The sequence below is a fragment of the Haliotis asinina genome, chromosome 14, assembly GCF_037392515.1.
Source record: "Haliotis asinina isolate JCU_RB_2024 chromosome 14, JCU_Hal_asi_v2, whole genome shotgun sequence".
NCBI classification, from domain to species: Eukaryota; Metazoa; Mollusca; class Gastropoda; order Lepetellida; family Haliotidae; genus Haliotis; species Haliotis asinina.
In genome coordinates, this window is record NC_090293.1 from 46,341,035 (window position 1) to 46,446,475 (window position 105,441).

At 41.5% G+C, this 105,441-nt stretch overlaps 3 protein-coding genes across 3 annotated transcripts; 2 read left to right on the forward strand and 1 right to left on the reverse strand.

Moving 5' to 3' along the window:
- Positions 1 to 6,456: 6,456 nt before the first annotated feature.
- LOC137260831 (protein kinase C and casein kinase substrate in neurons protein 2-like) lies at positions 6,457 to 13,572 on the forward strand. The gene is made up of 12 exons (XM_067798391.1): positions 6,457 to 6,545; positions 7,593 to 7,708; positions 8,005 to 8,140; positions 8,936 to 9,047; positions 9,555 to 9,755; positions 9,910 to 10,022; positions 10,350 to 10,473; positions 10,933 to 11,015; positions 11,485 to 11,561; positions 12,299 to 12,463; positions 12,917 to 13,084; positions 13,379 to 13,572. The coding sequence occupies exons 1-12, from the start codon at positions 6,457 to 6,459 to the stop codon at positions 13,570 to 13,572; spliced, it is 1,578 nt and encodes a 525-aa protein (XP_067654492.1).
- Positions 13,573 to 21,577: 8,005 nt separating this feature from the next.
- Positions 21,578 to 32,509, forward strand: LOC137261592 (sonic hedgehog protein-like). The gene is made up of 7 exons (XM_067799372.1): positions 21,578 to 21,714; positions 23,275 to 23,304; positions 24,126 to 24,196; positions 26,643 to 26,835; positions 28,207 to 28,378; positions 30,341 to 30,447; positions 31,495 to 32,509. The coding sequence occupies exons 1-7, from the start codon at positions 21,669 to 21,671 to the stop codon at positions 31,758 to 31,760; spliced, it is 885 nt and encodes a 294-aa protein (XP_067655473.1). The 5' UTR covers positions 21,578 to 21,668; the 3' UTR covers positions 31,761 to 32,509.
- A 2,264-nt stretch (positions 32,510 to 34,773) lies between these two features.
- LOC137260832 (protocadherin Fat 4-like) lies at positions 34,774 to 100,376 on the reverse strand. The gene is made up of 55 exons (XM_067798392.1): positions 100,332 to 100,376; positions 99,990 to 100,124; positions 96,863 to 96,977; positions 95,549 to 95,998; positions 94,159 to 94,393; positions 92,689 to 92,879; positions 91,706 to 91,945; positions 90,320 to 90,576; positions 89,225 to 89,390; positions 88,606 to 89,014; positions 87,893 to 88,086; positions 86,775 to 87,011; positions 85,496 to 85,755; positions 80,527 to 80,695; positions 79,550 to 79,970; positions 78,663 to 78,856; positions 76,937 to 77,179; positions 76,081 to 76,334; positions 75,048 to 75,243; positions 73,872 to 74,292; positions 72,948 to 73,141; positions 71,736 to 71,972; positions 71,327 to 71,574; positions 70,596 to 70,779; positions 69,687 to 70,098; positions 68,819 to 69,012; positions 67,927 to 68,163; positions 66,452 to 66,696; positions 64,779 to 64,959; positions 63,841 to 64,252; positions 62,258 to 62,451; positions 61,402 to 61,644; positions 60,698 to 60,942; positions 60,273 to 60,459; positions 59,411 to 59,831; positions 58,492 to 58,685; positions 57,728 to 57,970; positions 57,312 to 57,565; positions 52,732 to 52,918; positions 51,442 to 51,853; positions 49,857 to 50,050; positions 48,990 to 49,226; positions 48,082 to 48,320; positions 47,175 to 47,361; positions 46,385 to 46,981; positions 45,224 to 45,462; positions 43,873 to 44,059; positions 43,064 to 43,660; positions 42,019 to 42,257; positions 40,716 to 40,902; positions 38,869 to 39,414; positions 38,101 to 38,248; positions 37,893 to 37,933; positions 37,032 to 37,101; positions 34,774 to 34,798 (listed from the first exon to the last, which is right to left on the reverse strand). The coding sequence occupies exons 1-55, from the start codon at positions 100,374 to 100,376 to the stop codon at positions 34,774 to 34,776; spliced, it is 13,689 nt and encodes a 4,562-aa protein (XP_067654493.1).
- Positions 100,377 to 105,441: the final 5,065 nt, after the last annotated feature.

Below are 105,441 nucleotides of genomic sequence, written 5' to 3' on the forward strand. Positions count from 1 at the left end.
AATGCAGCAAAACATTGCCAACAGAAAACTAATAGTTTTTACACTCCAAACTACAACGAATATAACGATAATCTGGATATAAAGACCCGTGAAGGTTCGGAGTAGAACAGGCCTTCAGCAACCCATGCTTGCCATTAAAAGGCTACTATGTTTGTCGTAAGAGGCTACTAATGGGATCGGGTGATCGGGCTCGCTCACTTGGTTAACACATGTTATGGGTTCCCACTTGAGCAGATCGATGCTCAAGCTGTTGATCACTGGACTGTCTGGTCCAGATTCGATGATTTACAGACCGCAGCCATACAGCTGGAATATTGCTGAGTGCGGCGTAAAACTAAACTAACTCACTCACTGGTTGTTAAAAAAGCCCGGGTTAGGTTGAGTTGGGATCTCATGTTCTTGCTATTTTGAAGCTAAACCAGCTCTGAAAGGGATTTGATTTCACTATAGTTGTGACTCGTAAGAACCGAAAGCGCGCCCTATATGCATTTCATTTACAAAATGTTAATATTACGCCATATCAGCCTTTTTTCACATATCACTGTCAAAGCAGCTAACAATCATGTTATGGTAAAGTTTCTTGAAAACGAATATACAAGTTGGATTTCTCTTTACGAGTTTAGGTAATACCACACAAATGAAACTGAGAGAATGAACTCTGTTTGGAATCAAAGGCTTATACATTCGTAAATTCACATTTCAAACAATTCCATTGACCACATTCTCATTTTCAAACACTTCGTCTAAATACTTACAATCCATGATTTATAATTGACAAGATTTTTACATTTAAGGATTCATACAGTTTGCACATTGGTTTTTAGTTTCATACCTCAATGCAACGAAAGAAATACACATTCAATTCTTATAATTAAATTCAACAACAAATACTATAGGCTTTCAACGATATTTATTTAAACATAATCAAATTCATCGAAACAGGAATCTTTGTTACCTCCGATTAACGGTGTAAGAATTCGGTAATGGCGTGACATGGCTCAGGTGACTCATTGACATAAAATGACACGTCTACAAAAGCATTAGTCAATCAGCATAGAGCACCCTCAAAGAGCTGTCAATCAACCAAGCTAACATCGGGTGGCGAATCAGAACAACACAACGTGACGCGTCCCGGTAACAGCAAAGTTTCAAGTTCAAACATTTGAATTATTACCACCGAACTGAAAGACTCAGTTGAAATGAAGCCCGATGACATGAAGCTAGTGGAACTGAGACTGTTAGTGGCAGCAGTATTTGCGCAAGTGGAAAAAGGCTGTGATCTGACTGGGATTGCGATGTCATGAACTGACGTTCCATCATGCGCATGCTCTTGTCGAGGCGTTACGCCGTTATTAACGTTCACGGGTGATTTTGAGTTGTTTGTTTATGTTAACCACAATGTATCACTTCAATGTTTATCCAAAGTTCATTAGGGTACCAGAGTGCAAGGAAATTCCCAAGCCGTGTAAAGGTATTCCCCGACATTCCTCAGGTCCGAAAGTAGTCCGGTTCGGTGGGCGTGGCTTAGCTTTTTAGATTCATCGGGAAATGAAATCAACAGAAATGTTCCCAGCTTACCAATCAGATTGTCAGAATTTTAATGATCACAAAAAAAATAATTATATAGCGTATGAATATGATAAAATGTATGAGTCACCATGACGCGACCAGTGATATTCAGCTATAGCAAACCGAAACGGCCACTAGCAAACGTCTTATCGCTGGTGTGTATTACAGGGTGTGCTGTTGGGCAATGGCTAAGCAGTAATGTCACAAATTCAATGCTGGACATGCCCACCATGAACAGCGCGAACAGCAATGCCTTGCGGACGCACTGTGTCCATCAGATGTTCCAAATTCTGTTACTGATACTACTGCTTGACAAGTATTAGATGAGCCAGCGCAGTGAACGCGTTTGTGACAAGCACGCGCGGCAAGCAACCTGGAGGAAAACACTTGGTTGCTACAGGTAGAATGTCGATTAAGCACGTGCAATACATGGTGTGAAATCAATACCGCTTTGTCAGGTCGTTGCTTATCTCATACTTGTCAGGAACTATGTGTTGACTATATATTACTGCCATGCAACCCATGATGATCCAGGTTAGAACTGATCTTCAACAATCCGTGCGTGTCTTCCGTGAAGATCCAGGTTAGAACTTATCCTCAGTAACACGTGCTTGTCTCCCGTAAAGCCCTACGAACGTCTTAAGCCCACACATTGGCTACGATCAAAGTTAAGAATTCTCAGGGCTACGAATGTTTTGAAAATATGGGCGCAGGCTAGCTACTCTCGAAACGTTCGTAGCCCTACGAACGTCTTAACTCCATTCTCAACACACTGGCTACGATCAAAGTTAGAAATTCTTAGGGCTACTAACGTTTCCAGAATATAGACCCCCGGGCTAGAATTGGCTGTAAGCAACCATACTTGTCGTAAGAGACGACGAATGTGGTGTTGGAATATTGCTAACATAACAATGTTATGTCTCATGTTTATAGACGCACAAATATTGACGCGATTAACCACAAACAAGGACAACACAATGCCTTCTTATAGGAGAGTGGCGCAAATGTGCAGCGTATCACGATGTGGAGTTGTTTTCTTTAACCGAGACAGGATCCGCTGGTCGAAGGTTCGAATCGAAGGTTCGGTAACATCGATGGTCGTAGCGCTACGATAGGTTTGTGAAACAGTTCTCTGGATAAGAACTGGAACCGGGATCACGAAAGTCTTACGCGGCCTTCACACGATAAACTAAAGTTCCACAACGCATGCTGTTGACATTTTGAAAGTTGTCAAACTCCCTTTTCCACATGTCAAACTGCGATCGGTTGTTTCTGAAGAACGAGAGTTTGACAACACTCACAGTTTAATGGAAAAGCTGTAAAGAATAGAGAGAGACTTATCCTATTTCTCGACAACTCCGAAATTGCATGTTAGTTTGACGTGTGAAGGCCGCTTTAGCCCGAGGCTTAGCTAAGCAAAAACAACCAAACTTAAGACAAATTTTCATCTGTACTCACGATGTCAATCACCGGGTTGTGGAAGTGCTTATTTACAGACCGTTGCCACATACCTACAAACAGTGCAGCGTTAAACAACAACTAAATAAACAAAATAAATAAACTAAATAACTGTTGTATGCAACTGATAGTCCGCAGTGATAACCTACACTGAAGCAGATGATGCCTGGGATTGGCTAGACGCATCCTCAGCTCTGGGATTAAACAATGTACTTATGTAGGGAATCATGACAGTAAACGCTTTAACCACTACGCTACCGCCACTCTCCTCTCTCGATAAAGTGATAGATGGGTAGATATAGTACTGCAGGGTTCCAGATAAGGGTCGCATCAGCGTATGTACGGATGAAAAATATGCACCATATGGTATGAAATAATTTAGACAACGTATCAGATCCGTATCATAACAATGGTGTACGGTCGCAGAAACATTTACAGACGTGTTTATTTGAAAAAATACTTTTTATTTTTTACTGGCATGTTTACACTAGCGAAGCAATGTTGAGGTGCATATATGAAACGGAATACAAGATAACTGACACTTCATTAAATTCCATTCAGTGCTCCAAATGTACTTTAAGCGTTTAAGTACTCTTCTATTGAAAAAAATAAGGAGTACCTACTCCCGATGATGAAAAATTATCTGAAACCCTAATGCTATTCTCCAGATATAAGAATAATTCAGGGTGCATGATCTATGCGACTAACATGGGTTATTGAAGACCTGTTCTAATCTGGATGTTCAAGGGTCCACATAGATGGATGCTCTTGATGGCATTCATTGAATTGTCTGGTCCGGTTGCGACTCTTGGCAGACCTCTTTCATACTGCTCAGTGTTGTTTAATGAACAAGCAAACAAGCACGCGCTATCTTAATTAATTCGTTAGACACATCTTGTTATTCATGTCCTATTAGGCTCATTACGTTCAACCTATTTAGACAAAGACCTCTCTTTCAGCCGATCAGAATTTTGGAAGTGGAAGTGGAAGTGAAAACAGGCACCACAAACAACTCTGGTTACACTGAATTCCAATTCCTTGTTTCATAAGAAAATAGTATTTACAAATGAATGTTAATTCTAAAGTTTAATAACATCGCAATTCTATATTTTATTGCGCGGTATGGGCAGCAAGACCTTAACTAAGACGTCACAGACTGTCCCTGTTTGATGAGGCTGTAAAATGATTCTCAGCGCATTGGGCTCACTGGAAACACCTGTCATGGGTTTCTTTGCGCTTATTCAGTGTAGACTGATATAATATTAATTTTGTACTAGACTACCAAATCTTTCTAGCTGCAGAGCCTCATGTTGAGATTTCAACGATTTCTAGGTTTCCGTTTACCAGAGCTCGCGGTAGCACGCTGAACGACATGTTTGCAAGAATTAGAAGGGCGTAGGGTTGCAATATACAAGTGTTTAAATGTATCACATCATGCTGACTAATATTAATGTATCCAGTTAAAGGAATTAGTCCACAAAGTCTGGACTGCCAATTGCACTAAATTGTGCAACATGACGGGACCCAGTAAACATGAAGCGAAACTGCTGTGTAATCAATGTTTTGATAAGATAATGCACACTAACACTGTTCTGCAGGAACAAAACAGAATCATTTGTGAAATGTTTAGACAACCCACACTCATGACCACCAAGGGAGGTAACTCTCATATTGAACCGTCATCGGCAACAACGTTGGCCAACTGGATTGCGTCCCTTTGATCCTTCCTTGACCTTAAAATAAAAAATACAGAACACCGCTATAATCATCCTAACAAAGATGAAATAATAGCATTCTGAGAAGAGCATGCATTGCCATGGTGACAGACTTTAGCTTAGCCTTACTTAAGATTTTGCTCAGGCCGTTTCATGATTCAGTCTTACGCGGCCTTAGATGAAATAATTACAGTTACACTTTTCACTGACAGATCACTCTATAAATTTACCCAAAGTGAAGATCATTTGCAGAACACAGATTTGTAAATGCCTGTGTGCACAAATTATTTAAGACAAAACAATAACAGTTATAAAAGAACATATTTATGAGGATACAGGTTAATTATGTACAGTACAAATTCAGTAAAAGACAAGTTCCTGCTAATACCCTTACGCAGGTATGAAGAATGAAGATAGTACTGGAACAGTCAATAACAGACCTGCAGAAAACAAAGCCTTATGCTGCAGGTTTATATGTCATTCATGTTCAAAAGTTGAAACTTAGAGACTGTTACTGTACTTAAGCATGAGAGCTCACGATAAGCAATTGTAACTCTTTCCTTTTGAATGCATTCATAATAAGCACAATGACAAAACCTCATCAAACCAACAACCATCAATCCATTGCTCATGAAATTTTAAAATACAATAATTATTGTAAGCATGTCTGTAAAACCTTATAGAACAATGAATATCATGTCTGATTTTTGGGAGGACTTGGTATCTTAGAGTGTATTCCTTCAACTAGTTTTAACAGAGTGGGTTGAAATTATTGGAACAAAGCCAACACCAACATGTAACACTTTATCAACGTACTTTTACCGGAATATTCCCAATGGAATACTTTTGGTTGTTCTCGGGTCCGTCCCGCACGGTCTGGGCTTTGGATTTCAGCAGATTAGTCACTGAAAAAGGTTTTTCTTATTAACCACGTCGTCATCAAATGCAAGTACTGTTGGGTCAGTACAGACATTAGAAGGAGTTGTAAGATCACCAAAGTAAACTGTCTCTGTGAGCAATTAATAAGGATCGTGTCATCTACTTGATGCCAGACTTTCTTCCTACCTTCAACACAGTGTCTCCCCAGTAAAGCAGAGACCTTACATACTTCCAAAATCTTTCTTTTCCAAATGCCAGTACTGGTTTGTGCTCAGAATGATGAAATCATTGAAATGCATAAAAAGTAAGGACCGTGTTTAATTCGCTTTTGGGTTGTTCATACCTCTGTATCATATGTAATTGTAAAGTCAACCTCCTTTATAAATGATATGCCAAGGGTGCGTATTTGGGCGTAAACATGCAAATAATCACATGCACCTCGGTACGAATTCTTTGGTCGACGCCATCTTGCATTCTACTTGAGGGGAAGTAACTCTCATCGCTACACTTTCGTCGTAAGAAGCCCACGGGATTATCTCCCATAGATCGTTTTCCTGTCTCACAAACAGATCTACAAATGTTGAACTTGAAACACCAGGACAATGTGACACCAACCGTATCTAGACTTCTAGCCCAGGTATTTCATCGCTCATACGGAAACAACGTCGTTTCTTCGACCACTATGGTTCCTTCTATGCCGCGAGGGCTCCTGGGATAGTGTTAGCTATTCCAATCAAAATGCGTATCGGTAGTGGCGTTCCCTAGCGACGGCATTCTGTTCCCCAGGGGCGGCCATGGAAGGATCAAGATAGTCACACTGGCGGAAAAATCAAACATGGCAGAGACAGATCCACACTTAGAAGCACCCAAATGGTGTCAGGCGGCGACACCAGCTGCGCTTAAACGCTTTTCACGCGGATCTGCGTGAGTATAAGTATATTTTTGTATGTTTCCACCCGTTTAAATGTTTACAAATTGAGCCATGACTTCTGTCCAACTGTCAGCTAGCACTGACGATAACAATCTGAAGTTTCCTATGCGAGTTAAGATGGAAACATGTAAATTGATGTATTGTTGCTCAATTCGCACTCGAAATATCATATTCTTGTGTGAAGACAACTTCTTTGATGAACTATTCACCCAAAATGTGGACAAACATTGTTTTTATTTTAGATAAACGACAACATTGTCCGTTCAACAGATAATTTCTAAATCATTGTAGGACCGTCTCAACAGTTAAGTGAAGCTGTACATAAACGTGTAATTGAAAGAAACGCCCATAAAATATCCCGCCTACTGCATAATTGCCTCTGGTTCTTGTGCAGTGTTTCAGAACTTATTCAATTTTACATTTAACTATGCGTGTCAGATTTAAAAAAATCTTAGGGAAACAAATAAACACACATTTAAATTGACAACACCCCCCAACCCCCTAACCCCCAACCCTCAACCCCCAACCCCCTCCCCGAAACAAAACCACCCGTCCCAAACAAGACCAAAACAATTATCTGGAGTGAAGTTGAAACCAGCAACAAAAAGAAACAAAACCAGACAACTACCAATAAACAATAAAAAACAGTAAGGTGGTCAAGTCAACAAACTGGAATGTGAGCAGCTGGTGAGAGGATAAAAACATCCCGGAGAATATTAATGCCTAGCAGCAATTTGATCCCTGCATGGCTGTGGTAGACCGAATGTTGAAATATCTGTCTGAAGAATAACTTGATGTTAGTGTGTTATAGCATAGTTCATTCAAGTGTTTTAGGTTGGCTGTAAAAGTAATTGAACCAAGGGAACTATAAGCACTGGATTTTCGTGCTTCATTTCTAGTGTTTAAAATTCCTTGTGTCAAAGTCTGTAAAGGACATTATCATTATACAGTCTTTGAATCAAAGTGTTTTCCAAGTAATTTCCAATGCTTCCAACAAGTTATGGGTTCTGTTATTTCATGTTTCAAGTTTTCCTTTTCAGTTCAGTGATAACACTTCAAAACCTGCTCACAGACAGTGCTAAACTAGAGAGAAGAATCTGCAAAATATACAAGGACTTCCGAACCAAATGGCAAGAGAGTGTGATGACCCAAATTGGTAGGTTTGAAAAGACAAAAATATCTTTGTATACAAAATATGTATGACATCAAAACTAAGTCACAGAAATACCAACCCCATCAACATGGGTCACTGACTTTTAACCATGTATAGTCTATCACAAGAATCAGTGTAATTATTTATGTGTACATACATGTGGACTCTTTTCATAAGAATCAAAATCTGTCTGTGATGACTTTATGATTTGAGCCATAAGTCTCATTCAGATGCAGCATTTAATAACAACCAGTGGAAGGCGCTCATGTGAGCCTATAATTGTTTGTTTCTGTGTACAGGTAGCAACTTAGCATATGACCAGGTCAAAGCTGTCATGAATATCTGGATGGAATCTGTAAAACAGAAGGAGAATCTGCATGCTAAATGCCTTGAAGCCATGTATGCTTCAGAAGGCCCAATTGAACGCCTCCATGAGTAAGTACTGACTCAGGTAGAAATGAATTTACGTACTCATTTGGGAGAGAGTAAGCATCGCTGCTAAACAGTGCTTATGACAAGAGCTGACTGAAGCATAAATCACTGCTATTTATCTGATATATATGTGTGACATCCCCATAACCTTTGTGTGATTGACCTTTGATTGTACTCTCAGCCACAGGTTTGTGTTGGAGCCAGAACTTCATAATTCATAGTCCTCTGTCACACAACTGGATTTTGCTGATTGGCATAAAACAGCATTCAATCTGAATACCATTTGTGCTGAATACTGATATCCCTGTAGAGTCAGTAGCATGAAAAGTGCCCTTTCAGTTTATAGTCACAGTTGTCAAGGTCAAATTGATTTTAGTCAAATGAAACAAGTATTTAGTATTGTGTTTCTCTGATTACTGTTTTTTTCTATTCTTAGTGATCTATCTGTTTCTTTAAATATGTTCATATTGTCACTGATAATGCCTCGTTGTTGATTGGCAGAGAATCATCATGTCATGTTGAAACAAATTTAGAAAATTGTGACTTGAGATATTATGGTTTGGTGTTCACTGTTAATTGCCAGACTAGCTAATCTCAAAATGTTCTTGGCCTCACAAACTTCTTAAGCTCATTCTTAACAAAGTGGCTACGATCAAAATTAAATCTCAAAAACATACGTGTTCATGGTTATACCTTCTGTTTAAAACTTGAGAAAAAGAGTTGCATTTCTTTTGCAGTTCAGTATATTTTCAATAATTAACAATGGGTTTGTGATATTTTCTAATTCTGGCGTCTTAGGTACATCCACTCAGAAAGTGTCAATGCATCCAAGGAGGCCATACAGTCAACGTATGTGAAGGCAAGGAAAACACAGATGAAGCTGGAGAAGCAGGTTGACCAGCTGAAAGATGTGAGTGGTTATAAACAGACAGCATCAGCATCAATTTCAGTAAATATTTTGTCATAAAGTATCAATTATTGTTCCCACATACATTTATTACTTGAATACTTTCTAATTGAAACCCACAAGCAATAACACTTGGCCAATTGGCTGCTTGATGTTGCAGTTCCTCCAATGTTTTGATAAATGCATATGTCTTGTAAATGTGGTCTTCAGGCACCCAGTCTTCCCTTACATGTTTAATAGCAATAGTGTTTAAAATGTTGGCTAGTGACACCGAAGATCTGGGTTATATTCCCCACATGGGTACTGCATGAAACCTATTTCTGGTATACCACATGGTGATATTTCTGGAATATTGCTAAAGGCGGTGTAAAACCATACCTGCTGGCTGTTTTCTAACCATACACCACTGATCACTGATGGATGACAATGATGTGTTGTGGTCTGTCAGTACAACAAGAAATGACAACATCACTAGTGTGTCTGTGGACGTATTCCCCCATGCTATTCCAGGAGTTCTACCAGACAAAGGACAAGGCAAATGACTTCAAGCCACAGCTGGATGAAGCCTACAGAGGGAGGGAGGACAATCCCACCAAGTTCCAGGTTCTCTTGGGGCACTGGCAGAAACTGGAGGCTGAAGCTGCAGGGGCCAAGACAACCTACAAAGACAAGCTCCGCCAGGAAAAATCCACACGAATGACTTTCATTGAGGTATTGATATGGATGAAGAACAGTTACATAAATTTGCATTGCCATGGTACATGTGAGAAGTTAGCCACATTTTTCTTTAATGGAGACTTAGTCTTTTTGTTTTTGAGAAGGTTTACAATTCTGACAGAATCATGAGGAATATTTGTTATTTCAGGAAATGAAGAAATTCCAGAATGATTCTGATGCCTTTGAGATGACTCGCCTTGAAAACCTAAAGACTGTATTGGGTATGATGTTGAAGAGCAACAAAAATGTAGAGTTTCAAAGGTGAGGCTTGAAATATTTACCTAAGATATTAATTGAAACTGGCTTTGATAGTTTTATGAAGATGCTCCCCCAAAACCTTTTGAAAACATGTGTACACAGTATTTGCATTCCAAATGGCATAACAAATCTTGGAATCAGTCTCAGAGTGTCCAGTTTGTACCAACTGTTAAGGTGCTAGGGAGTGGCCACTTGGTGTTCAGGGATGGATGAAATAATTTAAAGGGGACTACCCCTACCACTTGAGCAAATGGCCAGTACTTTAATATTTTACAACTCTGGTATGTTGAGATATACTGTATAAAGTGCGACTTGTATTCCTCACTTCAGGAAAGAGAAATTGAAGGCAATATTTGAAGAAGGTATCTCCGAGCTGGAGAAGCTTGACATTCAGCGAGAAATTGGTTTCTTCAATCAGTTCTATGTGTATGAGCATAAGTTTCCCAAAGAAGAGGTGAGTTTAGCAGTTCATTTCAGCTTCAATGTTAAAATATTTCTTCAGTAACACAATGTTGGAAGTCTTGAATTTGTTACAATGTATCGATGCAGCCGTGATAGTACATATTTAGCGACACATCAATATTGCTATGTATGCTGACATCCCCAGTCTGTGTTGTAAACCTATGTTGAATCAACACAGTGGTGATAGTGCACATTTAGCGACACATCAATATTGCGATGTGTGATGATATCCCCAATCTGTGTTGTAAACCTATGTTGAATCAACACAGTGGTGATAGTGCACATTTAGCGACACATCAATATTGCGATGTGTGATGATATCCCCAGTCTGTGTTGTAAACCTATGTTGAATCAACACAGTGGTGATAGTGCACATTTAGTGACACATCAATATTGCGATGTATGATGATATCCCCAATCTGTGTTGTAAACCTATGCTCTATCGACACAGTTTCACCCATCAGAAGTCAAGGAACAAAAGGAAGTAAGCAAACAAAGATCAAGTGGGACAACAGAAGAGAAGTCAGACCTGGAGTCACCTGGGAGGTGGGCCACAACAAGACAGTCCCTGGTGTCAGATGTTGTGTAAGTCATCTCAGGTTGTCTTTATGATGATCAGTCCCATCTGATGTCTGGCAGTAGTTGTGTATTGCATAGTGAACATACTGTACGAGATTTTGTTTTTGAGGGTTCCTAGATTAAGATGCATTTTGTAGAAAGTGCGAAAGATTTCATGAATCTGTCATTTGTATCTGGGACTCCTTTCACAGAGCACTAAGATGACTGTATGTTACTAAGGTGGTCTTAGTGAAATGTTAAAGAAGGGGACTTAAGGTTAACCTAAGTAAAGGTTGCTGAAAGGAGCCCTGATTTGCAATGGTACGTGGAAGAGAAACTACTGTATCATGTGGTAATTCTTTGATAGACACATTGTGACAATATCATCCATGTTGTTGATGTCACTGAGGTCTATGACTGATTTGGTGATGTATGTGTTTTACAGTCAAAACTTGTCCGCCAGAGACAACACAGCTGTGTTTGTTCAGACCAGAGTATCCTCAGATGATGATGACAATGAGGGTGGGTACCACAGATTTAAGTAAAGACTAGTAGATTATGTGTGTCCTTGTACATGACAGGCAGTACCACAGACTTAAGTAAAGGCTAGTAGATTATGTGTGTCCTTGTACATGGCAGGCAGTACCACAGATTTAAGTAAAGACTAGTAGATTATGCATGTCCTTGTACATGACAGGCAGTACCACAGACTTCAGTAAAGACTAGTAGATTATGTGTGTCCTTGTACATGACAGGCAGTACCACAGATTTCAGTAAAGACTAGTAGATTTTGTGTGTCCTTGTACATGGCAGGCAGTACCACAGATTTAAGTAAAGACTAGTAGATTATTGCATGTCCTTGTACATGACAGGCAGTACCACAGACTTCAGTAAAGACTAGTAGATTATGTGTGTCCTTGTACATGACAGGCAGTACCACAGACTTCAGTAAAGACTAGTAGATTATGCCTGTCCTTGTACGTGACAGGCAGTACAATAGGCAAGTCCGTGAACATAAGCGGGTTGATTTAAGTAGATGAAACCCACATGCATCTGGTGCACCCTCAGGTTTTAATGTTGCACCATGACAAAATATATGTTCACCTGCTCAATATAAATGTCATACTAGGTGAATACAAGGTCTTAAAGTATTTTAGCAAAACATCTTTAAAAAGTAAGATGACAAGGTATTGGAAGACATTACATTTTCAACAGGAGGGTTTTACCCACGGTCTGAATGGAATTTATGTTATCTTTAGACTCATGGGAGCATTCCCGTCCCATAAAACTCACTACCCCAAGGCTGGTGACTACATACCGCCAACCAGATGTTGAGATTCCCAACGCTGTGATGGAGACAACACCACACACAGCTCCTGTCGTCACAGAAACCATAGTGGAAAATTTCAAGGGCCTGAGTGACTGTAAGTATTCTATCTTGTCCTTATCTGGAAGTTCAGAGTTCAGACTTACTGAATGTCAACATATTTCAGTTATTAAATGAAAAAACCAGCAGTGACTAAGACAATTCTTCTTCCTACTACTAATGCAAGAAGTGTGAGCTTCAGGATGAATAGCGAAAGGAGAGGCGCGAAAGGAGAATCTGGTTATACATTGTCCTGATCAGATGAGAATATTAAGGGTATAGATCATTGTACGGATCTTTTGTGAATTGATCAGTGAATGATGTTAGTGATCCATTTCCTGGGAGACATGTTCCCTTCAATATCTTGCAGCATTGTTTAACATGTGGACTTGTTTACTATGACTTAAGACTTCTAATTTGTGAATGATAGTTTGTGTTTAGTTGTATATGGAAAGTGACATTTACAAGAAGTGAACACAATCAGGATGGAAAGTATCAATTCCCCTTTCAGCGGACTCTGACTCTTATGCTGACACCCAGAAAGTGCATCCATCACTTCCAGTGCCCCCGTCTGCAGACCCCAACTATGTCTTGAAGCCAGCAACAACCAAGAAGGTCAAAGTGTATGCTGTGAAGGACTTCACTGCACGCTCAGAGGATGAACTCACATTCAAAGCAGGTATATTGACAGGCATAACAGTATTCATTACCATAATTATACTTGACTGTGTTATACAAGTTCATTCTATTAAGAAGTATAAGACACTGACTAAAATATACAGCGAGGCAGTAAAGATTGGTATTTGAAGCATTATTTTCATATTTAACAAAAGGTGATGACATCAGTGATTAAGAATCTGCAAATAATGAGCATGTGAAGTACTGTAGATGATTACATTGGTGCTGCCAAAGGCACTTTGGACTTCATGCTTTATAACAGGGACTACACCTCTCCTTGTTTTGGATTTTGTAGGACAAAAGATTTACATCACTGACCACGAATCTGCTCCTGATGGCCGCGCATATGGCTACATTAAGAAGGGGAAAATGAAGAAGAAGAAGAAATATGGCTTCTTTCCTGTACAGCTGATCTCTACAGCTAAGATGAAGGACAAAGAATCCTTCCTGAAGAAGAAATTCTCCAAGAAGGGTTCTGATGGAAAGTAAGAAATTTTAGATATGCTCAGTGATGGTTTTCCCTAACGGACCTGGCTATGAACTCGACAATGATTTGGAAAAGTGAACTGGTCTTTTTTATTTGTTTTGACATGGATATATTGTTTACTGTTCTTACTGGAACACTTATTCGATCTGTGATATTTCTTTGATATTACTTAGTGATATATGTATATTTGATTCCATTCAGAGATGATTTTTGTGTGATTTACTAGTGGTCTGTTTTGGATTAGAGTAGGCGATAATTTTTATGATGCAAATTGATTTTCTGAGTGTCAGTGGTCAGTCATAATATATTTTGCCAACTACATGTGTATATAGTTGATGTAATCAGTGAAATTTGAATTTGAAAGATACATATCACACAGAACATGATATTATCTAAATGATAGATTTAAATTTTGGAAGTTGAATCCTGGCAATATTTGATATGGTGCAAATTGATTGTGTGATTAACAAAACTACAGTCATGTCAATCCTCTTTGTCAATATATGGTGACCAGTATATATGCATATACTAGAATACCTGTGATATATGGGTCAGTGCATTCTATTTCAACTGATATATTGTTGAAACTAAAAGCTTCAGTTAAGAACTATTCAAAGTTGATAAACTCCTAATCTGTGATATTTCTTTGATAGTATTTAGTGGTATACGTATATTTGATTGCATTTAAGGATGACATTTATGTGATTTACTAATGGACTGTTTGGATCAGAGTAGGCAATAATTTTTTTATGCGAATCGATTTTGTGATTGTCGATCGATTCAATTTTTGTTTCAATGCTCAGTCATAAAGAATGACCAGAGGGAATCAATATATTTGGCATACATTATGTTATGTATCCATGACATAATTCATGAAGATTGAATTTTAAAGATACACAACATTTATTTTCAAAACTGATCAATTGTTTTTTTCAATGACCTGAAGTTGAACTCTGGCAATATTTTTGTGATGCAAATTGATAATGTGATTAACAAGGTCCAATCATCTCAATCTTCTTTATCAATATATTGTGATCAATATATATGCATATACTACGATGCCTGTTAGTGGGTATACATGTGGCAGTACATTCTATTTAAAATGATGTATTGTAATTTGCAATGAGCACCTTAAAGCATAAGTGGGGAATTATTCAAAAGATGATAAATTTGGTGTCTTTTATGGTTGCAGCTTTGTAGTCTGGTGTATTTCAAAGTTAGAATTTATATCTGAATTTCAAATTCAATAACTGTATTAGACTATAAAATTGAATACAATACTATTCAGTACTATGTAAGTTCAAAGCATTCATCATCATTTCTGATGTTGTTCACAAACTCACAATCAAGTAAGAACCTGTAGAGAAGAAATGTTCACTCAAATCCAGCTAAAACGACAAAAGGGAGACTTGCCAAGGAAATATCTGTGGTGGGAAGCAGTGTACCTCCAGGCAGAGTAGGGCCAACAACCTGAAAATATCTGTGATGGGAAGCAATGTACCTCCAGTCCGAGTAGGGTAAACAACTTGAAAATATCTGTTGTAGGAAGCAATGTACCTCCAGGCAGAGTAGGGCCAACAATCTGAAAATATCTGTGATGGGATGCTGTGTACCTCTAATCAGAGTAGGGCCAACAACCTAAAAATATCTGTGATGGGAAGCAATGTACCTCCAGTCCGAGTAGGGTAAAAAACCTGAAAATATCTCTTGTAGGAAGCAATGTACCTTCAGTCAGAGTATGGCCAACAACCTGAAAACATCTGTGATGGGAAGCAATGTACCTCCAATCAGGTTAGGGCCAACAATCTGAAAATATCTGTGATGGGAAGCAATGTACCTTCAATCAGAGTAGGGCGAACATCCTGAAAATATGTGTGATGGGAAGCAATGTACCTCCAATCAGAGTAGGGCCAACAACCTGAAAATACATTTGATGGGAAGCAATGTACCTCCAATCAGAGCAGGGCCAACAACCTGAAAATATCTGTGATGGGAAGCAATATACCTCCAATCCGAGTAGAGTAAAAAACCTGAAAATATCTGTGATGGGAAGCAATGTACCTCCAATCAGGTTAGGGCCAACAATCTGAAAATATCTGTGATGGGAAGGAATGTACCTCCAGTCCGAGTAGGGTAAAAAACCTGAAAATATCTCTTGTAGGAAGCAATGTACCTTCAGTCAGAGTATGGCCAACAACCTGAAAACATCTGTGATGGGAAGCAATGTACCTCCAATCAGGTTAGGGCCAACAATCTGAAAATATCTGTGATGGGAAGCAATGTACCTTCAATCAGAGTAGGGCGAACATCCTGAAAATATGTGTGAAGGGAAGCAATGTACATCCAGTCAGAGTATGGCCAACAACCTGAAAATATGTGTGATGGGAAGCAATGTACCTCCAATCAGAGTAGGGCCAACAACCTGAAAATACATTTGATGGGAAGCAATGTACCTCCAATCAGAGCAGGGCCAACAACCTGAAAATATCTGCGACGGATAGCAGTGTACCTCCAATCAGAGTATTGCCCATAACCTGAAAATATCTGTGATGGGGAGCAATGTACCTTCAATCAGAGTATGGTCAACAACCTAAAAATATCCGTTGTGGGAAGCAATGTACCTCCAATCAGGTTAGGGCCAACAACCTGAAAACATCTGTGATGGGAAGCAATGTACCTCCAATCAGGGTAGGGTCAACAACTTGATAATATCTGTGATTGGAAGCAGTGTACCTCCAGTCCGAGTAGGGCGAACATCCTGAAACTATCTGTGATGGGAAGCAATGTACCTCCAATCAGAGTAGGGCCAACAACCTGAAAATATCTGTGGTGGGAAGCAATTTACCTCCAATCCGAGTTGGCCCAACAACCTGAAAATATCTGTGATGGGTAGGAATGTACGTCCAATCCGAGTAGGGTAAACAACCTGAAAATATCGGTTGTGGGAAGCAATGTACCTTCAATCAGAGTAGGGCCAACAATCTGAAAATATCTGCGATGTTAAGCAATTTACCTCCAATCCGAGTTGCGCCAAGAACCTGAAAATATCTGTGATGGGAAGGAATGTACCTCCAGGCAGAGTAGGGCCAACAACCTGAAAATATCTGTGATGGGAAGCAATATACCTCCAATCCGAGTAGAGTAGAAAACCTGAAAATATCTGTGATGGGAAGCAATGTACCTCCAATCAGGTTAGGGCCAACAATCTGAAAATATCTGTGATGGGAAGGAATGTACCTCCAGTCCGAGTAGGGTAAAAAACCTGAAAATATCTCTTGTAGGAAGCAATGTACCTTCAGGCAGAGTATGGCCAACAACCTGAAAACATCTGTGATGGGAAGCAATGTACCTCCAATCAGGTTAGGGCCAACAATCTGAAAATATCTGTGATGGGAAGCAATGTACCTTCAATCAGAGTGGGGCGAACATCCTGAAAATATCTGTGATGGGAAGCAATGTACATCCAGTCTGAGTATGGCCAACAACCTGAAAATATGTGTGATGGGAAGCAATGTACCTCCAATCAGAGTAGGGCCAACAACCTGAAAATACATGTGGTGGGAAGCAATGTACCTCCAATCAGAGCAGGGCCAACAACCTGAAAATATCTGCGACGGATAGCAGTGTACCTCCAATCAGAGTATTGCCCATAACCTGAAAATATCTGTGATGGGGAGCAATGTACCTTCAATCAGAGTATGGTCAACAACCTGCAAATATCCGTTGTGGGAAGCAATGTACCTCCAATCAGAGTAGGGCCAACAACCTGAAAACATCTGTGATGGGAAGCTGTGTACCTCCAATCAGGGTAGGGTCAACAACTTGATAATATCTGTGATTGGAAGCAGTGTACCTCCAGTCCGAGTAGGGCGAACATCCTGAAAATATCTGTGATGGGAAGCAATGTACCTCCAATCAGGGTAGGGCCAACAACCTTAAATTATCTGTTGTGGGAAGCAATGTCCCTCCAATCAGGGTAGGGCCAACAGCCTGAAAAAATCTCCGACGGAAAGCAGTGTACCTCCAATCAGAGTATTCCCAATAACCTGAAAATATCTGTGATGGGAAGCAATGTACCTCCAATCAGAGTAGGGCCAACAACCTGAAAATATCTGTGGTGGGAAGCAATTTACCTCCAATCCGAGTAGGCCCAACAACCTGAAAATATCTGTGATGGGTAGGAATGTACGTCCAATCCGAGTAGGGTAAACAGCCTGAAAATATCCGTTGTGGGAAGCAATGTACCTCCAATCAGAGTAGGGCCAACAATCTGAAAATATCTGCGATGGGAAGCAATTTACCTCCAATCCGAGTTGCGCCAAGAACCTGAAAATATCTGTGATGGGAAGGAATGTACCTCCAGGCAGAGTAGGGCCAACAACCTGAAAATATCTGTGATGGGAAGCAATATACCTCCAATCCGAGTAGAGTAAAAAACCTGAAAATATCTGTGATGGGAAGCAATGTACCTGCAATCAGGTTAGGGCCAACAATCTGAAAATATCTGCTACGGAAAGCAGTGTACCTCCAATCAGAGTATTGTCCATAACCTGAAAATATCTGTGATGGGAAGCAATTTACCTCCAGTTCGAGTAGGGTCAACAACCTGGAAATATCTGTGATGGGATGCTGTGTACCTCCAGTCAGAGCAGGGCCAACAACCTGAAAATATCTGTCTGTGGAAAGGAATGTACCTCCAGTCTGAGTGGGGCCAAAAACCTGAAAATATCTGTGATGGGATGCTGTGTACCTCCAGTCAGAGCAGGGCCATAACAACCTGAAAACATCTGTGATGGGAAGCAATGTACCTCCAGTGAGAGTAGGGTCAACAGGCTGAAACACCAGTGATGTCTGGCTGATGAGAGGTCTCACACTCTCCCTTTGAATAGACGGTTGCAAGTGTAAGTCTGTAGGTAGGTGTAGGAAGGGGTTTTACGGTGAAGGATTTTTTAATCCCTACCCCCTCTTCTCAAACCTTCTGCAGTTTGAATGGTTGGCATGAATGTTTTAACTTGTGTGGATGAGAAACCTCCAGTTCCTCCTTTGAATGGGCCGTTGGCAATGTAAATCTGTAGGTAGGTGTAGGAAGGGGTTCTGCGGTGAAGGTTTTTATTATAAATCCCTGACCCCCCTCTTCTCAAACCTTCTATAATTTGTGTTAGTGATGATGAATGGTCATTGGTAGGAATATTCTAGCATGCGAGGTCTATGAGAGACCTCGAGTTTCTCCTACGAATGGACTGTTGCCTGTGTAAATCTGTAGGTCGGTGTAGGAAGGGTCCTACGGGGAAGGGTTTTTTAATCCCTAACCTCCCCTTCTCAAACCTTCTGAGATTCGCTTGGCAGGAGTGTTCTAACATAAGATCCTCAAGCTCCCGTTTTGAATGAACTGTTGCCAGTGTAAATCTGTAGGTAGGTGTAGGAAGGGATTCTACGGTGAAGGTTTTTTATCCTCAATCCCACTCTTCTCAAACCTTCTATTACTTGCATGAGTGATGGTGAATGGTCATTAGTTTGAACTTGATGATGACGGAGGTCACACAGAGGTCACAAGCATCACATCGAGGTCACAGGTGTCACACAGAGGTCACACCAAGGTGAACACAAGTCACACCAAAGTCACACAGAGGTCATACATATCATATATCATCCAGAGGTCACACCTCACACAGAGGTCACACATGATGACAAGTTTCTCTTTCTCTGACATATTTTGTTTCCTTTGTCATGCTGGTTGATTCTCTTTGTTTTGTCTACAGATTTCTTGAAACTGTTTTTCTAATACATATATCAGCTTGTATGAGAGTCATGAACAACATCAGATTTGCTTTTTACTTTCCATTGTATTGCACATGGACCCACTGTCATAACTTTATTCAGGTATCTGTGAATATGCATATTGGATTTTTCACCAAAGTTTGATTTTTTTCACCCAAATATGTAATAATTTCCACATGGCTTGTTTCATTTTTTTAGAAGTAAATAAAATAATTTTCTGAACAATGTGATAACATAACTTCCAATCAAAATCAAATCAAGACATTATATGCTATTTGTTTGTGCTATATATATTTATATTAAAATATATATTTGTGCTAGATTAATGCCTTGCTCTTTTGATATCTGTACTGCCTCTGTATGTTGTAGATGGATGAAAGAATGTTGCGTATATGTTCCATCTTTTTACAGTGATTTATTAACAGTGCAAAAAGTTTTGAAAAAAATATATGATAACATAAATGTCATCCAAAAAATTGTTTCTGTTATATATTGTTATTTTTATCTATTTGCATCTTTGTGCAAAAGCAAACCCTTATTATTTTGAACATTGTACAAATGTGTATTCAGCTACAACTGCTGAACCCATCTGAAGTCAGATGGCTAAGATTGGTTTACAATAGTGATGATCTTTCTGATGATGGTATGAAATGCCAGGCTGCCCGATACTGATGAATAGACAGTTATTGGCTTGCTACAATATGGAGATTAAGTCTTCACTAGACCTGTTGCAGAATAATGGTGAAGTTTGTTGATGGTGATCGTATTGATCATGCCCTCTATGACATGGTGGTGGTGGTGATGATGATGATGATGATGATGATGATGATGATGATGATGATGACCTCCTGCAGTGAATGTCACCATATGCAATATTCAAATGGATTATGTGTTGTCAGTGTCATATTTACATGTTGTATTTATATGTGTTGATACACAAATATACATGGATATCATGCAGTACCCATTATCTCTTTTAAGAGTATGTCATATAACATTAGTTAGAAGGTGCTCATTTTTTTACATGCAGTACTAAATACTTAGTATATATATTTATATACTTAGTGCTGTTGTGTTTAAAGCAATAAAACCATGAAACTATTATCTTGTTTTGTTGTATTTATTGTATTTCCTCGAGAGCTTGACAATGTTCTAGACAGTGTCTGAGATTATATGTGAGCTACACAGAGTGAACCAGGATTCTAAGGCTCCTGGCACTTACAAGGGAGGTAAACCCACTGTGAATTCCTGTAAGTTTTTTTTCAATTGTAGTGAGTGTGAACAGCATGTTTTTATCCGTGATACTGCATGACCAATTGTAATATGCACAGTTATGTCGTTTTCAATATTTTGACTACAACCTGTTTCCCTCTTATTTCTTGGAATGTTCTGGAGGGCGTTCCCATATATGCAAATTGAGGTGATTTGTCAGGTCGTGGTTCATCTAATACCTGTCAAGCAGAATGTGTTGACGATATATTACTGTCATGCAACCCATGATGATCCAGGTTAGAACTGATCTTCAACAATCCGTGCGTGTCTCCCGTAAAGATCCGAGCTACAATTGACTGTAAACAACCACGCCTTATCTGGAGCTCTTAAGTGTCTTAAGTCAATAACCTGTGTGTGCTTTGTCGTCTTGTCACTAAAGACCTCCCGGTCATGCTGGCAGCATTCTGAGAAGAGCATGCGTTGCCATGGTGACAGACTTTAGCTTAGTCTTACTAAAATTGTGCTTAGATCGTTACATGATTTAGTCTTAAGCGGCCTTCACGCAGCTGTTGACATTTTTAAAGTCAAACTCGCTTTTCCACAAATTAAACTTCGATAGGTTGTTCCTGAAGAACACGAGTTTGACACCACTCAAATCACTTTGATGGAAAAGCTGGTGAGAATAGAGACCAATCCTATTTCGACAACTCTGAAATTTATGTAAGTTTGCCGTGTGAAGGTCGCTTTAGTCCGAGGCTTAGCTAAACAAAAACAAACAAACATAACACAAAGTTTCATGTATGCTGATGATGTCAGTCACTGGGTTGTTGGTCTGGAAGCGATTATTTACAGACCGTCAACACATATCTACAAACAGTGCAGCGTTAAACAACAACTAAAAAAATGAAAAAAACTAACAACAGCGTCGACATACGAAGTTCGGTTTTTAGAAACAATTCTGTCAACACTGACCTTTAAAAATGTCAGGATACATCCGGAGGAAGAACAATAACTGTTATATGCAACTGATAGTCCGCAGTGATAACCTACACTGATGCAGGTGATGCCTGGGATTGACTAGACGCATCCTCAGCCCTCACTTCTAGCCATGAAGAGCTACAGCGTGCTGGCGTGGTTCCTGCTGATGGTGCACAGTAAGTTGACCCCGGTGACAAATACCTATGACTTCGCGTTTCCACTTGTGCTGTAAGGTGTTTTCATATGTGCTGTCCAGTATTTTCATATGTGTTTTCAGATTTGTTGTACAGCGTTTTCATATGTGTTACCCAGCATTTTCATATGTGTTGTACAGCATTTTTATATGTGTTGTACAGCGTTTTCATATGTATACTGTCCTTTATTTTCATATGTGCTGTAGAGCGTTTTCATATTTTTTCATGTGTAAGGTACAGCGTTTCACATGTGATGCACAGCGTTTTTTATATGTGTTGTATAGCGTTTTCATATGTACTGTCCAGTATTTTCATATGTACTGTACAGCGTTTTCGTATGTGCTGTCCCGTTTTGGATTACTTCCTTGCACTTTTAAACCGATGTCGTTTTTGGAATCACATTCTTCTTAGCGTGTTATGTATAATACGGCTTAGGTTATACTAAATCTTCTGATATACAAAACCTGTGAACATCCGGGTTAGAATTGGTCTCTGGTAACAGATTCTGGTCTTAAGTGACTAACGTGATCAGGTGATGAGGCGCGCTGTCCTTGCTGATCAGTTCATACTATTGAATCTCCGTTGTGCAGAACGATAATCATGATGAAAATCACTGAATTGTCTCGTCCAGACTCGATTTTTATAGCTGGATTATTGCTGAGGGCGGCGTTAAACACTAAGAGTATGTAACTGAATCAGTGCTGACCAATGTAATGCTGGTTTTTTTTCGTTCTTGTGTCGTACATAACAATAGTCCATGTGTATATGGCGGCGACCAGTTAATGTTTTTGCTTTCTTGCAAAATATGCTGAAACGGCATACATAACAAAAAATCTGTCTACATTTTCTGAAAGATTAAATATACAACATGTTGAAATTTACCATATCATTCTAGCAGCAAAAGGGTGGTGGAGTAGCCTAGTGGTTAAAGAATTCGCTTGTCACTCCGAAAACCCACGTTCGATTCCCCACATGGGTACAATGTGTGAAGCCCATTTTCTGATGTCCCACGCCGTGATATTGCTGGAATATTGCTAAAAGCGGCGTAAAACTCACTCACTCACTCACTCTGGCAGAACAAAAATATAAAGATTACAGATCAGTTGGAAATGATCTTCCTGCTCTACATCGTTAAACATTTCATCATATTCCCATGCTTATCGCATCGGTGAAATATCACATTTTGACATATTACCGGGAAGTAACTGACTGTTTTCGTAAAGACTGAAACATCTCTCACGTTCAAACATCGTCATATATTCTGTATACAGTCTAACCCCGTTTATCCGGACGTTTTGGTTTTTTCACTCGGAAATAGTACGCATAGCGACCCCAGGGGTGCCATTGTTGAATGCCGACAGCCACTTTGACAAACAATATCCACGAACACGTCTTGAATATTTTGAAGAAGAATATTCCTAGAACGCTTTTTTGAAAAGCTACATATGGAGAGGCACGAATAATACATATCATGGATAACTTCCGTTCAAACTGTGGTTGTATACTCTGGGTATGTTTAATGATGCTTTTGATTTGTTCTAGGTTGTTGTACGGAGGGAGAACGCAGTTATCGTGAGTAGATATTTATATTCGGGATGTGTAGCTGAGTGTGTTTGATGTTTCGCCGCTTTTAGCAACATTCCTGCAAGATCACGGCAAAGGAGACTAGAAATGGGCTTCACACATTGTACTTATGCGGGGAATTGAACCTGGGTCATCTGCGTCATGAAAAGTGAGTGAGTTTATTTTTACAACGCTTTTAGCAATATTCCAGCAACACTACGGCAGAGGACACCAGGAATGGGCTTCACACCCTTGTGTGGAATAGATCCCGGATCTTCGGCGTGACGAGCCAACACTTTAACCACGAGGCTACTTCACTGCGAAACGGGTTTTAAACAAACATAGGGTCTTTGCTTGTCCAAGAGACGCAAATCTTCACCGTTGACGCCTTAGTCGATTGGGTCAGTTTAAAACACATAGGCGACAACTTTAGGTTAATACAGCAATATATTAGTCAGTATTTTGAAACATCTTCATTGAAGTAGTTTGTTGGGCCTCTTTGGTATAGAATTATGATTTTCCTCTAACTCTTTTTCATGTTACTGCGGATACATTTCTAATGTTTTTCACGTGAATGGTGATGCATATATTACTATGTATATCGGAAGTGTGACAGTTCAATGTTGGTCAGCATAGAAAACTATGCGCCAGTTATTTAACCATACACGAGTAAGCAAAACCGTGTTGTTTCCATGTGTATTGGATTTTAATCAGGTGTAATAATAATACACATCGTGTTAGCAATGTAACCAGTTTAGGCATCATCAAAGGTGAGATTCTGAACCCATGATTCTCGGGCTACGAATAATTGCATACTTCCGTTGTGACAGCTCGGTTACGATTACGCCATGGGCCCAACAAGGAGTTGATTCTTCAGAGAGATCTTGAACAAGACGAAGAGGTAAGGCAGCTTCCCCTGTGAGCATAGAGAATCATGGCATTAAGGGTATACTGGATCAGAGGCTATATGGGCACAAATGATATACTTGGACAAAGGCTGTTAGGGCACAAATGATATGCATGGTAGAGAATATCTGGGTACAGATGATATACTTGGACAGAGGCTGTTAGGGCACAAATATTATACTTGGACAGAGGCTGTCTAGTAACAGATGATATACTTGGAATGAGGCTGTCTAGGAACAGGTGATATACAGAGGCAGAGACTACCTGGGTACAGATGATATACATGGAAAGAAGCTATATAGTAGCAGATGATATACGTGGGAAGAGGCTATCTAGGAACAGATGATATACTTGGAAAGAGGCTATCTAGGAACAGATGATATACTTGGACTGAGGCTATCTGGATGATATACTTGGACTGAGGCTATCTGGGCACAGAGTGTATATTGGAATGTATATTACATGCATTTCGCTCATATCCATCCGTATATTCATAACCCCCAATGTCACCAATCTCTTAATAGGCGCATTCCCTCACCGATATAAGATCAAAATACAAGGAAACATTACATTGCAATACCCCCAGTGCCATGACACAACTGACACTGTTTTCACCTGGTGTTCGGGAAATGGGGTACTTGGCCGTATTTCCTTAAAGGTCACATGCAACCAAAAAATCAAACATAATTAAAACCCATTTATCACTTATTCATGATATATAATATGCATTGCTGCTTTTAAAAAAACAAATAAACAAAATTATAAGCGTACAATCGCGATTCAAAAGTGCAATATTTTGTTCTTGGGCTTACTTCCACCGAAACGAAGCCCTCGGGAGACCGAACCCAGTCATAGCGGGTGGATGTGCACTCAAGTGTAACGATGGTTTCTGATTGGCTGTTTCATTTGCTCATATGCTGAGGGTTCATTGTGTGTACAGAAAGATGATCTGTTTGATGGGCATTTTAGAAGCATAGCGAGTCACAAGAAAGTAAGATTCTTTACGGATAAAATTTCTTTTTGTGTAGTTGATATGTCGTTTCAGTATGGATTCATATACTGTTGTCAAACAAAATCATACACACTAAGACAAGTCGTTATCCATGAAGAATGTATATAGAGATGTTGGGTTTTGAAAATATATATTCTCTGAATTTGCGCTCGATCAAATAAAAAATCATGTCAGTAGAGATGGTAAACTACTGCGTGACTGGAATCTGTCATTCGTCCAAGTACAAAGCAGGACTTGAAACTGACAAGAGTTTGCACCAGTTTCCGTCAGATCCAGTCATCCGAAAAAAATGAATGTAGTTTGTTTGCAACCCACAGACATAAAGACATGTCATGTGTATCACACGTGCCTAATTACATAATGTGGCAGACACGGGACTCGAGTGCACGAGTCATAAATCAACTTATTTCCTTCATGTCGTATAGTCTGATAGGTGTTAAGTTCAAATTGCACGTGGTCAATGATTGAAGCTGTGTATTGAATGTTGTCTTTAGCAGACAGGCGGGCAGACATATAGGTGTGAATAAACCAGACACTGAGCTTCCTCTGTGACAGAGACTGCTTACCACAATCAACAAGTTTTTTTACGTTACGTGTAGATTATTCACTTGTTTGTGTACACACCAAGATTAGACTACTGCTCACGAACTCAGACGCTGGGCATGCATACTGTTTCAAGCTCCGCGAACCTATTCACTGCGCATGCGTTATGGACGCAGCGCAGCACAGGTGTTGAAACCAGTTTTCCTCCCAGAGCTGGGGGGAATTTAGTGAAACGTTTCAACTCCAATTTCGCGGGCTTTTCTTTCATCGCGTTTTTTTCAACTTTATAGGTTGAATTGGCATTTTTTATGATTTGTTTCGGTAAGTGCATACTGAAAGGTAGCAGAATCTGCAACGTTGTGTTTTACGTTGCATGTGACCTTTAACGTTCATCTGTACTGCGTCACTTGCATTAAGCCCGTAAGTCTCGCGAAGTGCGAAGTGCACTAGATATGCGGTGAACAAGCGTATATTCAAGAACCAGGCCTCCTTTCACAAAACACTAAGGTGATCGTAAGTTACTAAGGTAACCTTTTGCGCAACATTAAAGAATGGGCGTAAAGGTTAACCTTAGCAAAAGTTGCTTCGTGAAAGGAGTCCCAGTTTTGTTTCAAAATTTGCGCGACCGCCAAATATGACTTTTCTAAACCGGAGCAAAAGAACAACCGTGGCTGGCTATCACAGCTGTTTATTGTCGCAATACACTGGAGATGGTTAGATCGGAAATTTTTAATTCCTGCTTGGTCATCGGCTTCTTAGTGCCAGCTGACACCGTTGAGACCAATCCAAAAGTTAGGAAACGTTGTTCATCACCGGAAGTACTAAACTCTCGCGAAGTGACGTGACCTACTTAAGGGCCCTACAGTTAGCAGTCTATCTGATCTAGGAGAAGGATGGCCTGTCCGTCCGGAGGAGATGCGAGTGTCACTGTCGTAGTAAGGTGCACCACAACGACTGGGAGTGCTGCCCATGTCCTTGGACTGACCAGGTTTGTTTCCCCGGTGACGTCACGCTTACACTGCAGGATGGCACGGACATCTCTATGAAGAACCTCAGAGCGGGGCACAAGGTGAAAACTGGTAGGTGATATTAATGTGGAATGTGACAGTGGTGGGCAGTTGTGTAGGGGGTGAGTGAATGCTATTTTAAGGCGCATTGTAGATGCACATAAATAAATACGTTGCGAAGTTTCTTATATTAGATCGTATTTGGGGCTTGCGCAACCTTTCTAGAAATAATCATGTGTAAGCTCGGATTTTTTAAATAATTGTATCTACGCCCCCGTGTGGGGGGTGAGTGAATGATATTTTAAGGCGCATTGCAGATACACTTAGGTTGCGAAGTTTCTTAATTAGATAGTACTGAGGGCTTGCCAATCTTTTTAGCAATAATCATGTGTAAGTCCCGGTGTTTTAACAATGGTAGCTGCGCCCCTGTGTGCGGGCGAGTGGATGTTATTTTAGTGCGCATATTGTAGATGCATTCATATGTTGACAACCTGTAGATACTCTTGACCTGGAAAACATGGATTAATGCAATCACACGTGGTTGTGTCGACCTGACATTTTTGCGGTTGTGTTGAACCTTGAATATATCGAACAATTTAATTTGGTTCAATTCGACAAAGCAAGATTTATATATGGAATCATACGCTAATCAAGTTACTGTGAAAACACTTTCATTCTGTCAAGATGTTTGTTGTTTTTCAATTTCGGACATCTTTATCTGCCACCACAAACTTTAACACAATGTACGTTCTGATCCATGGAATATTTGTCATAAAACGTGAACTGGCGTTACGTGATGGTTACGTTGTTGTTATTTTGTGTCACTTCAAGTTTGTTAACAATATTGTGTGAAATGCTGGACTTCCTCCTCGATAACTTCATTAAGAAATAACCGGATGCTAACTTTTCTGATGTCTTTCTTACAACACATGTTTTTTAAATTGGTATAATTTATAAAAAGGGAACCTTTTTCGTTTTGTGAATACATGCAGATGGAAGAGGCGTCCAACTTTTTATAGAGATTACTATTCACATGCTTGTCAAATCAAAGCAGATAACTGTACCGTTTGTACTTGGGTTTAAACTACCTCCAATATATAACTGCATCAACTGATTTGTTTGTTGTTTAACACCGCACCTAGCAGTATTCCAGCCATGTTGCGGCGGCCTGTAAATAATCGAATCTGGACCAAACAGTCCAGTGATCAACAGCATGAGCATCAATCTACGCAATGGGGATACGATGACGTGTCAGCCAAGTCAGCCAGACCACTCGATTCCGTTAGTCGCCTCTTACGACAGAAATAGTTTGCTGAAGGCCAGTTCAGTCTTGACTATGTAAATGGTTACATAATCTGAAACAATATCTTGTGTTCAAGATCTTGGAGCTATTTGAGACATATGAGAATGGTGTACTCAATGAACCCGATGTTTTTTGTCCAGTTGCCAATGGCCAGGTGATATTCACCGAGGTGAAAACCTTTCTGAAACGTCAGCCAGCAAAGAGCGCCATCTACCTGACGATATCAACCGAAAGCGGGCCAAGCCTTTCTCTCTCCGGGCGCCATCTTGTTTTCGTCGCTACTAGCAACAACACAGGGAACATGCTACCACGGTAATTTAACGACCTGTCACAATCGGAATGCCATGCTACCGCTGCGCTAATAGTATAATGACTGAAATGAATAACTGTAAATGTGACGCTGATTTGGTAGGAGTCAAATGTCACACAGCAATAATACAAAGACATTACAAAATATCGCCTTTAGTGTGAGTACAGCGGCGGTGGGATAGTCTAGCGGTTGGTGTGTTCGCTCGTCACACTTAAGTCCCTGGTTCGACTACCCATGAGAACAATATATGAAGCCTATTTCTGGCGGCCTGTCGTGATGTTGCTGGAACATTGCTAAAAACTGCGTAAAACTAAATCCACTCATTAGCTGTATGTAGTATATGTTACTGTGGGCCAAGTGAAGTATTCGTCAGCAACATTAAACTGGCAACATAGCGTAATATTTTCTAATAAGTAGATGCTCAAATGGGTCACGACTGATCTGGTCGAATGATTTCTCGAAGAGGAAGGTGTTGAGTGTCTTTTTCACGTTTCTTCTCGAACCGTAAAATACTCATAATAAAACGCCATGCACAGTTATAACGAACTCAAACGGACCACTATTTTTAGTTTGGTTCGGTTATATGCAAATTTGCTATAAACATATTTTCTGTAGTGAGTGAGTGTGTTTTACGCCGCTTTTTGGCAACATTCGAGCCATATCACGGCGGGGAAAGGGCAATCGATTCACACATTGTACCCATGTAAAATCGAATCAGGGTCTTCGGCGTGCCGAGCGAACGCTGTAAGCATTTTGCTATCACACCGCCCTAGTTTATTGTAAGGACTTGTGTCAGTGGAACTGTGTCAGTAAAAGATGGAAGACGCCTATTAGGGCCACGCTTCGCTATTAATCGGTATCTTGTATCTTGACAATTCAACATACTGTGTATAATGAACGTAAAACATTTCATTTACATACTAATTATCTTGAATTTTCAAGGTACCAATTTAAATATTTAATATTCTTACTTGAATATTCAACAAAGGTATGTTGAATTTTCAAGATATTAAGTTCAGTTTTCAAGAAAGTTGAATTTTCAAGATACTAAGTTGAAATTTTCATGATAGGATGTTGAATTTTCTACATACTAAGTTGAATTTTCAAGATACTAAGTTGAATTTTCAAGATAGTAAGTTGAATTTTCATGATAGGAGGTTGAATTTTCAACATACTAAGTTGAATTTTCAAGGTAGTAAGTTGAATTTTCAAGATACACGATGCTGAATAATAAGCGTGGCCCTAATAGGCTTCCGTACATGTCAAGAATCGGACCTGGATCTTCTGCGTTACGAGAGAACGTTTTACCACCAAACCACCCCTCACTTTGTGGAACGGCGCCCTATGGTCCAATGACGTTTTAAGCCGCAACATTGAATCTGTATCATGTCGGCAAGGAAACAAACGTGCCACTCCAACTCGTGGTTGATAGCATGAGCATCGATTCACACATTCGGTGTATGGCAGAGCCAGATGACATACAATGATCGTCATAGATGAGAACCCTGTTCCCCGTTTATTCGATACACAGGTAACAGCCAAAATGATTGGGGTGGCTATCTAAATGTCTGTTGAAGAGATAACGTGGTTTGTCTGCATTTGTAATGGAATTCTGTGCCTAGATTGTCGAAGCTCTCTTAACGCTAAGATACCCGTAAGTTAATGTTAATGAATGGCACTTACGACTGTCTTAGCGCTTCGAAAATCTAGGCGCTGGATCCCGATCCACAAAACGTTCGTAAAGGTACGATCAGTCGTAACTCAATACTTTATCATGAGCTTACGAAAGGCGTAGTGCTGCGAATGCTCATTCGTCACCACTCGTCCCTTTCCGTAATCTCCAAGAAGAATCGGTATTCGACTCGTCCCGGAGTAACACGAGCTGGTCACAAATGACGAGAGCTTTGTGAAACGGGGCCAAGGTTCATAATCGTCTCCCTTGTGACATCATCCTCTGTGTCCAGGTTCGCGCTGACCGTGAAGCCTGGCGACTACCTGTTCTCAAAGGGAAATTGTGGGCAGCCTCTGTGTCCAGCTCTGGTCACCGACGTTGAGCCGGTTGTCAAGGAAGGTAAGAACGACAATAATCAATTTATTGTGAGTGAATGTCTTTAGGTTCACGCCGGGTTTTAGCAAAATTCCAGCAATATCACGGCTGAGATCACCAGAAATGGACTTCACACATGATACTAATAGGTCTAATAACGAACGTTTAAATACCAGGCTACCGCTCCGCCCCAGACGAATCGTGTGAATGGCGGGTCAGAAAGGACTTTTCCAGAATCTCCTCTGTAATCTCCAGTGATCCATCGATATGTACTGATAAACAAAAGAAACGTCTCTGGAGACAAAAATATCTACTCTTATCACAGAAGAACATCGACGAAACAGGTTCTCCGCCTGTAGACGTCACCGAATGGTTCGGTCACTGACTGGTCGCTGGTGGTTTCCTATGTTCAGTCCCCAGAGCTGTTTCTCTTGGGAATCGGTCTTGCAGGTGGTGATGGACGCTATGACGGTCCTGGCGACGTGTTATTACACGGGGTCGACCACTGCGCCATCAGTGCTGTCGGTGACGCGGAATCGCTGTCTTAACACGTTCTATCGTTCGTACCCGGCAACTGAAGTCATTGCGAATAGCAATGACGCGATCACGTTGACCAGCGTGTAGACGTCCAATGTCCAGTGGCTTGTTGTCGTTGATCTCCCGTTAACCAAGCCATAGATACTGTGTTCAGGAAACACGTGAACGATATTTCTCACATGTAATTTGCACATACGCCACATACTCTGTTTCGCCGAATTATCCAGATTGTTTATTCTCGGGTATAAACCTATCATATTTACCACTGGTACATTATCCATTTGTTTCATGAAGGTCCGGGGTAGACAAGCTAGCCATTAAATTTTTTTAAAGAGGATGGCGACTAACGGGATTTGGTAGTCAGACTCACTGACTTGGTTGGCACATGTCATCGGTTCCCAATTGTGCAGATCGATGCTCTGTGTTGATCACAGGATTGTCTGGTCTACACTCAATTATTTACAGACCGCCGCCATAAACGTGCGGCGTAAAACTAAACTCACTCACTCATCCATTTGTTTCGTTTATTTCTAGGCGTGTATGTGCCACTTACAGACGAAGGAACGGTACTAGTCAATGGCGTCTTTGCCTCGTGTTACTCCTCAATCGACCACCATATTGCACATGCGTTTACAGCGCCTTTCCGGTGGTTTCCATGGCTACTCAGTTCGTGGCAAAATGACGGCTACAGTCCACTTGTTGATTGGCTGAAGCAGTTTGGTCACATGATCTTACCAAAAAATCGACAATTTGAAGAGGTAGGGAATCCAGCTCTCCCTCAAGTTCGAATAGAATTGTAACTGACAAAGGATTTGAACTGTGTGTGATTGGCTGTTTGGATATGGTGTCACACAAGAAGCATCCCAGTTAACTGGCAGCACGTTCAACTTTATTTAGGGTAAACAAGAGTCAGTACACAAGTCAAGTACACCGGGTCCTCTTCAAGTGTTGGGCAGCATATCAACGATCGCCAATATATATCACCACTAGAAATATATATGTTCACACAACATTTATAGACTCCATAGTGTAGGGTTTGATGTACTATGTACTAGTTGTACGCGTGGTGTCTCCTTAAGAAAGCGACTGTCAGCAGGGTACCTGGTAGAACGAGATCGTCAAGTGACTGGAAAACATGTTTCACATGTATCTTCAGAGACACAAGTACACGTATAAATAGGTAGAATCCACGTTGCACTTTGAGCATGCTTTTCGGTCTGTAGATATCACTTTACACTAAATATAGTAACTGTGTTTAGATCGTAAATACATCCCACGTTCCATCATTTTAATACGTTTAAACTTTAGAGCTAACTATGTACAAGGTCTAACTATGGGAAAGATGCATGTTTCAAAGCTAAACAGGGGATTTTTATTAAGCAATGAGACAATCGCTCATTTCATGCGTTTACAGGGTGTTTAGACGAAGCGCATTAAATGATTTTTTTCCGTTTCGGATGTCGTTTATGTCTAAAAAAGTATTGAATATGTTTGCAAACTAAATACACTTTTTACAGTGAATAAATAAACACAGCATTGTTATCATATAGTTTCTTGTTTCCTGGTTTATCTACCAGTAATAATTCGTATTCCAAGACATTCGTTATTAGAAGTTATAAGTATATGCTGTAGTTATTTAAGTGAATTAAGTTCTGGCGGAACAATTATATGAAAATTGCGATATAAGATTCGCTAGACCATCGAATTTGAAAGTGAGATTTTTTCAGTTTATCTCAAGACTAGTTGGTTTAATGTGGAAGGAAGTCCCCCCAAAAGATGCAGTGTTTAGGTGTTCACCATTCCAGTGAACCCATGAGCGCTGGTGTGATCCTGAAAAACGTATAAACATAAAAAGCAGACCCGTGGATTTGAGCCAAAGACCTTTGTTCCTCACCACACGGCACTGTGTATTGCGCCCCCGACAACCAAGCACTGGCTTGAAATAAGAATTCGTTCCAGTCATCCAACCCGTTTACAACCTGTTTTAGCAGTTTGTTTCCTTATCCCGTTTGTGATGTCACGTGCATCGTTTTGACTAACTTCCTCACTGTCTTCCTCACTTCCTCACTGAGACCCAGAGGGGCTTATATTGCCCTTTCCTTCTTTATATGTATATGGATATCAGTGTAGGCTTGTTGGACCTCGGACGTATTATTTTCAGCACTACAATGCCCTATGCTGAGACACGTGAAGATCCGGGTTAGAACTGGTCTTCAGTAACCCATGCTTGTCGTAAGAGGCGACTAACGGGATCGGGTGGTCAGGGTCGATGACTTGATTGACAAATATCGTCGTTTCCCAGTTTCGTAAATCGATGTAGATGCTGTTGGTCACTGGATAGTCTGGTCCAGATTAGACTATTTACAGACCACCGATATATGACTGGAATATTGATGAGTGCATAGTAAAACTAAACTCACTCAGTGACACTGATCAGTGAAGTAGGCGTGAGGTAGGATCGTGCTCGCTCGAAGACGGCTTGTTAAATTGGTTGTTTAACGTCGCAAAGTCAATGTTAGAAAAAGTTAGACTATCCATACGTTTTACTGAGCATGCGTGGGAAAATACAAAAGTAATAAAAAATATTTAAAATATCACAATTTTAACAAATTGTGTTGAGACATTTTACAATTTACAATAATTCGTTGTTAGAGTTAAATTAATGTAACGATATCGATCGAGTAGCTTTGTTCCGGAAACATTTTTGCTTTTGTTCAATGACGCATTCATCAATATTCCATCGGCATGATGGTGATCTGTAAATAGTCCAGTGAATTTACTTGATGAAAACGAAGGAAGAGGCTTCAATTAAATAGGTCAAAGGATACAAAAAGCACGTATCTAATTTTCATCATATCGAAACATTCTCATACGAATTTAACCGTTACGAATCTATGTGGGTACAGTAAGGTTGTCGAACGTCAAACTGTTCAAATGGGACTTATGAAGAGGTCTTCACAATACAAACCTAGAAGATTGTCTGGCAAAGAAGTCATCACAAAATATAAGCCGGACATGGTAAAGTAAAGTGAACAGTGTAGACTTTATGTATGAATTCTTGTATTTAATACAAAATGATACAAAAATATAAACAGTTACAAAATCATAATGAACATTAAATACCATTTTTCGCATATTAGTTATATAATCTTGGGATGCTGTCTGCGTTATGACATATCTACTCATCCACTGACGGCTATGAAATAATACGTATTTTTAAAAAGAACTGAAAAAATAAAGTTTGTGCACTGGCATTTTCATTTGAACTTAAACATAATATATAACAAGTATGTCAGGAATACCTACTCAACTAAACTAAACAAATGATACAGAGTAGGTCAATATTTTTAAAAAATCAGAAACGTGAGCATTCATTGTTTTTCAAATTTTACATTATTGTGACAAAAGTACTTGCACATGTAAATGACAAACATATTTGTCACAATTAAATTTAATGTGTTAGGATTTAATTGACAAGCTGTTAGAAAACGAAAAAGTTAAAGAAATGGGAAACTTTACGATATGTATCAACACATTGTCTTGGCCAGTGGTGCGCTGCTGTCAAATTACTGTTATATACAACTTGGCAAACGTTTCACAACATTGGTTTGGCGCTCGGTTGTTACTGGATGGTGCCGTGATTATTCATTATATGAAATAACACCTTGGACGGTCCAGTTGATCTTTTATTGTCCCTGCAGTGTACTCGTCCATATCTTGCACCTAACCGCATGTTTTTCTTGAAATGTTCCTTCAATTTCGGCATCGTGTCGTGAAGGTATTTCCTCTTCTAATGCAGGCATCATCTGGTGGTTATTTGTGTAGGAAATGGTGTTCTCTGAAATACGAACGTGTTACACATGGCAGCAAGCAACGGACGTTTGTGTTTTACACCGCACTCAGCAATATTGCACCTATATGACGGCGGTCTGTATGTAATTGAATCCGGACCAGACAATCCAATGATTGAAAAGAACATCTACATATTGATCTACGCAGTTGAGAAACGGTGACAGGTATCAACCAAGTCGGTCATCCCCACCACCTGATTCCGTTACTCGCCTCTTACGACAACGATGAATTGATGAGCACCAGGCAAGGCAACAACATATACCATCTTACAAAGTCTACAGGCATCTATCCATCGTGACCGTCTTGTCACAAGTATAGTAAACTATAGCCTGTTTGCAGTGACAACATACCATTAAATTTCACTGTAAACAGAAAATGTAAATCAAAGTGAAATTAAGATTGCAAATACTCATATTTTTTCCTTGCCAAATGAACGTTTAAATCTGTGAATCGTATTAAACGTATGATAAAAGTTGTTTAACAAACGATCATAAATTCAATATTATTATTGGTTTGTATTACGAGGGGGTAAGCGCAGTAGTTAGAACAGTGAAACAAATGCAGGTGCAATACGTGATGAGATTTAACTTCGACCAACCCTACGTGTTCTCGGTGTTTCATTTAATGTGCATATCCCCTTGTAATACAAACCAGTAATAACGATTTGAATCTATAATTGTTTGTTAAAGGACTTTTATCCTATGTTGAATAAAATTCTGAGATTTAAATGTTCACTTGGCTAGGTAACATTATTAGGATTCGTAGTCTTAATTTCACTTCATTTACATATTTATTTAAAGTGAAAATGATCGGTGCGTTTTCACTGCAAACAGACTATACGGTTAAAACCAACGCGAAAATTCCACGTATATTTTTTACTTTATAGCCATTTCAACCACAATATACTGTAAGAGACCATTACAGTGACGTATCTCATTCTGATTGTTACATCAAACCTTGCGGAAAGTAAACTACGAACGCAAAGTAAACACCAAACGCAAAGTCAGCTACGAACGCAAAGTAAACACCACACGCAAAGTCAGCTACGAACGCAAAGTAATCACCAAACGCAAACTCAGATACGAACGCAAAGTAATCACCAAACGCAAAGTCAGCTACGAACGCAAAGTAAACACCACACGCAAAGTCAGCTACAAACGCAAAGTCAGCTACAAACGCAAAGTCAGATACGAACGCAAAGTCAACAACGGTCATAACGAAGGTAAAGAGACCACGACATTAGTTTGTTACAACCGTACATGGATTTAAACATGGAGTACCAGATGTTAATCACCGTCGTCAACGCGTATTCGTTATTTACGTAGAGTACAATATGTACAGTTCCAATTAAGATATACTTACACATCAGTCTAAGTAAACTTTGCCTCAGTATTATTCGTTGTTACACTTCTCAATTGAGTCCAACAAACCCAACTGCTTGACAAGTATTAGATGAGCAGCGCAGTGAACTCGTTTGCGACAAGCATGCAGGGTAAGTGACCTGGACGAATATACTTGGTTGCTACAGGTAGATTGGCGATTAAGCACGTGCAATACATGCTGACCGTGGCGTGAAATCAATACCGCTACTGTTTAACACATGTCGTACAGCAATTTAGTTCAGCAAGACACCATCACGACACGATTTGCACGAGGAAATGGAACTTTCCAGTATTTAGACGACAACCGGTTTCCCTCTTAAACAAATGGAATGTTCTGGAGGGCGTCCCCATATATGCAAATTGGGGTCATTTGTCAGGTCGTGGCTCATCTCGTACTTGTCAAGCAATAGAAGGTCACGTCATATTATCCTGGAGCGACCTATGGCCGTCCAATCAAACGCGAGACGGCCGAAAGGATTAACCAGTCAGGCAAAGGCTACTGTTTAGGGTTTGGCGGAACTTACAAAATTCCCCATTCGTCACCACTTGCCCCTTTTCCTAACCTCCAAGAAGACTCGTCCCCAACTCGATGCTTGTTATGTGCGAAAATTCGACAAACCAACTAGAACGTGCGTGATGGATGCGGTGCTTTCATAAAATAATCCCGACTATTTAAATCGTTTATGGCATTATGTTACTGCTTAGAAAGTCATGAAAATATACATCGCCATACTGAAAGTACAGAGAACGTACTAATAATACTAGGGTTTGTTAGACTCAGTAGAGGGATGCAACGAATAACACATATTTAGTCTATGTATACATAGACTAACTTACAGATCATCATCGAAGGGCTTCACCGCATCATCCTGGATCCCTCTCTCAAGGGTATTTTCTCGGGGAAACACTGAAACGTGAAGGTACATAGGCAATAATGCCCAGTAAATGTAGTTATAGGCCACACTGCCTTGCAACTGAGGCACGCTTTCTGTCAGATTCAATGATCTTAAACGTCAAAGTCAGAAAAATCAGAAATAGGCTATCGGGCTGAAATAAATATGTATATATAAATAGTTAAGAAATCAACATTTGTACAAATTGTTTTAAGACATTTTTAGATTTACATAACTCTTTATTAGAGCTGAATTAATCTAACGACATGGATCGAGTTGCTTTGTTTCGGAAACATTTTTGTTATAAAGTAGATGAAGGAAAATCAATCTGATCCGGTTTGACTTTGTTCAACGCCGCACTCAGCAATATTCAAGCTATATGGCGGTGGTCTGGTCGAGTTTGGACCGAACAACCAGTGATCATCATGATGAGCATCGACTCGCAAATGGGACACGATGATGTATGTCAGCTTGTGCAAAGGAAGAGTCTTTGTTTTGTCACTTTGGAGCAACATTTCTACAGCGCCATCGGATAATATAAACCTATTTCTTATTCCACGTGGAAATACAGTCGAGTGTGCACTTAACAGAATCACTATCACAAGTTAATTTGTTCATGCACAAATCTCAGTACTCCAAAGTTGGACAACGTTGCTCAAACACATTAATGGGTCTGTCACTTTTGGAGATACCTCAAATGGGTTTATACCTGGTATTGATGTGAGGAACAGAACCCGGGCACAAGCGAACGTTATAAAGGATACGGCCGCTTTATCAAGAACATTGTTTGGTAATACATCCTCACCTTTACCCCTACTCTTCTGAGGAACTCTGGGTGTCTTCGGCCTGGAATTAAACATAGCATACTGACGTAAAAAAGAAAGTACACATCTGGCTTGTTTAAAAGAAAAATAATGTTAAAAATCCCCTCAAAATAAGCTACTGAATGACTTGTCAACTAATAGCGTCTATCCTTAACTATATATTGCTATAGTTAAGGCGTGACGGTTTACCTGCATTGCATGGCGAGAACTCCAAACAGCACTGCTGTCAACAGCATGACTGCTGCCCTCATTATCCAAGTCTCAATGACGTCACTGGTCGACCTGGATGGCGGAGTATCTTCTGTCGTCGTCATGTTGTTGCAGTCACACGTTGCAGCTGCAGCATGAACAACATCTGCAGATGTACTTCTGTTTACTTAGCAATGGACCCGTGAAGGTCCCGGGGTAGAACAGGCCATGCTTGCCGTAAAAGGTGACTATGCTTGTCTTAAGAGGCGACTAACGGGATTGGGTGGTCAGGCACGCTGACTTGGTTGACACATGTCATCGGTTCCCAGTTACGCAGATCGATGCTCTTGTTGTTGATCACTGGATTTCTTGGTCCAGACTAGATTATTTACAGACCGCCCCAATATATGGCTGGAATATTGCTGAGTGCGGCATAAAACAAAACTGAATCACTTACAAATGGGGTAAGGTAAAAATGGGGTTTAAAGTTGAACATTTTTCAGTTATATCTTCAAGTTCCCCCTGTTGAGTGAGTCACTGCTTGTACTGGTTCGGCCCCAGTTTAATATTGGAAACATATTGATATGCTACACTGTCCCGCTTCTGTCGCCTTAAAGCCAGACTGGGAATCAACAAGTACCATCTGTTAGATGATCAAACTCCCTGCATGAACTACTGCGAATCCTACTACTGCCTCGCGCAAAATCAGTGTGTAGAGATTTCAAGGACGACTGGGCCATCCTTGTTCCATGTTAGCTTCAATCTTACCTTTAGTAGTCGTTGCCGTAGTAACTGAAGAACAAACAGTACTGTTTCCACAATTTTCGAATAGTATCTGCACATGCCCAGTAACTGTTAATTCCGGGGTTCCACCATCTGAGACCAAGACTTGAATATTTTCAACAAGGTCATCCACAGCGCTACCTACTGGCGAACTTAGAAGAGTTACCTCCCCTGAATTGCTGACTGAGACGTACGGATTAGACCCGGAATCAATAGCAAAATTGAGGTTTGGTCCGTCATCGTCAACAGCCGTTAACGTCACCAGTGATGTTCCAGCTGCAGTACCGCACGGTACATTGACGGTTGTCATGGTTACTGATAAAGCTGGCTGTATATCATTAATGTTTTGAACAATCACTGTCTGGAGTACTGCAACGCTTCTTGGCGTGGACCCCATGTCAGAAGCTAAGATTGTGACGTTATAATATGAGGTTCCGCCTGTTGAAGGGTCAAAGTCCAATTGAGACGATGTTGTCAGACGTCCAGAGGATGGGTCTATTGAGAATTTGTTTGGCTCACTGGCACCAGCATCTGAAGCAAATATCACATGGATGAAGGTCATTTGAGAACTTCAGAAGGTGGTAGCCTATCGGTTAAAGCGTTTGCTCGTCATGCCGAAGACCCGTGTTCGATTCCCTACATGGAAACAATATGAGAAGCACATTTCTGGTGTCGCAGCCATGATACATCATACTCAGACACTCACTCATGCACAGCATCAAAATATGGCGAAAGGGTAAGGGTGAAAAATTAATGGTTCGTTAATATAGTGATGAGACTGGGCACAACATCAACATAATAACATAAAAGCAGAACTGAAATAAAACAAATATTAAAAGAATTATATCAGAAACTATACGGGTTCCATTCTCAAATACATCAGACACCTGTGCGGGGAGGTTTCAAAGAACTCATGGCCTAAATGAAGAAACATTAGCAGGCATATGCCATCAATTTGGAACAATTCAATAACAGATTCAGTATAATTTTCAATCATTTTAGTTTCGAAAGTAGAATCGTTAATGTGTGAATGTTTGCAACTATTTGTATATCTTAAAGAATTTTATTATGTCCTTCCATCTATAGATAAATTTTACTCCTTACTAAACTGCAAGAATCCTGGTATAATTCTGAATGTTGCGATGTTTACATATCATTCTATGAAACTTAGAAAAGAATACTTGCCACCGACCATCCTCCGAACGTCACAAAAATGTTGTATGAAACATAATAGCACATAATACTGTATATACATATAGGTTTAAAATGATTCTATATACTGTACTTTATATTGTAGTCTTTGGCCTGTGGTCTTTGAGTACTGAATAAAAGATTGATGGAACAGATTCAGTAAAATTTTCAATGATTTTAGTTTCGAAAACAGAATCGTTAATGTGTGAATGTTTGCAAGTACTTATGTAAGATATTTGTATTAAAACATTTGTAACTGCTTCTATCAAACTCGTCTCACTTTGAATCGTTTGAATTTTGTTTCCTGTTTTCCGAATTTCGGAGTTTTATCCTCAGAAAACCTTAAGACAGGAGGGTAAACAAAATCACCAATCAAAGCAAAAGCCCACATGATTATGCATTGTAACCTCTTTTGGTTTGTATATATCATCTAAATATACGTTTCACAAGAGTATCTCATTCATATCACATTAACATTAGGATTCTTGAAAAAAAAACCGGGATCCGTAAAACGAGAAATAAGATTGGTCTGACCTTAACAAATAAAGACCCAAGATAAACTTGATCTCATGTTCATCACTTCGAAAAGTCCTTCAAGAAATCATCCTTGCAGTTGCAGTATATTTTAATCACTGGTTCACCTGTCAAAACGGAGTCGATGCTGTAGACCACGTGGCCATCCACTCCAAGGTCAGCATCGGTGGCCGTAACGACGATGACCTCATGTCCAAGGGGTACATTTTCGTCCACGGTCAGTGCTGGAAATTCACCGCTACTGTCCGGTTTCGGACTCTGATACACTGGGTCAAACTCGTTCTGGGGACTGATCTGGTGAATGTAAAGATCAAAACATCTGAACTTGCAATCTTGCAATTATTACCTGAATACCTACCGCTGACGTAACTCAAACCAACCGATCCTGGATAGAATTAGTCTTTCGCAGCTCCTACTTGTGGTATGAGGCAAAAGGGATCGGGTGGTTTTGCGCGCTGACGTGGTAGACACGTCATTGTATCTCGAGTACGAAGATCGGTGATCATACTATTGATCACTGGGAGGTCTGGTTTTTAATAGACCGCAGCTTTATAGCTGGAATACTGCTGAGTGCGGCGTTAAACAGCAACACACAGACACATAGCATATGCTTACAACTAATTGGCATTCCTAACTTAAACTAGCCTAAGGAAAGGTAGTCCTTAGCTAAACTTATCAAGAAACGTCTAAGACAGCATTGATAATCACATTTCGTTCAGGTATGATGCTTCTGCAAACACAAATCAGCATCTAGATATTAATGATATATAACAACAGAAACGTTTTTTAGTCAAGTTTTGAAATATACCGAGAATAGAAAGTTAAGCGCCAGTCTAAGATAAGCATCAAAAATAAGATGTGAAGCTGTGGAAATGTCAGGCTGAATTAATTTGGAAGACCAATCCATATTTAGAGAAGGTTCATCTGGTAGCTGTTTTAGGGACGCTATAATCATTTGTATTTGCAATTAAAGGAAGTATTGTTACAGATATGATGACACTGGTTTTTAAATCAAACTAACTATTCCGGTTATTAAAGACTATTAAATTTCACTTGTTAAAAGTGACTATCATGCGACCATAAAAAAGTCATTTCTGTTTTTCATTTTTCAAAAGAAGGTAACCTTTTTCAGGAAAGCAAAATGCATGTTTAACCAAAAGCGCATTCACCCTGTGGAAAGTAAAAGATAATTACCATTGTGGCTTTGTGTTTTTAACTAACAGTACTAAACCAAATGATGACAGCTCGTTTTTTTCTATGTGCCAGCCTATATTTTTCGCAAAATATACTGGATGGCGCTTAACTTTTTAGAAGACGCTTACTTTTATGAGATTTCATTTTTTCGAAACATGCGTTTCTTTTGTTGTTCACTATACATATGCCTGTCAACATACACAGACGAATATTTACCTCAACTACGACAACAGTCACGCCCGTTTTGGCATCAGCAGCATGGTCGACGACGGTGACGATCAGGGTGTACGTGAAGTTTACCGAAGCTGAGCCTTCGTAGTCTACGACCTGCACGTAAAGGTCGTCCCCGTCAAGTCGGAACAAGCCATCGTTGTTGCCGTCGATGATGTTGAAAGAAAACTGTCCGTTGGTTCCGTTGTCGGCGTCGGTCGCCGAGAATGTTAAGATGAGACTCTCTGGATTATTACAGATTATTAAAGTGATTATTAGTAATATGGTATTAGTAGAATTGTATTAGAGTGTATTAGATACTTGGTAACAATGCACTCAAGCGTAATGAATAGGAGGTGGTCGGAAGCCTAATGGTCAAAGGGTCCGCTCGTCACACTGAAGACCCGTGTTCGATTCCCCACATGGGTACAATGTGTGCGACCGTTTCTGGAGTTCACCGCCGTGATGTTGCTGGAATATTGCTAACAGTGGCGTTAAACAATACTCAATCACTATGTCATCAACAAAAATGTCAATGCAGACACAGTACTAACTTTTATAGTCTGTACACTTCGTGGACATGGCGCCGTTTACAATTTAGGTTAGAACTTGTCTTCAGCATGTCGGTCTTCTGCATGTCGGTCGTTAATGACTACTAACGGGATTTTGCGAGCTTGCTAGCTAATATGGATGATTTCAAAATCACGTGCTCGTTATGTCGATCACTTGATTGTCAGACCCAGGTTCAAATATGTACAGACCAAATATTGCAGAATTTTTTAACACACAATTTGACAAATATTTTATCACTGTCATTAGCATTTGGTGGTAGTTGCAGAGCGGCTGGGTAGCCTGGTTGATAAAGCGGTCACTCGTCACGTCGAAGACCTAGGTTCGATTCCCGACATGGGTACAGTGTGTGAAGCCCTCAATGTGTGCAGTGCTCAAGGGGTTTTCTTTCGTTTAATTTGATATAAGCCGTTGAGAACATGCCATTTCTTGGAACAACAACGGTTTTTCATTTAAACATTTTTTTCTGGGTAATATTTACCTCCCGTCCCATTTTCTGGAACTGCAACTGTGTGGAGAGACTTTGAGAACATTGGCGTGTGGACGTTGGTGTCATTGTTGCACTCGGTATTGGTTTGACAGTTTTCAAAGACCACCAAGAGGTGACCCTTGCCCTGAAGATTCGGGGTACCCTGGTCTGACACCAGTAATGGTATCGATTGGACCAAGTCTTCTACAGTGACACCTGTCGTGGAGGCCGTGAGAGTTACCTCCCCTGAAGCACTGTCAACGGACACATGTTGGTTGGTTCCTGCTTCGATTTCGTAAACAAGTGACGGACTATCCTCGTCATCGGCCGACAACGTCACGACTGACGATCCCACAACATCGGTACAGGCTACATTGACAGTGTAAGTATCGTTCACAAACTTTGGCGCAATGTCGTTGACGTTGGTGAGATTGACCCGTTGAATTCCTGAAGTGTTCTTTGGTACAGATCCCTTATCGGAGACTGTGATCGTGACGTCATAATACTTCACTCCTCCCGTTGATTGGTCAAAATCCAAACTAGAACTGGTTTTAAGTTTACCAGTTCCAGATTCGATAATGAACACCCCTGGCATGTTGACACCCGTATCTGAAACGTTTGAGTTGATATCATAAATTTCAAGCCTTGGCCTTCAATTTCCGTTGCAGGAATAAAAGAAGAATTAGTACAGAATTGTTATAATGTTGAAAAAATAAAGACCATGTCTTTTGTTTCGGAGAAATCCTACTTTGAACTGAGCAGAGGTTTTCACTGATCATGACCCTTTGTACACATTGTCTCTGTACACATTGTCTCTGTACCTGACACAACTGACGTAATGCTGTACGTCACTTCACCGTCTTCGCCGAGGTCCGCGTCAGTCGCTGTAACGGTGACAACGTCATAATCTGGGCTTACATCCTCATCCACGACCACACTAGGGAAAAATCTTGCACCATCCACGGAAGGACTGCTCCACAAGGGGGCGAACTCGTTCTCGGGGGTGACCTGAACAAAAATAATCAGACGTATGAATTTTAAGTCTTAAAGATATTTGTATGTATTATTTTGAAAGCGTAATACAATATTTAATAATATTGTTTGATTAGTACATACTAGTGATGGGAATTAGTTGAAATCTTACAACTGATGATTTCTTAATTACCAACGAACCATCATCAAAAAACATTTCAGATTTTCCTATTAAAGTTCACATGCAACGTAAAACACAACTTTGCAGATTCTGATACCTTTCAAATGCACTTACCGAAACAAATCATCAAAAATGCCAATTCAACCTATAAAGTTGAAAAAAAATGCGATGAAAAAAAGCCCGCGAAATCAGAGTTCAAGCGATTCACTAAATCCACATGATTTTGTTTGACAACGGTATATGAATCCATAGTGAAACGAACAAGAACAACAAAATAAGTTGTTATCCATAAAGAATCTTACTTTCTGGTGACTCGCCGTATTTCTAAAATGCTCGCCAAACAGATCATCTTTCTGTACACACAATGAGCCCTCATCGTATCACCAAATGAACCAGCCAATTCGATGCCGCCGTTACACGTGACTGCACCCCCACCCCCTATGACTGGGTTCGGTATCCCGAGGGCTTCGTTTCGAGGGAAGTAAGCGTAGGTACAACATACTGCACTTTTGAATCGCGATTGTACGCTTATAACTTTGTTTATTTGGTTTATTTTACAAGCAGCAATGTATATTATATGTCATGAATAAGTAATAATCGTGATTAAATTATGCTTGATTTTTTGTTGCATGTGACCTTTAAGGTTGCAGACAAGTATAAGATGTTTCTCTGTTGGTATCTCTTTTATTCTGAAACTGCGCAACTTCTACAATGATGCACCTTGCTGCTTTAAAGAGATGACTAGAAAATCATGAACATAAACTTTCTGGGGTCTTCAAGAAATAGTCAGTAATGGGTTATTAAAAAGCGAAGTGAGTTTTCTTAATTCATAAATATGTTCTCAAGCCCTTACAACATCTAAGATACGTTCAGTCAAGTGTTTAAAGACTATAACAGTGGTTCAAACACCGTTTGTGTTTGATTATGCAAAAATGTGATCGATTTATTGTTTGTGTGATCGCTGCGACCAATCTTCGATCCTTTCAAGTGTTCCGAACACCACTAGTACATGCACCTACTTCAACAATGACGACGGTGACGCCTGTTCTTGCATCGGCTGCGTGGTCGACGGCAGTGACGGTAAGGGAGTACGTGAAGTCAATTGACGATGATGATTCGTAATCCACGATATTTACGTACAGATCGTCTCCGTCAAGTCGGAACAAGCCGTCGTTGTTGCCGTCGCTGATGTTGAATGTAAACTGACCGTTGGTACCATTGTCGGCGTCAGTTGCAGTGAAGGTCAAAATTAGAGTCTCTGGTTGAACAGGAGAAAATTATTAAAATATCTGAAGTTCTTGAAAGACATTTGGAAGTTGGAATAATGTAGTTAACAACTTCTTTTTATTCTGTACACGACGTCTCAAAGCCATTTCTTTCCCTCTCATGATTCATTTGACGGAGGAGTCAGGATAAGATCCGGAACGTTGTACAAAGAATAAAAAGAAATTTATTTCCACAGAACGCGTCATGTATTAATGCCATCATTTACTTTATAATACTCATGCAAGTATATAGTTTGAGTTGTAACCATAGTAACAGTGAGGAATTATTTCGGAGAGTTAGAGCACGTGTTCATCAAAGAATTGGACTTATAAAAAGGTAATTTGTACCAACGGTACTCTCTCTGATAATGGTCGATTTATCAGTTTCTTTGGATTCAGTGAGGATTTGCAGGCTAAAGAAATCTGTTGTGCTCCCTTGTAGATGTAGTCTGAAGGCAGGTAAATCACTAATACTAATTCATCAGGTAATAATGCTAACAGGAATTAGAAATATAACTAACAGTGATAAAATTTCCACATCCGAAATACATCCTGCCCTGGAAGAATACCAGAGCAACATGAATGTACCATTTTGTTACTCCCTGAATCCCCGTGAAGATCCTTTACAATTGGATTTCAGCAAGACGTGATTGTCGTAGTAGACGATTAATGGGATCATGTGGTCATGTTCGGTGACTTAACAGACCGAAAAAAAAGTAAACAAAAACAAACAACAAAAATACAAAACAAGCAAGTGACCTTAAGAGAGCAATAATTTGTCCTAACTAAGTTTCCACTTGCCCTGATTTTTATGACATAATCAGGATGATGTAATTATGAAAGAATAAATCCACATCTTATTTGATGTTAATTTTTACTGGACTATTTATCAAGACTATTTCATTAAACTTTTACCCCCAGTCGCATTTTCTGGAACCGCAACTGTGTGGAGAGACTTTGAGAACATTGGCGTGAAGTCGTTGGTGTCGTTGTTGCACTCGGTATTGGTTTCGCAGTTTTCAAAGACCACCAAGAGGTGACCCTTGCCCTGAAGATTCGGGGTACCCTGGTCTGACACCAGTAATGGTATCGATTGGACCAACTCTTCTACAGTGACACCTGTTGGAGGGACTATAAGAGTTACCTCCCCTGAAGCACTGTCAACGGACACATGTTGGTTGGTTCCTGCTTCGATTTCGTAAACAAGTGACGGACTATCCTCGTCATCGGCCGACAACGTCACGACTGACGACCCCGCAACATCGGTACAGGCTACATTGACAGTGTAAGTATCGTTCACAAACTTTGGCGCAATGTCGTTGACGTTGGTGAGATTGACACGCTGAATTGCTGAAGTGGTCTTCGGTACAGATCCCTTATCGGAGACTGTGATCGTGACGTCATAATACTTGACCCCTCCCGTTGATTGGTCAAAATCCAAACTCGAACTGGTTTTAAGTTTACCGGTTCCAGATTCGATAATGAACACCCCTGGCATGTTGACACCCATATCTGAAACGTTTGAGTTGATATTATAAATTTTAGGCCTTCAATTTCCGTTGCAGGAATAAAAGAAGAATCAGTAAAGAATAAAGAAAAAGAAAAGAACAAAGGCCATGTTTTTTGTTTTGAAGAAATCCTACTTTGAATAGAGCAGAGGCTTTCACTGATCATGACCCTCGAATCATTGACATTGTCTCTGTACCTGACACAACTGACGTAATGCTGTACGTCACTTCACCGTCTTCGCCGAGGTCCGCGTCAGTCGCTGTAACGGTGACAACGTCATAATCTGGGCTTACATCCTCATCCACGACCACACTAGGGAAATATCTTGCACCATCCACGGAAGGACTGCTCCACAAGGGGGCGAACTCGTTCTCGGGGGTGACCTGAACAAAAATAATCAGACGTATGAATTTTAAGTCTTAAAGATATTTGTATGCATTATTTTTGAAATGGTAATACAATTTTTAATAATATCGTTTGATTGGTACATACTAGTGATAAGAATTAGTTGAAATCTTACAACTGATGGTTTCTTAATCACCAACGAACAATCATGGGGAAAAATCAGATGAGACGGAAGGGCTGTTCCACAAAGGGGCGAACTCGTTCTCGGGGGTGACCTAAACCAAAATAATCGGATTAAGGTTTTATGTTTTATAGATTAAGACAGAAATGCAGCAGGGAGGGTTCGGCTGATCCTGGCACAGTCAGGCTGGTAAAGCTCATCATCAGCTCAGGGCCCTCGTTCCCTCTACAAGAAGCCCAGACAGCCAGGAATCACTGGAAACACCTAGGAAACACTGTCTAGTTGAACCCACCAAGAGCCTCCGGAGAATATGAAAGCTCCCCAACACTGCAGCATTCACATTACCCAGGGCAGTCTCCTGATCTGCGCCAAGAGTTCAGGAGGTACAAACCAAGGGCACCGAGAATAATGGGGAGCCTGACGACAGTGTACTTGGGATGCAAGCGAGACATTTCAAAGGCGAGATTATTATCATTGCTATTGTTTGTATTTTTTTATTTTACTGGAAACAAATAAGTATTTTTTGACAGCGCAAGTTATTTGTCAATAATAACTATTTGACTTGTACAAAATCTACCTCAACAATGACGACGGTGACGCCTGTTCTTGCATCGGCTGCGTGGTCGACGGCGGTGACGGTCAGGGAGTACGTGAAGTCAATTGACGATGCTGATTCGTAATCCACGACATTTACGTACAGATCGTCCCCGTCAAGTCGGAACAAGCCGTCGTTGTTGCCGTCGCTGATGTTGAAAGTAAACAGGCCGTTGGTTCCACTGTCGGCGTCAGTCACAGTGAGGGTTAACAACAGAGTTTCTGAAGAATATTTCCATGCGTTGAAATGTAAACACATGATGATTAACTAATAACTGTTACCAACGTAATAGATAAAATCAAAATCCGTGCTTTGTCAGAAAAACAACATAAAGACGAGTGATTTTTACGCCGCACTCAGCAATATTCCAGCTATAAGGCGGAGATCTGTAAATAATCACGACTGGATCAGACAATCCAGTGATCAAAACCGTGAGCATCGAGCACTTGGCAACTGATGACATGTGACTACCCGATCCCGTTAGTGGAATCTTAAGGCAAGCATAGTCGCCTTTTATGGCAAGCATGGGTTGCTGAAGGCCTATTCTACCCCGGACCTTCACAGGTACTTAATTGGCGCTAAATTAGAAGAGGGGACAGGTCAGTCAGCCTGACCATCTGATCCAGTTAGCCGCATGGATTATTGAAGACCAGTAATAACCCTCATGTTCACGGTGTTCGTGATGAGCAAGTGTCAAATTTGCAGCGTTATGGTATCTGTTCCTGATTTAGCTGATGCATGTCACTGCAACCCGATGGCGTTCATCGATTTTCGTGGTGTCAGTCACTGGCTTGTCTGGTTCAGGCTCCAATAGCTACAGACCGCATTCATGCGGCTGGAAGCGTTATGCAACCTTCACACACGAATGTTCAAATATTATTCAATCGTACCTCCAGTGGAATTCTCTGCTACATGTACTCTGTGTACTGCCTTGCTGAATACTGGCGTGTTGTCGTTGACGTCCGTGACGACGATATCTAACGCCTGAGTCACTGTATGGCCAGCGGCGTCTCCGACGTGAAGCACAACGTCGAGATTGCCTGACACTAAATTCTCGTAGTCGACCACTTCCTTAAGAGTGATCTCCCCTGTCGAACTATTTATAGCCAGAAGACCACTATCCGCACCTAATGAACCATCAAGGAGGAACTAAATTTGGTAAATCGTGAATATGTGGAAACTAAAAGGTAATGCCTCAAATGGCACATATATGAGAAAAATACGTAAATGGAACACATACGCAATAATAATAATTCAATGTAATGAAAATGAGATTTTGAAAATATGTAAATGAAGGATGAATAGCAACATGGAACGCTGATAATAGAGAAACAGAAAGGACGAGGGGGTACTTGCTGTTAAAGCAGCCAGGTAATCAATGTGCATGTGTAGAGAAGTTTCAATTTCAAACATGCATCTCGCACACACGGTTGTTGAGACCGACAGCCATGTGACAGACCAGTTACAACAAATTGCACACCCATATCCACACACGCACACACCCACTCGCGCATACATACACTACCTCGTGACTGCGGGATGTAATTGATAGCTACTTATCTTAAATGCTCCAAACCATCACTAAACACGCCAGCCTGTAGTTCTTAAGATGCAATATTAAACAAAAATGTTCAAGTACGATTAAAAGACAATGTCATATCTTTCATAAAACGGTCCCTCTCCGACAGTCTAACACTAATAAGAAGACAATGGAAGTCAGACATTCAACAGATTGCACATAGTCACTCGTACTGTACCTTGTAAACTGTAGGCGAGGGTGTCGCTGTTATCAGCGTCAATGACGATGTGGCCTCTCGCGACGTCCGTCCCCACAGGGATCTCTTCCGGAATGTATATCGTCTTGGTAACCGTGACGACTGGAGTCTCGTCGTTTGAGTCCAGGACGTGGACTACGATAGTCTGGTTTACTGAGTATGTTCCATCTGTGGCGCTGATCCCGAAAATATAACACCATATACTGAACAGCGAATACAGCGTTCGCCCATCACACCGAAGACCGGTTTGATTCCCACTCGGTCTCAGGACTCGAGAACCCGAAAAAGAGAGAAAGCTAAACGTGAAAACGCGTGCAGTCCTGGATGAGAAAAGGTCGAACGTATGGGCCCAATTTGATCTTGGCACTTCAAAACACAAAACCACGCGTCGCCATTTTAGCACTATGCCGTGTTATGCAGGGAGCTCAACAATCTCAGTGAGAACATATTTTCATATGAAACACGAATCTGTCACTGTGGATGATTCTTCCCCAAATCCAGTCAAAAAGCAAGTCAAGCTGACTCGAAAACATACGAGACACACACACTCAGAGTTGTAGCTGCTTTGATCACTATTTTAATTACTTGTTGTCACTTAAGAGATATAAGTTTCACGTTTAAATCGTTTCAGCGTTGATGTTTTGACAATTTAACAAAACTTATATCGATTGTTAAAAGAACTGCACTATGGCGTTCGCTTGGTTATTTCATGTTCAATACATTGTTTTCTCTTATAAATGTCATCACTTTATTGAATTTCTAGTTTTCAAATCACATGCCTTCATCAACACCAACATGTGTGTTAATGCTGTAAATTGCTGATTTCACCTTGTTACAAAGGGCAATTTTTTCAAGGAAGTTCACATTTGTTATATTAAACGACCAATGTTGTATTTTTCTGCTTTGTGGGGTGAACCTCATTGTTACCCCAGTCTTAAAGCTTTTCTACCAGTATTCATAACCACGTGCTGCCCCATGTAACGCTATACCTCACCGGAACTGGTTTCTGTGTTGGGCTGTTTGCGCTAGTGGTCAGTTGGGTAATGTGGACCTGCATAGACCGATACCAGTCAAATATGTCTATGACATTAGGTTTGTGTTTCGTCAAAACCACGCCACGCGTTTTATGGAAAGATTTCGTGTGAGTTTTCAATTCAATACAGACGTTAAAACTTTTAAGTGCGGCGTTCGTTTTGAAAATACTACTGAAAACTACATAAAACAGACACACGTGGCTCTCACTAGAATTTATACTATAATTTTCGGCCTTCGAGTCCGGGTCGGGTTTTATCACCCGGACACTCGAGTGCGATGTTTGTTAAACGTCATTCCCACATGGGTACAATGTGTGCAGTCCAGTGCTGGTGTAGCCCGCCGTGATGTTGCTGGCATAGTGCTAAAAGCGCCGTAAAACCACACTCACTCACTCAGTCTAGAAAGCGAACTGTTATCTAAGATTGGTATTTTTGCGACCTGTAAGTTACTGACCCATTTTGGATTTAAAGTGAATGCACCCTGATCTAACAATAGAGAAATTACAGTTACGTCTAGACATTAACACTCTCACCTGACAACAACAGCATGGCAACGCTCTTGTTCGAAGTCCAGTTGCTGGTCGACCTTCAACATTGACCCGTCAACCTTGAACTTGGTATGAGAAGTGCTGAAGGTCACGGTATCTCCATCGACGTCATCGGCCATCAGGGGGACGGCGTCATGTCCGACACTGGCGTTTTCGTAAACATGCACTTCCAGAATAGTGATATTCCACACGGGCGGGTTGTCATTGGATCCTGTGACATCGACGCGCAATGCACCATGGGTAGAGCGAGGGAGCGAGCCTGCGTCCGTGGCTGTGATGTTGACGACGTAATAGTTGACGCCGCCTGTGACGGCATCAGCGTCCAGCTGCCCGGATACTCTCAACTTGCCACTTGATGCGTCTATTGTAAACGTTCCAGGTACTTGGGCTCCAGAATCTAAAACAATATATTGACACGATCCACAACCAACACGGACACGTCAATGCCAGAGCAAAACCAGTCTCGGTTACGAGTGGACGGAATTACATCACATGGAGCAGGGTGACTCTACATGAAGATTGGGGCGGTGCGCTTTCCTAATGGTTATAGATTTCGCTCGTCACGCCGAAGACCCTGTTCGATTCCCCGCATGAGTACAATGTGTGAGGCCCATTTTTGGTGTACCCCGCTGTGGTACTGTAGATATATTGCTAAAAGCGATGTGAAACCATACTCACTCAACAACTAAAGATCAGAAAATACTTGAGTCACATCAAGTTGGAGTGAGTGAGTGAGTGAGTTTAGTTTTACGCCGCACTCAGCAATATTCCAGCTATATGGCGGCGGTCTGTAAATAATCGAGTCTGGACCAGACAATCCAGTGATCAACAACATGAGCATCGATCTGCGCAATTGGGAACCGATGACATGTGTCAACCAAGTCAGCGAGCCTGACCACCCGATCCCGTTAGTCGCCTCTTACGACAAGCTGAGTCGCCTTTTATAGCAAGCATGGGTTGCTGAAGGCCTATTCTACCCCGGGACCTTCACGGGTCCACATCAAGTTGGAGATAGTGTAGATAGCACTCATGCTGTTGATCACAGGGCTGTCTGCTCCACACTCGATATTCTACAGAAAACCGCCTTATAGCAGGAATATTGTTGAATGTGGCGTAAAATTAAACTCACTCACTCACTCAAGTTGGAGCACTTGGCTGACAATCTGAGATGTTCCAAGTTGTTAAATATTACTCATGTGCCAACATAAAATGCCAGGTGTCTGTAAATAGCACGTGTTGATATTTTGCCATGCTGAGCCTTTATACATGTCACACCTGTTATGCTGGAAGTCACAGAATACACTATGCGACCATCGTCACCGTGATCACCGTCTGTGGCGTTGAATGGCGTCACAACCGTTCCCATGGTGATGTCCTCTGACACAGTGACGTCAGGGAAGAACCCGCTACCATTTAAGACAGGAGTCATGAAGATCGGGGTGCGTTCGTTTTCAGGGAGGACCTGTTTATCATAAAACAAACTAAATATCTTTTCCAAATGTACGCAAAACAATAAATATCTTGTTAAATTAGACTTAAAAAAGATATGATTCAATGATGTTTCATAACGCCCTCAGAGAATATTAGCAATAGGACGGCGACAGCGTTCGAAATAATCGCCATCGCCGGTTGACACTGCATCGGGCGGCAGTTTATATGTGCAGGCCCTTGTGGCCTTCAGTAAATTATCTGTCTTCTTTTACAACTCAAATGTTTCCCATAATTGTTTTCTTTATTTTTCTTTACTGGCATTGGCAATCAACCATGATCCATCATGTTGCCATAACGTACAGTTCACTTCCTGATCCATCACGTTGCCATAACGTACAGTTTCACTTCCTGATCCATCATGTTGCCATAACGTACAGTTTCACTTCCTGATCCATCATGTTGCCATTACGTACAGTTTCACTTCCTGATCCATCATGTTGCCATAACGTACAGTTTCACTTCCTGATCCATCATGTTGCCATAACGTACAGTTTCACTTCCTGATCCATCATGTTGCCAAAACGTACAGTTTCACTTTCTGATCCATCATGTTGCCAAAACGTACAGTTTCACTTCCTCAACCATCATGTTGCCATTACGTACAGTTTCACTTTCTGATCCATCATGTTGCCATTACGTACAGTTTCACTTCCTGATCCACCATGTTACCATTACGTACAGTTTCACTTCCTGATCCATCATGTTGCCATTACGTACAGTTTCACTTCCTGATCCATCATGTTGCCATAACGTACAGTTTCACTTTCTGATCCATCATGTTGCCATTACGTACAGTTTCACTTCCTGATCCATCATGTTGCCATAACGTACAGTTTCACTTCCTGATTCATCATGTTGCCATAACGTACAGTTTCACTTTCTGATCCATCATGTTGCCATTACGTACAGTTTCACTTCCTGATCCATCATGTTGCCATAACGTACAGTTTCACTTCCTGATCCATCATGTTGCCAAAACGTACAGTTTCACTTTCTGATCCATCATGTTGCCATAACGTACAGTTTCACTTCCTCAACCATCATGTTGCCATAACGTACAGTTTCACTTCCTCAACCATCATGTTGCCATAACGTACAGTTTCACTTACTGATTCATCATGTTGCCATTACGTACAGTTTCACTTCCTGATCCATGTTGCCATTACGTACAGTTTCACTTCCTGATCCATCATGTTGCCATAACGTACAGTTTCACTTCCTGATCCATCATGTTGCCAAAACGTACAGTTTCACTTTCTGATCCATCATGTTGCCATAACGTACAGTTTCACTTCCTCAACCATCATGTTGCCATAACGTACAGTTTCACTTCCTCAACCATCATGTTGCCATAACGTACAGTTTCACTTCCTGATCCATCACGTTGCCATAACGTACAGTTTCACTTCCTGATCCATCATGTTGCCATAACGTACAGTTTCACTTCCTGATCCATCATGTTGCCATTACGTACAGTTTCACTTCCTGATCCATCACGTTGCCATTACGTACAGTTTCACTTCCTGATCCATCACGTTGCCATAACGTACAGTTTCACTTTCTGATCCATCATGTTGCCATAACGTACAGCTTCACTTCCTGATCCATCATGTTGCCATAACGTACAGTTTCACTTACTGATTCATCATGTTGCCATTACGTACAGTTTCACTTTCTGATCCATCATGTTGCCATAACGTACAGTTTCACTTCCTGATCCATCATGTTGCCAAAACGTACAGTTTCACTTCCTGATCCATCATGTTGCCATTACGTACAGTTTCACTTCCTGATCCATCATGTTGCCATTACGTACAGTTTCACTTCCTGATCCATCATGTTGCCATAACGTACAGTTTCACTTCCTGATTCATCACGTTGCCATAACGTACAGTTTCACTTCCTGATCCATCATGTTGCCATTACGTACAGTTTCACTTCCTGGTCCATCATGTTGCCATTACGTACAGTTTCACTTCCTGATCCATCATGTTGCCATTACATACAGTTTCACTTCCTGATCCATCATGTTGCCATTACGTACAGTTTCACTTCCTGATCCATCATGTTGCCATAACGTACAGTTTCACTTCCTGATTCATCATGTTGCCATAACGTACAGTTTCACTTCCTGATCCATCACGTTGCCATAACGTACAGTTTCACTTCCTGATCCATCATGTTGCCATTACGTACAGTTTCACTTCCTGATCCATCATGTTGCCATAACGTACAGTTTCACTTCCTGATTCATCATGTTGCCATAACGTACAGCTTCACTTCCTGATCCATCATGTTGCCATTACGTACAGTTTCACTTCCTGATCCATCATGTTGCCATAACGTACAGTTTCACTTCCTGATCCATCATGTTGCCATAACGTACAGTTTCACTTTCTGATCCATCACGTTGCCATTACGTACAGTTTCACTTCCTGATCCATCACGTTGCCATAACGTACAGTTTCACTTCCTGATCCATCATGTTGCCATAACGTACAGTTTCACTTCCTGATCCATCATGTTACCATAACGTACAGTTTCACTTCCTGATATTTCAGCTGTTTGCGCGTGGAAATGACAACACAAATCTTTAACAAATAAAGAAATCTCTGTGTGCCATACGTTTCGGTAACTGATTTTGTAGAAACAGTTTGAAACTGTGTACAGTGTAGTCTGTTTTATTCTTTTTGGCTTGAATTTAACGACATGGACCTGCAGGTTTCAATCAGGGCCTGTAGATTTTAAAACCTGCAGGCGTCAGCAGGCCCTCATGACCAACTGGCAAATTAAAGTATTGCACTGGAACGGCGTGTTAACAAGTGATGCAGGGTCAGAAAAGCCAGTGACTGATATTATGAGCATCAGCTAAAGCCTTCATTGTACGATGTTAAATTCAGTCGCCTCTTAACAGCAGTTCATGCTGCAGAGGTATCTTACTAACTAACTAGTTAACATACATCAAGGCCCCTAGTTTAGTCTCTCTTTGTTTATAGTTGGCCTGACTGATAAATTGAAACTGAAGGGCTTCCTATATTCGGGGATTTATAAACTCGATTTCATACTATTTAATGACAGCAATGTGATTGGCAAGATTCAGGAAAAGCATGATAAATATGCGGGCCTCGCCTTTGAAATGTCTCGCTTACATCCCAAGTACACAGTCGTCAGGCTCCCCATTGTTCTCGGTGCCCTTGGTTTGGTACCTCCTGAGCTCTTGGCGCAGATCAGGAGAGTGCCCGGGTTCTCCACCGGGAGCACAGCCCTTCTGACAATCTGGGTAATGCAGAAGGCTGCAGTGTTGGGGAGCCTCCATATTCTCCGGAAAGCTCTTGGTGGGTCCGACTAGGCAGTGTTTTCTGGGAGAAGTCCCATTCACTGTCTGGGTTGCGTGTAGAGGGGGTGAGGGCCCTGAGCTGATGATGAGCTTGACCAGCCTGACTGTGCCAGGATCACCCAAACCCTCTCTGCCGCATTTCATTTCTAATCTCTAAAACGTAATAACAATAAATTTTAAAATGTATGGCGATAAACTTTGATGATGGATGTAATTTAAGTCCCAGATAGTGAAGATCGTATCCGTGAAGTGACTCATTCATTACTATTTATCGACGGATTGTAGTTGTTGAATCTCTGATAGCAGTTAATCGATGGTAGAAACGAACAACTACTGACAGTCTAGTAAATGGCTCTCGTTGATAAATGCGCAGCGTAAAATACAGGAAGACGTTCACTTTGCTTTAGAGTTATTGCCCGTGTTACCTGTTTTACAAACATGGAGGCAAACACAGCATGCTACTCACAGTTTGAAATTGTGAATTGTAAGAGCTGGATCTCTTGTTAGGTATTACAAGAGGCTGAAACTTCGTCAGCTTGTTTTCATTTCAAATAAACTATACATTTATTTCGGAAATGGCTTCAAACTAACTACCAAACATGATGTCCACCAGTAATTACGACAAAGATTTGGTATAGTGGAACTCTGCAATATTCTGGCAATACGATGGATGTCTGTCAATCTGGCTCTGGTAATTTGGATCTCGTGAGCATGAGATGTGAGACATGACATGCATTAAACAACTCAGCGAACGTTGGATTCTCTGCTGTTAGTCGCATTTTTCAAGCACGTGTTGGTGAAGACAAATTCTAATAGGTACTTTCATGGGGAGAAAATCCCATTTCATATTATCTTATACAAACCTAATCTAGTGCTATGTTAATTGCATCCGAGCCACTCTTATGATTCCACTAAAATTAAATATATATAATAACATTCTAAAATAACATTAGTTCATCTTTCGCCAAACATAGATTCGAAAAACGTTCATGAAGGTGTGAGCACGTTCTAAAAAGGAGTTATCTACCTTGATTGTGACTGTAGATGTCGCTGTGAGCTGAATGTCTCCGCTAGGGTTGTCTATCGCCAAGACCTTGATGTTCAGCGTGTAATCCGTACTTTCCCTAGCCTCATAATCGACAGCGTTAACTCCCGTAATCAACTTAGTGCCGGACAGTTGGAAGTAACCATCAGGGTCACTGCTGCTGTCGATGGATATCGCCACGGTGCTGAAGTCACCGCTGTCGACGTCATTGCAAGTAATCTCGGACAACACAACACCTGGAAGATTAATATCAATTCTTTTAAGAAAGGATCTTCATTTTTGTTTTATGCGCATCAATAAATGCAAATATTTGTAATGTTTTAATTTCGTAGATTTATGTAGGGTTGCAACGGGTCGAACATTTACACTTTTATGTGACACAAAAACATCAGGTGTACCTGATGCTGAATTCTCCGTCACAGTCACCTCGCCCGTGGTGACCTCGCATATAGGTGTGTTATCATTGAGGTCAACGACAGAAAAGTTCAAGGCCGCTGTGTCTCGTAAGCCCGCAGAGTCTGTCACGGTCAAGGTCAGGTCACCAATAAAGGTCACATTTCCGGGAATGTCTCGATCAATCCGATTAGCAATGCTGAACGCCCCCGTGGAACTGTCAATGGTAAAATAGACCGATCCCGTGCCTGCAACCACAGTATCAGAGACTATACCAGCCCGTTTGGGTCAAACTGAAAAATCTCACAATCTCCAAATCGGTTCATGATCAAACATTCAGGATTTTATGAAAACACTTGTAACAACATAAATAACATAACTCCCTACAATCATATGGATAGACGGGTGGGTGTGGCTGAGTGAGTTGGGTTTTACGCCGTTTTAGGAATATTCCCGCCATTACATGGCAGTGGACATCGGAAATGGGCTTCGTACAGTGCAACCATGTGTTGAATCGAACCCAGGTTTTAGGTATGACGATTGAACGCTTTAATCACTAGGCTACCCGCCCCAACCTTTTTAGCCACAAAAAAATATGTGTAAGTTCAGGCATTTTTATAATGGTAGTTGCGTAGAGTCAGCTCTGAGTCCGTGTGTGTCTGAATAGGGTATCTGTCTTCAACTAGTGCCTCTGTCGACTGGTACCATGAAACAGACACTAGCACAAACAGAAACACATGTTCCTAAAACTCTACATAAAGATTTCAACCTGAGATATTGAAAGTAAGACTGTCCCCTTCATCCGGGTCCTCGACTGATAGAAAGCCACCAATATTCATTTCCAGTGGAAGTTCCTCGGGGAGTACCAAGGGAGGGATCAGCGTTATCACAGGTTCCTCGTCCACCACGTTGCCAACGTTGATCGTGAGGGAGACGTTTGCAGTGTATGTGCCATCTGTCGCACTGAATATATGATGTATTTACATGGAAAACGTGACTTAAAACTTCAAAAGTAAACAACATCGAAATTATATTACTTCTATAGTCATGTTCCTCAAAGGGATCTTAATTCATGGTCACATGAGCTGGTTTTTTTGTTACGAGGTGCACATTTCCAATTGCATAAAACGATTTTCCGGATGTCAGTCATCCTTCCGGACTCAATTATAAACACATATTTTAAGTTCGGCGGTCAACAACAATCAAATCTGTATTTAGTATTTAGCTATATGTCTCCTTTTGTTTGTAGAAGAGCCTTTAACGTCGCCATAGACATGAAGTAACATAGGAAGAAAACCGGGGATCGGAAACTGGACAAAATCAAGACGATTTTCCTTATTCAAGTGACTGCATGACGAACCCCCTGCCATCTCATTTGGACTCAATATGCCCTTGTCGCGAACCAGTGGGTTGCGATTTACAAAGCATTCGTAACGTTACCACCTATAGTTGCAGTTTTACCGAACGCTTTGTGGACTGGTTCATATAATTTGAAGCAATCCTTTGCCTTTCACGTCCGATGTTATTCTCTTCCTTCATGAGTGAGTTTAGTTTTACGACGCTCTCAGTAATATACTAACTCTTTGGTCTGTAAATTGCATGAACACCGAACACGGGAATACGATCCCGTTATTCGCCTCTTACGAATTGAAGGTCAATCCTAACCAGGATCTTCTTGCATTCTTTACCTGAACTCTACAGTGTGACAGTGTTGGGTCTCATAGTCCAGTTCCTGCAAAAGTCTGAGATCCGATCCTACCACCTGGAACAAGTTGGCGGAACCGTTCGTAATCTGAAAATCGACGCTGTCACCGTCGTAATCCTTGGCCTCCAGTTTGTAGATATCAGTTCCTACAGGTACTGCCTCATTCACCGTCACCTCTGCCACAACGTTCCTGAAGACGGGAGCGTTGTCGTTCACCCCAGTCAGACTCAGTTTTAGGTTCGTCTCTATGGCGTTTGGGGTTGTTCCTCGGTCGCTAGCTTTTACAGCGATTTCAAAATACTCCACTCCACCCGTTGCCAGGTCTCTGTCCAGGACGCCTGACGTTTTCAGAAGACCTGTCGATTTGTCCAGGAAAAAGAGGCTACTTCTATCAACCCCAGTTTCTGAAATTAAAATACGTGGTGTGTGTTTAAACGTTGATCACATTTTATACAAAGCTCACACAAAGTTGGACAGTACACCATGTGCAATAAATTCCATTTGCAGTGTGGATCGGGTGGTTGCACGATGTGAATTGTCTGGGAGTGTCTTGGTGACCTATGTCATTGTTTAATTACCTAGATTATATTTGATCGCGATCTTTCTCCATTAACACAGTAGTAATATTGCTTGCGGTGTAAAACATATCCTCAAACATTTTTTCTTTAGTTACCTTGACCTTAGGTCTGACCTCCTACAGTGACCTTGCCCTTGTAGTTGGTGTACATGTCAATATGTATTGTTTGCCATTACGGGACCACTCAACAATCATCAACCACCTGTCTTTCACATGTCTCAACAACCACTACGAAGGGACAACCTTGTTCAGAGTAACTCACACATACCATCAGTCACTGACGTAATCTCGTATATAACGTCACCATCTGCTCCTGCGTCATCATCGACGGCCGTGACCTTGACAACATCAGAGCCAGCAGGTGTGTCCTCGGGCAGAGTGAGGTCAGGGAAACTACCAGAAATGAACACCTGCGGAGTTGTCCACACGGGACTGTGCTCGTTCTGAGGCTGGATCTGGAATGAGTGAGTGAGTGAATGAGCATGGCTTTACGCCGCTTTTAGCATTATTCATGTGGGTAATCGAACCCGGACCTTCGGCGTGTCGAGCGAACGTTTTTACCACTACCCCATCGCCCTCTAAAGTTTCGAAACAACTTGAACTTGAACCGGAATTATACTTCAGATATTCTTGTATATGGTGTACGACATGTTGTAGCCAGATTGTGGCACAACCGAAAGAATTCTCATTTACCTGAGCTATGATTGTGACAGCGCCGGTTTTGGCAGCTTCAGTTGTGGGCTGGTCGACGGCGCCTAACGTCACGATGTAGGGAACAGAAGTGTCGATACTCTCGTAGTCGATGGTGGAACTGGCAGCATGTACCTCCAGTCCCACCAGACTGAAGTAGTTCAGGTCGTCACCGTCAGTGATGGATAGGACAAAATTTCCGTTGTCGCCGGTGTCATTGTCGTAACATGACAATGTGGCTACCAACCCTGAACAAAAAATACTGAGGATTATTGGCATGAATAATTTCTTTTCGTTTTGTGAAAAAAGCAACTTCCACAGGCTTACTAGGAGGATTGGATTTACAAGTGGATTTTCTACTGGACACAAGTAGCAAAGCAGTGATGAAAATAATATAAATGAAGTACTACAAATCAGTGATGATACAATCAGAGACCCGTGAAGGTCCGGGTCAAAATAGATCTGTAGCAACCCATGCTTGACATAAAAGACGACAAACGGGATCGGGTGGTCAGGCCCGCTGGTCAGGCTCGCTGGTCAGGCTCGCTGACCTGTTGCGCACATCGATGCTCGTGCTGTTGATTACTAGATTGTCTGGTCCAGACTCGTTATTTACAGACCGCCGCCATATAGCTGGAATAATGAGTGCGGCGTAAAACTATGCTCACTCACTCACAACCAGTGAGGACACAATCTGTGATTAATACCGTCCGGCTCCCCTTCAGTAATGTTGATTTTGAACACAGTCTGTGAACATTCTGGGGCGTTGTCGTTGACGTCCAACACACTGATGTTGAGATTCACACTGCTGCTGTGTCCCGCAAGGTCAGTTACGGTTAAGGTCAGGTCATCAAGGAAGGCAACTCCGTTACTTCCGTCTCTATCTATCCGAGCCTTGACCTTCAGTTCGCCTGTTGACGAGTCAATCTCAACATACTGACTGTGAGAACCTGTCAGAAAGAAGCGATTCACTTAAGGTGGCCTGTGTATTCGACGTACACAAAACCGTGAGGACCCGGGTTAGAAATGGTCTTCAGCAACCCATCCTCGTGGTATGAGGTGTCTAACGGGATCGGGTAGTCAGGCTTGCTGACTTGGTTGACATATGCCATCTTATCCCAGTTGCGAAGATCGATACTCTTACTGTTGATCAATGGAGTCCCGTTTCGATTATTAATTTTACAAATGGCTGCCACAAAGCTGGAATATCGCTGTGTGCGGTGTAAAACTGAACTCACTCACTCACACATACAAAAACAAAACAATCTGTACAAGTGAAGGTTTCTGTCGCCCATGATCAGTGAAGGATACATGCATACAACGAATGAATCCATTATTTTAAGCTACAAAAATAACCCAAAAGATTTCGTAACTGTAATTCTTATTTCAAAAGAGTTCAAGGTCTTTTGGAAGCCATTACATCTGCGACTTTCTTTTCGCATTTATAAACACGATTCATAAACACGCCTGTTCACCTGACTAATGTGCTAAAGAAACAAACAAATCCGATATAATACTGAGTTAAATAAATATATTCGTGGCTACATCGTCCTCTATACGAACCGCTGACGGCATAGCCCAAGGTGTCGAGTTCGTCCTTGTCGATGACACCGTACACGCCTCCTATCACTGTCCTAAGCGGAAGTTCTTCCGGTATTGATACAGAACTGTGAAGTGTCACTTCCGGTGCATTGTCATTGACGTCTGTGACGTTGATTGTCAAAGATACGTTGACTTCATGAACGCCGTCAGAAGCGCTAGAACATTGATATTGATACTTGCTCAGACGGAACACTCAGTAATGGAATAGAATGTTACTCATACGAATACAAAACATAGGGCAACATATAATGTAAAACATCGTTTGTTTACTGCTTTATTAGATCTATATCCCGACGGCCTCGACGGAGTTGACGAGATCGAGTTGCGTGGATCGACGCACATGCTGTTGATCGCTGGTTTGTCTAGCCCAGGCTAGATTATTTATAGACAGTCACCTAATGTCCCTGCGGCGTAAAACTAAACTCACTCACTCACTGTGTTGTCGAACCTGGACTCCCATCCTTGTTGCTGACACGATATTTTGGTGATTACTCAATGCAGTTAGCTCTTCATGCTAGCAAAACTGGTTATTATAGTGAGTGAGTACGGTTTTAAGCCTCGTTCAGCAATATTCCAGCAACATCACGACAGGAGCCACCAGAAATGGGCTTCAAACAATGTACCCATGTGGGGAATCGAACCCGGGTCTTCGGTGTGACGAGGGGACACCTAATCTACTAGAAGACCCTACCGCGGTATGTGAATTTAACCTGGATCACCATGGTATGAAAATCTATAGAACACTGCTTCTAACCAGAATCCATGGTGCCGCTATGACTTAAAGACTTCCAGCGTTGTGTGCAATCAATTGAAGAGGCCGTATCCAGATAAAGTTAAAATGTGAGCTGGAGAAAGGGGTTTTCAGTTCTCATTCCAGTCACAAACGATCAAATTTAGACGGTCTTAGGTGACGATACCATATCAGTCTCATCAAGGTTATCCATGATATCTGGACGACCATCATGGGGCAAGTAAGTCTCGCTAGGCGGTACTAAGCTGGTTCCCGGTTTCCTCTGGGTGCGCCAACGTTCGATATGCAAGACGGGACCGAGCTTACTTCCGGTACCGGCTTTCCGGTGACAAGCGTAATACTATATTCATCTAGTTCAAAACTGCGTGACCGCCAAGTTTACTAGACTGGACCAAGTGTGCAACCATGTTTGGTTGTCACAGCCGCAATAGTTGGCGAATTTGGGGATGGTTAGATCGGAAGTTTGTTAGTCCTACAAGAATCGGTCGTTACTGTCAACTGACAACCATGAGACCATTCGAAAAGGTATGAAAAGTTATTTGTCACCGGAAGTACAAAGGTCCCTCGAAGTGTCGTGACCTACTTACCGGCCCTATAAGCTTGCCACCCATACTACAAACTTGTAATAACAAATGCGGTCCTGCTTCGACTATCCACTTGGTATTGATAATATATACTATTCATTGAGGTAAAATAGCAGGACATCCTTTAAAAGCATCAGAACATCAGTATTGCCTGAATATCACGTTGCCTACGACATCGTTCACCCTCGAAGTCTGACAGTCTTATCTACCTGATCACAACGGTATGACATCTGACAGATTCAAAGTCTAAAATGCCGGTCGTTGTCACAGACGTCCCGTCGAAGCTAAACAAATCAGCGCCTTCTGTCACTGATGACGTCACGGTGTCAAGGTCGATGTCCTTGACCTCAAGGGTGAACACAACGTCACCAATAGCTGTGTCTTCGGGTATGTCACGGTGAAAGACTGACGTCCAGATGGTAGGAGGATTGTCATTGGTGTTGGTCACGTGGATAGTCTGTGTGGCCTGGGTTGACCTTTCGCCCCCGTCTTTCGCCGTGATGATGACTTCATATCTACCTGTTCCCCCTGTCTGTATGTCGGCGTCGGGTGTGGTAGTCATCCACAGGGAGCCAACGACAGGGTCGACGAGGAACAGACTAGAGGCGCCGCTGCCTTCGGCTGAAAGGAAAACCTGAAAATGACTTCACGTCACAGAACGCGTTAGATGTGGCAGAAATAAACGTTTAATTTTTACTGATATTTACAAGTAAGAATTGTTATGGGGTTCAAATCTATGACAGGAACCATTGAAATCAAGAACCCTTCGGCTCAGATAAATCAGATCAACATATCCTCTCTGATATCGGCTAAAAATATTTCAGTTCATCTAAATTTCTGTCTTGCACAGAAAGAGAGCATGCAATGCCATAACTGATAATAGTGATTGTTCGTTTCATCCACAAGTGATCAGATCGCGCCCCTATGCTCTACACATTATACAGACACTCAGTTTCAACCCGGTGCGAAGATTATATTATATAAACACAACACTCCACTTCCATCAATTAAACAACATAACAATTGTTGACAACTTCTAAAAGTTAAAATCTGTGTTCTTCTTTAGAAAATCAAAACAATTAAAACCCCTGATTTATATTATACTGTCTGAAAAAGTATTCCATATGGACTCAGAGAAAAGATTTACCCGTCGTAGCTGATGTAATATGATATGTGACTTTTCCATGGTCACCGTCGTCATCGTCGGTGGCGTTGTAGATCATGATGCTTGTTGTCAATGGTGCTTCGGATATTGTTACATCCGGGAATTGACCTCCCGCAGGCGAAGGTGACACCCATGTCGGGTCGAACTCGTTGACCGGTAATATCTATAATTTAAAATGCGTATCATCACTCGCATTGACTTTATTTTGTTAATGGTATCATGAATCGTATTGACTGGTTGTATTAATTCCGTGATGTAATGTTGATATCGATGAAGGTATCATGAATTGTATTGACTGATTGTATTGACGTTGAGATAAAATATTCATATCAATGAAAGGCGCTGACTGATTGTATAGACTGTGTGACATAGTGTTAATATCGATGATTGTATCACGAATGATATTGTCATTTATATTAACTTCGTTATGTAATCTTCATATCGATGAAGGTATCATGAATTGTATTGACTGGTTTTATTGATCCCGTAACATAATCTTCAAATCGATTATTGTATCTGGAATTGTATTGACATTATTGGCCTCATGAAATAATGCTGAAATCGAGGATTGTATCATGAATTGTATTGATATTTGTATTGACTCTTTGTGATATAATGTTCAAATCGAGGATTGTATCATGAACTGTATTGATTTTTGTATTGACTCTTTGTGATATAATGTTCAAATCGAGGATTGTATCATGAATTAATATTGTATTGACATTTGTATCGACCTTGTGAAATAATATGCATATCGATGACTGTATCATAGATTGTATTGGCTGACCGTATTGATTTCGTGACAAAATGTTTCGTGACATAAAATCTTTTACATATTATTATTATTAATAACAATTGTATGTACATTATGCATGATACGTACCATACCCTATATAGTAGTAAGGCAGATAGCCTAGTGGTTAAAGCGTTCGCTGGTCACGCCTAAGACTAGACTTCGATTCCCCAACATGGGTAAATGTGGATCCCATTTCAGGTGTCACTCGCCGTGTAATATTGCTAAAGAGGCGTAAAACTACATTCACTCACTCACTATGTCATAAAGATGAAGTGAGGTAATCTAGGGGTTGATAGCATGAGCTATGGTGGTGAACAGGGGCAACAGATTGGTCAGGTCAAACATGTGAGTGGTCAAAGCACTCACTCACTCGCTCAGTTGTAAGGTGATCATGTCATATACTTTCCTTAATACGATGAAGGAGTGAGCGAGTGAGTGTAGTTCTACGCCGCATTCGGTAATATTCCAGCTATATGGCGGCGGTAAAACGGTGAAGGAAAATGGACTATTTACATACCAGCACTTGACTTCATCAGTATGTAGTTCTTGAAATTCTAAATTCTATCACTGCCTAGCCCACGACAAGGATTAGTGGCATCTCTCTAACCTACACGGAAAAGGCGCATAAAAGCGCTAATTTCCTACCATGCTACCTACATTGTATACCAAGGCGTAATGAATTAATCCATACGGGGTTGGATCCAGCAAATCAGGGGTTTCCCTCTACGAAGTATTCCTACTGCTACAGGTAGCGTCAAATCCGGAATTATACTTCATATATTCTTGCACATGGTGTACGACATGTTGTTGCCACATGTTGTAGCCAGATTGTGGCACAACCGAAAGAATTCCCTTTTACCTGAGCTATGATTGTGACAGCGCCAGTTTTGGCAGCTTCAGTTGTGGGCTGGTCGACGGCGCCTAACGTCACGATGTAGGGAACAGAAGTGTCGATACTCTCGTAGTCGATGGTGGAACTGGCCGCATGTATCTCCAGTCCCACCAGACTGAAGTAGTTCAGGTCGTCACCGTCAGTGATGGATAGGACAAAATTTCCGTTGTCGCCAGTGTCGTTGTCGTAACATGACAACGTGGCTACCAACCCTGAACAAAAATAATACAGAGAATTAATGGCGGGAATGTTTTCGTTTCGTCTGTAATTACAAAAAACGTATTAAAAGTTTTAATTTGAAACGAAAAACGGCACAGTTCAAAAGTGCTGGATGCGTTTGCCGTAGCAGTGTGACGTTGCTGCCATCCCTAAAACAACATGGTTGAGAGTGAAGAAGTAAGTGTGATTGATGTTGATGGATCCCAGTCTAACGGTAAATGTATCCGACTATTCAGCGAGCGAAAGTTTAGATAATGGAGACGTTGAGCGTGATGGTGACGACGTAGCACGACCCCGACGTCGTTTTTCAAGGCTCTCAGACCAATCTCTTTCAAACTGTTCCGTACAGTTTGATTGAATATTCTCTGAAGTCCGGGCACCCTGCCTGCTTTGCTCACCGTGGCAGTACGATCACGCAACTGTAGTACCCGGTTGTACCGATATTTGGCTGCAGTGGTAACTGGAGGTCTGCCTGTAGAGGGACGGTCATTTGTTATACCTGTTTGGTTGCAAAGAGCTGCAAACCCTGATATCCTGCTCAGACTAAAATTCAGAAGCCTCAGAGGCTGGCAACAGAAGATTGATAATATCCAGCATGCATTAATATTCTTTCATCGGCAATGTTCCGTGTCGCAGAGTCAAGGCGTGAATACAAATACAAATTTCACATGCGTTTTTTTTTATAGAATAGTATAGTTATGATACTTGGTAACAGAACTGGCCTTCAGGAAGCCATGCTTGTTGTGACAGGTGGTCAGGGTCGCTGACTTGGTTGGCATATGTCATTATATCCTACCTGTGTAGATCGAAGTTCATGTTGTTGATCACTGGACTGTCTGGTCCAGATTCGATTATTTACAGACAATTGTATTTCTGCTGCCAACAAGGCGTGAATAGATAACCTGTACCGACATGGTCCCACTTGCACAATGACGATTGATTATATGCCTCAAGAGGCCGTGGGGTAGCCTTAATTTTATGGCGTTCGCTCCTCAAGCCGAAGACCAGGGTTCGATTCCCCACATGGAACACTTTCTGGTGTTCCCTCGCGTGATATTCCTGGCGTTTCTTTATGGCGGCGTAAAACATCACTCACTCACGCATATGCCTTAAATATATGGCCGTCGCCGACGTCAAAGGTCGCTTTGTTCATGTAGGCCCCTGCCATAAAGCGAGTCAACACAGTCACAATTCCGTTGACTATGCCATGAGTGGTGTCTTACCATCCGGTTCCCCTTCGGTGATGTTGACTTTGAAAACCGTCTGTGTACACTCGGGGGCGTTGTCGTTGATGTCCAACACAGTGACGTTCAAGTTGACGCTTGAACTGTGACCTGCAAGATCTGTGACGGTCAAGGTCAGGTCATCAAGGAAGGTAACTCCATTATCTCTGTCGATTCTGGCCTTGACTTTAAGTTTTCCCGTATTTGGATCTATTTCAATGTACTGGTCGTCCGTCCCTGAAACACAAACGCTAAGTCAGCTAATCTGCTGTCATCAAAATATCACGAGGGTGTGGGGTAGCCAAGTGGGTTAAGCGTTTGCTCTACCTGGGTTTGAACCGTGAAGTTACGGGTTAGAATTGATCTTCATTAACCTATGAGGCGACTAACGGGATCGTGGGGTCAGACTCGCTGACATGGTTGACACATGTTATCTGTTCCAAATTGCGCAGATCGATGCTCATGTTGTTGGTCACTGGACTGTCTGGTCCAGGTTCGATTATTTACAGACCGGCGCCATACAACTGGAATATTCTTGAATGCGGCGTAAAACTAAACTCACTCACTCAACTGCGCAGATCGTAGCTCATATTGTTGATCACCGAAGTCACTGATTGGTCCAGACAGACCGCCGTCATATAGCTCTCCAGTTGTCGAGTGACGCATTAAACAACATTCAGGGAGCAATAATAACTGATCACGTGATTAGTGGGAATAACAGGCAGTCAAACAGGCAATAGGGGTTTGGTTTAAGACGATACCTTAAGGGTGACAATATAAACATCCCCGATAGAAAATAAAGATATATAACAAAATGACATTGTGCACCGTGTATACATTGTGTATTACAATTCCAAACACGGACGTGTCCAGTTCAAGTCGTGATACCCACCACTGAGAGCGTAAGTCAGGCTGTCCACTTCGTCTTCATCTATGGCGTCAAACAGTCCGCCAATGATGGTTCCAACGGGTTGTTCCTCCGGTATGGACACCCCACCGTGTAACGTCACTTCCGGTGTTTGGTCGTTGCTGTCGGTGACGTTGACGGTCAGTGTGACGTTAACGTCATGAACACCATCTGATACACTATAAGATATAATATGTAAGTGAGTTTTATTTTTACGCCGCTTTCAGCAATATTACGGCGTGGAACACCAGAAATAGGCTTCATATGTGTACCCATCTGGGGCACTGAACCAAGACATAATAAGAGACGCTTATGGTTGTGCATTGTGATACATGCGTGCGTGTGTATGTGTAGCTACAAGTGTGGACAGGTCGTAAAGTTACGAACGCTTTATAGATCGAGGTCCAGTTCCATTCAGCCCCTTCCCTGCTGTAATCCCGGCCCGATACCCCATCAAATCTCCAGCAGAGGGCTTTCAGAATTACAAGCGCGACCTTGTTATCAAAGGTGATAACAAGTATCATCTGTAAACGTCTTTAGATTTGGCGCGGCCGGGAAATCGAACCAACGACCTTCACCTCCTGGCAGACGGTCCATCCACAACAAGATGACTGTGCATACGCTTTGTATCTTTATGAGCTAAGGCCCAAAATCATGGCAAGCAAAGATTGCTGTGGAATCTTAAAAGGACCCCTAAGGCCCTACAAGAATCCACTAATAAGTTTTAAAATTAGATTCAAACCAATCACTGAGACGTGACAAGCATACGTGCTATGTTCGACGCTATTCCATCACCCTCTTTAAAGTTCCAAATTTATTAAATCGATCACCTGATAAAGGTTGTGTTATCTACCTGATCACAACGGTATGACATCTGACAGATTCAAAGTCTAAAATGCCGGTCGTTGTCACAGACGTCCCGTCGAAGCTAAACAAATCAGTGCCCTCTGTCACTGATGACGTCACGGTGTCAAGGTCGATGTCCTTGACCTCAAGGGTGAACACAACGTCGCCAACAGCTGTCGATTCGATCATATCTTTTGCATACGATGACGCCCAGATTGTAGGGGGGTTGTCATTGGTGTTGGTCAGGTGGATAGTCTGTGTGGCCTGGATTGACCTGTGACCCCCGTCTGTCGCTGATATGATGACGTCATATCTGCTTGTTCCTCCTGTTTGTGTGTCGGCGTCGGGGGCGGCCGTCATCCAAAGGGAGCCAACGACAGGGTCGACGAGGAACAGACTAGAGGCGTCGCTGCCTTCGGCTACATATAATATGGACCATTATAGCGATAGTAATGTTATAAGTTTTTCATCAGAAATATGTTTCATAAAACTGCAAAAAAACACACACAAAAATAAAACCAAAACAAAATATACAATCACATTCAGACCAGTTTAAATCAAAACGTCGTATCAAATATTGTGTCATTAAATGTGAGGCCACACGTTTCACTCCTTGATTTTGGCCTTCACGGTACTTATGGCAAGCGTTTCATGCAACCATTTTCAAGACAATTTTTTTAACCTAAAACATTTTCGTCTCCTTTGATTTGTCATCGGACATTATTTTCTCTTGAGCATGATTGTACTTAAATGTCTCTCGGCCATTTTAAATATTCAGAATTCAACCTTATAGCTGGTCGATCATTCGTTAGAACACCTTGTTTTAACATGGTCATTAACGGTTAAAGTATCTGTTACGTTTCTTCTTTGTTTCAGTATATGTCAGTTGAGTAATGATTTGGTAAAGCGAACCTACCGGTTGTGGCTGAAACAATGCTGAAGTTGACGATTCCATGCACACCGTCATCGTCGTCGGAGACGTCGTATGTGACCAAGCTGCTTGTTGGGGCAGGTGTCTCGGGGATGGTCAGGTCCGGAAAAAAACCAGCAGTGGGCACGGGGGATACCCAGGTGGGATCAAATTCGTTTGCTGGACCGATCTGCCAAATACACATTTACATAAAATGACAAAGCAATAACTGGACTAACGGATTCGGTTGGTCAGCAGTGTTTGCCCTTAACCCCGAAGAGGTTCTGATCAGAAAGTATATTTTAAGCCCTATATTTTAGCTACACTGTAGGTATAACGACCTGCAACAAAACAAAAGCTGTTGGTTGACAAATGTCCCAATTGCGTAATCGATGTTCATGCTGCTGGTCACTGGTGTCTGGTCCATATTATTATAATCGCAATATCGCCGTTGGAATATTGATGAGTGCGACGTAAAACTAAACTCAGTCACGTACAGGATACTGTGTAACACACTATGGTTCACTACCATTAGGGGCGCTGGGGTAGAATAGTGGTTAAAGCGTTAGCTTGTCACGGCGAAGACTCGGGTTCGATTCCCTACATGGACACAATGTGTTCAGCCCTTTTCAAGTGTCCCCCGTTGTGATGTTACTGAAATCTTGCAAAAAGCGATGTAATAGCAAACTCAGTCAGTCAGTCATCACTATCACAGTTTGGATATAATAGTTATTTACGTGAACTACGACGACGGTCGATCCAGTTCGACTACCGCCGTCTGTTGGTTTATCCACCGCCTGTATAGAAAGAATGTACGTGTAGTTGTTCACTGCGGGAGTCTCGTAGTCAATCATCGAACTGTCGCCTTTCAGAACGAGGCCGTCCAGCCTGAACTCGCTGCCATCGTTACCGGAAGTTATAGACACGTTAAAGGCGGCGTTGTCTCCAACGTCGACGTCGTCCACCACAAACGTCACCAAGTCAACTGGTAGTGTAACAGAAACGTTCATATTATATGTGTATGTGAATCTTCGAGGCCTCTCAAAGTTCATGTGGTTATTGTCACAGGGAGACTTCTAGGCCATCAGCACATAATATACTGAGAGAGGGAAATAGAGGATCACAATCAACCAATCAATCAATCACCTTCCGCTGTTCCACCTTCTGCAACGTATACAACATGGACATCTTGGGCAAACTTTGGAGCGTTGTCGTTGATGTCTGTGATGGTGAAGGCCAAGCTAGCGTCAGCAGTAAGTCCCACCGAGTCCTCAACGTGTAGTGTCAGAGTGTCCAGAACGGCCTTGACCTCTCTGTCCAGCCGCTGCGCTACGGTCAGTTGTCCAGTGGTAGAATCAAGACTGAAGTACCCTGCGTCAGACCCTAGGAAGGAGGAGACTAAGCTAATTGCTTTAATCATTAAAGGGGACACTTTTCTCGGAAACTTTGAGGAGCGGCCGGGTAGTCCAGTTGTTGAAGCGTTCGTTCCTACAACGAAGACCCGGGTTCGATTCCTAACATGGGTACAATATGTGAAGCTTATTTCTGGTGTCATCCGCGGCAATATTGCTGAAGTATTGCTAATATCGGCCTAAAACTAAAAAAGGTCACTAACTCACTCACCCTTCCAATTAATACGACTGGAAGTAGAAGCTGCAACTAAACTGGCATGTGTGACACACAGTAACTGACGTTTTACGCCGCGGCTGGGACACAAGAAATGGTCAGACACATTTTAAGCATGTGTGGAATCGACCCGGGTCTTTGGCGTGACGAACAAAAGCGTTGACTACTTAGCTACCCTACTCCCCTTATGAAACACAGACAGACTTCATATTATCATTACCAGAATCTGCACTTATTCTCTCTCATGTGTCACGGTACGCAACGAAAAATCATTGCATCCTTATCGTACTTCACAATGTCATACTATTTGTCTCTTTTTTCCAAACTAATAGGGGCGGTGGGGTAACCTAGTGGTTAAAGCGTACGCTCGTCACGCCGAAAGCTAGAAACATACTTATCTAGGCTGCGACCCAACCCACCTACTCCCTTGCACATCCGGGTTAGAATAGGTCTTCAGCAACCCGTGCTTGCCACAAAACGCGGCAATGCTTGAAGTAAGAGGAGATTAACGGGATCGGGTGGTCAGGCTTGCTGACTTGGTTGACACATGTCATCGGTTTCCAGTTGCGCACATCGATGTTCATGTTGTTGATCACTGGATTCTCTGGTCCACGATTATTTACAGACCTCCGCCATATAGCTGGAATAGTGCTGAGTGCGACGTAAAACTAAACTCACTCACTCACTCAGTCCCAACATGGTTACGTCATGGTCATTCATCATTTTCCTCACCCGTTAGAGTGTAGATGAGGCTGTCATTCTTGTCCTTATCGATGACGTCATACGCCCAGCTGAGTTTGCTTCCGATGGTAAGCTCTTCTGGTATAGTGAGCGGATCATGCACAGTAATGACAGGTTGTTCGTCAATGACGTCAGTGACGTTGATCGTCATGGTAACGTTGTCGCCATGGGTACCGTCCGACGCCCTGGATAAAAAGCAACGAAAAGACAACTAAAAAATCTCTGAAATGCTAACTACATCTTCAGTAATACTTTAAAAATTCCGCACATGCCCATCATCATCATCATCATCATCATCATCATCATCATCATCATCATCACAACAGTCCATATGGTAACTCGACTAAAACGCGTAAAGATTCGGGTTAGAATTGGTCTATATAAGCAATCCCTGCTAGTTATACGACGCGACTAGCGGAATAGGATGGTCATGCTCGCCTGATCGTAGATCCATTTTGTAGATAGATGCTAATGCTGTTGATCACTGGATAATCTGGTCCAGGCTTAATCATTTACAGTCCGCCTCCATATAACTGGAATATTGCTGAGTGCAGCATAAAAAAAAAAAAAAACAAACATCACAGCAGCTTGAAATCAAGAATAATCTGAATGAATAAATGATGATTGAATCCGATTTCCAGATCGGGGACATCCTCAACTTGAAGTTTGTATGAACAAGGAAGGAACGTCAACGAAAGTTGGAACTCCAAAGTTCTTTGGCATGCCAACAAAAATAGAAAATAAGTTTGATATCTGTGTTGTTTAACGCCACACTCAGCAATCGTCCACTTATATAGCGGCGGTTTGTAAATAATCGAGTCTGAACCAGACAATCCAGTGATCAACAGCATGATGAAGAAAACAAGGAGTGAAACAACACACACTAAGGAACCCGCTGCAGCCCTTCGAACTTACTGTATGACCAAGGAATAGCATCTCTCCTGTTCATAGTCCAGCTGCAGCAACGTTACGACAGTCACACCCGTGGTGCCAAACACGTCGCTGTGGCCTCGTACAATGGAGTAGGTAATAGCATCACCATCAACGTCTGTGGCGGCGGCGAAAGTGTGTATCACCGTACCCACCGGCGTTGTTTCCGCAACGTCGACTCTGTGGTCAGCAGACGTAAAAACTGGGGCGTTGTCGTTGACGTTGTCGAGTATGATTTTGAGCGTTGCTGACGTCTCCTTGTAGGGGTTGCCACCATCTCTGGCTGTGAGAATGAGGTCGTAGTACATCTCCCCTGTTGTGATATCTCGGTCAAGGTTACCGGCAGTTCGTAGCGTTCCAGTGACCGGGTTTAAGGCGAACAGATCTATGGCGCTTGCTCCAGTGTCTGGAGGACCGAGTAAATTAGTTTATGATGAGTGAGTGAGTGATATTAACGTTGGATAGCTTCCAAGATTATTAACTGCGGGAGTTGATTTATCGTTTAGCGCCGCACTAAGCTATAATCCAGCTGTGTGTGAGCTATCTAGGATTAAGCAATTTCACAATAAGGATCTACCTGTCTGTGAGTCTCTCAGTAAATGATTTAAGGTCAATGAATGAACATAGGAAATCTTGACATTCAGGACATCGAATATATTTCCATCAGAGAAATGTCAATTGTATGTGATCTACAATATACAGTTTTGAGACATGTCATGTTATCTTTCAAACAGATCAACAATGAACTTTGGATGCATCCTTCGTTTGCAAAATTTATTGCTTTCGATGAAACCTTGTTCATCATAGTGGGAAACAACGATAATATGAGAATTCGAACTCGAACTATCAGTCATGCGATCAAACACTTTAACCACGAGACCATACGTACTCAGGATACACCAGTGTTCAATGTACTTCTGCATTAATGTGTCACATGCATTTATAACCGTAGAGAAAACGCTGAAACGGACAATGACTTAAATATTTCCATACACATTGCATATATTCCTAAGCAAATAATCCGGTGTCGCAAAAATGTCAAGGATGTAACCGTTTCTACAGAAACGTCTTGAAGTAATCGTAAATTTTAATCTTGTTCTTTAATAGTCCCTGGAAGAAATAATGTGAATTTTCTTTTCAGACTCAGTATATTTTGATTACTTGTAACTGCGGATGTGATGGTATAGGTGACGTCTCCGTCGACTCCGTGGTCGTTATCAGTCGCCTGCAGCGTGAGAAGACCTGATCCCACGGTGACGTTCTCCATAATGTTGAGGTCAGGGAGGGCGCCGCCGGACACGGACTTGACCACACGGGCTGCTGTCCACACGGGGGCGTGCTCGTTCACTGGTAATATCTGAAGGCATATAGTTTCCATGGTAACGTGTAATGAGGTTTATGGATATCATTTAAAAGCACGAATTCTCCTCAGTTTTGCTGTGTGTGTTGGACATCAGAAACCGTGAACGGAACGTTCAGTTGACCGTAATTCGCCGTTTAGAGTTGGGCACAACAGGAACCTAGGTTTTTCACACTGTTGCTTCGATTACGTTTCAAGGTTTGTCAGCCCTATTCCCATGCTACACCTCGGGGGTCTGCATCACTTTGGGGTTCGTCTAATATTATGCTGACCCCGCAAGATATAACTGGAATATTGACCACAGCTCCTTAAAACCATACTCACTCAAACGACCTCCATCGACTAGGTGAATTTAGTTTTACGCCACACTCAGCATTACTGCAGCTATATGGCGGCGGTCTGTAAATAATCGAGTCTGGACCAGACAATCCAGTAATCAACAACATGAGCATCGATCATCGATTGGGAACCGATGACATGTGTCAACCAAGTCGGAGAGCCAGACCACCCGCCTCTTACGACAAGCATGGATTACTGAAGATACATTCTAACTCGCACTTTCACGGGTTCCACTGAGTCGGACGTCTTCGAGTGATGTCGCCCTGAACATACGTTTACAGCTTTACTAAGTGGAGCTGATTCTTCTTCAGATTCTTCTCACATTATGAGTGGTCAAGTTATCTGTGCTGGACACTACAATCCATTCTATATGATCTATGATAAGGGGTCTTCTCTGATTGCTATGTTAAGTTTGTCAGAAACCTCCGTGGAGATGATTCTACGACCTTCAAGTCGATCTTAATTCAGTTATACTCTGTATAGAACACCACTTACCGAGACAACAACCAGGGTCACGCCTGTTTTAGGTGCTTCTCCCGAGGGGGAGTCAGCTGCTGACACCGTCAGGATGTACATGTACTGGGTGTCTTTCAGTGCCTCATAGTCAAGGTCAGCACCAAGGGCAGACAACTGCGTGCCACTCAACTGGAACTTGCTTGCTCCCGGGTCGTCGCCGTCAGTGATCTGCATGGTGATGGCGCCGTTTGTACCGGAGTCGGCGTCAGTAGCGACAAGATCCACCAACACCTCTGATATAAATTATTGAATGATGTTAATGTCATGTGATGCAAAAGGGAACCTCAAATTTGGACTCCATAAGATGGAAATAGGAGGACCCGGATACTGAAGCTACCGATCATCCATACTCTGTGAAGTGGAGCGAGTAAGTGCTTGGGTGGGTGGGTCTATGAGTGAGTAAGTGTATGATCAGGTGAGCTGTTTATGAATGGGTGAGTAAGTCTCTGGGTGGGCGCGTGGGTAAATAGCTTAGTTCAGTGTAACGAAACTTTGAACAGTATATCCCAGAGTGTCAGGTTAACGGTGGCAACTCCAATGAGTTTCTCTTCAGACCAACAGGACCTTATTTGCCTACTGGAAGAAAACACAATAAAAATCCAAATAACCAAAGAAGCGGAACATTTTCCCAAGATTGCTTTCCGCTGCTTTGATTTGTTTTTATGTAATCCGAACTACACCGTGTAACATCCGTAGTTGTATGAGTGGAAATAGGGAAAATATGCACCATTTGTGTTCATTTGGCAATTCGCGCTTTCGCCAAGCCGCCTAAATTTGGAATGAAACTCCTTCTTGCTTCCTTAGAAATATTTCATGAATGTATTTCAAACTTAACCTGTGGTAGAGCTCTCGGAGATGTTGACTTTGTACACCGACTCCGCAAACGTCGGGTAAGCGTCGTTAATATCCTGTATTTCCACGCTGAGGGACGCCGTTGCCTGGAGTCCCGCCTGGTCAGTCACTGTCAAGGTCAGTTGGTCGAGGACGCTGTCACCTGCCAGAGCTTCAAGGTCAATTCTCTGTGCCAGTTTTACAGACCCGGATGTAGCGTTGATGGTGAAGTAGGGACTGTCACTTCCTTGAATTGAACATGTGTAATAGAACGTAATATGTCGAACTCAACAGAACATGACTATGTGGTATAGAACGTCAGATATAGAACCCCAGACAACATGCATATTTCGAATAGAAAGTAATATGTAGAAGGTAACAGCATATGCCTGTAAAAGATAAGAGAAAGTGTAGATGATAAAATAATTTATTACTCGCCCGTGGATGATACTGCAGTGTAATATTTTCACTTCAATATTACACTAGCGTAATACCGTTTGACGTATGACGTCAAAATGGTTCAAAGTTGTGACGTCACAATGCTAATGTTGATGTCGCGATTTTACTAGACCTTGTTTGACTTGAAAGCTGAGTGTCCTCACACTATAGGCAATTTCGCCGCAGTTTCTGTCAATTTACGTTGGCGAGTAATAAACAGAATACTAAACTCACTTCCGTAAAATACCATTTTCATTAAACTCGTTAAAGATTTAGTATCAACCTCGCTTTCGCTCGTCTGATACCAAATCATTAACTCGTTTAATAAAAATGGTATTACACGGAAGGTCGTTTAGTATCCTCTATTTATTACTCGCCCGTTGAAGATACTGCACTGTAATATTTTCACTTCAGTATTACACTAGTGTAATATCGTTTGACGTATGACGTCAAAATGGTTCAAAGTTGTGACGTCACAATGCTAATGTTGATGTCGCGATTTTACTAGACCTTGTTTGACTTGAAAGCTGAGTGTCCTCACACTATAGGCAATTTCGCCGCAGTTTCTGTCAATTTATGTTGGCGAGTAATAAACAGAATACTAAACTCGCTTCCGTGAAATACCATTTTCATTAAACGCGTTAAAGATTTAGTATCAAACTCGCTTTCGCTCGTCTGATACCAAATCATTAACTCGTTTAATAAAAATGGTATTACACGGAAGGTCGTTTAGTATCCTCTATATATGGAACGTAATAGGGCACATAACAAGCAATTGATGAGTCGTTACGAAAATAACATGAGTGCCTGTCACAGAAAATATGCAGAGACTAACCGAACGCGCTAAATCTGATGGACCATATCTAATACAACAGCACAATACACTATCATATACTGAACATAACAGAACATTATACCATTATAACACGTGGAACCTAACAGACCATGTGAATCAGAGCCGAACATGTTGATAGAGAAAAACTTACAGAACAGAACATATTTACAGAGCTGAATATTAAGCACGCAAGAGAGTAAGTTGAACAGAACTTGAGCAGAAATGGGACCAAAACTTTGGTTAAAACGAGAAAGTGCTGGAACCGAGGACTGAATGTGTTCTCCTTTCCCAGGAATCCGAGTAAAGCATGCCTTTTTGACGAATTCTTGTCTTCTCCAATTATTTAACCAACACGATTTCTATGTTTATTTCAAATACTAATTCATAAACAAATTTTTATAAAATAATAATTTTACAAATATTCACAATATGATTTAGGTGCAATTATATTTCTTACCCTGCAAGGTGAAGGTCCATGAATCGTCTTTGTCAAGGTCGGTCATGTGAAATAGGCCATCAACAGCCGTCTCTACTGGAAGCTCTTCCGTCACGAAAACAGGAGTGAAAGTCACCACGATGGGGGGCTCGTCTATGACGTCAGTAACCCTGACAACCAGTGTCTGGTTCGCCGTATGTACACCATCAGAAATACTGCGACAACAGGAGAAAGAGGTAAGCGAACACTTCCGAACTGCACTCAGTCGATATATTTCAAACCATGGCTAAATGACGAACAGAAACTTTTCATCAAAACATTGACACAATCTGTTTCCATAGCAGTATGAAGTCTCGGTTATTCAAGCACAGACCGACCGATAGAATGCTTCCAACCTGACAATTGACATTAAGATTGGAAAATTACAATGGATTGATGACATGGGCTTTGCGATGCAGGATGACATGTATGTGAAATTATGGGAACATCTGAACTAGGCATTCTGAAATTCTGCATGACTTGGGAAGTTATTACTTTTAACTTAAAGACACAATGTCACACATTCTGTAGTAACTTTCCTGAGGGCTAACAATATTGAGAGAAATGCATTATGACCTTTTATCAGAGAGGTGCAGTGTGACATTGAGCTTTTAAGCATCATACCAGTTAGAACCATCAAACATGTTACATCTACAGATACGTTTGCGAATGAACTTGCTTAAGCAGTTCTTAAATGCGCCTCGTAGGCATCGGTGCATATGATATATACATGTATAAAATATAAAACGTATATAAGTTGGTAGTTCCGTCACTAACAATATGTCCTTGCATGGACAAAATGCATTATGTTTCAAAAAGTGGCACATTTCTGAATAAATGGAAGGACATACGAGGGTCATTAATAATACCTGATGACTAGCGAGTGACTCGATGATGTTTCATAATCCAACTTTTGCGCCAGTGTGACATCCGTACCAGCTACTGAGAACAGGGACGTTTCTCCGTCAACCAGACTGGCAGTGACAGTGTCACCGTCGCCGTCTCGCACACTGAACGTCAGGATGACGTCGTTGACGCTCGTGTCTTCTGGGACGTTGACAAAATAAGTAAAATCTATAAACTCTGGAGTTAAGTCGTTTTCATTCTGTAGAGTAACGCGCAGTGATTGGGTTGCGGATTTAGGCGTGAGACCTTTGTCTGTTGCCGTCACCGTGATATCGTAGTGCGCCACGCCACCACTCATCACATCCACGTCTAAACCTTCCGCTACTCTGAGAACTCCAGTGGCCTCTTCAATGAAGAACTTTGTAGAAGCATCAGCACCAGACGCTGAGAAATATTGAAAGTAGGGTAAACAAAACTAACATGGTGATGCGAAATTAACGGCAGACTTAATGTTGATTATTCGGTTGTCACGCATCCGAGTTTGAATCCCATCATGGTACAAACCGCGAGCCCAATTTTGGTGTCCCCCGCCGTGATATTTCTGGAATATTGCTAAAAGCGGCGTACAGCTAAACTCACTCACTCAACATTAATGCATGATTAAAAATGGACGTTGATGCACGTCATTTTAAGGTCATTCCATAAAGGTGGGAGACATAAAGGAACTCACAAATCACAAATCATGGGGAACGACGGATTAGTGACAGACTGGACATGATGGGAGATAATCGTTAATCCTGAGATAGATTTAGATTTAGAATAGTAATGTGTGACCATATTCCTCTTGATAATACAGTAATTCATCTGACACCATTTTGAACCACAACAATTTCATAAAAATATGTCTTTTCATAAATAATTTACATGATTAAAAATTATGAATCTCAACACCTTCATATAATCATTGAAACGTGTCTACATTGTGAACAACTCAACTTACGATCAGTCACCGTTGTGATCTCGTACACGACGCGCCCGTCTTCTCCATTGTCGTCGTCGGTAGCTGAAAACGTTTCCACCACTGACGACATCTGTGAGGTTTCGGATATTGCCACGTCGGTTGCGGTGGGTGCGGTGAAAACAGGTGTGAATTCGTTCTCCGGGAGAACCTGAGAACAGGATGGAGATTCCTGTCATTCCGCATACAATCTTGAAACTTCTCTTTCTTAACTTTTCTTTCAGCCAAGTACTTCCAGTCAGTCGTAATCTTTTGGTTCCAGCATTCGCTCGTCACGCCGAATCCCAGGTTCGTTTCCCTAATATAGATTCAACGTGAAGAATTTTGGGGTCTGAAGATCCGGGTTACAATTGGTCTCTAGTAACCCATTATTTTTGTAAGAGGCAACTAACGGGATAGGGTTGTCAGACTTTTCCTAGTCGCCACATGGCAGCGGTTTCCAAGTGCGTAGATTGATGCGGATGTTGCAGATCACTGCATTGTCTGGCCTAGATTCAATCATTTACAGACTGCCGCCATATAGCTGGAATATTGTTGATATTGGCGTAAAATATAACTCACTTACTCACGTACACTAAAAGAAAATACAAACGGAGGTTTCTGTTGCGTTGTGATCAGTCCGGGATGCTCACTGGATTGTCTGGTACGGACTAACGTATTTACAGACCGCCGCCATGTTGCTGGAATATTGTTGTTTATGCGATGTAAAACCATACTCGGCCAGTCTTTGGCTCGACAGCTTGTTTTATGGAATCCAAGTAAATAGCTCATTATCCCATGTCAGATACGCATTGTACTCTAATGGAATTTTATCAAATACTGTATTTTCACAATATGTCTCAACCCCCAGTGAAATTTTCTTCACGACCAATAGATGGCGCCATTTGTCCAGTTCTACGTCTTGCAAATAATATCAGTCATAAATAGTTCACATTCGTCACCACTCGCCCCTTTCCGTAACCTCCAAGAAAACGGCTTGTCCCGGAATAGCACGAGTTGGTCACGAATGTGGCAATCACAGAGAGGCCATGGTACTACATTTAGTACCACTGTTGCCACGAAAATGTGTGAATGTAAAAAAATTATTATTATTTTACTGTTATCCAAGACCAAAAGGTTGAATAAATATTATTTAAACGTACAGAATATTCTTATGGCAATAAATCACTTTCTGATCAGAAAGATAACTCTTTTAAAGACCCTCAGATCTAATCATCAATATACACCTATTGTCGTGTTCAGCTTCCTGTGGAGTATACAACACAATCAACCTTTGAGGCGTTGTAGTGGTAACAGTCATGACAATCAGTACTCACCATCACAATGACGGTAGCCATGGCAACGTGGGGATCCCCCTGCTGAGGGGCGTCTTCAGCCTGTATTGATAGAGTATACATGTTGCCGGGCACTGCGGGGTCTTCATAATCCACGGGTTGACCGGTAGACACAAGGTCCATACCGCTGAGACTGAACCTGGCAGGGATGACATCTCCGCTCTTGATTGTCACGTTGACTGCTGCGTTGTCACCTTCGTCCACGTCCGTGCATGAGATCGTGAAGAATACATGGCCTGATGTAAATATAAGTAACAGGTACATATTCAGAGTAAATACGTATTAGCTGTTGATTCTGAATAACTAAGAATTAAACATGATATGAAAGATAAGGCTTTCAGAGTGGTTAATCTTCGAGGGAGTCTATCAATATCAGGACGAGGAACATTAGAAATGACCTACACAGTGGGAACCCATGTGGGGAATCGAACCCGTGTCTTCGGCGTGACGAGCGAAGCTTTAAACACTAGGCTACCAAGCCGCCCGGCTCATCTTCTAACGACATCACGGAAAAGGTAACGATTTTTGTCTTTGATGTCCACGATGTCGAAGGTGACAGTCTCTGACGCTACGTTACCTCCTGCGTCCGTCACCCTCAAGGTCACGTCAGTGATGGAGGTCTTCTTTGTCCATTCAGTTATTAAATCTTCTAACCCGAGTTCTACAGTACTACTATCACACACCACTTGTTGGTTGCAAACATTGCATTCGTGGACCATCCTAGCAATCCGTCATTGAAGCATTGGATTTTTGCATCAAGGAAACTATTTCACTCACTCAGCCAATGTCCCATGCAAGAAATGAAACACGTCTGCTTACCACTAGGCGTGTTTTCTGTAACGTTAACGAAGAAGACGTCCTCTGCAAACGTAGGGCTGTTGTCGTTGATGTCCACGATGTCGAAAGTCAAAGCATCTGACGCCACGTTACCCCCTGCGTCCGTCACCTTCAAGGTCACGTCAGTAATGGAGGTCAAACCGGCCTCTCTGTCCATTCTCTGCGCCACTGTTATCACGCCGGTTGAAGGGTCAATACTGAAGTAGAAACTTCCGGTTCCTGTGATGAAACGGAAAGAATGGTTAAAAATAGCATTGTCCATGTGACGTCGTTTTGCTTTGAATAGATATACGTAGCATAGCTGGCACAAGTTGATTTGCAGTGTTCATAAGTTTGAATCCTATTCCTGGCCCCTTGGTGACAATGGGAAACGCTTAAGATCTGTGCCAATCGGAATTTTTTTTTATCTCTATCCCTTGGATCAATGAAGATCTGGGTTACGAACTGATCTTCGGCAACCCCTGCTGGTCGTAAGAGGTGACTAACGGGTAAAGGTTCTGTGGCTTGGTTGACACATGTCATCGTACCCCAAATGCGTAGATCGATGATCATGCTGTTAATCACGGGACAGTCTGGTCCATACTCGATTATTTACAGACCGCCGCCATATAGCTAAAATGTTGCTGAGTGCGGCGTAAAATTAAAGTCATTCCCTCACTCTATCCCTAGGTTACAGGCAGTAGTGATATGTCAGATGTATACTCATCGATAAAAAAAGAACTAGTCAAGACTCGGTTTATCAGACATAACCTTTGCAGCAAAGTCTAATTTAAATACCCACCTTCCAGACTATAAGTTATCGTGTCGCCATCATCAATGTCCGTGGCGTCATACACACACCCTAGCGGCGTGTTTATGAGTAGTTCCTCAGGAAGGGAGACTGGGGTGTTGACGTTAAGGACAGGATTCTCGTCGATGATGTTGGTAATGTTGATGTTGACGGCGACCTCCGTTTCGTGCACACCGTCACTTGCTCTGCAAGCAGAAAAAAACAACATTAGTAATGTTTAATCTTGAAGCAGTCGATCAAACAAAGCCTTTATTGAAACCTCGTCTGTCTTGTCTTTCTAATACATAAGCCTATAAATTATTTGCAGTGGAGGTATTTCAAATCTTTACCAGTATATTGTTTGAAACGATAGGGTTATGAAATAGTATCTGTACTCGCGAAGAAAGTAACTGTACCCCATGTGACTTGGTGTAATTGTTCTGCTGTTGAATGTAACATTTGGTCAACCTAGTGATCAACAGTATGAGCATCGTATTGCGCAACTGGGATGCTATGACATGTTAGCCAAGTCAGCGAGACTGATCACCTGATCCCCCCAGTCGCCTCTTAAGACGTGTTCATGAAGGCCAATTCTAACTCAGATCTTCACAGGTCCAACATCATTATTGACGGCAAAGGAATTGAACGTTTTTCTACCATACCTGATTGTGAAACTGTAGCATCGCCTCATCTCATAGTCAAGAGTAGTTGCCGTCTTAACGTCGGAGCCGTCGATTGTGAACGTGCCGTCTCCTCCTATCACTGTAACCGTGACAGTATCACCGTCAACGTCAGTGACCACGAAACCTAACATGCTGGTTCCTGTGGCAACGTTTTCTGCAATTTCTCCATCGTAAGCAGATTTGCTAAATACGGGTGGGTTGTCATTTTCCGCGCCGACGGAAATACGGATCGTTTTATCAACGCTTAGTACCGGCGTTCCACCATCAACGGCCCTGACCGTGACGTCATAATACGTCACGCCCGTGTCGTAGTCGAGATTCGCCGCAAGAGCGAATTCTCCGTTCCCAGAATCTAACGTGAATGTGCCGGATCTGTCCGCTCCCAGATCTACAATCAACATGTAATATTCTCATGGTTTTGGATGTTATCATCGAGATCCATGTTTTTTAGCCAGATGCCAACTTCTATGTCGATACAACGTTTCTGTATAGATTCTGATACCATCGTACTTCAAGTTCGTTGGCCTTCATTGCATCTACTGAAATGTATCACTACTGGTTGTATTATGTTCCCAAATTCATAATTATCATAAACCTCTTGTTAGAACCCGTTATCTTAATTTAGTTCTTTCCGAATGTACCCTATTTTCTAGAAGAATCTATTACGAAACTCACTGTCCAAAATGGAGGCCAGCTCATACGTGACGTTGCCGTCTTTGCCGAGATCGTCATCAGTTGCTGTGTAGGAGGCTATCACAGTCCCAGGCGATGACGTTTCCGACAGAGTGATGTCTGCTGGATCCGCGGCCCACGCCGGGGTGTGCTCATTGACTGGTAACACCTATGGGCAGGGTGATAGAGGGGATAGTTGATGCTAAATACTTTAACTGTTGATATTAAATACTTCTGTTGATGTTAAACACGTGTACATAAATACGTTTATCTGTCTGTTTATACTTACTAAACTTTCCTTTTGGTCTTAATTATGTACACATGTCCGTTGATATTAGATACATTTACCTGAATGCTAATATTAAATACGTTTACCTGTCCTTTGATCCAAATACGTTTACCTATCCGTTGCTCTTGAACACATTTACCTGTCTGTTGATCCAAATACATTAACCCGTTTTTCGACGGGTTACCTAATACGTTTACCTGTATGTTCATATGAATAGGTTCACCTGTTTGTTTATATAAATACGTTTACCTGTTTGTTTATACAAATACGTTTACATGTCAAGGACAATCCTAAACTTGTCAACATTGTGACTAAAGGGATGTTTTAAGGTTTGTGTTATGAATACGCCTTTCAAAAGAGTACGCACTGTCAAAACAACAACAGCAACAGCCGTCTTCGCTGCCTCCGTCGTCGGCTGATCCACGGCTTGCACGGTCAGGGTGTACAGGAAGTTGGCTGAACTCAGAGCCTCGTAGTCGACAGCTGTAGATGTGGTCAGCAGTTCAAGGCCATTTAGTCGGAACTTCTCATTAGGATTTGCATCGTCCCCACTCACAACGGAGACGACAACGTTGCTGTTATCACCGTCATCATCGTCAGTAACACTAAACGTCTTCAGCAATGTGTCTGTTGAACAGAAATATGAGTGTGCGATGGAGTGTGGTTTACCGACGCTTTTAGCAATATTCCAACAATATCATGGCTGAGGACACCAGAATTGTACCCATGTGGGTAATCGAAACCGTCTTTGGCGTGGCGAGCGATCGCTTTGAACCACCGAGCCGAACAGAAATATATCTATAGCATAATCAAGATATTGTTACAGCATGAATTCGCTAGAAAGGCGAAATGATGTAAAACTGGCCAAATTCAGGGTCTGGTTGGGTAAACAAAGATATTCAAAAGTAAACCGGTTATCTGGTTTAAAATCAGTGTATGATGGAGCCTCACAGGACCACAGGATCGGCTAATCGAATATGAGATTATGCCGCATTCAACAATAAACCACCTTTCATCTGAGGAATCGAACACATCAAGATCGAATGGCTTAACCACTAAGCTACCTCACAAATCCTTATGATTTTGAAGTTGTCAGATGTTCATATGAAAGAGGACTACATTTTAGATAAATCGTATTGTCAATGCAAGTATTACAAAGGTTCTGAGACGTGAATATTTGTCTATACTGTTGACCAAATGCGACCCACATCCAAACCTCGTCCTTTGGATTGATTCCTAGGTGAAACCAAGAAAATATTAACGATAGTACTTTTGTTTCCCTGCCTAGCCCGCAGCATTCCGGGAATAAAACAAGGTCGGGTTAGTGCACCTGGCTTTGTAAATGTAAAGCTGCTACCGCCTCGTTCTTTACTTGACGTAATGTCGTTAAGATTGGATCCATTTACAGCAGCGATAAGGATGGTTTGGGTTTTTTCTCCTCAGTATAAAGCGTATCCTCTAAGTGGATCCACTTAGCGGTTAGGATGAAATATCTCCTCAGTATAAAACGTAGAAACAACAGAAACGTTTCAATGAAATCTAAATTTCATGTTTTGATTTTATGTTAGGATTCGGAGAAAGTACAAGAAAATGTACAAATTAAGTCAGGCTGAAGACCTCGCCGCGTTCTAGATCAAACATCTCACCTATGCCCGTGTTTTCTGTCACATTTGCAAAGATGACGTCGCTGGTGAATTGTGGACTGTTGTCGTTGATGTCCACTACGTCAAAGGTGAGTGGTTGGGAAAACGCCGTAAGCACAGCGTCAGTGACCTTCAAGGTAACGTCAGTAATAGAGGTCAAACCAGCGTCTCTGTCGATTCTCTGGGCGATGGTTATCAAGCCGCTGGCACTGTCTATGTTGAAGAAGGTACTCTCTGTGCCTTGAAAGACAAGCAAGAGCAAAACACATTTTTAGTTTTCATTTCATTCTCACCATTTTATACTGCATGTAGAAATGATTGGATCTAATTTTCAATATATATTTTTTTCTAAAAGTCGAAAGAGTCACGTCTATTCAAAACGTCTTCTTTTTCAGCTATCTAGAATGAGACCATTGCTTAAATAGATACTTTTTTCATCATACGTTATTATTTTCACACAATAACACGAATGCATAATGTAATGGAAAATCAGGGTCGGTAATGCGTTAAGGTGAACCGGACCGTGATATTATTTGAATATCGCCAAAACATTCGCAAGCTCAACTCACTCACTCACCCACTCAATCACAGTATAACAATTGTGTTGCGATAACACGCTTTGTCCGTGTTTATCTTTGTGTCTGTCAACTTTTTGTTTGTCTGTTTATTTGTTTAACGCCAGGCTGAACACTGTTCTATTTATACGGGGAGGGTCTGTAAATAACAGAGTCCTGACCACACAATCCAGTGATCAATAGAACGAGCATCGATCAACACAAATGGGATAGGATGACATCTGTCACTAAGCCTGACCTAGAGATCTCTCTAGCTGCTTCTTACGTCAAGCACGGTTTACTGCAGTTGATGTTCACGGGTCTTTTCATCTAGAAATGATAGCCCCAAAATGTAAGTTTTTGCCTTATCAAGCCCCTCCCTTAACAACAGCAGAACATACCTTCAGACGCGGTTGGGTAGCCTAGAGGTGAAAACGTTCGATCGCCACGCCGAAGACCCGGGTTCGACTTTGGGTACAATGTGTGGATCCCATTTCTGGTGACCCCCTTATATATTTCTGAATATTGCTAACAGTGTTGTAAAACTAAATTCACTCACTCACATACCTTCAAGACTGTAGGTAAAGAGTTCGTCCTTGTCTTTATCTGTGGCGTCGAATACACCCCCTATCGGTGAGTCAACTGGCAGTTCTTCCACGAGGGAGAGTGGATTGTGTACGGTTATAACAGTGGGTTCGTCGAGGATGTCGGTGACGTTGATGTTGACGGCGACATCGGTCTCATGAACGCCGTCATTCGCTCTGGAATAATAAAACATTCGTGAGTTTTACCTTACGTCTGATATATACCCCGTCAAAACGGCATGTGTCAATGGCGGATTCACATGAGACATAAAAATGTTATTAGCCCAGATAAGAATGATTTTAACTGCATATATAAGTTGACAGTCTGTGGCGTCCAGGACATACATGAAGAGTCATGTTTCATATTGGCCAGTCTGGAAGCCGTATTTAATCATGTTTCGTACTGTACTTTACAGAGGCTGCTTTCACTAATGTTTCCTATGCTACTTTACAGAATCTAGCTCATGTTTCCTATTGTACTTTACAGAGGCTGGTTTCACTCATGTTTCCTCTTTTACCTTACTTTATTTGACTTAATATATGTTCATGACATAACGAATTCGTAATTTCAAGTTGAGACAAGGCCAACAATCAAATGGGAATCAGTGACAAAATGTACAAAGTTGTTATTTGATTCGAATATTATCGGATTGTTTCCAACGACAAACACATGCTTCAACTTGATTAGATATTTACCTGAGTGTCAGGAAGAAATAACGCTGTGTTTCAAAGTCTAGCGCATTGTTCAAGTGCACCTTGGGTGGAGCATAGTAAAACATGTCGCTGCCTTCCCCAGACAAGCTGAAGGTCAACGCGTCACCATCAGCGTCAGTAGCTTCAGCGACGACGTCCCCTGACGCATCGGCCTCCATGAGTTCAGCGTAGTATATCTGCTGTGTAAATGCAGGGGCGTTGTCGTTTTCGGCCGTCAGTGTGATAGTGACGGATGCCTGGACATTTTTGCTGCAGCAATCAGACGCTTTGATCACAGCGACGTAAGATGGGTGGCCACCTGTCGACGTGTCTGCGTCAAGAGGGGAGGTAACTCTCAACTCGCCACTTTTCGAGTCCAAGGAAAAGAGTCCACTTCCATCTGACCCCGAAGCTATGAAATTGAAATCAAACTAGTTTCAGACTATGAAAAACTCAACTTTATTGCTTGTGTTCTCAATTGATGAGACATACAATTATCACTCTCCAGATGTGAAAATCTGACCCCGAAGGTATGAAATTGAAATCAAACTAGTTTCAGACTATGAAAAATCAACTTTATTGCTTGTGTTCTCAATTGATGAGACATGCTATTATCACTCACCAGATGTGATGCTGACTATGCCATACGTGACGTCACCATGTTCTGTGAAGTCGTCATCAGTTGCTGTGTACGTGTCGACAAGGAAACCTCCAGGAGCTGTCTCTGACACTGAGGTGTCAGCTGGTTGGGTTGTCCACACGGGACTGTGTTCGTTCTGGGGGTCAACCTGCACACAACGCGCTCGGACATTACATGTTGAAAACCTGTTCTATTTAAGATGGACCCGTAAAGATCCGCGAAAGAATTGATCTTCAGTAACCCATGCTTGTCGTAATTGGCGATGAACAGTTTTACTTCTAATATAAGTTTAGATCTGTGCATTTAGTTCAGGCGGTCTGGTCACGTGACATTCCAATACGATACTGAACATATTTTAGATGAGATTATCTGATCGCATACCATCAACCAAGAGGTACCAAATGTCAGATAGTTTTTCATTTTCTGAACTTTTGTTAGAAATATTATTCCCTCCAAACCCACCCCCACCCCAATGTGTTGTGATGGCTAATATCTCGTCAATCGCGTTACCCATATTAGCGAAATTCTGGATCTGGCTTTGCTAATGATTCCTTAAAACGAAAATGGAAGTTTTTGTAAACTGGACATCCGGAAAATAGGCTACGTACATTATGATCGACCCTCGAGTAGTTCCTCTAACGTAACGTTTCCAGCAGAGATTATGCCAGAGATGACTTATACTGCCGGGCAACCAAGACACAGAGTGTTAACCGTGAATAGTTTCTGCACCAAATTCAGGGGACTCAACCCTGTATAGTATATTTCACAGACGACGCTGTCACTTTTGCCCTAAATCAGTGTCTGCTTTGATTTCAACGGTGTACCCATAATCACCGGCTTCATTCAAGCACTCAGCAAACCCCATCAAGTCCTCACGACGGTGGAGGTAACTGCAACAGTACTTCCGGTCCTGGGCTCATATTCCGTGGCCTTGTTGGTAATCATTCATTCTTTAATTCATTCAACAACCCCTTTAAATCCCAAAGACGTACCTTAGTTACTTCAACAGTACGTCCGGTCATGCGTTCATTATGCAGACATGCTGCTCACTCATTCATTCACGTCATCAAGACGTACCTTAATTACAGCTATGGTAGTTCCGGTCCTGGGCTCGTATTCCGTGGCCTTGTCGGTAGCCACAAAGGTGAGAGTGGACATGAAGTCCGTGGCCTCCAGGCTTTCATAATCCAGTTTGTTGGCGTCCACTGATAACTGGAGCGTGGTTGGGTCAAAGGTGAAAGCTGGGTCACTCGGGTCATCACCGTCCATCGTGACGTCAAAGTCCGCGTTTACACCGCTGTCGGCGTCAGTGATGGTCATTTGGAGGAGAGAAACTTAAAAAGAAATGTGACAATACGGAAACGTGTCTAATAATTATAATAAGGGTCAACTGTCAGGTCGATGCTTAACTTATCCTTGTTTGCCAGTAGTAAAAACCCATAAACTGTTTACGTCTGCTTACGTTGAATTAAGCAGAATCTTCTCTATGGCGGTGGCACCGGTAACTCGAAGCGGTGGAGCGATATCGGGGAACCAGTAATAAAAATATGATGCGCTCACTGAAACTTGAAGTAGATATTAGCGACCCTAAGAAGCTCATGGCTTATTATTATGGTTAGCAGAACATCTCCATTTGTCTCCGCTCGCCCCTCTCCGTAAACGGTGTTCGGCTTTACCCGGAATAACGCGTGGATCACGAATGAGAACCATTCGTCACTACGTCTCTTTCCGTGAACTACAAGAAGACTCGTACCCCTCTCGTACGCCATTATTGCCAAGAATCATGGCAAACCAGTCACATCGCGCGTAGTATAAGACATTTCAAAACATGAGAATGGCGTAACCGTTGAACTTTGAAACTTTGCGAAACTATACCAAGCACAATTTAAACATAAACTTTGGGATGAACAACTTTCAACAGTGAGCCATATTTGCAAAGGGAATGACCGTATTGCTGTTTTGCCTACGGGATGTAGTACATTCTAAGAGCCATGTTTGGAAATTCAGAGTTATCTTTCCTTGACAGAATTGGGTCTCTGTATTAGGGTGGGGCTTTAAGGCCTCTTTGTAACGAGTCTGTCAGAGAACTGTCAGTGTGGGCTCTATTCCAACAGCATTACCACAGGGCTTGTTAAAGGTTCCTCGCCCGTTAACCTCACATGCGATACCGAATTCGGGATTTTGCTAATTTATGGATAATTTTTTTTCAAATATTACCAATATCAGGCTTAAAGTAATTCACTCTTCAGATGGCTGAAATATCAATGGCTAAGCTTCCAGCAGTGTGTTAATAACTCATTGTTGTCTCTAGTGTTGATATCCGTAGCACGAGGCCCTTCGTTGTAAGGAGCTAGCAGCTTCACTGGCACACGCATGCGTGCACACACCTACAGAATTGAGCTTCAGAAATCCCGGAAACGGAAGGGAAAGGTTCTGAAAGCATCTGAATAGTGACGTGCCTACCTGTGCCCGCCCCCTCTGTGACCGCGGCATTGTAAACAGGTTGTGAGAAAAGCGGTTTCATGTCATTCACATCTTTCACAGAAAAGGTCAAGGTTGTTGAGTTAGTATTCGATCCAAGGTCAGTGACGGTCAAGGTCAGCTGATCAAGTTGTGTAATGCTATTTGGCGGGTCAAAGTCTATTCTGGCTGCAACCTTTAGTCGTCCATCTGAAGTCACCTGGAAATAACCGGCATGTGCACCTGAAAAGAGACGATGATTTCATGAACTCCTCTCTTGAACTGTTCAGGATGTCGGGTGTGACGTTTGATTGTTTAATACTGACCAGACAGGAAATACTTCTTTGACACTGACCAAACAGGGAATACTCGATAAATACTGGTTAAACAGGGAATACCTGACCAATACTGACCGGACATTGAATACTTGATTAATACCGACCAGACATGGAATACTTGAATAATACCGACCAGACATGGAATACTTGATTAATCCCGACCAGACATGAGATACTTGATTAATACCGACCAGACATGGAATACTTGATTAATCCCGACCAGACATGGGATACTTGATTAATACCGACCAGACATGGAATACTTGATTAATCCCGACCAGACATGGGATACTTGATTAGTACCGACCAGACATGGAATACTTGATTAATACCGACCAGACATGGGATACTTGATTAATACCGACCAGACATGGAATACTTGATTAATACCGACCAGACATTGAATACTTGTTTAATACCGACCAGACATGGAATTCTTGATTAATACTGACCAAACAGTGATTATATGATTAATACTGACCAAACAAGAAATACAAGATGAATAAAGGCCAAACAGGGAATACGTTTTTAATGCGGGCCAAACAGGGAATATATGATTAAAACTGACCAAACAGGGTGACGATCTATGCTGACCAAACACTTTCCTATACTGATTAAACAAGCAATACTATCGCTATACTGACTAACCCGTCAGAGTGTAGGTCAACTGGTCACCCTCGTCTCTGTCGCTAACTGTGAGGCCGCTGTCGATGAAGCTGTCGATAGGAAGTTCTTCTGGTAGTGACACGGACATGGCATCCACGTTTGGGGCCTCGTCGAAGGCGTTTACCAGGTTGATTGTAAGAGTAGTATTTACCATATTGGCACCATCGTGAATCCTATTAAAACACCAATAATTTAGTTCATATGTTTTCTGAAAGTGTGTTTAAGGTTGTTCAACGGTCCTAAAGAACTACTCGTATCATCAGAAGCTTGTTTGTGTTAATATGTGTTTATTTGTGTTTATTGTTTAACGCCGCACTCAATACTCCAGCTTTATGACGGCTTTCTGTAAATAATCTTGTCTGGACCAGACAATCCAGTGACCGAAAGCATGCATATGTATCTAAAAAGATAGGAAACGATGGCAGGCATCAAATAACTCAGCAAGCCTCATACGTTTGCAAGTTGTTACACCTAAGCATGCGTTTGTGAAATATTTTATAAACTTCTCGAAAATAGACTAAATTACGATGCTTTTACACACAAAAGTTTTAAATACAGTTCAACAATCTCATCACACTTTTCAAACATGCTGCACCTTCACATCAAACACTTTAAAACAAACATCCACCTTCACATCAAACACTTTAAAACAAACATCCACCTTCACATCAAACACTTTAAAACAAACATCCACCTTCACATCAAACACTTTAAAACAAACATCCACCTTCACATCAAACACTTTGCGAATGCATAGTATTACACTTTTCCAGCACCTTTAAACATATACTGATTCAAACATCAAACTTTCACGTCAAACACCTCAAGAACATCTACATCTATACGTGACTTAAACATCCTTTATTTCCTATGTCTTTTCGAAACCCTTAAAACAGATAAATAAAAACAATTCCAGATGCAAAACCAAAATATACTTACCCACGCATCAAACGCAACACTTCAAACATGTGTAACCCGTGAAGATCTGGGTAAGAATTGATCTTCATCATACTTGTCGCATATGACGACTAACGGGATCGAGTGGTCAGACTCACTGACTTGGCTGATACACGTCATCGGTTTCAAGTAGCGTAGATGGATGCTCATGCTGTTGATCACTTGATGGTGCCACACTCAATTATTTACAGAGCGTTGCCATATAGCTGGAATATTGCTCAATGCTGCGTAAAATTTAACTCACTCACCCAAACATATGTAAAAACTCACACCAAGAAAAGGTGGACCTTCTAAAGGAGGGGTGGTGTTATGGTTACAGCTTTCGCCCGTCACTCCGAAAACCCGGAATCGATTCCCCAAATGAAAACAACGTGTGAAGCCGAAGACCCGGGATCGATTCCTCACATGGGTGCAATGAAGGGAATCCATTTCTAGTGTCATCCGCCGTGAGTATTGTTAAAAGCGGCGTAAAACTAAACCCAGTCAATCACTTACGTGATTTTCACGTGGTAGGAACATTCAGTTTCATAGTCAAGAGCAACCAGGTTGGTCAGGTCGTTCCCGGAAAACGTGAAGGTAGTGCTGTCGTCTAGGATGTAGCCTGTGACGGTGTCGCCGTCGGGGTCGGATGTTGCTATGGTGTAGAGAACCGTCCCTACCGTCGACGTCTCTGTCATGGTAATTTCGGTACTTTCGTCTGGTGCGGGGTTCAGGAACACGGGGTCATTTTCTGCAACATTACATTCAAGTTGGATTTATGAGTGTAATTTTATGCCGCATTTAGCAATATTCGAACAATATCATTGTTGGAGATTACAGAATTCGTCGTCACTTATTTTATCGATCTGGGGCTTCGAACCTGGTCCTTCAGCGAGACATGCCGGCGCTATACAGACCATGGACTCGTTTCACGAAACGATTGTAGCACCAAGGTGATCCTAACTCCCATCCTTAAACATAGACATACCACGATTGCTTTGTGAAAAGGGCCCAAATGGTTTCGTTCTACCACAGGCAAACTGTAGCTCGAATGGGGTTGCGTAGCATAGAGAAATTGATCAGTCTTCTTACACGCAAGTGAAGCGAGCAAATGTTGGCAACGTACTTCCCTCGCTGAGGGTTCGAAAACTATTTTTCATGTCAATTCAAAATAGCGCCACCATCAAAGGTATACACCCATTTTTTCACTGGGTTGTGCTCTCACATTTCCAACCCCATGCTGAACAATTACTCAGGTGAAATATTTTTATTCAACATTTTAAGTGCAACTCGTCGCATATCAGACCGTTCTTCGCCTTCGTTCCCCCTTCCAGCTTCCGGTTTAACGAAGTGAAGGAACAGGAGGATTAATCCATATGGAACTTACAGGTACCTCCCCTGCTTCATGTGAAGTCCATTGCTGGTGCTGCCACCGTGATATTGCAGAAATATTGCGAAAAGCGGCGAAAAACTATACCCACTCACTCATTCGTGGGACGGGGGGCCATAGTTTCACAATAGGAACTGTCCCTTCTCGAGCCTGCTTGGGATGAAACGGAACGACGTCTGCGTTAAGGTCAGATTCCGCAATTGACGTTAGAATTGGGTCAAGCGTTGATTCGGATATGGAACATCCCCCAAGCTTTGGTCAGTCGTTGTCAAGCCTTCATCGACGCCATAGTTGAAACATTCGATACTGAATTTGTGAACTGACTTTTGATACAACATTTCTTGTCATGATGCCTAATACAGATTTCGATATTATCAAAAATGGCATAACAGCAAATAATACACAATTACTTTATTCCAGCTGTATATATGTAATTAAGTTCAGTGATCGATCGTGAATATCAATCGTTCCCTTGACTCTAACTCTGCCGCAAAGGCTATTTGCTTACATACGTACCTACAGACAGATAGACCGATCCACCATACACATCGGATATCTCGAAGTTGGCATACACAGCCTCTTCAGTTAAACCATTAGTAATAGCGATGATAGTGTTAGCACCAACAGTGTAATCAGTGCCAAGGGCGACATTCCCAGCCAGGTCCCACGATACCCAGAAAAAACGGTAGTCGGAACAGTCGAGGTAGGTTCCGGGGGAGAAGTTCGCGATGTTGCAGTTGCCGTCGGCGTCGCAGTCTGCACTAGGGATGATCAAGGCGTAGGTGTTGCTGTAGTAGCCGATGTAAATGATGAAATAGGAGTTTCCAGATTTCGTGTACACGTTCAGAGCTACTTCAGTGCACGCCATTGCACCAAAGATCATACTACGGCGTTCGTATGGGGACCAACCGATGTGCCCCAGTTCAAATTTAGTACCTGAGTCGAGGTTTAGCAATTCCCATGTTCCTGTAAGCGACAGAGGTAACATTTCATCAAATGCTGTTTCCATTTTTTCTAGAAAAAAAGACCTTTTACTGTTACGTATGATGGCTGTGGACGAGCGTCATGATCCAAATTTTGTTGAAGGTGAATATTCAGCTAGGTGAATGTTCAAGGTAAATGTTCAGGGAGAATGTCTGGGGTATTTATTCAAGGGTGAATATTCAAGGTGAATGTTCAGGGTGTATGTTCAATATGAATATTTAAGGTAAATGTTCAGGGCGAATATTTCAAGGTAAATGTTCAAGGTAAATGTTCAGGGGGATGTTCAAGTTTAATGTTTGAGGTGAATGTTACGGGTAAATGTTTAAAAGAAAGGTTCAAGGTGAATATTCAAGATAAATACTCCGAGTGAATGTTTAGAGTGAATATTCAAGGTGTATGTTCAGGGTGAATGTTCAAGATGAATGGTCAGGGCAAATGTTCAAGGTCAATGTTCAGGGTGAATGTGATTTCTTAGATGATCTGTTTTTTCTTTTTTTATTTATGATTTTTCAAGGGTAAGAGTATTTTTAACATATCAGGGAACCAAGTTCCATAGCAGCGGGGATTCCTGAGACGAAACACTCTATACTACCTCGTGGGGTAGCTCAGTGTTTAAAGTGATCGCTCGCCACGCCTAAAACACGGGTTCTATTCCAAACATGGGTTAAATGTGTGTGTAAAGCCCATTTCAAGTACCCCCCGCAGTGATGTTGCTGTAATATTGCTGAAAGCGGCGTAAAACCATACCCACTCACTCGAATGAAAAATCAGGACGAGCATTAGGTAGAAAACACAGAGAAAGGTACGGACAACCGTATACACACTACAAGGTCAAAACTGCCTTACCCGTGTCCACATGCTCTGCGAGTAGGGTTACTATGGAAACCAGACACAGCAGTTTCGTCCCCATGTCCTTATATGGAAGTCTGATCACTCGGATAATTATTTCACTGGGCCATGCCTGCAACAATGAACTCTTACATAATAATGAAATTACTCAGACACAAGCAAACATAAGAAAACTTTATTTAAAGTTTTTAGAAAAATACAAATGTTTCATTTTTGATGTTGTTGATCTAGCTGCTGTTGGCAATGTTTCAATGGAGTTCAGTACATATTATGGCTATATATCATAATGGCTGACATAAAGGCTAGATAATGGCTTCCTGTACATACACGTGAAGATCCCTGTTAGAATTTGTCAACGCCAGTCCATACTTGTCCAAAACGGGTCTTTAAAGGAATTGTGTGAATTACTTCCTCGTCCAAAATCATTTCAAGCAGTCAGTCAGTTCACAGCGTCTGATCACCCTCATTATAAATAAGAAGACCATTCGTCACTATTCTCCCCTTTCTGTAACCATCTCAAAAATCGCTATTCGGCTTGTTCCGGAATAACACGTGTTGGTCACCAATGGGAGAAGATATGAAAAGCCCATTATTCTGCCTGAGCAAAGGTCTCATTCAGTAATATCTGACTGAAGTTGGTATGCGTCATACAATTAATCAGATCAGGGCTAGATTTACGAAGCTCTCTTAGCGCTAAGATAGTCGTAAGTGTCATACATTAACATTAACTTGTGACAATCCTAGCGCTAAGAGAGCTTCGAAAATCTAGGCAGAGATTGTCTGTTTCATAAATTTGACTTGGGATATATGTTTGTCCTATATACCTACATACCTATATACCTATATAACATACGTTATGAGACATTATGGTTAATAATGAATTTTCCTGATTTACATCATATTTGAGGCTCGGGGACAATGTTTACACGCGTATTGCATGTATAAAAACTGAAAAGCTATAATGACAAACTATATGATCTTATCATGATTTTCACTTCAACAGACCTTAAGTTAAGGATATTTGGTTTTCTGAACGCTGCTTAAAGATGGCAAATTCCAAGTGCTTGTAATATGGGCGGAAAAGTACTATGGACATAAAGAAGGGTTTCTTCCAATTGACAAATTACTGTTGTTATATGAAGTACATAGGATTGTAGTTAATGTTTTGGGAAGACCCGTGGAATTGTTTCCGTCATTTCATGTGTAAATGTGGAATCGATTTCAACGACCCATTAACAGAAAATCCCATGAGGATGTGGATTAGAATCGACCTTCAGAGGCGATTAACGGAATCCTCTGGTCAGGCTCGCTAAGCTGGTTGACACATGTCATCGTATCCAACTTGTGTAGAACGATGCTCGTGCTGTTGATCACTGGATTGTCTAGTCAGTCATTCAGCGAAACGCCGAGTTCTTCTCCATTTGTCCGATATTAACATGGACGGGTTTGCCAGAGCTACCGGTCCTGGTGGTTGTAAACATATTTTTCAAACCTGATCTTAGGAGAGGTTTCGCGATACGAAGTAGTTGTTAGTTATTTAAGGAACGGTGGGGTAGCCTAGTAGCCAAATCGTTCGCTCGTCACATTGAAGGCCCGGATTCGATTCCCAACATGGGTACAGAGTTTGAAGCCCATTTGTGGTGTGCACCGCCGTGATTTTGCTGGAATGTTGTAATATTATTACCTCCCTTGGCGGGCTTTTCATCCAATCAGGTGTATACGTTGGGAAGTTGAGCGAACCAATCACAGTTCACTTTCGTTTTCTAAATTATCTAACCGATTAAACCTTCGCAGCTGCGACCGTTCTCTTTGTTAACACTGTTCAGTTGTAAAGGTGGCTTCGCTGATTGGTTACTGTGAGAATGCGTAGCCAGCAAAGATTTGAACCGATCTGTAGATGCATTAAGGGTATAGTGGAGGGTTATCGGAACGTATACCCTGGAGATATCGAGGATGTGTTGGGCCTGATCTTCTTGCCAAATGACTGGATACCTATCTAAAAACACAGAATTGCAGTCATCCGTGTTCAATAACGTGTTCCGTTTGAACACTTCCCTGGGCTGAACCTTCATACATACTGGATGTTATTCTGACGTATTTTACCCGTTGACTTTGTTGTCAACTTAACATTATTGTTGTTTTGGTTGTTGTTGTTTTGTTGTCATTGGTCTCGTGTGGTCATTTACGTACCCTCAAAAAAAAATAATAAATTATAAAAACACAAAAACAAAAGAAAAAAACCAAAAAAACCCCACTCAAAATGAAATTCAAAACTGATACGATTTTGTATACATATGTAAACATTTTGTCATGGTTGCACATTGTATCTGGAATATTTTAGAAGATTATGCTTGACCAAACGCAACCCAAAATGATTTTGAACGGTTTTATCAATCAGGATTGTTTTGATGTGCATGGATATATCAGGCACAATGATTGTTTCTCACGTGCAAAACATGAGTACAGCATGTGACTATGAAAAACCCAAATGAATCTCAGAATTTCATCCACGATCTTTGTAAGCATTGTACCCGTAAATGGGACGTCTCAACGCTTCCGATCGAAATCAGGCATTTGGACGATTCCAAGCTGGCGAATCACAGAGTGATGAGGCTAAGATTTTCAACGTTCATCCCAGCACAATAACTCGGTTGTGGCATCGATTTCTTCAAACAAATTCGACAAATGACCGTCTAAGATCAGGAAGACCTAAAATCACCACACCTACTCAAGATTGGTACATCCGGGTAACCCACTTACGTGACCGCCATCGTACCGCCGGGACACAGCACAAGAACAGTTTGGACCCCGAAGAGTGTGCGATCAGACAATCAGGAACCGTCTCCGAGATGTAGGAATACGTGCCAAACGTCTAAAAGTTGTCCCCTCCTTGACACGACTACATCGACGTCGACGAGTGAGATGGTGTAACAGGGTGCTGCCATGGAATATGGCAAACTGGAGGCGTATGTGGTGTGTCTATAAATCCTGTTATCCCCTCAGGCGACGCGATGGTAGAGACCGTGGCTACAGACGACGTCATGAACGTTTTCCACCAAACTGCATCAGACAGGTGAACAGATTCGATGAGGAGCGTGATATCGTGTGGGGAGGGATCTCATACATAAGCAGATCGGAACTTGTGCTTGTCCAAGGCAATCTGACGGTCAGTCGATACATCGACCAGATTCTCCGTCCGCACGTCCTTCACCTTGTTGGCCGTCAACGCCAGGCCCCACACAGCACGTGCCACCGTGGACTACCCGGCAGAATACAACATCAATACCCTCCCCTGGCCATCCAGATCCCGGATCCAAACCCATTCGAACACCTTTGGGATGAGATCGAAGACGGGTACGTCGACGTCGTAATCCACCACAGAATCTTCAACAGTTGTTCTACATGCTACAAGAGGAATGGAGAAGGATTCCACAACAAAACATCCAACGACTGATTCGATCTGTACCCAGGAGGTGTTGGGCAGTGGTACGAGCTGGAGGTGGTGATACATGGTACTAACTTCAACAACACCTGGTGGACAGTAGTATTGCTCCACGAAATTTCATTTATGTATCTTTGTTTTCCGCTGACCTACACGTCCTTGAATAACACCAAATTTGCATTGATATTTGGGGTTTGCGTTTCTTTCTTGAAGATTAAATTTCACAACTTTCTTAACCTTTCTGTCTCAGTTTAAAAAACACATCCTCAAACTTAATACATGGCATCATGACCCGTATTCGTGAAGCTTCGGTGTTCGTAACTCAGTTCCAAGGGCACTTCGGTATCTCTCGTCCCTTTCCGTAAGATTTCGACGCCTTTCATTGCTCATGTCGAAGAAATGTTCACGAATGATTTGAGGTGGTGATCAGATTCAAAGAAAGCAAACAGTTCGGACCCTGTTTATTAGTAGACAATATGCTAATGTGTAGCTTCAAAAAATATTGTAGCGATTGACTGAATTTATTTTTACGCCGCACTCAGCAACATTCCAGCTATATGGCGGTGGTCCGTAAACAATCCTGTCTGGACCAGGCAATCCAGTAAACAACAGCATGAAAATCAATCTACGCAATTTGGGTACGATGACTTGCGTCAAGGGTTAAATCGCTTTTAGTGTGATGGCGATTAGGTACCTCACTCTGAGAATCTGGGTTCAAATCCCGGAAGGGACTCAACCCCTGTACTGAATCTGTACTTTACTGACAAGGTGTGATCCCAAATATACTCATGGAAACGAACATGCGAAAGCACAAGTGTTCCTTAATTCTTTCCCAGGTTTCTTCACAAGGTATGTATCGCACTGTGGGTGAAATTCTGGGAATAAGTAAAGGAACACTTGTATTTTCATGCATTTCCGTATTCGTTTTCATGAGTATATAATGCATGTAACGTTTTTTTTCGCTAAATTAAAATTAACGCCATACAAGATATTTCTCTGTGCGTATGCTATGTTGTTTAACGCCGTACGGCATTGTGGTTAGCCGAATGGTTAAAGTTAGAATATCGTCTTTGAATCCCGCGTTGGTACAATATGGAGAGTCATGGTAATGGCAGTGTTGGAATATTGACGCACGCTGTTAAAGTTATAAACTCATAATTGTACATATTTTCATGTCCTTTATACATTAAAAACAATTATACTTGGGAATTCAATGGTTGATATCAAGAATTGTTCGTACTGCCTTTGTCACTGAAATGCTACTATGTGTACATGTATCTGTAAAGAATCGTGTATGTCGTATCATATTTATCTTATTCAATCGCGCCATAAAATGTCTGTTAACGCATATCTCTACATCTGTACCCAGAATCTGAAGGTGTATCGCACTGTGTATCAACCGTGGTCTATCCAGTGACTTAGTAAACCCTTCAAAAGGTATTATGGCCGATATGTAGGAGTATTTTTATCTAACGCAACAGTGAGATAAACAATTGACTGGCCCCTGCGTGGTTTTGTGACCAGTGCCACCATGGTACATTCAGTTACTTAGTAAACCTTTCAACAGTTATCGTCATCAGTTTTGTTTAACGCAACAGTGAAATAAATTACGTCACAAGCTTTTCAGTGTATCCGATGAACAATTGACTGGTCGCTGCGTATTTTTGATCTGTGACCAGTGCCACCATTGTATTTCGTGTTAATGGTGATTTATAAACGCACGATTATGATATAGTTGGACCCAGAAGGGGTTTTTATTTACGAATTTCATATTTAAATCATATGTATGTTGAGGGTAGTCGATAAACACACACAGAAAGAGAGAGAGAGAGAGAGAGAGAGAGAGAGAGAGAGAGAGAGCACTTTAGCATAGATACAATTTCTTCAGTTCTTATAAAAGTATAACATAACAGCAATGATTATAATATATACAAATGATTATGTAATTATAATACATAATAATATTATGTACTTATAATTCATGTTATAATTCTATGAAGTTGATTATGTTCTTTCACATCTAGACTTAATCTCAAATACTTACATACTCTTGACTTTAGAGGGTGTCGTGCACGACTTAATGTACGTCCCAGCTTCTCTTTGCCAACGACCGCTACTGCGTAGTGAGTAAGCAGTAATAGCACTGAAAGCTCCCAGCCTATCTCCCTATCAGTGTAACAGGACGCGCCGCGCCGTCAGAAGCCCCTTCGCGCTTAGATACCATTCAAGTCTTCTCAAAACAGAAAGTGTCTGATCATATGCCGATAGTATACCGATAGTATTGCAGTCTTGGAGACGAAAACTATTTTTGATTAAAGCAGTTACGAAAAAAACTCTTACCAGCCATATAGACGTTAAGTATATATAAGTTATGGCCATTTCCGTGTTGGTAAAACTGTACTTATGTATTTTATCTGTTGTTTATCTTCTGTTTGGTTATATAAACTGAGTCAAACAAATTTGAATCGGACAACGTAATTGGTGTGATTTTATCCACGGAATGTCCCTCTCCATTGAAACACTTTCAAAGAACTGCCTCGCTCTTTAGCCTTTAATCATAACATGCACGCCATTGCCTTAAAAACAGACAAAAGTTGACTCCTTCAAAACGTGTGTCTAGTACCGTTATTAGAGCTCTAGACGTATCACTAACGTACACCCCGCAAAAGTCAGTCATGTGAGACTTTAATACTATAGGAAAACATAATTGACTGTATGGGGGAAAACATCGGGGAGATTTATATGCCTACCTGGAACATCTGTATAGCAAAACAGATCATTCTCTCTGATTAAGTGTTGTCAGGAAAGTAGTATCTCTGTGCATGACTGACGTCATGGATCATTATCATGATTGTAATTATTACGGGTTCTTATGATTACAAATTGTTATTACTGAATAAGGTTAGTCGATCTTCAAGCAACGTGAACATTAACGCGTAGTGCTGGCATGGAACATTAACTCGGGGGAGGTGAGGTAGACTGGTGGTTAAAGCGTTCGCTCGTCACGCTGAAGACCCAGGTTCGATTCACCACATGGGTAAAGTATGTGATGCCCATTTTAGTGTACCCCGCCTTGACAAAAACATTTCGCCGGACTTGTGGCTTTTTTTTTCAAAAAAGGCATTGTACAATTTCTCAGTCCTATCATATTATATTTAAAAATACTGGTAACAGTTACTTTCTGCAATACTACTTTGTCGATCCCTAAAAAAGCCATGAAGCCACATATTCTAGACAATTCCTGGCCAGTCCGACAAAATATAGACGACCGTACGAGTATCGACTCTTTGTATACTATAAATGACAAACACCTATAGTTGCGGATACAGCAGCGTACAGCTGGGAATGGGTACCTCGTAAGTGGCTGCAAAAGTTGCATGGTCCCCAGGGAGTTGAGATTGATAATTGTGTCGTTTGAGAGTGACATCCAGTGATCGAGGGGAAAACAAAGCGCCTTTGAGCAGGTGATCTGGATATTGGTGCTATGTAAATGAATTAATGAATGAATGAATGAACAAATGAATGAATGAATGAATGAATGAGTCACGAGAAGGGCATGGGTTGACTACATTTGAACGTTTTGTCAGCATTTATTTATTTGAATGCAAGGCAAATCTTTTCGTAGCCACCGCAAGATTTTGCATACGACGCAAGAAAAACAAATTTAATGTTATCTCCCTTCCATCGATTTGCAGTCGCAAAACATCGGCAATTTCCGCGCATCATGTGTGATTCAATGTTATTGAAGATAAAGATGTACAACCACGAAGAACCGAAAGGGTTGCCATTGATAGCTGGATACATTGAAATGTACCTCGCTTGTAAGAGGGGTACATTGAAATAATAGGAGACGGCTTAAACAATCAGAAAATGGCATTTGCGAGTGAGGTACATAAATGTCGTTTTCTGCTTGGCTGAGCCAATCAATGTTTTCCGTTTACAAACGAGTAACAGTTTCTATGCCAATCACTAGAAATGCCGGGAATTCGTTGTCACTTCGTGATAGTAGTGTTTGGGCTGTTGCCAAACACCGGTACTTCTCAATATGAGCTAATACCCGTGCTTTAAACAGTTCAAAATTAACATTAACTTGTCCGGTAAGATAAATACGTTGGTCACTGTTCCCTGGGGGCTCACTGGTTGATGTAACCTCTATGTTCTTTATGTTCTCTCAGACCTCCTGATCAGTGAGGAACTTATGTTCCAAACTCAAACAGAATGGTCACTGCTTCATTATATTTGTCCACGATTGTATATCATTAGTATTATAACCACGTGACACAATATCCAATTCAAGTGGTAGTTCTATTTGACCGCAATTGTAATAAACTCGGAAAGTTTCCATAATCCAATTTTAGGGATCAAATCCAGGCAAACTTAACTTAAGTTTAACTCGTAGGTCTGGGCTGTTAACGCCGTCAGTTCGGGTTGACCAGACACTGAATAAAGACATAATTGGCTGCACAAATATGTTGACACATTTTTATATATGTAGTGATAAAATAATTTACTACATGAACATTCAACTGAAAATACAGGCCTATTTCGTATGAACAACTTCTGCCGGAACTACTTTCACCCAGTTTCAAGAACACTCTAAGGCCATCTCACAACAGTATCAAAACATCTAATTAACAGATTTCGTATCTAATTTTGTCTCACCTCGGAGGCAAACCACTAACTTATGTCAATTCTCTCTCTGAAGTAAAATTTAATATAATAAATATGTGTCTTTTAATTATTATGATTAAAAAATGTCGTAGTATAGTTCTTACTTACTCCTTTCAATCAGGGCCAGCTAAACTGATCGATAATCGGGAAATATCGCAGATAGGAAAGATTATTAATAATTATCGATATGAAATTTGTGTTACCGACAAAATCGTTCAATAACTTTCATTGAGAGAAAAAGTCCTCCGACAATATACTCTTCGGGATGCCGTGTCGTTAATTACCCATCCAATAACATATCACCAGTAACTAGGGATATATCTATATTTACTTATACTGAAGAGAAAAAGAAACGAAACTGCTGGCAAGTTTTGAGATAGAAGATATAAATATGAACGCTTACTTTCAAGAGATTTCAACTTTTTAGAAAATTGCGTTTCTTTTCCTGTACAGTATATTTCAG

Excerpts from the sequence above, each read along its gene's own strand:
- LOC137260831 (XM_067798391.1), top strand. The coding sequence starts at position 6,457 with ATGGCAGAGACAGATCCACACTTAGAAGCACCCAAATGGTGTCAGGCG. Across the intron at positions 7,709-8,004 it reads GAGTGTGATGACCCAAATTG|GTAGCAACTTAGCATATGAC; the intron begins GTAGGTTTGAAA and ends TTCTGTGTACAG. Across the intron at positions 13,085-13,378 it reads TGAACTCACATTCAAAGCAG|GACAAAAGATTTACATCACT; the intron begins GTATATTGACAG and ends TGGATTTTGTAG.
- LOC137261592 (XM_067799372.1), top strand. The coding sequence starts at position 21,669 with ATGAAGAGCTACAGCGTGCTGGCGTGGTTCCTGCTGATGGTGCACA. Across the intron at positions 24,197-26,642 it reads ATCTTGAACAAGACGAAGAG|GAGAAGGATGGCCTGTCCGT; the intron begins GTAAGGCAGCTT and ends TATCTGATCTAG. Across the intron at positions 30,448-31,494 it reads TGAGCCGGTTGTCAAGGAAG|GCGTGTATGTGCCACTTACA; the intron begins GTAAGAACGACA and ends GTTTATTTCTAG.
- LOC137260832 (XM_067798392.1), bottom strand. The coding sequence starts at position 100,376 with ATGTATCACCACCTCCAGCTCGTACCACTGCCCAACACCTCCTGG. Across the intron at positions 85,756-86,774 it reads GACAGAAAACACGGGCATAG|ACACATTGCTGAAGACGTTT; the intron begins GTGAGATGTTTG and ends TCTGTTCAACAG. Across the intron at positions 59,832-60,272 it reads GATTACGTCAGTGACTGATG|AAACTGGGGTTGATAGAAGT; the intron begins GTATGTGTGAGT and ends TTTTAATTTCAG.